Source organism: Bos indicus, chromosome 4 (assembly GCF_029378745.1).
Source record: "Bos indicus isolate NIAB-ARS_2022 breed Sahiwal x Tharparkar chromosome 4, NIAB-ARS_B.indTharparkar_mat_pri_1.0, whole genome shotgun sequence".
Classification (NCBI taxonomy): domain Eukaryota; kingdom Metazoa; phylum Chordata; class Mammalia; order Artiodactyla; family Bovidae; genus Bos; species Bos indicus.
This window is the reverse complement of record NC_091763.1, coordinates 17594459-17738637: the sequence shown is the minus strand read 5'-3', so window position 1 is coordinate 17738637 and position 144179 is coordinate 17594459.

Genomic DNA, 144179 nt, shown 5'->3' with positions numbered 1-144179 from the left:
TCTATAAGTAGGAGTGAAAAAATCTGTAATGATTTTATTTCTGTCTCAATTATAAAAGTAATGCTTAGTAAAATCAATCATACTTTCCTATAAAGGATAAAATATTTACTGAAATGCAACACATTGTTTTAAGATGATTAATAATAATGGAGTTGATGTGGCAAAAACATTGCACTATCTTAAGGAATGTTGCGTTTTAGCATTATATTTTAAAGAAATGAGGAAAATGTGTTGAAAAGTAGAAAAATTGTGGAAGAGAGGTTTATGGTAGAATTTTAAATACAGATGTTATGTATTTATACTTAGATGACAAAATGCATAGTTACTTCATTTCTCATAACCACCTTAAAAGCAATCAACCGTCAGATTGTGTTGGGTATAGAAAGACTAATGTCTTCTTTAAGGTAGAAACAATATTTTCTCTTCTGTACTTATATTTACTCTCCATAACACCTAATGCAGTGTGGACTACAGGTAAGCACTCAATAAATGTTTCAGTGAATGAATAGTCCTAATATAGCATGTACTGAGAAACGGGATAAAAAGTATCAAACAGTGACAGAAAGAATTGTTGGCAGGAAGATAGCAATTGATTAGTAGTTTCAAGAAAGCATTCAATATTGTTCCCACAACAACAAAAGAGGACAAACATAGACAAAGATCAATTTTCCCTTTTATAATGTATTTCTAAAGCAAACTTCTTATCATTTTCCCCCTCTAACATGGTAAATGCAGAAGGGCACTTTTGCAATGTTCCTGCATGTAGCAAATTAGCATCATTACCTATTCAGATCTCCTCTTTGCCTCTACTACCTGCTGGTGGCATTATCATACACAAAAGGAATGTGGAAAGGCACATCAAGGGATGCAATCAACTTCAATCTATATTTATCATTTAGGACACATATAGCGATATATTGAGCTTCCTCTTCCAACATTCTCTTGTTTGCCAAGTACTACCTCTATCACTGCATTAAAAAAAAAAAAAAATAGAGACTCTGTGTATTCAAGAAGCCCAGTTACCTTGCTGATTTTATAAACATCATCTGACAGGAGAAACAGCATTTGAGCAATGCATGAGTCACTAGGAGCAGAGATAAGATATGTCGGAGAGGAAGAAATTTGCCTCTGCACTTCTAGCTTCTTCTGGCTGGTCTTAGTTAAACTATCATGAAACAGACAAACAGGAGAAAATCAAACAAAATTTTAATAACGTGTATACATGGCATCCGGAGAAGGCAATGGCAACCCACTCCAGTACTCTTGCCTGGAAAATCCCATGGACGGAGGAGCCTGGTAGGCTGCAGTTCATGGGGTCGCTAAGAGTTGGACACTACTGAGCGAGTTCACTTTCACTTTTCACTTTCATGCATTGGAGAAGGAAATGGCAACCCACTCCAGTGTTCTTGCCTGGAGAGTCCCAGGGACACGGGAGCGTGGTGGGCTGCCATCTATGGGGTCGCACAGAGTCGGACACGACTGAAGCGACTTAGCAGCAGCAGCAGCAGCATACCTGGCATCTCAGATGATAAAGAATTTACCTGAAATACAGGAGACCTGGGTTCCATCACAGGATCAGGAAGATCCCTTGGAGAAGAGAATGGCAATCCACTCCAGCATTCTTGCCTGTGAAAGCTCATGGACAGAAGAGCCTGGCATTGCAAAGAGTCAAACAGGACTGAGTGACTAACACTTTCACTTTATTTTCATGGGAGAGACCCAGGAAAATCAAATAACTTGCTGAAATGACTGAAATCTTCACTTTAAACACTTATTTTCAGTTACAGACAAAGAATATGTTGGGGGTAGTGGTTTGGGACTTCTGAGTGGAGAAAGGCAATTCAGAGGGAGAGGGGAAAAACAGACATTTGGTAAATAGATGTTTGGTGAGCCAGGTAGAGACAATGGGACAAGAAGGCAGGCTCATCTCTAGGCCCTGCCATGTTCTCCCCACTACACCTAGCCCTTATTCAGCGCAGATATCTCTGGAAAGTGAAAGTGTTAGCTGCTCAGTCACGTCCGATTCTTTGTGACACCATGTACTATAGCCCTCCAGGCTCCTCTGTCCATGGGATTCCCTGGGCAAGAATATTGGAGTAGGTTGTCATTCCCTTCTCCAGGGGATCTTCCTGACCCAGGGACTGAATCCTGGTGTCTTGCATTGCAAGTAGATTCTTTATCATCTGAGCCACCAGGGAAGCCCTTTGGAATAGCTCTATTGCAGGAACAGATTTGCCAACTAAAAATGACCACTTGAATCTGCTTCTAACAAGGATTAAGTCACTAGTCACTGCCTTTGCTGACCTTCAACACACTCTGAAATGAATTCAAGGTGGAGATCAGGAATGAGTCACTCCGTCCTCTGGGAAACACTGGCAGAACAGGCCTTCAGGTAGATAATTTCAGGAGATTTTATGAACCCAGTTTCTTGCATCTCAAATTTAGAACAGCACTAGAATCATTACTGGAGACATCTGTTCCTCATGACCAGCAACAACCTTCTCAAAAAAATGTGTGCTTATCTTCACAAATATCCCATTCACCAAAATCACATACGTACTGACCTTCCAACAAAGGTCCCTCTAGTCAAGGCTATGGTTTTTCCAATAGTCATGTATGGATGTGAGAGTTGGACTATAAAGAAAGCTGAGCACTGAAGAGTTGATGCTTTTGAACTGTGGTGTTGGAGAAGACTCTTGAGAGTCCCTTTGACTGCAAGGAGATCCAACCAGTCCATTCTAAGGGACATCAATCCTGAATATTCATTGGAAGGACTGATGCTGAAGTTGAAACTCCAATACTTTGGCCACCTGATGCAAAGAGCTGACTCATTTGAAAAGACCCTGATGCTGGGAAAGATTGAAGGTGGCAGGAGAAGAGGATGACAGAGGATGAGATGGTTGGATGGCATCACCGACTCAATAGATTTGAGGTTGAGTAAACTTAGGGAGTTGGTGATGGGTGGGGGGGCCTGACATGCTGCATTCCATGGGGTTGCAAAGAGTTGGACACAACTGAGTGACTGAACTGAACTGAACTGACCTTTCCCCCACCTCTTTGTTCTTCAGAGCTAAGAGGCTATAGCTGTAATTTTGCCCCAAATGAAACCCATCTCACAACTCTCACCTTGTGTTTTTTGTATTTCAGTCAACAAGCCCTATATCTAAATTCTTTAGGCAGCTAAAAGAGAGATAAAAATAAGGAGTTCCTAGTCTTCTGTTTTTTGTTTTTCTTTTAATAATGAGCCTAAATTAATCCTTGTACCAAATAGACACATTTTTGTGTTGCAAATTTTACTCCCATACAGACTGAAGAAGAAAAGAACAGGAAAGAGAAAAAAATAATATAATTGACTATATATATATATATATATATATAGTCAGTGTAGATCACCTCCAAAAGGTTCATCTAGTCAAGGCTATCGTTTTTCCTGTGGTCATGTATGGATGTGAGAGTTGGACTGTGAAGAAAGCTGAGCGCCAAAGAATTGATGCTTATGAACTGTGGTGTTGGAGAAGACTCTTGAGGGTCCCTTGGACTGCAAGGAGATCCAACCAGTCCATTCTGAAGGAGATCAGCCCTGGGATTTCTTTGGAAGGAATGATGCTAAAGCTGAAACTCCAGTACTTTGGCCACCTCATGTGAAGAGTAGACTCATTGGAAAAGACTCTGATGCTGGGAGGGATTGGGGGCAAGAGGAGAAGGGGACGACAGAGGATGAGATGGCTGGATGGCATCACTGACTCGATGGACGTGAGTCTCAGTGAACTCTGGGAGTTGGTGATGGAGAGGGAGGCCTGGCGTGTTGCGATTCATGGGGTCGCAAAGAGTCGGACACGACTGAGCCACTGATCTGATCTAATCTGATCTGATACGAAAGTGAAGTAAAAGTGATAGTTGCTCAGTCGTGTCTGACTCTTTGCAACCCCATGGACTATAGAGTCCATGGATTCTCTAGGCCCGAATACTAGAGTGGGTAGCCTTTCCCCTTTCCAGGGGATCTTCCCAATCCAGGGATTGAACCTAGGCCTCCCACATTGCAGGTGTATTTTTAACCAGCTGAGCCACAAGGGAAGCCCAAGAATACTGGAGTGGTAGCCTATCCTTTCTCCAGAGGATCTTACTGACCCAGGAATCGACCTGGAGTCTCCTGCATTGCAGGTGGATTCTTTATCAACTGAGCTATCAGGGAAGCCCCTATGTATATATATACATATATAACATATTGTGGGTTTCTCTGGTGTTTCAGTGGTAAAAAATCTACCTGCCAATGCAGGAGACATGGGTTTGATCCCTGGGTTTGGAAGATCCCCTGGAGAAGGGAACAGCAACCCACTGCAGTATCTTTGCTTGGAGAATTCCATGGACAGAAGAGCCTAGCAGGGTCACAAAAGAGTCAGATAAGACTTAGTAACTAACCAACAAAAACAATAATTCATTGTAGGGAAGGAACACATTTTCCTTCTTCCCATCTAGGTTGTTTGGTCAGTCTAAAAATTAATTAAATGTAAGACAGATTAACCAAAGAGAAACAAATTTAATTTTGTATTTACAGTATCCCCAAAGTTATGAGGTTCAAAGAAGTGAGCAAAGCAGGCAGCCTTTACACTTTTTAGACAAAAAAATAATTGTAAAGAATTCACAAAATAAAAAAGTTTGGGTCTTAGGTAGCTAATTAGTGAAGGAGTAACAGGTTTCTTAGCCTTGAATTCTCTGTCTGGTGATAAGAATGTCTCTTTACTTCCTGGTAAGCAGAGAATACCTTTTACATGTGAGATTTATTTTTAGCTTTCAGGCAACCAAGGAGAATCAGAATGTCCTTATTGTACCTGTTTTTTCTTAAGTAACTTTAATTCAAAGTAATCAATATGCCAAAGTGACATATTTGGTGGTAGGATACTTTGCACACCTTCAACATATGTAAGGGAAAAACAAAACAAAAACAAACAAAAAACAGTGGTGGATAATACTACCTTTCCCAAAAGTTAGCTTTCATTAGTCCTTGAGAGAAAAGTAGAGTCTAGCATCAGATTGATGCCACAGTGATGCCTACAGAATCAGGCATGTTCTCATAATTTTTCTCCACTTAGACTACAAAATTGAAAGTGAAATTTGTTCAGTCATATCCAACTCTGTCCATGGAATACAGTCCACCAGGTTCCTCTGTCCATGGGATTCTCCAGGCAGGAATACTGGAGTGGGTTATAATTTCCTTCTCCAGGGGAATCTTCCCACCCCAGGGATCAGACCTGGGTTTCCTGCATTTCAGGCAGATTCTTTACTGTCTAGCCACCAGGAAAGCCTTAGACTACAAAGAATTACCTCAAATAGTAATGATTTAAAGCAGGTATTTTCCCAGTCACTATTAAATGAAACAGAATTGGAAATTAAATGACTTATACTCTGCTTAACAGTGAGCAACAGAACATTCAACAAAGATTTTAACTCCTATGCAAAACACCATTCATAGGAAAAGCAAAACAAATGGTCTGGGAAATATCAAAGCAAGGCCTCTTGATAGTAAAAGAAAAGAGTAATTCAAACCACATAGATCAGTAGAGGCTAAGAGAAAGAGAGTGAATAGGAGTAGACTACTCCACCATAAAATATGCTTCTTTATGATAAGAATTGTTTTGACCTGGTTATTTAAAAAAATAATAATAATAAAACAGCAGACAAGAGAAGCTCCGAAAAAACAGAAGTTACATTTTTGTGAGAGACATTAACATTTACAAGGAAAATATTCATTTGTGCAGATGTCTTTCTGTATTAGAAAGAGGAGAATGTCTAAATCTCTAGAAACTCTTATTAATGGAGAAAACAAGGACTTAAATCTGCCTTAGAAACTTGTTTATTGTGCTCTAGTTAATAACCTCCTATAACTAGCTATTTCCTCCACTCAACATCTTTTGTTTTTAGTTTGAGATGGTATTTAAGTCGGTGACTTGGGCCTTTTCCTGGGTATCTCCCATGCATATAGAAAGTATTCGTGTTATTAAACTTCAGTTTTTCTTTAGCAAATCTATCTTTTTATTATATGGGGATGTCAGCCAAGAACCTAAAAAGGCTGATAGGTGATAACAGAAAGCAAAGAGTGAAATTCCCAGGCTTAGAGAATAGCACAGAAAACACTCAATTGCAGCTGGAGTGCAGAGTAGACTGAGTTACTCAGCACTTGTTGTTAAGATAAGTTGATTCAAGCATGAAGATCAGAGAGGCTGATATACCAAAGAAAGAAAACTTGGATAGACAATTATTTCAATAGTTATTGTATAATTCTGTACTGTATTATTAAATTCTGTAATTTAAGCAGCATAAATCTGACCTGAAGATGCTCAAGTAAAGAGTTGTAACTTAAGATATACTATGTGGACCATTATATTTAGACAATCAGTTCAGTTCAGTTGCTCAGTTGTATCTGACTCTTTATGACCCCATTGACTGCAGCACACCAGGCTTCCCTGTCCATGACCAATTCCCAGAGCTTGATCAAACTCAAGTCCATCAAGTCGGTAATGATATCCAACCATCTCATCCTCTGCTGTCCCTTGCTCCTCCTGCCTTCAATCTTTCCTAGCATCAGGGCCTTTTCCAATGAGTCAGTTCTTTGTATCATGCAGCCAAAGTACTGGAGCTTCATCTTCAGCATCAATCCTTCCAATGAATATTCAGGACTAATTTCCTTTATGATTGACTGGTTTGATCTCCTTGCAGTCCAAGGGACCCTCAAGAATCTTCTCCAACACCACAGGTCAAAAGCATCAATTCTTTGGCGCTCAGCTTTCTTTATGGTCAAACTTTCACATCCAAACATGACTACTGGAAAAACCGTGGCTTTAACTAGATGGAAAATTGCTAGCCAAGTAACATCTCTGCTTTTCAATATGCTGTCTAGGTTTGTCATAGATTTCCTTCCAAGGATCAAGCATCTTTTAATTTCATGGCTGCAGTCACCATCTTCACTGATCTTAAAGCCCAAGAAAATAGTGTCACTGTTTCCCCATCTATTTGCCATGAAGTGATGGGATCAGATGCCATAATTTTAGTTAGACAATAGGATACAACTATACATCTGGTTCCATCACTTCATGGCAAATAGAAGAGGGAACATGGAAGCAGTGACAGATTTTATTTTCTTGGGCTTCAAAATCACTGCAAATAGTGAATGCAGTCATGAAATTAAAAGATGCTTGCTCCTTGGAAGAATAGCTATGATAAATCTTGACAGTGTATTAGAAAGCAGAGATATCATTTTGCTGGCAAAGGTCTGTATAGTCCTTTTTTCCAGCAGTCGTGTGTAGATGTGAGAGTTGCACCATGAAAAGACTGAGTGCCAAAGAACTGATCCTCTCAAATTGTGCTGCTGGAGAAGACTCTTAAGACTCCTTCAGACTGCAAGGAGATCAACCAGTCAATCCTAAAGGAAATCAACCCTGAATATTCATTAGAAAGACTGATGGTGACACTAAAACTCTTAATACTTTGGCCACTGGATGCGAAGAACCAACTCACTGGAAACAATTCTGATGCTGGGAAAGACTAAAAGCAGAAAGCAAAGTGAAGTGAAGTGAAAGTTGCTCAGTCATGCCTGACTCTTTGCAACCCCATATACTATACAGTCCGTGGAATTCTCTAGGCTAGAATACTGGAGTGGATAGCCTTTCCCTTCTCCAAGGGATCTTCCCAATCCAGGGATTGAACCCAGGTTTCCTACATTGCAGGCAGATTTTTTACCAGCTGAGCCACAAAGGAAGCCCAAGAATACTGGACTGTTCAGCCTATTCTTTCTCCAGTGGATCTTCCCGACCGAGGAATACAACCGGGGTCTCCTGCATTGCAGGTGGATTCTTTACCAACCGAGCTATTAGGGAAGCCCAACTGAGCAGCAAGAGGTCAGCAAAGAAAGAGATGGTTAAGCATCAGCAACTCAAAGGACATGAGTTTGAGCAAGCTCTGGGAGATAATGAAGGACAGGGAAGCCTGGCATGTCTCGAAGAGTCAGAGATGGTTTAGTGACTGAACAATAATACTTCTATAAAGGTAGATTTTATTAATTCATCCAAAACATGTTAATTAGATAATTGTCACATGGAGAGATTGTGCTCATTAAATCAAGGAGTGAGTGCTTAGTCGCTCAGTCATGTCCAAATTTTTGTGACCCCATGGACTTGTAGCCTGCCAGGCTCCTCTGTCCATGGGGATTCTCCAGGCAAGAATACTGGAGTAGTTTGCCATGCCCTCCTGCAGGGGATCTTCCCAAACCCAGGTCTCCTGCATTGCAGGCAGATTCTTTGCTCTCTGAGCCACCAGAGAAGCCTAAAATCAAGGGGTAAATAAGTACAAAAAGTCATTCATTTAAGAAGTGAAGACAGGATGAAGCTTTGGAGAGAATACAGGGAAGTGCCAAAAGAAGCATCTCAAAGTTCTTAGAAATGGGTCAATTTCCCATATAAATGCAGCCTAACATGTCCCAATCGGACAAGGAAATGGCAACCCACTCCAGTATTCTTGCCTGGAGAATCCCCATGGACAGAGGAGCCTGGCAGTCTACAAGTCCATGGGGTCACAAAAAGTTGGACATGACTGAAGCGACTTAGCAGCAGCAGCAGCAGCAACATGTCCCAATAGCCTGATGATTAAGATAATATCTTTGGGGTGAAGAGAGGGAAGAAATGGAATGGGGAGAGTTAACAACATGTTACTTCTTGTGACTTTCAAGTCAAATGACAGACAAATAGAGACACTTTAAAACAAAGGCCCTGGGTGGTCTTTATTGATTTAATTAAAGTGTATATGCTTATATTTCTGACCTGCCTTTTTTTATTTTCTGATATTCCTTCACAGATACAAATGAGCACTTGTCATTATAGGCTTTCAGCAGTACACAGGCAACACAATAACTCTGCCCCTTTTATCTCTGGAATCCAACCTAACACGTGTGAAGTAACATACAGCTCCCTAGAAGAAAAGGATATTTTTAAGAGCAAAGCAAAGTCCTTAGTCCAAAATCTTTGTGTTAAAATTTAACAGTATGCTTGAGACAGAGGCTAACTCAAGAGAGATGTTTAAGAATTTTAACACTGCAAGTAAAGGGCAATGGTGATAGACAGTTTCGGGAAGGTACAAGATGACAGGAGCTGCGGTCACTAGTCTGTCCTCTTCCATCCCTTCTCTGCTCCTACTGTCAGCTATCTTTTCCCCTCTAACATTCAATTTTACACTGTTTTGCCTCTTATAATTCTCATTTACAACTGGACATTATCCTAGCTGAATATCTGATAATTATGAATGTATGGGTGTAATGTCTAGTCATTATGTAAGTATGCATGTATTTGCATGTCTGTGTACACACACATATGCACTCACATATATGTACCTCCAAATTAGTGGGATTTGCAATTGGTGTTTTCCTAGGGTTCTATAAGAAGAGTATCTATGCCAGGAATTTTTTGTTTTCTCACTGCTTTACTTTTGATCTCCCTGCTTATCTTGAGACCACAGAGTAGCCACCAATTCTATTTCTCATGATTAAGTCAGATTCCTATCTAGATGAATTCATAAACAAATCACCTATCCTCTCCATCTGTGCCACTTACTAGTCTGGAAATAAGTAAAGTTATAAGTTTCCAGTTTCATACCTAAAAACTAAGGATAATTGTACCTACTTCTTACATTAGTTACTAAAATTTAATCAGGGAAATTATAAAATATAGTGAGTAGTACATTGCTAGTTCCCATTGAAGGTCAGTTATTTTTTTTAATCATCATCAACAGCACCTTCATTTCTATGACTGAAAAATTTAGAAAATAAAACTTTACAAGCAACCCTGACTCTCATCAAACTCTTTTTGTCTTTTATCACTGTTTTGAAGTTCTAAAATTTGCTTTGGCTATTCTCATAAAATGTGTTCTATAAGTCTCTGGTTTCCAAATAAAGTGCCAAAGAGCCCTAGAGAGCCACAAAGAGTACTCTGAGATATTTTAAGTTTTTAAGAGTTAGAGAAACTACCAGCTCATGATCACACTATATTTCCTTCAATGACATCATCTCTTTCCATAGATAGGAATTTACTAATTGCTTTAAAGGCAAGTATGGTGAGAAAATCAGTGTGGAATAGGATAAAAGGATTGAGGTATCCAACCTGAATCCAACTTCCTAGGAGTTGTGCATTACTCACAAGGTGCACACATAACATCACATCACATTTGGGTTATTTAAGAAAGTAAAGAGTCTCTTGGTGAAAGAGGTGAAAGAGGAGAGTGAAAAAGCTGGCTTAAAACTCAGCATTCAAAACACTAATCATGGCATGCAATCCCAACACTTCATGGCAAATTGATGGGGAAACAATGAGGAAACAGTGGAAACAGTGACAGACTTTATTTTCTTGGTCTCCAAAATCACTGCAGATGGTAACTGCAGCCATGAAATTAAAATATGCTTGCTCCTTAGAAGGAAAGATATGACAAAACTAGACAGTGAATTAAAAAGGAGAGACATCACTTTGCTGACAAAGGTCCATCTAGTCAAAGCTATGGTTTCTCCAGTAGTCATGTATGCATGTGAGATTTGGACCATGAGGTAGGCTGAGTGCCAAAGAATTGATGCTTTTGAACTGTGGTGTTGGAGAAGACTCTTGAGAGTCCCTTGGACTGCAAGGAGATCCAACCAGTCCATGCTAAAGGAAAACAGTCCTGAACATTCGTTGGAAGGACAGATGCTGAAGCTGAAACTCCAGTACTTTGGCCACCTGATGGGAAGAGCTGACTCATTAGGAAAGACTGGATGATGGAAAATATTGAGGGCAGGAGGAAAAGGAAGCTACTGATGATGAGATGGTTGGATGGCATCATCGACCCCATGCAGTTGAGTTTGAGCAGACTCCCAGACATAGTGAAGGACAAGGAGAACTGGCATGCTATAGTCCAAGGGATCACAAAGAGTTGGACAGGACTAAGTCACTGAGCAACAACAATAAAGTAGTAGAAATATTATTTTATTCTTTCAACTTATTTTCAGCAGTTACTTGTTCAAACTACTGTTAAGTTGTTGAGATGTAAATATGTATTAAGACACTGCTGCTGCTGCTGCTAAGTCGCTTCAGTCGTGTCCGACTCTATGCGACCCCATAGACGGCAGCCCACCAGGCTCCCCCGTCCCTGGGGTTCTCCAGGCAAGAACACTGGAGTGGGTTGCCATTTCCTTCTCCAATGCATGAAAGTGAAAAGTGAAAGTGAACTCACTCAGTTGTGTCTGACTCTTAGTGACCCCATGGACTGCAGCCCACCAGGCTCCCCCGTCCATGGGGTTTTCCACTAGGAATATATTAAGACACTTAATACTCTAACATAACTCTTAGGTGTTTTGTTTTGTTTATTTGAAAAGGGGTTCTAGGAAAAAAGTATTGTGAGTGTCATGAATTAAGAAAATTTGGCGAACACGTGTATACCTGTGGCAGATTCATTTTGATATATGGAAAAACCAAAACAATATTGTCAAATTAAAAAATAAAATAAAAAAAAAAAGAAAATTTGGGATTCTTGCTGGAAGTGGTTCTCAAACCTGGCTGCCTAATAGCATCATGTGAAGCAATTACATACAAATTTAATCTCACCAGGGGATAGTGGTATACCTGATGATTGAAAACATTAAATCATCTGTTTACTAGGTAACAAAACTAGAGAAAATAAAATCTTCTATAACTAAGTATTCAACAAAGCCAAGTCCATCAAGATTACATTTTCATGAGCACCCCAAAAGAACTTCTCACCACTGCTTACTCTCTCATTATCCACTTCTATTTTGACTACATTTTTTCGTCCACCTTGTGTTAAAATAGACTTATCTTTAAGGAAAAGGCAGGCCTTTTAGAACAGGAATTCTCAAAGTTTAACAATCTTTCTCTGAAGGAATTTATCAACATGCTGATTCTAAGTCCCCTTTCTCAGAGATTCTGATATAGGTAGTGTTAGGAAAACAGCGTAGATATCTGGAGTAGAAAATCCATGCAATAAATCACCAAGGACTCCCCACCAACTTGAAACTAAGTACTTCTGAAAATTAAACTGTAGAAGGAGGATATGAGAGATCAGAAAACATTTAAAAAGTCATCTTAAAGATCAAAAGATTAAGATATGATCATAATGGATATATTTAATATGTTTAAAGAAAATATCCCTCAGTAGAATAATCATTTTTCCATAGTGGAGACTTACAGAGCAGTATCTGAAAGGTAGACATTGCAGTGGTTTGACAAGCACCGGGGGCTGACTTGTGAGATCTGGGCAGTGCACATCTCTTCCTAGATGTACAATCATCTGTACCAATATCTATAGCTTGAAGTTGGCCATGATGATAATATATACACCACAGAAATCAGCAAAACTGAAAAATTAGGATTTTTTCCTCAAGAGTCAGTTGGTTAAGCATTTATCAGCAGGCCACGGGATACTGAGAAAATCTACCAAAACATAATTGAGGAAAGAAATTTCCTCAATGGGCAAGATGGAAAAATATACCTACCTAGCACATCTATCCTTGTTATGGGGACAAGAAATCTAGAGACAAAGTTTGAAGATCTTTAATATCCATATGCCATCAGTAATTTATCTTGCATTGTTTTAAAATTTTGATAATTTAGCTTCATGTGAAAATTTCCCTTCTAAATAGAATAACACTAGACCACTTGATGTGTATTTTACCTGATGGCAGTGTTTTTCATATAAACGAGTAGGCTGCTACTTAATTTATATTACAATGAGAATTTTGTAATCATGGTTATCTGTTTACACTCAAGAAATCCTGAGTACTAATAACGTTTCTACAGAGTAGCTCTATGGTCAAGACTATCATATAATGGTCCTTCATAACCAATTGTCCTTTTCTGAAGACACACTGGTTTCTGTTGTTGAGCACTTTTTTCATGTACTTATTGAACATTCATATATCTTTTCCTGTGAAGCATCTGCTCAAACATTTTATCCAGTTTTTTGTTTTGTTTTGTTTTGGCACACCACACAGCTTGCAGGTTCTTATTTCCCTGATGAGGGATTGAACTTGGGCCACAGCAGTAAAATTACGGGGTCCTCACCAATGAACCATCAGGGAATTTCCATTTTATCTAGTATTGTTTTGTGTGTGTGTGTTTAGTATTCTTTTTTAAAATTAATTTATTTTAATTGGAGGCTAATTAAAATATTGAAATGGTTTTTTGCGAAACATAGACGTGAATCAGCCATGGGTGTACACGTGTTCCCCATCCTGAACTCCCTCCCATCTCCTTCCCCATCTTATCCCTCAGGGTCATCCCAGTGCACCAGCCCTGAGCACCCTGTCTCATGCATTGAACCTGGACTGGCAATCTGTTTCACATATGATAATATACATGTTTCAACGCTATTCTCTCAAATCATCCCACGCTTACCTTCTCTCACAAATTCCAAAAGACTGTTCTTTATATCTGTGTCTCTTTTGATGTCTTGCATATAGGGTCATCGTTACCATCTTTCTGAATTCCATATATATGCATTAGTATACTGTATTGGTGCTTTGCTTTCTGACTTACTTCACTCTGTATAATAGGCTCCAGTTTCATCCACCTCTTTAGAATTGATTCAAATGCATTCTTTTTAATGGATGAGCAATATTCAATTTTGTACATGTACCACAGCTTTCTTGTCCATTTGTCTTCCAATGGATCTAGATTGCTTCCATGTTCTGGTTATTGTAAACAGTGCTGTGATGAACATTGGGGTACATGTGTCTCTTTCAATTCTGGTTTCCTCAGTGTGTATGAACTGCTGGGTCATATAGCAGTTCTACTTCCAGTTTTTTAAGGAATCTCCACACTATTCTCCATAGTGACTGTACTAGTTTTCCATTTTATCTAGTATTTTTGTTGGGTCATTCTCATATTACTCAATTATAAGAGTTCTTTCTATATTCTAGACAATTTCTTTGTCAAACCCACATATTACAAGGATTTTCTCAAAGTCTATGGCTTTCATTTTCTTTTTTTCCCACAACTTCCTTCAGAAGCAATTTATCTAGGATGAATACAGAGCAGTACTTCCTCAAAGTAGAACAATTGTACTAGACCAAGTTCTCAAAAAGCTGTCAGAAATTAATAGTGCCACAAAATTTTGTTTATCATGTAATATTCACATTAGTTAAATTTATATTAAAGAATCTTCTCTTCCTCCTTGTGGCCATTTTTGAGGTCCTCCTAGGAAGAAAGACAAGTATATGTCTTCAACTATCCTCTACACAGGTAGTGAAAACACAGCAGAAATAAAAATCCATACAAGCTCAAATCTTCAAAGCACAATCTTACTGATTGATTACTTGTTAATTTAGAGAGCTGAATTTAGATTAGCACTAGAAACACATCAGGTACAAAATATCTACCTTCAAGGAGCGGAACAATGTCATTTGTCTACTTATTATTTCATCCTAAGGATTCTACTGATTTGGTAAAGAAATTTGAAGCTAAAACTCCCTTGATGATTATCAGATCTATCATGTTCATTAGAAGAGATTACTACTAAAGATTTTTTTTTTTAGAAGAAAACTCATTATAAATTGGGGCTTCATAATAATGTATGATTATGTTTCCAAAGATGACCTCTGGCGAGTATCTATAGATCTATACGGATGGTTTCCCAGTCCTAATGATTTACCATCATAGAGACAAATGAAAAAATAATCCTGTAAAATTATAATTACTTACTATGTCTTAATCTAGATAGGTTTTTAATGATAATGCTTTATGAAGCTATATTCTTCTGATTCTAATGCACTATTTCTAAACAACCTACATCAATAGCAAATGAGCAAAAATGATTAGTGAGAATAGGAAAGACACATAGAGCATCTAAATAAATGGAGCATTTTCACGAAAACTATTAAACTGATGAATTAGATTAAAATGTCACTACCATTAAACTCTGCTTAATAAATGTCAAATAAATATTTTAGCAGTGCTCTACAGCCTTCATGAATGTTACTATATCTGTCAGGGAATATGCTACCAAATGTTTTTGCCTTTTGTATGTTATACCTAATAAAAAGATTTACTTTTCCATGCCTGATTGTAACTTTCACCCCTACTGATGTAACCAAATTATGAACACCACTGAACATGAGAAAGAAACTTCGAGACCAGGTTAAACATTTCTCCTAACTTCCTACCACAGTCTAAATATACCACTGTCCTTCTATAGAGCCCACTAAACATACACATACAGAGTTACATATTAGGATGTTGTTGGGGCTCAGAGCATGTTGCCAAATGGTATATTGACTATTTTAAATTAAAGTTATTTAAGAAACTGTTAGTGAAAAAAAGGCAGACTGATATTCCTTTGTTCCTGTGAAAACATGAAACAAATCTCCCACCTACAGGCATCGCCCTATGTAAGGAGGTAGAGAAGCATCCTTATTGCCAGAGACAAGGAATTCTGGGCTGAGAAGCCTAATAAGTAAAACTTATTACTTCTTCTTTATTAATTTACTATCCCAAACCCAAACTCTGTTCAGCTTCTTCACTAATTAAGCACCCAAAGCCTAAGTCTCTCAGTTCAGTTCAGTTCAGTCACTCAGTCGTGTCGGACTCTCTGCGACCCCATGAACCACAGCGCACCAGGCCTCCCTGTCCATCACCAACTCCTGGAGTTCACCCAAACCCATGTCCATCGAGTCAGTGATGCCATCCAACCGTCGCATCCTCTGTCGTCCCCTTCACCTCCTGCCCTTAGTCTTTCCCAGCATCAGGGTCTTTTCAAATGAGTCAGCTCTTCGCATCACGTGGCCAAAGTATTGGAGCTTCAGTTTCAACATCAGTCTTTCCAATGAACACCCAGGACTGATCTCCTTTTCTCAAATAGTTTTCATTTTTTTGTCTAAAAAGTATAAAAGCTGGTCTGGTTTAGCCACTTCTTAGGATCCATTTCTATGAGACATCCATATTTACATATTAGTTTTTTCTGATCTTAATCTGATTGTCTCAATTTAATTATTATTCCCTCCTCCCTGGCATTATTTTTTCAGTACTCAAGACAGATGATACTTGTTCAATATTGGAAATCCCCAGGATATTCAATCTATCTAGCAACGTTTGATTCTTAGTATGTACATGCCACATCTCATCAGTCTTGTCTGACTCTTTGTGACCCTATGGACTGTAGCCTGCCAGGCTCCTCTGTCTATGGTATTTTCAAGGCAAGAATACTGGAGTGGGTTCCCATGCCCTCCTCCAGGGGAACTTCCCAATTCAGGGATTGGACCTGTGTCTCTAATGTTTTTTGCATTGGCAGACAGACCTTCAAGCAAATGGAGAGGATTGTGCTCATTGGATCAGAGTAAAAACCTCAGTTAGGCTTTTTAGGAAGAAAATAATAGATATAGAAAGAGGGCAATCTGCTTTAACAGCAATGATCTAACTATTTCAGCAGAAATAGCTGATGGGCTTGTTGTTTGAACTGAAAAAATGCAAAGATGAAGAAGATCTGATAGAAAAATAATACTGGTGTTACAATATGATGACTGCTCCATCAGTCTGAGTCCACTGGCTACTATAAGTACAATAGACATGTAGCACACATGAGAAACAGACCACTTCTCTGTATGATTGTCAAGTTAAAATATTACAATAAGAGATCAATTAAGAAACTGTGGTATCTACTCAGGATTAGATTAATAGAATAATGGAAATCAGCAAAATTTCAAAATCTATGGGAAATTGAAATTGAAAACAAAACAAAGTCATACAACAAATCACTGGGGCAAAAGCTGACTAAAATATTATGGCTTTCAGTGTCGGAAAATCTATTAGATCACATGCTATATAGGACATCCCCAGTGAAATAAAAACTTAAGTATAGAAATTAAAGCATTAAAACATTAAAATTGAAGAAATAACTTTGCTCTAAGTTACACTTATAAGACAGAAAAAACACATCTTATAAAGTAAGTTAAATTTGGCTTTGATAAAATTTAAAATTTCTGATTTAGAAATAGTACTACAAAGACTATAAGACTATATTTGCAATGTACATAACTAAAGAATAATATCCATAACATATAAAAAGTTCTCACTAATCAATGAGAAAAAATAATCAAATAGAACAATGGGCAAAGTTAAAAACAAAACTTAAATAGAAAGTACCAATTTAAGGTATGTTCCAAATATTCTAATTACATGGGAAATGTAAATTAAATAATCATGATATATTATTTAGCAATGATTATATGGGCAAAATTTAAAAGTCTGATGAAGTTTCTGCAAGACTGTAGAACAACAGTAAATCTCATACAAGTCTGAAGGATGCGTTGCCCTATTTTGTAAACACTTTGAAGAGGAATTTGGAAACAACTATAAAGATAAATAGGAACACTCCTTACACCTGGAAGCATTCTCCTCATATAATACCCTATACTCTTGGTCCTAAAGAATCCCCTGGCCATAAGCACATTAAGTCACAATAGAAGTGCATTTACCACAGCATTACCTCTAATAGCATATTCAAAAGCAGAGACATTACTTTGCCAACAAAGATTCGTCTAGTCAAGGCTATGGTTTTTCCTGTGGTCATGTATGGATGTGAGAGTTGGACTGTGAAGAAGGCTGAGCGCCGAAGAACTGATGCTTTTGAATTGTGGTGTTGGAGAAGACTCTTGAGAGTCCCTTGGACTGCAAGGAGATCCAACCAGTCCATTCTGAAGGAGATCAGCCCTGGGATTTCTTTGGAAGGAATGATGCTAAAGCTGAAACTCCAGTACTTGGCCACCTCATGCAAAGAGTTGACTCATTGGAAAAGTCTCTGATGCTAGGAGGGATTGGGGGCAAGAGGAGAAGGGGACGACAGAGGATGAGATGGCTGGATGGCATCACTGACTCGATGGACGTGAGTCTGGGTGAACTCTGGGAGCTGGTGATGGACAGGGAGGCCTGGCGTGCTGCGATTCATGGGGTCGCAAAGAGTCGGACACAACTGAGCGACTGATCTGATCTGATCTACTTAGAATAGAGAATAATAGAAACTGTAGCATTCAATAAACAAGAAAATGTGTAAATTATTTATGGCATCTTCACATTGTAGTATAGTATAAATAAATATAAATAAAGAAGTGTTGGCACAAATAAATTCAATAAATATGTTGACTTAGAAATTCCAGCAGGATTAAGTAGTATATCATTTATATAAAATTGAAACTCATACAGACCTTGCTATTTATTGTTTATAGAGACATTTTTATACTTTAAGTATGTATGCATACATGCAAATAATAATCAGTAAAATGAGGATAGTTGCTATACCCAGCCTAGGAAAGATAAAGTGGGAATCGGAGAAAAACATTCTCTACTTCTGTTGTTTCATAAGAAGTAATTAAAAAGGAGAAAAATAGGTGTAAATATTTGAAAATGTGGGTTATGGGTATATAGAATTCATTATATAATTTATGTATAATTTTTGTTTGTACTTAAATTTTTCACTAAAATCTATATTAATAAAATATGGCATTGAAAATAGGCATCTGAAAGCAAAAAAAAAAAAAAGGTGGTATTTTTTTGGCCAATAAGCAGAGGAGAAGAATGCTTAGGGAGGGGAAGGGAGAAGTTTGGGTCTTTTTTTATCCTGAAGATGCTTACAGATATTATGGTAGGGTGGCTGAGAGGTTGAGCAACACTTTAAAAAAAAGTCTTAAAAAAATAGTATGTGTGTATAATTTCAAACTTACATAAAATTTCAAGAATAGTCAACGCATACCCTTTATATCAATTCAGTTATTGTTAATATCATACATAATGTATACATATATATTTAACTTTAATTTATGAAACATTTGCATGTAAGACAATATATCATGCTCTTTTTCTCTAAATACTTTGGCAAGTCCTTCTTAAGAATATGAATGTTCTCTAAGATAATGGCGGTACAGTTAACAATTTCAGTATACTCAACATAGATACAATACTTTGATCAATTTTATCAATTGATCTAATGATGTAATTTTTAACAATTCTCCCTCCAGTATCTTATCTAAGGTCAGCTGTTTTAATTAGTTGACAGGTCTCCTTTGCCTCCTTTAATATGGAACAATTTCATAGCTTTTCTTTGCTATGATATTAACACTTCTGACTAACACAATAACCCTCCTACCTTTTAAAATAGAACTATCATCACTTTTTTTTTCTATTTCCTCATTTTATTCTCAGCCAAAATACAGCATGAACAACTTAGTGTCCTTCTCAGGGTTTTGCCTCTGGTTGCATATATTGTTCTGTTCATATGTCCCTCATTGGTAACATTAATTTTGCTCACTCAGTCAAAGTTTTGTCTAATTAATTTCTCACTGCTTAACAATTGTATTTCCTTGAGGCTAATTTATATACAGAGAGGCTCAAAGTACTGCCATTTTCTGACTTTAAAATATCTATATTTAAGATGAAGAGTAAAAATAAGGCAATACTGAGAATTTCAGCAGAGATATTAAAAGAAAAGCATAAAAGTGTATTATTGAGATTAACATGCACAGCAACCCACTCCAGTATTCTTGCCTGGAGAATCCCAGGAACAGAGGAGCCTGGTGGACTCCCGTCTATGGGGTCCACAGAGTCGGACACGACTGAAACAACTTAGCAGCAGCAGCAACATACACACACTACTTTATATAAAATAGTTAACAAATAAGGACCTACTATACAGCAGAGGGAAATACATTAAATATTTTGTAATAACCTATAGGGGAAAATTTTTTTTTAAATAATACGTATGTAATTGGTCAGTTTGCTGTAGACCTGACGCTAACACAACATTGCAAATCAACTATACTTTAATTTTAAAAATATTAATAGCTAAACTTAAAAATACAAGTGATAGCTCATTAGTTTAAGAGGAGTGAAAAAGCATGCCTACTATCACTTTCTATCGAACATTGCTTTAAATGTAGTAAGTGTAGTAAGACTAGAAAGAGAATGGAAAGTTAAAAAGATTAGAAAGGGGAAAAAAACAATACTTAAATTAATCTCATATGACTATCTACAGGAAAATACCAAAATATATACATATAGATCAGATCAGTCGCTCAGTCGTGTCCGACTCTTTGCGACCCCATGAATTGCATGCAGCACGCCAGGACTCCCTGTCCATCATCAACTCCTGGAGTTCACTGAGACTCATGTCCATCGAGTCAGTGATGCCATCCAGCCATCTCATCCTCTGTCGTCCCCTTCTCCTCCTGCCCCGAATCCCTCCCAGCATCAGAGTCTTTTCCAATGAGTCAACTCTTTGCATGAGGTGGCCAAAGTACTGGAGTTTCAGCTTTAGCATCATTCCTTCCAAAGAAATCCCAGGGCTCATCTCCTTCAGAATGGACTGGTTGGACCTCCTTGCAGTCCAAGGGACCCTCAACAGTCTTCTCCAACACCACAGTTCATAAGCATCAATTCTTTAGCGCTCAGCCTTCTTCACAGTCCAACTCTTACATCCGTACACGACCACAGGAAAAACCATAGCCTTGACTAGACGAATCTTTGTTGGCAAAGTAATGTCTCTGCTTTTGAATATGCTATCTAGGTTGGTCATAACTTTCCTTCCAAGGAGTAAGCGTCTTTTAATTTCACGGCTGCAGTCACCATCTGTAGTGATTTTGGAGCCCAGAAAAATAAAGTCTGACACTGTTTCCACTGTTTCCCCATCTATTTCCCATGAAGTGGTGGGACCGGATTCCATGATCTTCGTTTTCTGAATGTTGAGCTTTAAGCCAACTTTTTCACTCTCCACTTTGACTTTCATCAAGAGGCTTTTTAGTTCCTCTTCACTTTCTGCCATAAGGGTGGTGTCATCTGCATATCTGAGGTTATTGATATTTCTCCTGGCAATCTTGATTCCAGCTTGTGGTTCTTCCAGTCCAGCGTTTCTCATGAGGTACTCTGTATATAAGTTAAATAAACAGGGTGACAATATACAGCCTTGACGGACTCCTTTTCCTATTTGGAACCAGTCTGTTGTTCCATGTCCAGTTCTAACTGTTGCTTCCTGACCTGCATACAAATTTCTCAAGAGGCAGATCAGGTGGTTTGGTATTCCTATCTCTTGAAGAATTTTCCACAGTTTATTGTGATCCACACAGTCAAAGGCTTTGGCATAGTCAATAAAGCAGAAATAGACGTTTTTCTGTTTTTTAACCTTATATACATATATAAGGTTTTTAACCTTATATACATATATAATAGATGTTTTTTAACCTTATATACATATAAGGTTAAAACTAATATATAATTTTATTAAGGTTGTTGCGTGTAAGTTCATTTAATCACCAATACATTCTTATATACTAGAAATAAGGATATAGGAATTTTAAACAACTAAATTTGCATTTTAAAATTACATTAATAATGTCATTGTCCATGAGTAAATGTAAAAAGATATGTGCAGGGTTTATATGTAAAACATTTATACAAATTTTATTATGAAAAAATTAAGGAAGATCTATATAAATGAAGGAATATTACATGCTAATAGTTTAGAAAACATAGTAATATATGCATGGACTGTCTACAAATTGATCCATAATTTAATAATATCTCATTAATCCTTCAACTGAATATGAGATAGTAGCATTGTACATAAATTTAAGAATCAGTAATAGATTAGTAATACTGTGTTGTATATTTAGAAGTAACTAAGAGAATAGATCTTAAAATTTTTCAACAAAAGAAAGATTCATGACTGTGTGGTGATGGATGTTAACTAGACTTACTGTGGTGACCATTTCACAATGTATGCAAATACCAGATCATTATGTTGTATGAGAAACGAAAGTCTCTCAGTCATGTCTGACTCTTTGCCACCCCATGGACTATGCATTCTGTAGAATTCTCCAGGCCAGAATACTGGCATGGGTAGCCTGTTCCCTTCTCCAGGGGATATTCCAACCCAGGGATTGAACCCAGGGCTCCCGCATTGCAGGCAGATTATTTACCACCTGAGCCACCAAGGAACCCATTATGTTGTATGCCTGGAAGTAATGTAATGTTACATGCCAATTATAGTTCCAAAAATATTTATTTATTATCACTCTTGATGAAGAATAAAAATGTGCAAAGACTCCTTTTATTAGATATCAAGACTTCTGTGTCAATAATTAAGACAGTGTGTTATATGGAAGAATCATATAGTGTATACCAGTAGCATAGAACAGAATGCCCAGACACAGAAACATGGGTACATGGTTTTTAACAATGATCCTCTATGGGAGAGAGAAAATTGAGCTATTTTACTAAGTGATGTTTGCTTGCTGAATTGTGTATCCATATTTTAAAATAATAAGAATTTGACTCATACATGACCAGACAATAAATTATCTGGAGAGTATAGCTTGGAATGGAAAAAGCAAAGTGTTACATCTTCTAAAAATGATGAAATATAATATTTTTATGATTTCCATGCTATGGAGAAATTCTTTAAATAAGACATAGGAAGTAATAACCATAAAGGCCAAAGACTGATAAATTCTACAATATTCAAATAAAGAAATTATGTATGTTCATCAAAACATATTTATGAAGATACTTATGACATATTTAACTGAAAGTGGTTTCTATTTAGAAAACTCCTTCACATTAATATAAAAAAGAGCTAATCAAAAGAAAAAAAATGAGCATGATGCTTAAATACACACTTCAAAACAAGGGGTTATCAAGTGACCTAGGAAAAGTTGTTTGACTTCATTAATAGTCAGGGAAATAAAAATTAGAAATACAATAAAATATACTGTATGCCTATCAGGATAGATAAAATAAATATATATTGACTGATTACTCAAAGATATAGAGGTGCTAAAACTCTTAAATACTATTGGTACTAGGGCACAATAGTACAAACACTTCAGGAGAAATGTTGGCATTTTTCAAGTGAAGTCAATGACTTTCTTATGACTTATTAATTTAGACTCCTATATAAATTCATGCATATTTGCTCCAAATGACATGTTCATGTGTTAAGAGGCACATAATAGTCTTATTCATAAGTAGAAGGAACACAATATTCACTACTGAGAGGGTAAGTTAAGGTATACTCATAGACTATTATACAATAAACAAATGAAAAAAAAAATATATATATATACACACACAAACACACATACACACTAAATTAACTTGGTTAAATCTCAGAAACTGTTTTAATTGAATAAAACTCAAAAAGGAACACAAAGGTACGGTTTACTCTACACGAAGTTAAAAAAAATAGTGCTGTAGTTGTATGTAAACATGTAATAAAGTAACATTTCAAGGAAGTGATTACCATATAATCAGAAGAGTGCCCTCACTGCAAGGGAGAAACTATCTAGTTACTTAGAAAAGATAATAGTCTATCTCTTGACACAGCAAAAATTATACTGGTGTATGCTCTAGGAAAATTAAGTTGTATGTATTTTACATTTACACTTAATTGTTTTTTATATTTCATAATTAGAGGTTGAAATTAAATATAGTGTGGAAAAATATTTACTTAAAATCTTTCAACTATGTGTTTTGGTGGGGAATTTCTTACTAGCCCAGAAGATATTTGATTAAAATCTCTCTAATTCTCTTTCAACACAACATTCCTTGCTTTTCAACATTTGTATACACTTCTGTGAAAAGCAATTATACGACGATTCCTACCCAGAATAAATGACAAGAGAAAACCAGGCCGTGTCTGTTTCCATTCTTCATTATAAAATTAGTGATGGAAGAGAGGCTAGAAATGTGACTCGAAAAGTGAGCACGGATTAGATTATAAACATTTTATTTTTCTAGGACTGTAAGAACAAATACTATTTTCATTTTGCTCACATTACTTTCCTGAAATATACTATATATTACTGAAGAAAAGAGTGAGCAAATGCATTTGAACTTGACTGTAAGAATAATGAATTTCATCAATTCACCTTAATGAGATTCTTGCAGAGGATAAAATGAGAAAATAGATATAAAGGCACACAGTAGGATACATGGTAGAGAGTACACACAGTGCCTATTATTTCAAAATTTTTATTAACTTTAAACTCTTTGGGCAAGTTATTTCTATTTAAGCATGGTTCTACATTTAATAAAATATGAAGAAACTTGATTTTTAATGCTGCATTGAAATACCACAGACTGGGTGGATAACATAACAGAAATTAACATTCTCAGTTTTCCGGAGTTGGAGTCCAAGACTAACATGCCAGCAGGGTTGGTTTTTATTAAGGCCTCTCTCCTTAGCTTGCAGATGGTAGCCTTTTCTCTCTGGCCTCATTTGGTCTTTGCTCTGTGAACATGCCCTTGGAGGAGGGCATGGTAACCCTCTCCAGTATTCTTGCCTGGAGAATCCCAGGGACAGAGGAGCCTGGTGGGCTATAGTCCATAGGGTTGCAAAGAGTCAGACACGACTGAAGCAACTTAGCATGCACACACTATGCACAAGCATCCCTGGTGTTTCTTACTCTTTATAAAAGGACACTAGTCATATTGGATTAGAGCCCTATCCTTAAGTCTTCTCTTAACATTAATTTGTTGTTGACCAGTCACTAAGTTGTGTCTGACTCTTTGTGAACCCCATAGACTGCAGCACACCAGGCTCCTCTGTCCTTTACTATGTCCCAGAGTTTGCTCCAACTCATGTCCATTGAGTCAATAATGCCATCCAACCATCTCATCCTCTGTCACCCCCTTCTTCTCTTGCTCTCAATCTTTCGCAGCATCAGTCTTTCCACATGAGTCAGCTCTTCACATCAGGTGGCCAAAGTATTGGAGCTTCAGCTTCAGTATCAGTCCTTCCAATGAATTCTCAGGGTTGTTTCATTTGATCTCCTTGCAATCCAAGGGACTCGGGAGTCTTCTCCAGCACCAAAGTTCGAAAATTGCAATTCTTCAGCACTCAGCCTTCTTCATGGTCCATCTTTCACACCTCCACATGATTACTGGAAAAATCATAGCTTTGATTTTTTTGGAACTTTGTCAGCAAAGTGATATCTCTGTTTTTTAATATGCTAAGTTTGTTGTAGCTTTTCTTCCAAGGAGCAAGTTTCTATTAATTTCGTGGCTGTGGTTACCATCTGCAGTGATTTTGGAGCTTAAGAAGATAAAATCTGTCACTGTTTTCACTTTTTCTCCATATATTTGCCATTTGGAGTTAAGGCTTCAGAATATGAATGGGGGGGGGGTGCTATGATTCAGTCCTTCTGTGTGTGTTTAGTTGCTCAGGCGTGTCCGACTCTTTGCGACCCCATGGACTGTAGCCCACCAGGCTCCTCAGTCCATAGGGGTTCTCCAGGCAAGAATGCTGGAGTAGGTTGCCATGATAGAGACTAAATTAACTTAAAACTTCCAGTTCCAATTTCCAAGGAAACAAAATAGGAAATCACATATTGTATGTGGAGATATTGTGGAAAGAACTATTTCTTCCTGCTATATAAAATATTCCTCAACCTCCATTTCAGTTTACAGACTCACATGTTATTCCCCTGGTATTGCCAATCTTTGCTTTCATTGTCATTATTACCAGACAACTTAAAATAATCAAATGTATGCATTTAGTTCTATGCAAGCTAAAGAAAGTCTTTTTATGTGGACCATGTATATGATCCTGAGGCAATAGGGAAAGAGGAAGAGGAAAATAAACACAAAGGATATGAAGAATGAGAGATGAATGAATCTGTATGTAGATACTTCTTAGCAACAAATAATCTTCAAAACACAAAAGCACAGCTTAACCATGTACAGATATGTGGTAAGTCACCTTAATTTTCTTCCTGTTCCAATCCACCAGACAGGCTGATGAGATTCTGCCTCTTATGAGCTCTGTGATTTGAGGCAATTTTAACTAAGCCTTTCTGAAACCCAAGTGTCGACTAAAAACTGGGAATAATTACATTGAACCTGAAGAAAAGTTGTGAAAATTAAATACAATGATGCATATAAAAGACCTGAAATATTATAGGCATGTATAGTTGTCCATGATTTTACCCCACTGATTATATTAGCAAACCCCAGTACAATGTTCATGAAGTAATTGGGTTCTCATAGGAAACCAACTGTCTTATCTTTCTGAAATGTTTGCAATGCTACCCTGACCTAGGAACAGACATTAACTGTCATAAATAACTTTATATCATAACTGTTTTTCTTAGGCACCTGATCCTGTCTCTCACCCATCAGCTGCTGGAGAACATAATTTCATCCAACAAGTATCACCTGAGAACATGTTGTGAAGTCACTCAGTCGTGTCTGACTCTTCGCGACCCCATGGACTGTAGCCTGCCAGGCTCCTCTGTCCATGGGGATCCTCCAGCAAGAATACTGGAGTGGGTTGCCATTTCCTTCTCCAATCACCTGAGAGGAGATATATAAAATGTTCACTATTGCTACATTTCTTGCCACTTTGATTTTAAGTTAGTGCATTATTTTTATTATGTATTTTTAAGTCATTCATTCATTTTCATACTCAAAGGGAGAGGATAAAGAAGGCTTTGTTTTTGTTTTTTTACCTATTTCATAATGTGACAGAATTTGACCTCTTCCCCTTCCACATTAAAGAAACCAACTAAATCCTAAACTGATTATAGTATGCTATATATGTCATGTAGTCTCTTGATGATGCTAAAAGGGAAAAAAAATAAATGTTTGAAACTCTAAATAGAAATCAAGGCCTGAAGGAGAGACCACAGTTTATTTATGAGAGAGAATCTATGACAACTGGAAATAATTTCCCTTTTGGGGGTTGATGGCTCAATTCAATCTAATTTGGGAGGTATTGTGAAAGATAATCTTTAATGGGACACAGGTCACTACTGAACAGAGCGATGTTTAGCCTTTGTGACTAGTCAAGATTTATTTCACAAAGAGTGTAGTGGATATGCCTCGTTTTAATTTACATGTAATAATATGTTTGTTGTTATCGTGCTGTGATGATTAGATTTTTTAAAAGGTGTTTACATGAAAGGCTAACTAACTGCAAGTCTGGCTCAAAACCCTTTACTGAGGAAAGAATGACTTTGCCATGCTATTGCTTTAGAGCAGATTTTTTAAAAATTCCACTGTAGTTAAAATTCCACTTTAGTTAAACCCTAAATATTCTTACCTTCATCAAAAATGGGGAAAGACTGACACTGACCTTTGCATTTGGCTATATAATTACAAAGAAGCCATGGCAACCCACTCCAGTATTCTTACCTGGAGAATCCCATGGGCAGAGGTACCTGGCAGGCTGTAGTCCATAGGGTCGCAAAGAGACTGAAGGGACTTAGCACGCTTACATGCATACTTCCTAGGTGGTGTAAGTGGTAAAGAACCTGCTGCCAATGCAGGAGACCTAAGAGACACGGGTTCAATTCCTGGGTCAGGAAGAACTCCTGGAGGACGGCACAGTAACCCAATCCAGTACTCTTGGCTGGAGAAGCCCATGGACAGAGGAGCCTGGTGGGCTACAGTCTACGGGGTCGCAAAGACTTGGACACAACTGAAGTGACTTAGCATGGTATGGCATATAATTATATAATGTAGCACTTATGATCTGAACTTAATAGAGAGACTGATTTTGCCACTTACTGACTCCACAACCAAGTGGAGGATGCTTATCGAATCTCTGCCTCAGGGTCATTATCCATAAAATGGGCATAATAAAAGTGCTGAGTGTTAAATCAGTCGGTTTGTAAGGCACATAGAAAAGTTTTTGGTCCCTTTAGTAGGCTTCTTGCTCTATGATAAACATTGATTAATCAGTATGAGCATATTTCCAAAGTAAACCAAACATGTTTTATTAATAAGATGTAGTTTACTTTTTTAAAATACAAACTCATTATTTTAAATACTTCACACAGCATTTGCATGAGCTAACCCCTTTCAGGGTTTTACCTTGTTGCTCTCTCCTCTGCTAGAGCTATGATTTGGAATTTGCCTGAGTGAGACAATCTACAAGTGAGTATGAAATGAATAAACCAGAGACAATCTTCCCGGCATGGTTATTTTAACTACTGAAACCGGTCTCTGTCCAATGAATGCAGCCACAATAAATAGTGAAAGCTGTTTAGATAGTAGAAATGATTAATCATAACAGGGTTCTGTATGAATAATATGTATTATAAACAAACCTCCTCCATCTTCTTGATTAACTCCATTGAGTGCATACAGAGTTAATAAACAGCCTACATTTATGGTCAGAATTCAAATAGAATTCTAACTTCTGTGTCTTGAGTTTCTAGTAATTTTGTCTTTTGTTTTTGCCTCTTTGTTTCTGAGAATAATAGAAATTTCCATTGTGGAAAACTCAAATTCTTAAACCATATGCTTTTTCATTGCTTTTCTTATCCACAGTGTTGTAAGTTGCACCAAATTTAGAAACGAATTGAATGCAATTGTATCATTGGGTTTCTACTTGGTGGAAATGACTCTTGGTACTTTAAATCTCACAAACACACTATGGAGACAAACACTTTCAACTCATAGCTATTATTTTTTTCAGTTTTTAGAACTTTCTTGTTTGTAAAAGAAACATCATAATGAAAAAGAAAATCCTACAGTTTCCTGAGAGTATGTTTATAGATTCTCATCTTTTATACTGTATAGGGATTTCTCAAAAAAAGGGAGAACAAGATGCGGAGAGATAGAAACTTGCATGAAGAATTTGTTTGCATAATGTGGAGCAGGCAACCATCTTTTCTTTTCTGACAGTCAGTGAGCTTTTCCACAAAGGGTAATGTGTGTGTGCTGTCACTTCAGTCATGTCTGACCCTTTGCGATCCTATAGAAGGTAGCCTGCCAGGTTCCTTATGGGATTCTCCAGGAGAGAATACTGGACTCTGTTGCCATTTCCTTCTCCAGGCAGGGGACCTTCCTGACCCAGGGGTCTCAGCCTTATGTCTCCCATATTAGCGGTGACCCAGGGGTCTCAGCCTTATGTCTCCCATATTAGCGGGCAATTTCTTTACCACTAGCACCATGGGGGATAGCTCCCAAGAAATCCAGCCATGCTCTACCCCCACCATTCTTATGTACATCTGATTATATGTAGCGGGTGTGTGTGTGCATGTGTGATGTACGGTTACATGTGGATGTATGAATATTACTCAGTGTTCTCAAGAGAAGCAGAATCAAAGGAGAAAGATGTGGGATGAAGGGGAAGGAAGAAAGGAGGAGGAGTAAGACTTATTCTAAGCAAACCGTCTCACATGATTGCAGTCGCTGACAAATATGAAATCTGTAGGGCAGGCTCTCAGTGTTATCTGCCCTACCCTTCTTCTGGCTGCTTCTGCGTATGAGATGATAAGTTTCTCATCTTTGGTGGAAGCCCTGAGACAGAAAAGGAGGGAGAAGCTGTAGAATATAGTTGATGTGGGTGTCTGCCATGTGAATGGAACCATAAGACCTACTCAGAAATAAGAAGTAGGCTGGGTGTATGTTATGGTGACTGCCAGAGATAATGTACTTTTTTTTCATTTAAATTTATTTATTTTAGTTGGAGGCTAATTACTTTACTTTTAAACTGGTGAGTTGAAATGCCTTGGCATTTTCTCTATTTACTGAGAAATTGGAATCACAAATATCAGGAGGCAAAATTCACCTAATATATGTCATAGTACATGGTCTACTAGCTCACTCCTTGGCCTTTATCCATGAGAAATGAAATATATGTTCATACCAAGACTTTTACATATTAGTAAATATTCATAGCAGTTTTGAAAGTATTCATAGCAGCAAAATAAAATTTTGCTCTAATTTTTGGCAAAATTATAATGTCCAAAATGTAGAAAAATATGTATAAGTAAGTGACTAGATAAACAACTTGTGGAATATATATAAAGCAAAATACAAAGCAGCAATAAAAATGAAGAAACTATTGCTATACCTAATAACATGGATTAATCTCAAGATAGCTGTGTTTTGTTTAAATAGCCACTCATAAACATTATGTACAAGTCCATTTATATAACAAGTCCATTGAATTAATGATGCCATCCAATCATCTCATCCTCTATTGCCCTCTTTTCCTACAGCCCTCAAATTTTCCCTATGGATGGGATGAAAGGGAAGGATAAAGGGACAGAAGGGAGGCATCCAAAGTAACCCAAATAAAATTTTGGAGATTTTAATTGTGGTGACAGTTTCATGATACACACACACACACACACACACACACACACACACATATATATATGCTTCCATATATGTCAAAAATAAATTTTAAATATGTATAGCTTATCATATGTTAATTGTGCCTCAGTAAAGATGTAAAACGAAATATTAGGAAAAGACAAAAGTTATCAAAACTTACCTCTTTGCCACAGTCCACCTTTTCCTAGACTGATTGTCTAAGGTGTGATATCAGAGTCACCTGAGTGTTCTCAGCAGCCTCTACTTGTCATCCTAGGTTGCTTACATATCATATAACTGTGGAAGATTACAATTTTGTATAGAAAAACATAGGTGTTACATGGGAAGTTATGCTTAGCCAGCTTTTGCCAAATTTTAGAGCATGTTGGGAGAGAAAAAATAAAAGTAAAATGACCGCAAACAATTTAAGAAACCAGTTGGTTGGGTTCAAAGTTAAAAAAAAAATCTTTTGGAGGCTTTTCATAGGAAATAAGAAAAATAATGGAAGTATTTGCTTTCTTTAAGGATCATATCTCTTTTCCACCAAAAATACCTCTATGATAATGCTTATAGATATTTTATTTTGAACAGTGTAAATTAGACTATACTTTAACATAAACCTCTTTGGTGGATAATTTTTCTCACTAGGTTCTATCTTACCTAAACAGATATGTGATTAATTACAGGCTTCTAAAGGCACGGGGGTTTCCCAGGTGGTGCCAGCGGTAAAAAATCCACCTGCCAATGCAGGAGATGCAAGAGACATGGGTTTGATCTCTGGGTAAGGAAGACCTCCTGGAATAGGAAAAAGACGTTTGCTCTTGGAAGAAAAGCTACAACAAACCTAGACAGTGTATTAAAAAGCAGATATATTACTTTGCCAACAAAGTTCCATCTAGTCAAAGCTATGGTTTTCCCAGTAGTCATGTATGGCTATGAGAGTTGGACAATAAGGAATGTTGAGTGCCGAAGATTTGATGCTTTTGAACTGAGGTGTTGGAGAAGACTCTTGAGAGTCCTTTGGACACCAATGAGATAAAACCAGTCAATCCTAAAAGAAATCAACACTAAATATTCTTTGGAAGGACTGACGCTGAAGCTCCAATATTTTAGCCACCTAATGTGAAGTACTGACTCATTTGAAAAGACCCTGAGGCTGGGAAAGCTTGAAGGCAGGAGGAGAAGGGGACAACAGAAGATGAGATGGTTGGATGGCATCACCGACTCAATGGACTTGAGTTTGAGCAAACTCCAGGACATGGTGAAGGACAGGAAAGCCTAGCATGCTGCAGTCCATCAAGTCACAAAGAGTCAAATATGACTGAGCAACTGAACAGCATAATTAAAGGCTTTCTAGGTGGCTCAGTGGTAAAAATCCACCTGCCAAATGGAGACCAGGAGACATGGGTTCTACCTCTGGGTTGGGAAGATCCCCTGGAAAAGGAAATGGCAACCCACTCTAGTATTTTTGCCTGAGGAATCCAATGGACAGAGGAGCCTGACTATAGTTCATGGGGTTGCAAAAAGTTGAGCATGACTTAGTGGCTGAACAACAGCAACAACATATATAAGAAAATTTATGCTTTTAACCATTTTAAGTGTATAGCTTCGGATTTAAAAAAAAATAGTATATTTATTTAAAATTTTTTAGATCAGGAATTGGCCAACTACAGCTCACTCACCAAGTTGATTTGGCAGCCATTCATCTGTTTTTATAAATACACTTTCACTGGAACACAGTCATGCTCATGCATTTACATAGCATCTATAGTTGCAGACTCAAGTATTTGCAACATAGGCCGTATGGTCTGGAAAGCCAGAAATTTTTACTATCTGGCTCCTTATAGAAAGCTTGTCCACCCTTGATCTTGAGTAAATAAGTTATCTCTGTCACTTAAGAAAATTCTAAGATTGCTATGTTGATAGTCAAAAGGTTTAGCAAGTTAAGACTCTTAAGCCAGGTCTACCATTAACTGTGACAATTGAAAAGTTCCATCATGTTTTGGTCATCAGTCTCCTCAACTCATATATGTTGAATTAAATAATTTTTACTATCCTGTCTAATTTGAATGTATATTAACTAGAATATTTAAATATCCAGAAAGTGAAAGTTGCTCAGTCGTGTCCAACTCTTTGTGACCCCATGGACTATACAGTTCATAGAATTCTCCATGCCAGAACACTGGAGTGGGTAACCTTTCCCTTCTCCAGGGGATCTTCCCAACCCAGGGATCAAACCCAGGTCTCCCACATTGCTGGCGGATTCTTTACGAGCTGAGTCACAGGGAAATCCCTTAAATATCCAGAGGAGGTTGTTAATACTTCTGATTTCACTGATAGTGTCTTTATTCTTTGTCCCTTAAGTCTTTGGAGATGGAAGAACATATTCAATAAATTAAAATTTCATAATGCAAACTACTGACATTTAAATTATTCATTGAAGTTTATAATACCAATGAGCTAAATACATAAAGTTAATATTTTAATATTCTATAATTAGTATAATTTGAAATAAAAAATTAATTATAGCTGTATCCTATGCCTTCAGTGGCTCAGCCCTTTAGCCAGTACTGTTATATGTGAAAACAAAGATTTGGCATGCCTAAGATTTAGAATTACTTCACAGCATCACCTTACCTCTGGATTAATCTCAAAGCACATAGGTTTGTTTTTAGTAAGCTAATAGGCAAAATAAGTGAGTTTTATGATATGATGATGAAAAAACATTTGTCCTCTCAGTCATCAGTAAAGTCCAAAGGAAGAAAAGACTATTAATACTATTCAAAGCAGATACGTTGTTAAATTTTTTAAAGATATAGAAAACTGGAAACAATGTGGCTATTAGCTTATTTATATATTTTCTGCAATGAATGAAAATGGACTGTTTATAGGGAAGATGAAGTCACAGTAAGTAGGACAATGGAAAGTATCTAGCATTTTAATTTAATCCAAGTCTCCAGATAATAACATTAAGATACTGAGATAACTTTCAGGTGGAACCATAAAAACACTCTTAGTGGTAGTGATTTTTCACATATCATGGAAAACAGAAAGGTGACCAAAGATGGGATGTTTAAATGTTCTGATTTGAAAAGAGAAAATAAGAAAACTTCAGAAATCATCTATCAGAGAACATACTGTTTTTCCCTGACAAAAATTTAATACTTGCATATATGCAAAATGTATTTATGTGCACTTAAGGGAAACCATAATCTCTGAATTGGTCAAGAATATGTTACAGCCAAATAACCTCATCTTGTATTTCAATGTAGTTATCAGAACAGGAGAGTAAAGGACATTATATTGTTTATATTCAGAAAGATATAAATATCTTAGCAGAAAAAGAATGCTTAATAAAAAAGGCCTGTATAAACATACACAAACATTTCAAACACCCACGACTGCAGTCTGCATATTCAGCCTTTTGTTATTGAACAAAAACATAAAAACAAGAAATACTGTAAAGGTTTTGAATAGCTGAATAGCATGCTATTAACCAGAAAATTTTCTAAACACTACTCTTCAGTTATATTGGTGAATACATTTGCATTTCATTGAGTAATACAGACACTATTATGCTATTGGCAACATATTATATTAAAATTTCTTTAAAAATAAACTGCTATTGACATGTATTGATTCTATTGACTTGAAACTTAAAAGTCATCCACAATATAAATACAAGACTTTTGAAAGCATGAAAGGACTTGTAAAACAATTCCTAAAGCCATGTTATTTCACCAATGAAGAAATTAAGGCTCTAAAAGGTAAATTCTCCAAATTCCCATGGATAGCCAGACTGGCTGGAACCCTGTCTCTATGTCTGTTCTATTTAATCCTTTAAATTGAATTTGCTAGTTAGCTATCAAGGCTAAACTCCAAAACATATTTAGGCAAAATTATCTAAATAAATAGTATATTCCTTTGTTGTTTTTCTATATTTTTATATCCCGAAGAGATTACATGAGTCACAACAAGTGATCTTTACTTGTCTTATACGTTACTCATCTTATGTGTGGATAGGGGTGCAGAAAGAATGTTTTAATTAGTCATCAAACCTGTCTCATCATTAATAATAGCTAAAGCTGTACATATATGTCAGAAAAAAATTCCTAGAAAAGTATGAGAAAGCGATATGACATAAAACAATGTATTCAAAAATTTTAAACTGTGGTCAGTTATTAGAGGGTTGTTGTTCACTGCTGAAAACAACAGCTAAGCATCAAAGTCTTTGAGATTTTTACTCTTAGTTTTTTATAAGACTATTAAACACTGGTGTAAAATTAAAGAAACTAAAGTTAGAAAGTAATCAACACTGTGTTTTCTCTTTTAATTGAAAAGTAAAATGCTGTTCTGGTTCAGCAACTGTGGCATAGAATTTCTTTTAATCCTTCTCCCCACTCCTTTCTTTTCAACAAGTTTCTTAATTTAGCTGGTGGAGATAACTAGTAATGCAAGCTTGAGTTAACAAATAAAAAAGGGATTAATAAAAAAGCACTGCATCCTCATTTCTGATATCAGAATTATATTTTTTCTTTATTCAAATCAAAATAAAGATCTTTACACTTTCCATAAATAGGGTCATTTTTGTCTGTCTTTGTATATCTTTTAAAAATATATAGGCATTTTCTTCCTAGTTCATTAACTTCATAGTAAGTTTTCTCTTTATGATTATTCATTTAACCAAAGACCAACGTTTTATTTTGATAGACAGTTTTAAAAAGTAGGTATTTTAAATATCTCCAGGTTTTACTCAGTGGTGTTTTAAAGAGATAGTTTTCCTTTCTATCAACCAAACTTGTGTCCTTCTTTCCTTACTGAAAGGGGAAGACATATGGAGAAGAGAGGCATGAAGGTCATCACTGAAGAGTCATAAACCATTGTGAATAATGTCAGAACTATAATTTAATTAGTGCCCCATCTGTCACTTTCTGTTTGACGAGCACTAAATGTCCAATTATCATTTAATATCTGCTCTAATCAGTTCTGGCAAATTTTGCAGGCACACAAGAGATGACATTAATAGATGAAAGTGAGGCTACTCTTGCCACATTATCAGAAAGAAATCTTGAGCAGCCCTGACTTACAATCAGGAAGGTAAGAATTTATTCCAATTAGCAGTAATGACATTTTATATCAGTGATGTTATGGGGTGTCTAGAAAAGAATTCTCTTTGTTCTCTCAAGAAGTTAAGAAAGTAGCCCTGCCTATGATTCTTCGGGAAGTATTTTAAGGATTCTAAGATAAAAAAAAAAAAAAAAAAATTAAGTAATCTATGTAATCAGCCAGCCTTGATGTAATGTCTTTGAAAGCCATCTACTTCGGGGTTAGTCAACCACCTTCTGCAAACTAGTTTTTCCACAGACAAAGGCATTGTTAGAGTGCATTGAATCCATGGGGAGTTTTGTAAGTCATGCATATTCTGAGTCTACTAAAAAAAAACAAAAAAAACCTTTTTATTTTGTATTGGGGTATAGCCAATTAACAATGTTATGATGGCTTCAGGTGAATAGTGCAGGAGCTCAGCCATACATATACATAAACATTGTATATTGGACACTGTCTTCTGTAAGAGGAACATGATTTAGTAAGGGACTCTCCACTTAAAAATGATGGTATTTCAAAATTTAGCCAATTTGTATAATAGTGAAATAAAGAGAAATCTTACAAATTTGTTCCCACTGCTAAAAAAAATTTAACAGCATTCCAACTGTGCCTACTACTACTGCTGCTACTGACAAGTTTAATTTAATTTTTAAAACTTAAAATTATAACCCAAAGACTTATAACTTGTGAAATTACTAAAGGCATGTAAAAATCCATGCAGTACTCTTCTTATCATTATTATTATTAACATTTTTTCTAGTGATTCTTTCTTTTATTTTACTTTTAAAAAGAAAAAAAAATATACGTTTTCATTGTTGGTTGTGAAAAAACCCTCAAGAAATTTCATGATTTTATAGAATAACTGCAGTAGGTTATTGGCTATTTTAGATACAAAAACTGAGGCCAAGAGAGTTGCTTAACTTGCTTTATACTTGAATCAACAAGTAAAGCTTTTCAAAAATTACTTCTTCCTACAATGTTGCATATTACTAAATATCTTTTCAATCACAATTTAGCATGAAATATGTACCTCCACGATAAATAATACTGCATTCTATTCATCAACAAGAAAAATTATTAAACATTTTGGATTCAAATTAGTAAAATTCTGAATTTCAATATTTGGAATCATGATCTAGTTGAGTAGCTTCTGTTAAAACAACAACAAAACATAGTTTTAGATCATACAGATTATCTGCAAGTACTTATAAAGCAAAAAATCTGGTAAATATTTAATGTATTTTAACACATGGTCTATTCACTTTAGTCATGAGAGCCTAATCTTCCTCCAGCTATGCCTCTCTTCTTTTGCCCAATAATGTATAAGCTTGGATGAAAAAGGGCCAGTAATTTATGTTTATCTGCCTAAAACTTAAGCAGTAATAGAAAACAAACTCATGTGAAAACCTGTGCATGCTAAGTTGCTTCAGTCATGTCCGACTCTTTGCGGCCCCACTGACTGTAGCCCACAGGCTTCTCTGTCCATGGGATTCTTCAGGCAAGAATACTGGAGTTAGTTGCCCTGCCCCCTCAAGGGGCTCTTCCCCCCCTAGGGATGGAACTCACCTCTCCTGCACTGGCAGGTGAGTTCTTTACCGCTAGCACTACCAGGGAAGCCCCATATGAAACCCCATGCATGCATGCTAAGTCACTTCAGTCATTTCCAATTCTGTGCGACCCTATGGACCACAGCTCACCAGACTCCTCTGTCCTAGGGGTTCTCTAGGCAAGAATACTGGAGTGGGTTGCCATTTCCTGTTCCAGGGGATTTTCCTGACTCAGGGATCAAACCTGGGTCTTTTACCTCTACCTGCATTGGCAGGTGGGTTCTTGACCACTAGAGCAACCTGGCAAGCTCTCATGTGTCCTCAAATGTAAATGCTTATAACATGAGAGATGAAGCTTCTTCCTCTTGATTTAAAATTGAATTATTAATTTTTCCTAATACATGTTTTCATAAGTGGTCAGTAAAGTCTTTCCTTGACTATGGTTTTCCTTTAAGGAGAAATATATTTCATAGAGAATTGGGGTTCCTAATTCCAATTTTCTTCCTAAATGAAATGACTTGTATCTCTCTACCATAAGTGACTCTTTCTACAAAAATATTCTCAGGAAACTGAACTCTATGCCTTCTTATAGTTGTTCATAAGCCAAAGAAAGACAGATTCTCTCCAGTGATCAGAATTAAAGATTTAAAATAAAGCTTCTTGCATTACACTGTACATCAAACTATATTTCTAGCAGTAAAAAAAAAAAAAAAATGTCACTAATAGATTCATACGGCACCCCACTCCAGTACTCTTGCCTGGAAAATCCCATGGACGGAGGAGCCTGGTAGGCTACAGTCCGTGGGGTCATGAAGAATCAGACACGACTGAGCAACTTCCCTTTCACTTTTCACTTTCATGCATTGGAGACGGAAATGACAACCCACTCCAGTGTTCTTGCCTGGAGAATCCCAGGGATGGGGGAGCCTGGTGGGCTGCAGTCCATGGGGTCGCGAAGAGTCAGACACGACTGAGCAACTTCCCTTTCCCTATAAGATTGAAGCTGAGACTGAACTGACTGTGGCTTGATTTCAGCAAAAAATTTGTCAGGCTGTTGTTTGACTCCTAATTATTCTGCCCACCTCAAAACACAGTTTGGCTGAAAGTATTTAGAGAATAAAATATTGCTTTCTGTGCCTTTGACAGAGGTAAGAGAAAGGGATTGTATCACTACTGTACATGAGGGTGAGTTCTCATTATGCATTTCTATGTGATTCTGTTGACCTATAACTTGTAAAAACCTGCTGAGCTTATGAGCCCAAATTTTAACTGTCAAATTTTAAAAGCACTAGCTGGGAGATCCTGAGGCACAACCTAAAGCAGTTCTGTTGGGATGAAGAAAGTAAAATCAAGCAGCAAGTTTAAACTCCAAAGTAATTTTTCCCTATGGGAACATATCACCATATGAGCCCTTTTCTATGAGATGGAATATTATTGATCCAAAATGCCATCTTTACAGTACATGCTTCAAAGAGCAGCCTTGGTGTAAGACACTACCAAAAAATGTTTCTAGAGTCTAAACCTAGTGTTAATGAAAGGTGTTCCATTTTAAATATTTGGAGCCAAGGGACTCATTACCCTAACTCATCGGCGTTTGTTTGCATCTCTTTATTAAGCAATTATACTAGAAGTATTTATCCCAGATACTATGATGAATAGGTAAAGAACACATTGCTAAAGAGAAAAAACAAAAAACAAACGTGGTCTCCATCTTGGTTTGGAAGTCAATCTGGACAATTTTGGTGTGGTGTCAGAAATACCACTTTCATAAGCAAAAAATAGCTGTAAGAGACAAAGATCTAAAGATAGTTCTTACTCCTGTACTAGTTTACTCATTAGCTTTTATACTGAGTTCCTAAGTGTTAACTTTCAGTCCAGTTTTGACTTAGGGAATCTGCTTAAACCTAGAAGTGTTACTTATAGGAAAGTAGACAAATAGCTATGGTATATTGGAGATGTGCTAACTCCTAGGAAAGGAACCTGTGGTTTATTCTATGTCTGATCTTGGTCCCAGAGACTCATAACATCCTGGGAGGCATAATGGGGGAAAAGATGCTTTCAAAGAGGCTAGAGTCCTCTAATCAATAATCTTTCTTTCCCTGCCTTTGAAGAGTGTCAAATCACTGCACAACCAGAGGGAATTCACTCGAATTCTCTCTAGGAGATTGCATACTAATATTAACTAATGAAACACATATTTAAATCACAAATCAAATAATGCAGTAGTTGCAAATGTCAAGAGAGGGCATTTCTCAATTTTCTAAAGTTCTGTGAATTTTAATTAAGACCTCTGAAAATCTATATTATTCTGTAAATTCAGTCCTTTCACTTAATGACTTGAACTTTGTGTGATTATTCACTTGTAGAAGTGAAGTCTCCAGGGGCAGCACAGAGAACTCAGTGGCCACGTATCTGAAACACTTATCTTTTGATAATCTCCAGTCAAGTCCTAACCTCCCCACTTCTCAAAACAAATATTTAATTTAATGAAAAAAGTGTCATTATTCTTATAGGTGAGAAAATATCTTCTCAACTCCTATACTTCAGGAGTTATATATACTATTCATTTTAAATATTTGAATTATAATTTTCTTCTAGTATGACTGGTTAAGGGCTTCCCTGGTGACTCAGATGATAAAGAATCTGCCTGCAATGCAGGAGACATGGGTTCAATCCCCAGTTAGGGCAGATCTCCTAGAGAATGGATGGCAACCCACTCCAGTATTCTTGTCTGGAGAAGTCTGGACAGAGGAGCCTAGAGGGCTATAGTTAATGGGGTCACAAAGAGTTGGACATGACTGAGCGACTAATGCACACACACACACACACACACAGGATCAGTTAAAAGCAAAAGTCATCATCCATACCTGAAAGAGGTCAGTTCAGATACACATTTCACAGTAACATCATTATTGCTGAATGTAATTGGTTTGGATTAAACACAAGGGGTGAAATTTAATGTATTCCTACCTTTTAAAATATAACAATGTCCTTGGAGCCTTAAAGAGATAACAGAACTTCAGCGAACTATTACTCCAACTCATCAGACTTTCTGAAGAGGTCTCCTAGTGGATGAAGTAAATTGGGCTCCTTGTTTAAAATCTGGCATGCATTACTCTTAGTTTAACCACTAAGCTCTCATAACCCTGAGCCTCAGATCTTCAGAAAGGCAAAGGTAATCTGATCCATTCACAGACAGAATTACTAAGACAGGGGAAACAATGAGAAATTTGCAATGACAAGTACAGTAAATAATATTCTCTTATTAAAATTCAGTCTATGGCAACTAAAGCAGATGGGTAAGCAGACATTTTTACATAGCTCAGGAGAGAAAATGGCTTGTTTACATTAAGGAAAGAAGATGCAGTTTGGACAACATTCTGAAAAACAATAATATACATGATAATCAGGAATGTTCCATTTAAAAAAAAATAGCAATCCCCACTTTTTAAATATAAATTTAAACTTCTGAATTTAACATAATTTTACCATACTGGAAAATTGTTTGCCCTGCAAGAAATGCAAGTAAATATATAAAAGGATTTTTCAATATTAATTTCAATGATTAATGAATTCCAGTGTTAAATCTAACATTTGAAGGTAAAAAAATAAAGCAAATGGTTAATGGATATTGTACTTTATACAGTGTATAAATATGTAATTAAAAAGTAACTAAAGAAGAAAAAAGAGATGGCTTTTATTTATTATGCTTATTAACAACCTTATACTCAATCATGACATGCATATTCTGCAGGAAAACTTAATAGAAGAGACTGACAACCTTGGGAAATCAACGAAACAACTGAATATTAATTTTCCCTTCACATTTTAGTAAGAAGCCTACACTGGTTACTTTCATATTGTTAATATGAAAAAGGAAGTATGTGAATTGTAACAAACACCTTCTATTATATTTAAGTTTTATATGAAGTTTTCATGAGTTTCAAAAACAAGATCCATTCTCTTTTTTTATAAAGTGTCTTTAAAAGTATAATGCATAAGCATAATTTTAAAACACACTTTAATAAGGTGATTTTAAACATTACTTCATTCATCTGCTGATGGACATCTAGGTTGCTTCCATGTCCTGGCTATTATAAACAGTGCTGCAATGAATATTGGGGTACACGTGTCTCTTTCAATTCTGGTTTCCTCGGTGTGTATGCCCAGCAGTGGGATTGCTGGGTCATATGGCAGTTCTAGTTCCAGTTTTTAAAGGAATCTCCACACTGTTCTCCATAGTGGCTGTACTAGTTTGCATTCCCACCAACAGTGTAAGAGGGTTCCTTTTTACACAATGGAGTATTACTCAGCCATTAAAAAGAATGCATTTGAATCAGTTCTAATGAGGTGGATGAAACTGGAGCCTATTATACAGAGTGAAGTAAGCCAGAAAGAAAAACACCAATACAGTATACTAACGCATATATATGGAATTTAGAAAGATGGTAACAACAACCCTGTATGCGAGACAGCAAAAGAGACACAGATGTATCGAACAGTCTTTTGGACTCTGTGGGAGAGGGAAAAGGGGATGATTTGTAATAATGGCACTAAAACATGTATAATATCATATAAGAAATGAATCACCAGTCCAGGTTTGATGCAGGATACAGGTAGCTTGGAGCTGGTGCACTGGAATGACCCAGAGGGATGGTACGGGGAGGAAGGTGGGAGAGGGGTTCAGGATGGGGAACATGTGTACACCCATGGTAGATGCATGTAGATGTATGGCAAAACCAATACAATACTGCAAAGTAAAAAAAAAAAAATAATAATAATAATAATAAATGAATAAAATAAATAAACATTACTTCAATGAAAGATTTAGGAGAACAGATAAAATCAATATTTTAAGCTCTATTTAGAATACTCTCACTTTATTTGGGTATAAATCACAATTGAATCAATGGTGTGAAAATGTGGATATGATTCTAACAGTTAAATGGAATAACTAATTTTTATCTCTGTAAGTATTTACTTTGTCTATATATGGAAATATCCCTGATTCTGTCTATATAAAATAAATACAATATGATAGAGAGCTGATGCAAAATAAGCTTAAGTAATACCATCTCAGTGATGTATTGATTGCCAACTACTCTGAGCTAGACATTGTTCTGGGCAAAGGGGATTCAGAAGTAAATGAGTCTAAGCCCCTTCCTTCATGAAGCTTACTGTCAAGTCTCCACAATTACTTCCTAGTCTTTCTTTGTATTAAGAAAATATTTTGTTATTTTTATGTTTAAGTTGAGCTTACCAGAAAAAAAATTTTAACATGGGAAAAAATATTTATTTAAGACTAATATGATTGCTATTTGTCAGCAAATTAATATAGCCATTTCCCCCTTCTCAATTAAGGAAATGATTTACTTGGTGGTGGAGGAAAGTAGCATCACTTGAATAAAATTTTTATATTTATTTTATTTTGCCATTTGTGTTAAATGATTTTTACACTGAAGCATCAGGAGCCACATAGACAGCTCAAACAAAACATGAATATACAAAAGAAAATGTACCCAGGGCTCAAATGTGAATTATAAAGGATATGGTAAATTTCATGCTTTGGGTTCCCAGTATAGAGAATTATCTTGCTCTTTCAAAAGCAACAGGAGGTGCTTTCAGCTGAATGAAAAAAGATATCCACAATCAGCCTACCTGTCAGTCTCAACATTTTAGGGGAAAATGGCAATGAAGATATAACATGTACATATTAAGGTAACTATTTTTGGTTTGAAAACCTGTAATTTTTGTGTAAGAGTTAAAATAGGCATCTGTTCTCTTATTTCCAATGAGGGAAAAAACAGGATCACCATCTGAAACATTGTACTGTATTTTTAAACCAAATATGCTTTTTTCTCAACAGTAATTTACTAAAATATGCATACAATGAAAAGGAAGAGAGAATAGACATTTAGAAAATCAAATACTATCACAAGATTCTACTTTCATATATTAACAAAAGGATAACCCATTTGTGTGAATCCAGGAGAAGGCAATGGCACCCCACTCCAGCACTTTTGCCTAGAAAATCCCATGGACGGAGGAGCCTGGTAGGCTGCAGTCCATGGGGTCGCTAGAGTTGGACATGACTGAGCGACTTCACTTTCACTTTTCACTTTCATGCATTGGAGAAGGAAATGGCAACCCACTCCAGTGTTCTTGCCTGGAGAATCCCAGGGATGGGGAAGCCTGGTGGGCTGCCGTCTATGGGGTCGCACAGAGTCGGACACGACTGAAGCGACTTAGCAGCAGCAGCAACAGCAGCAGGGCTACTATTGGTCTATGAATTTATTATGATAATCAATATATTAAGTAGGTTAAGTATTACTATTAAGACAAAGGCCCTCAAAATGCACCTCTAGGGGAAAACTTAATGATAAAGATATGCTTTTATCCTTTTACTTATCTTAAATATTCCTTTTTTCATTCTTGTCTCCCCTTTTATATGGCTCTGATATCACTGAGTACTATTCATGTTTCTATATATCCTGCTCCCAACTCTTCCAATTTCACAATTTCATACATCAAAAAATATCTGAGCACTCTTTCATTCTGAGTCTCTGTGACTGATGTGTTCATATCAGCTGATGCTGAAGCTGAAGTTTCAATACTTTGGCCACCTGATGAGACAAACCAACTCATTGGAAAAGACCCTGATGCTGGGAAAGATTGAGGGCAGGAGAAGAAGGCGACAGAGGCTGAGATGGTTGAATGGCATCACCAATTCAATGGCTATGAACTTAGGCAAACTGCGAGAGATGGTGAGGGACCTGAAGGCCTGGTGCACTCCAGTCCATGGGGGCACGAAGAGTCCAACACAACTAAGTGACTGAACAACATTTTGGAGGAATGTTGTATAGAGTTTAGAATAGGCTATGAATTATGTTCATTGTCTGGAATCCACATAAAATGTCTCATCTTCACTCAAATTATTACATCATTAATAGAGATGGGCCTCCCTGATGGGTAGGTGGTAAAGAATCTGCCTGTAATGCAGGAGACACGGGTTCAATCCCTGGGTAAGGAAGACTCCCTGGAGAAGGAAATGGCAATCAACTCCAATATTCTTGCCTAAGAAACCCCATGGGCAGAGGAGCCTGGCGGATTACAGTCCATGGGGTTGCAAAGAGCCAAACATGACTTAGTAGCTAAATGACAAAACAAAAAAGTATAGATGCATGTAATGTTTTAGTTTTCGAATGGTCTACTGAGGCTACCTTGTGGATTCCATATAAATACTTTGTCCTGGGGCTTCTCTGATGGCTGTAGTGGTGAAGAAGCCGCGTGCCAATGCAGGAGACACAAGTTCAATCTGTGATCCAGGAAGATCCCACACACCGCAGAGCAACTTGTCCTGTGAGCCACAGCCACTGAATCTGTGCTCTAGAGCCTGGGAGTTGAAGCTGCTGAAGCCTGTATGCCTAGAGCCCGTGCTCCACAAGAGGAGCCACCGCAATGACAAGCCTGTGTACCGCAACTAGAGAGCAGCCCCTGCTTGCTCCAACTAGAGAAAAACCCATGCAGCAGTGAAGACACAATGCAGCCAAAAATAAACAAATAAATAAAACTATAAATACTTTGTCCTGTATTCTCAGTTTTGGAAAAAAAAAAATAAAAAAGAACAAATTCTAATTTGGACCTGAAACAATTGCAATCAAGAGTTTTGGCTTCCCAGTTTCTAGTTTATCTTGAGATTTGTTTGTTTGTTTTTTAAATCAGTGTAAGTGTATTTGCTCATGTAAAAGACCTCACCCACAGAAAATGGTTTCAGAAAAAGATAGCATAGTTGTCTTAATGTTCCATTCCCCCTCCCACCTACACTTTTAAATTAAAAATATACATTCAAGTACATACAAATTTTAAAGTATGAAAGATTCATGTTGATGTATGGCAAAACCAATACAATAAAATAAATAAATAAAATAAAATAAATTTTTTAAGAAATTATCATTTCAATAAAACACCTTAAAATAGTCCTAGTATACAGTAAATGAAAAAAAAATTAAATCATTCTATATATTGTAATAAGAAATTTCCCATGGGAGGAAGTGATACAAAAAAGCAAGAACAATTAGAATTAATTGAATTACTGAGCAATGAAAGAAGAAACAGGACTATCAGAACCATCCTGAGAGGTGACTTTGTCATCCAGAAACACAAGACTCAGGTAAAACATGCAAACTCATAATCTTTTACGAGGAAAAGGAGACATTGTTTTGGTAGATTCAGATGAGTTGTGAATAAGGTCACCAAGATAATCTATCTTTGAAAATTACTTTAATCTCATTAGTACAGTATCTTAGAGTAAGTAAACAACACAAGGAGATGATATTCAAACACTCCAAGACTGTATTTCCTCAAGTTGTTGACATTCATACTTTATCACTGCATAGATCTTCATGGGAGAAAAATATTGCTGTGGACTGGAAATTTTTAAAAACCCACTTAAAGTCACTAATTCATAGAGATCAGGGGGAGTGGCTTTCCCTGGTGGCTTAGTGGTAAAGAATCTGCCCACCAATGCAGGAGATATGGGTTCGATTCCTGGGTGGGGAAGATCCCCTGGAGAAGGAAATGGCAACCCATGCCAGTATTCTTGCCTGGAGAATCCCAAGGACAGGGAACCTGGGAGGCTACAGTCCATGGGGTCTCAAAGTGTCAGACATGACTGAGCCACGGAGCACAGTTCATAGGGATAAGTATAATATTATACATTTATATATGTGTGTATATATTTACATGTATATATAACTAAACTTTCTATAAATGTAAAAGGAAAAACATATGTCCTTACATTTCACAAAGTAGTTTATTACTTCTAACATAGACATTGGTCAAAAACTGAGGACCAATATCCAAGTGCCCAGAAATGTGCTGATTAGGTCTCCTATGGGTACAAATTCTCAATGATTTTCTGGACACTTTCTTGTGTATTTCCTTATGTGACACAATCAAACAAGTAATCAGGAAAATTTTATTTATAAAGCTCTTATAATGATAAGAAAATTATTTAAAAAATGATGACTGCTAAACCATTGGCATTCATAGATTTGTGCACTGCTTGCTAAAGTGTTAATATTTTGACTGTACAGAAAGAATAAGGACAAATCAATTGAGTAGCTAAATAAGTGATAACCAACAACATTCCACATTTGATATGTTAGATATGTTGCATTTCTTAGAATGTTCTTATATTTTATTCTGAAGGGGAAAATTTACATCTTAGGAAATAAAAATTCATGGCTAGAATTAGAAATGATCTTTCTCATAAAAACGTGAATAAAATGTGGAGTCAAGCAGCTGTGAGTATAAGTACAGAAGAGGAGACTAAGGAAATTAGCAAAAAGGTAGAGTCAAGGAAAAAAGAAATGAGAGAATGGTAAAAGAAGGAGATATTATTAATAGCAAATATCTACATAGTGTTTGCTGTAAGGCAGTATTAAGGCTTATATGTGTATATATTCTAACAGCAAAACCTTTATTCTCATTTTGCAATGAAGAAATTGAAATATAGAGACATACAGAGATATTTACCAATTACCATCCCTGGTGTAAACCTGGGTGTGAACCCAGGAAGCTGACTCTTGAGGATGTGATTTTATGTGCTATATGATACGTTGCTCCTCAAAAGTACTACTAAAGAGGATGCATACAAGAGAATCTAGCAGAATAAGGAAACAAAAAAATAAAAAAAAATCACAAATGTGACTTTGGAATTAGTTACTGAGACAAGAAAAATAGTTAATATCCTTTCCCATAAAACAATTTGAAAGTTGTATTAGTGTCAAAGAAAGGACAGGCAATTTTGTCCTTTGCCTTTGAAATCCAATTTATGATGTCCAATGCTGTAAATATTCAGCAATAGCTGTGATCTATAAATATTTAATACAAATGAAGTCATAAGTATAACTCAGACTAAATGCTAATTAAAAAATATAAAGAAGATTGGTAGTTACTTTCCACCCCAAACTTCCAGATGGTGTTTAATCAGCATACGTGACTATATTTAAGAATAGCATAATTTAAATATAATTCAAAGGCAACTTGTCGGTTATAGCAAAGTAGCATTGGTAAAGATTCTGTGTCTTTATCACAGTCTTTTTGCTATATAGTTCTTCTACAGTTATCTACTTTACTATCAACTTCGTTACTGCTGGTTTAATAATTCTTAAGTAGTTTGTCTTTAGACCTTGAGAAAAATAAAGTAATACATAAATTATTCAGAGTTTTAAAGAAGCTAGATTTATTTAAGTACAAGCCATGTAAGAAGACTCCAATAATCTTTTTACCATTCTACTTATGTTAAATAATAATAGTCCCCATGATAGAAAATTGTCTCACAATCTCAAGTGGAAGACATGAGAATGCCTTCAATAAGTTAAGCATCCAAGAACGATTATTAACTGATATCAATAATAACATACATGCATTCAACATAACTGGGCAGAAATTAACCAAGTGTAATTGATTTTATTTATTAGTTATTCCTGTTCAACTAGGTGTTAAGTACATGTGTATATATACATATGTATGTTTGTATGTATGCATCTATGTATACACCTGGGCTTCCGAGGTGGTGGTAGTGGTAAAGAACCTGCCCATCAATGCAGGAGACATAAGAGATGCAGGTTCAACCCCTGGGTCAGGAAGATCCCCTAAAGGAGGAAATGGCAACCCACTCCAGTATTCTTGCCTGGAGAATCCCATGGACAGAGGAGCCTGGTGGGCTACAGTCACAAAGGGTCAGACATGACTGAAGCAGCTTAACATACATGCAAGTATAACTAGACTAGATGGAGTTAACAATATACCTGAAGAACTATGGACATAAATCCATAATATTGTGCAGGAGGTGGCAAACAAAAGCATCCCAAAGAAAAAGAAAAGAAAGAAGGCAAAGTGGCTATCTGAAAATAACAGAAGATAGAAGAGAAGCAGAAAGCAAGGGAAAGAGGGAAAAGTTCATCCAATTAAATGCAAAATTCCAAAAAATAGCTAGAAGAGACAAGAAGGTCTTCTTCAATGAGCAGTGCTTAATAATAGAAGGAAACAGCAAAAGGGGAAAGACTAGAGATTTCTTCAGGAAAGTTGGAAACATCAACGGAGCATTCCACCCAAAGATGGGCACAATAAATGATTAAAAATGGTGAGAGACCTAGTAGACACTGAAGAGATCAAGAAGAGATGGAAAGAATACACAGAAGAACTGTATAAAAAAGATCTTAATGAACAGGATTACTGTGATGATGTGGTTAGTTACCCAGAGCCTGACATTCTAGAGTGTGAAGTCAAGTGGACCTTGAGAAGCACTGCTGTTAATAAAGTTAGTGTATATGATGAAATTCCTACAGAACTATTCAAATCCCTAAAGGATGATGCCATCAAGGTTTTGCATTCATATGTCAGCAAATCTAGAAAACCCAGGGGTGACCACAGGACTGGAAAAGGTCAATCCTCATTCCAATCCCCGAGGAGGGTAGCACCAAAGACTGTGCTAACCATCGGACAACTCATTTCCCTTGCTAGTAAGGTCATGCTTAAAATCTTGCATGCTAGGCTTCAGCATTATGTGAACCAAGAACTTCCAAATGTCCAAGTTGGGTTTAGAAAAGAGGAAGTAGAGATCAAGTTGCCAGCATTCACTGGATTATAGAGAAAACAATGGAATTTCAGAAAAACACCTATCTCTGTTTCATTGACTTTAACTGTGTGGATCATGACAAACTGGAAAGTTTTTAGAGAGATGGGGATACCAGACCATCTTACTTGTCTCCTGAGAAACCCGTATGCAGGTCAAGAAGCAAAAATTAGATTCTTGTGTGGAACAACTGATTCGTTCAAGATCAAGAAAGAGGTACAACAGGACTGTCTGCTGTCACCCTGTTTGCTTAACCTATACACTGAGCACATCATGAGAAATGCTGGGCTGGATGAGTTACAAGCTGGAATCAAGATAGGCGGGAGAAATAATCTCAGATATACAGATGATATCACTCTAATGGCAGAAAGCAAAGAGGAACTGAAGAGCCTCTGATGATTGTGAAGGAGAAGAGTGAAAGAGCCGGTTTAAGACTCAATACTAAAAAAAAGCTAAGATCACGGCATCTGGCTCCATTTCTGCATAGCAAGGGGGAAAAGTGGAAGTAGTGACAGATTTCCTCTTTTTGGGCTCCAAAATCACTGCAGACGGTGACTGCAGCCATGAAATCAGAAGAAAATTTCTTCTTGGCAGGAAAGAGATGACAACCTAGACATTGTGTTGAAAAACAGAGACATTACTCTGTTGACAAAGGTCCATATCGTCAAGGCAATGGTCTTCTCAGTGGCCTTGTGTGGGTGTGAGAGCTGGACCATAAAGAAGTCAGAACACCAAAGAAATGATGCCTTTGAACTGTGGTACTGGAGAAGACCCTTGGACAGCAAAGAGATCAAACCAGTCAATCTTAAGGGAGATCAACCTTGAATATCCACTGGAAGGACTAATGCTAAAACTGAAGCCCCAATATTTTGGTCATCTGATATGAACAGACAACTCATTGGAAAAGTCCCTGATGCTGGGAAAGATTGAGGGCAGAAGCAGAAGAGGATGAGATGGCTGGATGGTATCACTGATGCAATGAATATAAACTTAGGCAAACTCCGGGAGATGGTGAGGGACAGGGAGGCCTGGCGTGCTGCAGTCCACGGGGTTACAGAGGGTCAAACAGGACTGGGCGACTGAACAACAACAACAATGCATGTATTTTATAGATTCTTAATGTTTAAATATCAATCTCATCTCTCGTTGACGTTCCTGAACCATAAATACACAAAATTAATTTACTAAAATTAATGTCAAATTATTTAAAAATTCTGACTAGCGTCTATCCATTTGGTTGAGGTGACTCTGCAGAAAAGAATCTGATCACCAATACAGGAGATTCAGGAGATATGGGTTCTACCCCTGAGTCAGAAAGAGTCCCTGGAGGAGGAAATGGCAACCCACTCCAGTATTCTTGCCTGGGAAATCCCCTGGACAGAGGAGCCTGGAAGCTTATAATCCATAGGGTTGCAAAGAATCAGACACAATTAAGTGACTGAGCACAAAAGCACTTTGAATTTAAATATGTAAGGCTATATATATAATATACAATGTAATTGTGCCTTCAAAAATAGACAGCATTCAATTTTAAAAATTTTATTGAGTGGAAATAAAAGATTGGCCCTAGTTTGCTGACTATTCTTAGTCTATCTTAATCATAATGAAAATCATGAAAATTCCCATTAAAAGTATAGGTTTACAAATTTCTAAGGACTTTGTGTTGTGGGTTAAAAAAATGGTGCCTGAGAGCATTAAACAGAATTCTAAGAATCACCTAATATGATTTTATTATACAAACAAAGAAAATAAAGCCTGGAGAAATCAAGGGCTTTAAAATCAGTTTTTGTTAGAACTGGAACTAAATACCATGCCTACTGAATCATAATCCATGGCTCTTTAAAGCATTCAAGATTTCTTAACATATGGTCTCTGGAACACTAAGGTGCTAATAGATGTTAAAAGCTATTCTGAAAATAACAGGGAAAAAATTTCCAGCAGGGAGAATATTTGGAGAGAGCTTAACTTTTACTAAAGTATGAACAGGTTTTAAATAAATAAAAAAGGAACTGCTGTAACCCAGAGCTATAAACTATTAGTTATACAAGCTAAAGGGATAAGAAGAGGGGAACCTGGTCAAACAGGGAAGAAGAGAGCCATGTCTGGAAGACAATTCAGAGAGATTTGATGTTTAATGGAGGACAAGAAAACAGAGGTGATAAAAGCAGAGTTGAAACTGAGGAAACGAATACCTCTTCCTTTCCTTTCATTAACACAAGCAAACCCACATGGAACGGCAATGAAATCTGTTCCTATAATCCCTACTGGTCAGCCTCCTGAGGCAGAAACCAAAGTAGTGAAAGGCTGATGAAAAGTCTTGGTAGGGCAATCTGAAGATATATAGCAATGTAGCCAGAACAACTTTGAAAACACATTAACAAAAAAAGAATTAGTTTTGTTCACTGGACATAAGAGAATCTTTACTGAGAATCTGTAAGATGGGAACAGAGCAATCAATGTGTTCAGAATTTGCATCTCAATATTTCTTTTCAAGAGACAAATATTTAAATCTTGCATATAAATAATAATATAGAATAATGGCTTGGGAAACCCTGCAATCCATTCCACTTTGTATAAAAACTTCAGATCTTAGTAAAATTCTCTAAAGTTCACATGCACCATTTTCTAGACAATGTCCAATATTCTGGAAGCATTGCAAAACAATCTATTTTCAAAATTCTTGCATGGGAAGAACCAGGTAATATGACTTTGCTTCTGGTTCCAAAAAGAACAAAGTTACTCTAGGGCTTCCCAGGTGGATCAGTGGTAAAGAATATGCCTGCCAATACAGGAGACACAGGAGACATTGGTTAGATCCCTGGGTCAAGAAGATCCCCTGGAGAAGGAAATGGCAACCCACTCCAGTATTCTTGCCTGAGAAATCCCATGGACAGAGCCATTAACAGACTGGTGGGTTACAGTCCATGGGGTCACAAAGAATTGGACATGACTGAGCATGCAGCAGAAGGTTACTCTAACACTAAATTTTGGCAAGGTTCTTAGGCTATGCATGAGTGATATATTAGTATCACTGAAGGATGGATTGTGGTACATTTAAAGATGTTTTCACTAAATCCTAAAACAACTACTAAAATAACAAAGAGAACTAATAAGGCAGTAAAGAAAATAAAATGTAAAGTTAAAAAAAAAATCCCCAAGAAGGCAGAAAAAATAGAAAAGGGAAACAAAGATCATAAGTAGAAAAGAGACAGCAAGAGAATACAATCTAACTATATTAGCAATCATTTTAAACTACTGTGTTTTAAATGCTCCAATTAAAAGGAAGAGAATTTTCAGACTGACTAAAATAGAAAGTTAAAAGTGTATGATGCCTATAAGAAACACACTTTACAAAGATACAAATAGGTTAACAGTAAAATGACAGAATAAAAGACAGACCTTGTTAATAACTAGCCAAAGGAAGCCTTCAGTGTTGCACAAAATAAGTTCAGAACAATTAATCATAAGAAGGAGACACATAGAATATACCAAAGAATGGATAATCCTCAAGCCATTTATAAAGTAATACAATGATGGATAAAAATGATAAGACATGAATTCTTGGTTAATTAAAATTTTTGCTTAATAAAAAATTTAAAAAAAGAATATAACATTAATAAATGTTTATTCCTTGATAACCAAACTTCAAAATACTTAGAGCAAAAACTGTTAGAACTGCCAGGAGAAATATACAAGTTCACCAGGACGGTCAAATATTTGAATACCTTCCCTTCAATAACTGATACAAGATGTAGACAGAGAATCAGTAAAATTACAGAAAATACTTTCAATTAATTTGACCTAATGGATACTCCTCTCAGCAATAAAAGAATGTACATTATTTTTAAGGGTACCTGAAATAGTAATTAATATAGGCTATATTCTGGGTCATAAAATAGGTTCGATAAGATTAAAATGATTCATATCATACATAGAACATTCTCTATCCAAATTGGAATTAAATAAGAAATTTATTCCTAAAATACAACTGGAATTGTGAACATTTGGAGATTAAATTTAAAAATTTGAAATAATTCACGAGTCACAAAAAAATATCAAAGGAAATATTTTGAACTGAATGACAATGAGAAAACAACCTATCTGAATTTGTAATTTTCTACTAAAGCAGTATGAGTATATGGGCATGGGAAGGGCAGAATTTACAGCTTTCAAGGCCTATATGAGAAAAGAATAAAGTTCTCAAACAAGCTCAACTACAGAAATTAGAAAAAGATAAATAAACTCAAAGCAAGCAAAATGAATAAAATAATAAAAATAAAAGTGGAAGTCCATGACCAAGAAAAGGGAAAAAATACAAAAAGCTTAATGAAAGTAAAAAGGTTTTTAAATTAAATCAATAAAACTGATAAATCTCTAGCCACATTGATCATGAAAAACAGAAGGAAGAAAAAAAAAGCTACCAATATCAGGACTGAGGTAGTTGATATCATTATGGGTTCTATAGATACTTACAAGATAATAAAGAAAATAATAATAAAATAAAAAAAGAAACTGATGATAACTTCAAATTTGAAAAATAAAATGGTTCTATGAAAATGGAACTATGATAGTTCACTCAAGAAGAAACTAGCTCGTCATGAACGGTTCCATATCTACTAGAGAGATTGAGTTTGTAGTTAAAAACAAAGAACTTTTCATGGTTGCTAAATTTATGGGTGAGTACTATCAAATTTTTTTTTGAAAAAAAGAAATATCAATTCTATACAATCTTTTTCAGAAAATTGAGAAGCAAGAAATACTCTCAACTTATTCCTTAAAGCAGCAACCTTGATTCTAAAATGAAAGAAAGGAGTTACAAACAAAGAAGATTACCAACTGATAACCTTCACTAGGCTTCCCAGGTGGCACAGCGGTAGAGAATCTGCCTGCCAGTGCAGAACATGAAAGAGATGCCCATTCAATTCCCGGGTTGGAAATAGTCCCTGGAGGAAGAAACGGCAATCCACTCCAGTATTCTTGCCTGGAGAAGTCCATGGACAGAAGAGCTTGGTGGGTGACAGTCCATGCGGTCTCAAAGAGTTGGACACCACTGAGCACATACACACAGCCTTCATTAAAATAGATGCCAACATTCTAAACAAAATTTTAGCAAACTGAATTTAATAATGTGTAAACAGGATAACACATGTCAAGAGGAGATTTTAATAAGAGTGTGAACTTGATTTAAAATTCAAAATCAATCAGTGCAATTAACCACTTTAAAAGCAACAAAAATTGATCACCTCAGTATAGTCAGGAATGTTTCTATTTTTTTTTTAATAAAATCCAATATTCATTTCTGATAAAAACTTCATCAAAAAAAGAAAAAAAACTCAATCTGATGAAGGATATCTATGAAAATCCTACAGCTAACATCTCATTCTATGGTAAGAAACTATATGTTTTATCTCTAAGATTAGGAACAAGCAAGGATCTTCTCTTATCAAATCTGATCAACATTGTACTGAAGGTTCACAATGTGAAGAAAAAGAAGTAAACAGAATTCAGGAAGTAAGAAAAAAAGAAAAACTGTATTTATCTGCAGATGATGTGATCTTGTATATAGAAAATCTGATCCACAAAAATCTCCTAGAAGTATCATACAAGTTTATCAATATTGCAAAATATTAAGATTAATATAGCAAAATAAACTGTATTTCTATATGCCACTAATAAATCACCAGAAAGTGAAATTTAAAAACATCCTCTTCATTATCATTAAAAATATGAAATGTAAAAATATACATAAGGTCTGCAAATCAGAAACTATGAAATAATGATAGAGGAAATAAAGACCTAGCACCAAAAGAGACACACTATGTTAATGGGTTGTTCAGATATAAATTTTCCCTAAATTGATGTGCACATTTGTATGTTGATGACCATAAGGAAAAAACATGGAATGATCCAGTCTTCACACTGATAGAGAATAAATTCAAAAATGGTCAGAGTGAAACCATATCAAAAAGGAAACACATGCTTGAGTTTCTCTGGCCTAAAATACATAAGCAAAAAGGGAGAAAAAGAATTGTTTCAGGTTATTTTTTTTAAAAAGTAAAGCAACTGCATATTCCTTTGAGATGTATGTTAGGATCAAAACAAATCATGTAATGTTCCATAATCGTATTCTTAATAATAGCATGGAGTGTGCAATTGATATATTCATGTACTAGAATAAGTTAACGATTTTTGTGTCATTAGGAACGAAGATTTCATCTTAGAAAACATGTAAATGTAAAATGATTCACCTTTAAATGAAGGAAGCCGACCTGAAAAGACTATATATTGCTTAAATCCAACTATACAACATTCTAGAAAAGACAAACCAGCATATTAAAAAGCATAAGCATCACTATGTCCACGAAGGTTTGTATAGTCAAAGTTATGGTTTTTCCTGTAGTCATGCATGGATGTGAGAGTTGGACCATAAAGAAGGCTGAGCACCAAAGAACTGATGCTTTTGAACTGTGGTGCTGGAGAAGACTCTTGAGAGTCCCTCGGACAGCAAGGAGATCAAACCAGTCAATCCTAAAGGAAATCAACAATTTCTATGAATATTCATTGGAAAGACTGATACTGAAGCTGAAGCTCCAGTACTTTGGCCACTTGATTGGAAAAGACCCTGATGCTGGGAAAGACTGAAGGCAAAAGGTAAGAGGGTGGCAGAGGATGAGATGGATGGAAGGCATCACAGACTCAATGGACATGAACTTGGACAAACTCTGGGAGATACTGAAGGACAGAGAAGCCTGGTATGCTGCAGACTATGGGGTCGCAAAGAGTCATACATGATTTAGAGAGTGAACAACAACTACAGTGGAGATAGTAAAAGGATCAGAAGTTGCCAGGATCAAGTGGGAAGGAGTTATGAATAGTCAGAGAACAGGGGACTTTTAAGACAGTGAAATAATCCAATATAATAATGCTGGATACATGCTATTATAACCCCAGAGATTGCATAACACCGAGACTTATCCTAGTCTAAGCCATGGATGTTGGTTGATGATGATGTATCAATAAGTTCACCTTTTATAATAAATGTACTACTCTTGTGCCAGTGATTGAAAATAAGCAAGGATATGTATGCGTGGTGGCAGAGCATCCAGGCAGGCATATCCCACTTAACTGTGCTTCACGTTATTGTACTTTGTAAATGTTAAATTTTTTACAAATTGAAGATTTATGTCAACCTTACACAGAGCGATTCCACCAGAGCCATTTGTCCAACAGTATTTACTCATACCTGGTCAGTGTAACCGAGAATCTCACAATTTGATAATTATTTCAATATTTCAAATACTCTGCTGGCAAAAAGGTTATGATTTGCTAAAGGTTCAGATGATGGTTAACATTTTTAGCAATAAAATATTTTAAAATAAAGATACTTATATTATTTCTTAGACATGATGACATTGGACACCAAACAGACTATACTATATTGTAAACATAACTTTTATATGCACTGTGAAACCAAAAAAAATATTCATGTGATTCACTTTATTCCAATATTTGCTTTATTGCAGTGGTCTGAAATAGAATCCTCAATATCTCTTACATATGCCTGCATATAGGCTTCTCTGGTGGCTCAGACTGTAAAGAATCTGCCCGCAATGCAGGACACTCAGGTTCAACCCCTGCATCAGGAAGCTTCCTGGAGAAGGGGATGGCTACCTACTCCAGTATTCTTGCCTGGAGAATTCCATGGACAGAGGATTCTGATGGGCTGCAGACCATGGGGTTGCAAAGAGTCAGACACGACTGAGTGACTAACACTAAGCTGATATATTGGACTCTGTATTCTCCATTTAATTTTGCTGTGAATCTAAAAGTACTCTAAAAAAAAGTATATTAAAATTCTTCATATTGCTTATACTTTAACTCTGTATTGAAACCTCAGTATGAGTTTTAACCTGAATAATCAAGAAAGCAAGAAAAGGAACTAATTTACTGTTACTTTGATCACTAGTGGTCAAGAATTCTGCTCAAGTACAGAGGTGCTCCTTGGGAGCTGTTTGAACTAAATGCACCAACAAGGGAAAAATCAATAAAGTTGTTTAAATGGTTTCTTAGGGACCTTTATGATGATGGAATGCAATTCTTTTTTCAAGACCAATAGCTGTGTATATTCTGCACACTTTGGTCTGAGAACAATAACTACATGTATTCAAATACATATAAACTTGAAATTTACAAAAACTGTGAAAAAAAGCTAGGTATATTCTCCTCTCATTTTCATGTCTGCTTGGAAAATAGCTTTAATTTCTATTTTACTTCTATATTATAAATCATTAAAACTCTGAAGGCAGCATGTTTTGAATGCAGTTTCCTATCATTTTATACTTTTCTTATAATGCAGGTGAATCTGTAAACACCAATATTCTTAGAAAAGTGAGGAACTATTCATATGATATGTGATGTTTTAGTAGATTAGAACATACTGAATCGTAAGTAATCACTTTAGTTATTTGTCTACAAACTAATGGAAAGTCTGGATGATATGGGGCTTCCTCAATGGCTCAGCAGGTAAAGAATTCACCTGCAATGCAGGAGAGACAGGAGACTTGGGTTCAACTCCTGGGTCTGGAAGATCCTCTGGAGAAGGGCATGGTAACCCCCTCCAGTATTCTTGCCTAGAAACCTTCATGGACAAAGAAGCCTAAAGGACCACAGTCTATGGTGTTGCAAAGAGTCAGACAGGACTGAACGACTAAGCGTGCGTGCACTGATGATATGAGAGTGGATTTTCTCTTTACAAGGAAGACTAGAGCTCCAAGTCATATATTCTTTTTAATTTTTTTATATTATTGTTTTTACAGTAATGAAGAAAAGACAGTCTCTTCAATAAATGATGCTGGGAAAACTAGACAGCTACATGTTAAAAAAAAGAAACTAGAACACTCTTTGATACCATACACAAAAATAAACTTAAATGAATACCTAAATATAAAAACAGATACTATAAAACTTTTACAGGAAAACATAAGCAGAACATAAATCACAACAACATATTTTTTGTTCTGTCTCCCAGAGTAATGCAAATAAAAACAGAAATAAACAAATGGGACCCAGTTAAATTTAAGAGCTTCAGCCCAGCAAAGGAAACAACAAAGTGAAAGGACAACCCACAGAATGGTAGAAAATATTCTCAAACTGTGTGACCAGCAAGTGACTTGTCTCCAAAATATACAAGCAGTTCATGTAGGTCAACATCCAAAGAACAAGCAACCTAATCAAAAAATGGGCAAAAGATTTAAATAGGCATTCTCCAAAGGAGACACAGATGGTCAAGAAGTACATGAAAAGACGCTCAACACTGATAAGTATTAGAGAAATGCATATCAAAACTACAGTGAGACATCACCTCACACCAGTTAGCATGACCATCATCAAAAAATCTACAAGCAATAAATGCTGGAAAGGGTGTGGAAAGTTGAGAGAAGGAAACTCACCTACACTGTTGATGGTAATGCAAATTGGTGCAGCCACTAAGGAGAACATTATGGAGTGTCCTTATAAAACTAAAAACAGAGCTACCATATGACCCAGAAATCCCACCACTGGGCATATGCCCTTGGTAATCCAGAACTCTAAATGATGCATGTACTACAATGTTCGTTGCAGTATTGTTTACAATACCCAAGACTTGGAAACAACCTGAAATTCTATTGCCAAATTAATGGATAAAGAAAATTTGATACGTATATACAATGGAATGTAACTCAGCAATTTAAAGGAATGAAATAAAGCTATTTGCAGTAATATGACTGGATGTGGTATCATACTAAGTAAAACTAAGCATAATGACAGAGAAAGACAAATATCATATGATACCAATTATATACAGAATCTAAAAAAAATAAATGATGTGAACGAACTCATTTACAAAACAGAAACAGACTCACAAGCTTAGAGAATGGATTTATGGTTACCAGGGGGGTGGGGCCAAGTGATAGACTGAAAGTTTGGAATTGATATGTACACACCAGTCTATTTTAAATAGTTAACCCACAAATCATATGCTCATTAAATACTCCCTTATAACAAACCTGGTGATAATTTGAATTATGAACAATTTATTTTAACTGTTCTACAAAAGCAATAAGCTTCAACACATCTACAGAAACCTGGGGCTTTCCTGGTGGCTCAGTGTTAAAGATCTGCCCGCAATGCAGGAGATGTGGATTCAATCCCTGGGTCAGGAAGATCCCCTGAAGAAGGAAATGGCAACTCACATGAGTATTCTTGCCTGGGAAAACCCATGGACAAAGGGTCCTGACAGACTACAGTCCATGGAATCACAAAGACTTGGACGTAAATGGAATTTAGAAAGATGGTAACAATAACCCTGTGTACGAGACAGCAAAAGAGACACGGATGTATAGATCAGTCTTATGGACTCTGTGGGAGAGGGACAGGGTGGGAAGATTTGGGAGAATGACATTGAAACATGTAAAATATCATGTATGAAACGAGTTGCCAGTCCAGGTTCGATGCACGATACTGGATGCTTGGGGCTGGCGCACTGGGACGACCCAGAGGGATGGTATGGGGAGGGAGGAGGGAGGAGGGTTCAGGATGGGGAACACATGTATACCTGTGGTGGATTCATTTTGATATTTGGCAAAACTAATACAATTATGTAAAGTTTAAAAATAAAATAAAATTTTTAAAAAATTAGCGACTAAACAGCAACACAAAATTTCTACTCCTGGGACAATGTTTTATTCACTGAAATGAATGAACAAGAATTGCTGTCTGATTGATAAATCCATTTTAAGTTATTTTAAATAGATTAAAACAAATGAAATAAATCAACTAATATAATTTTTGTATATTATCATGTGTTTAACATTGTGTGCTCCTAACTGTTCTTTGCATTGATCATTTAGGAAAGCTTTCTTATCTCTCCTTGCTATTCTTTGGAACTCTGCATTCAGATGGGTATATCTTTCCTTTTCTCCTTTGTCTTTTGCTTCTCTTCTTTTCTCAGGTATTTCTAAGGCCTCCTCAGACAACCATTTTGCCTTTTTGCATCTCTTTTTCTTGGGGATGGTTTTGATAACCATCAATGTCACGAAAAGGGAAAGTGAAAGTGGCTCAGTTGTGTCCAACTTTGCGACTCCATGGACTATACTGACCATGGAATTCTCCAGGCCAGAATACTGGAGTGGGTAGCCTTTCCCTTCTCCAGGGGATTTTCCCAACCCAGGGATCAAACCCAGGTCTCCCACATTGCAGGCATATTCCTTACCAGCTTAGTCAGAAGGGAAGCCCAAGAACACTGGAGTTGGTAGCCTATCCCTTCTCCAGGGGATGTTCCTGACTCAGGAATTGAGCCAGGGTCTTCTGCATTACTGGCGAATTCTTTACCAACCGAACTATCAGAGAATCCCCTGACATCACAAACTCCATCCATGGTTTTTCAGGCATTCTGCTTACCAGATCTAGTATCTTGAATCTATTTGTTGCTTCCACTGTATAATCATAAGGGATTTGATTTAGTCATACCTGAATGGTCTAGTGGTTTTCCCTATTTTCTTCAATTTAAGTCTGAATTTGGCAATAAGGAGTTCATGATCTGAACCACAGTCAGCTCCCAGTCTTGTTTTTGCTGACTGTATAGAGATTCTCCATCTTCAGCTGCCAAGAATATAACCAATTTGATTTTGGTATTGAGCATCTGGTGATGCCCATGTGTAGAGTCTTCTCTTGTGTTGTTGGAAGAGGGTGTTTACTATGACCAGTGCGTTCTCTTGGCAAAACTCTGTTAGCTTTTGCCCTGCTTCATTTTGTCCTTCAAGGGCAAACATGCCTGCTACTCCAGGTATGGCTTGACTTCCTACTTGTGGATTCCAGTTCCCTACGATGAAAAGGACATCTTTTTTGGTGTTAGTTTTAGAAGGTCTTGTATGTCTTCATAGAATGTTCAACTTCAGCTTCTTCAGCATTAGCAGTTGGGGTACAGACTTGGATGACTGTGATATTGAATGGTTTGCCTTGGAAATGAACAGAGATCATTCTGTTGTTTTTGAGATTGCACACAACAACAGATTTTCTGTTGACTATAAGGCCTACTCCATTTTTTTCTAAGGGATTTTTACCCACAATACTGGGTATGCACAATAAAGATGGGCATAATAAAAGACAGAAATGGTATGGACCTAACAGAAGCAGGAGATATTAAGAAGAGGTGGCAAGAATACACAGAAGAACTACATAAAAAAGATCTTGATGACCCCAATAACTATGATGGTGTGATGACTTACCTAGAGCCAGACATGCTGGAGTGTGAGGTCAATTGGGCCTTAGGAAGCACCACTATGAACAAAGCTAGATGGAGGTGATAGAATTTCAGATGAACTATTTCAAGTCCTAAAAGATGATGCGGTGATAGTGCTATACTCAGTATACCAGCAAATTTGGAAAAGTCAGCAGTGGCCACAGGACCGGAAAAGATCAGTTTTCATTCCAATCCCAAAGAAAGGCAATGCCAAAAAATGTTCAAACTATCACACAATTACACTCATCTCACATGCTAGCAAAGTAATGCTCAAAATTCTCCAAGCTAGGATACAACAGTATGTGAACCAAGAACTTCTAGATGTCCAAGCTGGATTTAGAAAAGGCAGAGGAACTGGACATCAAATTGCCAACATCTGCTGGATCATAGAGAAAGCAAGAGAATTCAAGAAAAAGATATACTTTTGCTTCATTGACTATGCTAAAGCTTTTGACAGTGTGAATCACAACAAACTGTGCAAAATTGTTAGAAGTGGGAGTACCAGGCCATCTTACCTGCCTCCTGAGAAATCTGTATGCAGGTCAAGAAGCAACTGTTAGAACTGGACATGGAAAAACAGACTGGTTCCAAATTGGGAAAGGAGTATGTCAAGGCAGTATATTGTTACCCTGCCTGTTTTACTCATATGCAGGGTACATCACATGGAATGCCAGGCTGGATGAAGCACAAATGGGAATCAGGATTGCCAGGAGAAATATCAGTGACCTCAGATACATAAATGACACCACCCTTATGGCAGAAAGTGAAGAGGAACTAAAGAGCTTCTTAATGAAGGTAAAAGAGCAGAGTTTAAAAGCTGGCTCAAAATCCAACTTTCAAAAAATTAAGATCATGACATTCAGTCCCATCACTTCATGGCAAATGGATGGGGAAACAATAGAAACAGTGAAAGACTTTATTTTTTGGGGCTCCAAAATCACTGCAGATGGTGATTGCGGACATGAAATTAAAAGATGCTTGCTCCTTGGAAGAAAAGCTAAGACAAACCTAGACAGCATATTAAAAAACAGAGACATTGCTTTGCCAACAAAGGTCCATCTTGTCAAAGCTATGGTTTTTCCAGTAATCATGCATGGATGTGAGAGCTGGACCATAAAGAAAGTTGACCGCCAAAGAATTGAAGATTTTTAACTGTGATTTTGGAGAATACTTTTGAGGGTCCCTTTGCACGGCAAGGAGATCAAACCAGTCAATCATAAAGGAAATCACTCCTGAGTATTCATTGGAAGGACTAATGCTGAAGCTGAAACTCCAATACTTTGGCCACCTAATGCAAAGAGCTGACTCATTGGGAAAGACCCTGATCCTGGGGAAGATTGAAGGCAGGAGGAGAAGGGGGCAACAGAGGATGAGATGGTTTGATGGCATCATTGACTCAATGGACATGAGTTTGAGTAAGCTCTGAGAGTTGGTGATGGACAATGAAACACGGTGTGATGCAGTCCATGGGTTATCAAATAGTCAGACACAACTGAACGAGTGAACTGAACTGAATTGAAATGAACTCAGTTCTAGAATTTACCAGTATGCCATCATTTGAAATCAACAGATACAGCAGCATCTATTAGCTAAAGGAGAGATAATAGTGAAGTATATTATTCTCAGTAATCTATTCATTATTTCATATAATAAGCATATATGAGAGAGCTACCATATTCACTACCATTGGCAGTTTTGAGGTTGAACCAAAGAAGTCAAATAATTTCGTTTATATCTGGAAAAACATGAGGAGAATAAAGTTTGCAGAACATTCATTTAATGCTATCTTTTGGTATAGAGCTTAAATCTACTGTTCTATTTAATTTAAAATGTTTTCATTTATTTTTTAATTGGAGGATAATTGTTTTGCATGTTGCCTTGGTTTGTGCCGCACAACAGAGAGAATCAGCCATGATTATACATATATCCCCTCCCTCTATAGCACAAAAAAAGCATTTAAGTTACTCAAATCAAAACAAATAGACATATAAAGAGAAATATTTTAGTCTACATAAAATAGAAAATATATCAACAGTATAAAATACTTTTGAATTGTGTTGCTGGAGAAGACTCTTGAGAGTTCCTTGGACTTCAAGGAGATCAAACCAGTCAATCTTAAATGAAATCAACCCTGAATATCCTCTGGAAGGACTGATGCCAAAGCTGAAGCTCCAATACTTTGGCCACCTGATACAAAGAGTGGACTCATTGGAAAAGACCCCATTGCTGGGAAACATTGAAAACAGGAGGAGAAGGGGGCGACAGAGGACAAGACTGTTAGATAGCATCCCCAACTCAATGGACATATATTCGAGCAAATTCCGGGAGATAATGGAGTACAGAGGATCCTGGCCTGCTGCAGTCCATGGGGTCACAAATAGTCAAACATGATTTAGTGATTGAACAAGTATATAATGTAGGAAGGTAAACTGGATGTTAACACAAATATCAAAAGTACTTCTTTTTATATGTTTAAAAAAAAAAAAAAAAGTACTTCTGCTTCTGCTTCTGTACATCAAACTCTCCCCAGATACAAAAGTCTCCGGCAGAGAATTAACTGGCTAACATTACATCATGTGTCCTCAGCCTTGCTGTCAGAGTTCAGGAAGAATAAGTGCTTAACCTTTGACTCTTTGCTGTTAGTGTCAAAGAATGCCCCTTCCTCCCCTGGAAAATCCAACAACTGCATGTCTGTTTTAAGTTGTATGAAAACGGAATTCAGTTTCAGTTCAGTTCAGTTTAGTCACTCAGTCATGTCTGACTCTTTGTGACCCTATGAATCCCAGCATGCCAGGCCTCCCTGTCCATCACCAAATCCCAGAGTTCACCCAAACTCATGTCCATCGAGTCGGTGATGCCATCCAGCCATCTCATCTTCTGTCGTCCCCTTCTCCTCCTGCCCCCAATCCCTCCCAGCATCAGAGTCTTTTCCAATGAGTCAACTCTTCACATGAGGTGGTCAAAGTATTGGAGTTTCGGCTTTAGCATCATTCCTTCCAATGAACACCCAGGACTGATCTCCTTTAGAATGGACTGGTTGAATCGCCTTCCAGTCCAAGGGACTCTCAAGAGTCTTTTCCAACACCACAGTTCAAAAGCATCAATTCTTTGGCACTCAGCTTTCTTCACATTCCAACTCTCACACCCATAAACATGACCACTGGAAACACCATAGCCTTGACTAGACGGACCTTTGTTGGCAAAGTAATGTCTCTGCTTTTGAATATGCCATCTAGATTGGTCATAACTTTCCTTTCAAGGAGTAAGTGTCTTTTACTTTCATGGCTACAATCACCATCTGCAGTGATTTTGGAGCCCCCCAAAAAATAAAGTCTGACACTGTTTCCACTGTTTCCCCATCTATTTCCCATGAAGTGATGGGACCAGATGCCATGATGTTCGTTTTCTGAATGTTAAGTTTTAAGCCAACTTTTTCACTCTCTTCCTTCACTTTCATCAAGTGGCTTTTTAGTTCCTCTTCACTTTCTGCCATAAGGGTGGTGTCATCTGCATATCTGAGATTGTTGATATTTCTCCCACCAATCTTGATTCCAGCTTGTGCTTCTTCCAGCGCAACGTTTCTCATGAGGTACTCTGCATATAAGTTAAATAAGCAGGGTGACAGTATACAGCCTTGACGTACTTCTTTTCCTATTTGGAACCAGTCTGTTGTTCCATGTCCAGTTCTAACTGTTGCTTCCTGACCTGCATACAGGTTTCTCAAGAGGCAGGTCAGGTGGTCTGGTATTCCCATCTCTTTCGCAATTTTCCACAGTTTATTGTGATCCACACAGTCAAAGGCTTTGGCATAGTCAATAAAGTAGAAATAGATATTTTTCTGGAACTCTCTTGCTTTTTCCATGATCCAGCAGATGTTGGCAATTTCTCTGCCTTTTCTAAAATGAGCTTGAACATCAGGAAGTTCACGGTTCACATATTGCTGAAGCCTGGCTTGGAGAAGTTTGAGCATTACTTTACTAGTGTGTAAGATGAGTGCAATTGTGTGATAGTTTGAGCATTCTTTGGCATTGCCTTTCTTTGGAACTGGAAAGAAAACTGACCTTTTCCAGCCCTGTGGCCACTGCTGAGTTTTCCAAATTTGCTGGCATATTGAGTGCAGCACTTTCACAGCATGATCTTTCAGGATTTGAAATCGCTCAACTGGAATTCCATCACCTCCACTAGCTTTGTTCGTAGTGATGCTTCTTAAGGGCAACTTGACTTCACATTCCAGGATGTCTGGCTCTAGGTGAGTGATCACACCATCATGATTATCTGGGTTATGAAGATCTTTTTTGTACAGTTCTTCTGTGTATTCTTGCCCCCTCTTCTTAATATCTTCTGCCTCTGTTAGGTCCATACCATTTCTGTCCTTTATCGAGCCCATCTTTGCATGAAATGCTCCCTTGGTATCTCTAATTTGTGGATGTGACTGGTGATAGAAGCAATGTCCGATGCTGTAAAGAGTTCAATTTAGATCTCTACTTTAGATCAGTATGTAGAGTGTTGCAATATACTACATTTCTAAAAATACTAGATAAAATGAGAGCCATTTATTCCATGAGACTATCAAAAAGTAAATGATGCAAGGTGAATTCCGCTGAGAAACTAGCACTTTCAAAGTAAGCTGAGTGCTATGGCCATTTTCAAACCCATGATCCACCACATGATCTGAGTAGAGATGCATGAAGGGACAGTCCAGTCAGACAGAGAGAAACTTATCAGTGACGGGGAAAAAAATCAACTGATCCTTAGACAATATACTGGAAGGAGAAAGAGGCCAAGATATTAAAATTCTCGGCCAAGCAATTTTCTGCCATCTCTATCCTGATTTTGCTGGGAGTAAGAATGGTATTGAGAAAGGACTAGAAAGCAGAGAAATGACGTATGTTGTACACCATTGCAGTGCTTGGGTTCTGGAGTACTGCCAAAACTGAAAGTACAGGTGAACCAAAATCATCTAAAACAGTGTGTCTAATCTATTCCCTGCTCAAATGGACAAAGTCAGATGGCAGAGCTGTGCAGATTCTAGGCTGAACAAACCTCAGGTACATTCAATCTGATTTAAGCTTTGATCCTGGATCAGCTCAACTTCACTTAAAGACAAATCTAAGTGATCAACTCCTCACATTAACTACTCCCTAGAAAATAAAACAAAATGAAATTTTACTTAACTCTCCATTTTTATTTTATGCACAATGTCTGGAATAGGAGAAAAAAATATACATAATGTGTGAAAATAGCAGGCAAGTTTAACCCATAAATAAAAAGAAAGCACTCAATACAGAAACACCTCCAGATGATCCAATTGTTAGATTTAGCACATAAGAATTTGAAAAGAAATATAAACATGTTAATATTTTAAGGGGAAATATAGATAAAGGAATAAAGAGATGATATGCTCTAGTTGCAAAATGAAAACTCCATATAAAAGAACTGGGGAATACAATACCTGAATTAAAAATAATTATCTGATATGCTTTACAGAAGATTGTCCACTGAATAATAATAATAATAAAAAGAATAAGCCAACTTGTAAACAGATCAACAGCAATTAAATTAAAGCACAGCAAAAGTACAGGAAATTACTATTTAAATCGTGAGTAATAGCAATATACTTTGAGAATTATATATAGAAAAAAATAGGTTGAGACTAGCACAAATAATGAAGGGTGCTAAATACATAGAGACTGCTGTGAAATTCTTTATATGTTTAGCATAATATTTCAAAGTAGATGGTAATAAATAAATCAAACAGATAATAATCCTAGAGGAACAACTTATGTTGAGTTGAGATGCTATGGCTCAGAATTAAACTTAAGAGTGTGCCAAACAGACATTTCAGGTTCTTATCAATAAAGCTGTGCTCTTCCCCCTAGTTTGGTGAATGCTCTCAGAACGTGCTGTCAGGAATCTAGACACACTTAGACGTTACACTGGGTGTCCTGTACGCACATATTTATTAGAGTACACAGTACACAGAAACCATTAGCTATAATAATATTTAACAAGTTTCAATATTTGATAAATTTCAAATACTGTCTATTGCACAGAGTTAGATAAGTGTAAGCAATTTAAAAGACTTAAACAGTTGTTGTTGTTGTTTAGTAGCTAAGTTGCGTCTGACTCTTTCACAATCCCATGGACTGTAGCCCACCGGGCAACTCTGTTCATGGTATTTCCCAGGCAAGAATACTGGAGTGGGTTGCCATTCACTTCTCCAGGGGATCTTCCTGACCCAGGGATTGAACCCACTTCTCCTGCACTGGCAGACAGATTCTTTACCACTGAGTCACCAGGGAAGCCCAAAAAAACTTAGTAGGCATCTATAAATTTTACATTTTATCAATATTGATAAAATATAGTGTAATTACACTGGTGACAAAATTAAAATATTATTCAAGACAGTATGTTACTACCATTAAAATTATTGGAATTACATTCATGTTACACAATTTGGAATAGAAAAGTAAATCATTAAAAAAAAAAATCCTGGAAAGATTTGTGTATGTGTCTGGGGAGGGTTGTTTGTGAATATATCTTTGGAAAACATAAAATTTAATAAAACAATGGGAAATGAAAACTTGGCATTACAGATCTAGGATAATGGTAGTAACACCTAATTCTTTAGTAAAAGTTACTTACCTAGAACCTTCAATATGTAGTTTTTTAATATAATTTTTGATTAAGTACCCCAGAAATTGCCAACATCCATTGGATCATCGAAAAAGCGAGAGTTCCAGAAAAACATCTATTTCTGCTTTCTTGACCAGGCCAAAACCTTTGACTGTGTGGATGACAATAAACTGTGGAAAATTCTGAAAGAGATGGGAATGCCAGACCACCTGACCTGCCTCTTGAGAAACCTGTATGCAGGTCAGGAAGCAACAGTTAGAACTGGACATGGAACAACAGACTGGTTCCAAATAGGAAAAGAAGTACGTCAAGGTTGTATATTGTCACCCTGTTTATTTAACTTATATGCAGAGTACATCATGAGAAATTCTGGGCTGGAGGAAGCACAAGCTGGAATCAAGATTGCCAGGAGAAATATCAATAACCTCAGTTTTGCAGATAACACCACCCTTATGGCAGAAAGTGAAGAACTAAAGAGCCACTTGATGAAAAGTGAAAGAAGAGAGTGAAAAAGTTGGCTTAAAGCTCAATATTCAGAAAACTAAGATCACAAGTTTCTGGTCCCATCACTTCATGGGAAATAGATGGGGAAACAGTGGAAACAGTGGATGACTTTATATTTTGGGGCTCCAAAATCACTGCAGATGGTGACTGCAGCCATGAAATTTAAAGATGCTTACTCCTTGGAAGGAAAGTTATGACCAACCTAGACAGCATATTAAAAAACAGAGACATTACTTTGCCAACACAGGTCCATCTAGTCAAGGCCGTGGTTTTCCCAGTAGTCATATATGGATGTGAGAGTTGGACTATAAAGAAAGCTGAGTCCCGAAGAATTGATGCTTTTGAACTGTGGTGTTAGAGAAGACTCTTGAGAGTCCCTTGAACTGCAAGGAGATCCAACCAGTCCATCCTAAAGATCAGTCCTGGGTGTTCATTGGAAGGACTGATGTTGAAGCTGAAACTCCAATACTTTGGCCACCTGATGCGAAGAGCTGACTCATTTGAAAAGATCCTGATGCTGGGAAAGATTGAGGACATGAGGAGAAGGGGATAACAGAGGATGAGATGGTTGGATGGCAACATTGACTCAATGGACATGGGTTTGGGTGGACCACAGGAGTTGGTGATGGACAGGGAGGCCTGGTGTGCTGCGGTTCATGGGGTCGCAAATAGTCAGACATGACTGAGTGACTGAACTGAACTGAACCCCAGAAATATTAAGAACTTAATCATTTTGTTGGAATTCAGAAAAGTTATTCAAGTAAGTGGTTCACATACAAATAGCTGGTCAATGAAATTTCCTTTATAGTGTGAATTATTTTACTGGGTTTTGGATAGCTTTCCTAAAAAATATAGCTTCTGCTTTTCAAATCCATTTTCTGTAGAGGAAGAATTAGTGCTGGCTTTAAAGACAAAGACTGATGCCTATGAGAATGATGACTTAGAGAAGTGGCCCAGGAAATTAAAAAAAAAAAAAAATATATATATATATATATATTTTCAAGAGACTGAATACACGCAGGAGACTGTAGGGTTATTCCTCCAACTAGGAGCCAATGTTTTCTTCAAAGTAGAAGAAAGAAATGCATACCAGTTTGCATTTCCTCATAAATTTTTGTCTCTGTCTTCTATGTATCAATTCATTAATTTATTCTTTCAACAAAAATTGCACAACTGCCTACTGTTTGCAATCACCCTATCAAGTACTAGAAATACAGACAGGAGGAAGAATGGTAAAGGATGGCAAAATCTCTGTCTTCTTGAAAATAATGATATTTTTCTAGTATGTATTATATTACTTAAGATTAATTTTAGAATTTATTCAATAGTTTTATCACATGGCCAGATATATCCTTCAGTGGATTGAGAATGGGGAAAAACCCCCTGTTATAGCAAACAACTAAAATTGCTTTCATATTTTTCTGCAAAGATAGCACATATTCTATAGATTGAAGTCATTTCTGAACCATCAAATGTCACTTATTTCCATCATCAGTTTTGTACAAGTATGTTATATTGAAAATATGATGTTTGCATAAATTTTAGCTATATGCCTTCAATTTTTCACAATTGTATATTCCAAGTAAATGAGAATTCATTTATTACCAAAATGTTCATGAATAAAACTGTAACTTAGTCAAATGAAACTAAAGTGTAGACTGTATATAGTAGGCACTGAATAGATATCACTTTTTGTTAATGAGCTTCCCTGGTGGCTCAGTGATAAAGAATCTATCTGCCAACGCAGGAGATATGGGTTCAACTCCTTGGTTGGGAAGATCTCCTGGAGAAGGAAATGGCAACCCACTCCAATATTCTTGCCTGCAAAACCCCATAGGCAGGTGAGCCTGGTAGGCTGCATGCAGTCCATGGGTCACAGCTTAGCAAATAAACAACGACAACATTGTTGTTAATGGAGCAATTACACAGATGTACTGGAAGTTTTAAAAGTAAAAGTTGTTTTGAAAGTGGCTCTGTGATTTATCCATACTGGCTTACTTATCAACTTACAGAGAGTATTATCAAGATATATTACTTTTTGAAAGTGAAATGCTATATTAGTATTAATTTGTGACTTGTAGGATCTGGAATAGAAATTACTAGGGCTTTCCAGGTGGAGCAAGTGGTAAAGAACCTTCCAGCCAACACAGGTAGACATAAGAGACACATGTTTGGGTCAGGAAGAGCCCCTGGAGGAGGGTACAGCAACCCACTTCTGTATTCTTGCCTGGAGAATCCCATGGACAGAGGAGCCTGGCAGGCTACAGTCCACAGGGTCACAAAGAATCAGACATGACTCAAGCAACTTAGCACATTACAGCATAGAAATTATTATGGCTTTTTTTCTTTTGTTTATAACAGACATGTTTATCTGTCTTATTATAAGCCATAACATGAAATTAATCTCTTTCATATTATGGCTTAGACTCAGCTCAATTTTTGCTACCTAAGTTTATGGTAGAGAGTACGAAATTGAGATTTGGTAACTGAGTTATCAATGAGTTATACAGCCAACCTGGATGCTTTTTAACCAAAAATTCATGTGAAAGACTGCATTATTCAAATCAGCCACAGTTTAGTCATTAACACTGATCGAATTAATCAGCTAATTGTTAAATCACTACTTGGTTTTGAGCTACAAAGACACGCATGTAGGGCCTCTGTGCTGCATATTTCAAAGCATTGAGAGCATTTCTAATCTAAGTGGTACCCTAGAGCCAGAAAGAATTACTGCTATCTTAGAGGGTGCCGTACATGCTGGGAATAATGCAATTAATAAAAGTTCCCTTGAGTTCAAATTGAAAATGTAAAATACTTTTATTTCTCTGGAGTCATTGCGATATATGTTTGCTTTTTTTTTTTTCTGAAATCTTATCTGTACAAAATATTCAGAGCCAAACAAATATACAGTTCAGAATATCCAAGAAAGTCTTTTTAATTAAAACAAGTGCATATCTTTTGTTTGTTTTTCCCTTTTGAAAAATTTGAAGACTGACAAGAAACCTTAATATCCAGATTGTCTTATATGTGACATTTGCTTTCATAAACCATGCAGTTATCAAGAGCTAATCCTGTAGAGAAACTAATCAAGGAAGGTGTTACACAGAGGCAAAACATATGATTAAAGAGAGGGAAGGCAAATCTCATGCAAAGAACTGAATATTATAATAAAATTGCCACTGAATGGAGATGTGAAGCCTTCAAGCTCAGTTTAATTAGGCCACTGAGTGGAATCCCCTAAGACTAACAACAATTGAACAGCTAATAATCAGTTTGTTCTTTACTGATTACCAGTTAATCATGTCCCAAACACAATCTCGGTCCCCTCTCTAATTATGAATACATTTTCAGTCTTCTCCTTTAATCTCTACACTTTTTATGGGTGCACAGATCTTAATCAGTTGACTGTAAGAGTGCCTCCAACCATTACTGAAGGCCTTGAAAGGCCTTCCTACTGTTTAGGAAGTAAATATTTGCATCTTTTTGTATCACTGTAGTAAACATTAGCTGATCTTAGGAGGGAAAACTGGAGCTGAGGAGGCAAGTGTGCATCAGTGTGGGCCAGATTCTAATACTTTATGAAGTCTTGTTCCTTATGGAAATCTGGAACATCACACATACACACAGGGAGAAAAATATTGCCTGTGGTTCTACCATGAATAAAGAATCACTGATTATATTTTCATTTATATTTTCATATATGGGGGAGAAATATATTTGCCTTATGTATATTATTTATAAATAATATGACACTGTACCATTATTTTAATATACACATTCTCTAGATATAGGTCTTACATATTTAATAACTACATAATTTTCTTTAAAGTATGTTGTTGTTGTTGTTTTAGTCACTAAGTCATGTCCAATCTTTGCAACCCCATGGACTATAGGCGGCCAGGCCCATCTGTTCATAGAATTTCCCAGGCAAGAATACTGGAGTGGGTTGCCATTCCTTTCTCCAGGGCATCTTCCCCACCCAGATATTGAACCAGGGTCTCCTGCTTGGCAGGTAGATTCTTTACCAATAAGCCACCTGGGAAGCCCTTAAATTAATATAACATACTTCAATTTAATACTCAGTTATTTGTCATCATTCATTTGTTTCACTTTTTGATACTATGAATAATTGTTTAATGTCTTAGAATTAAAAAAATAATTTGATAGTTATGATTATTTACTACAAATACATTGAAAAGGAATGAACTTAACATTTTGTTAAATATCCTTCCAACCATCTTATATTGAATAAACAGTTTAGCTTTGGGAGTTCTTTATTTGGTTATAAAAATTTCCTCCTGTAGAATTCTATTATTTCTTCTCCATTTAAAAAAATTACCCTTTTGGATTATTTTTTAAATAGTTCAGCTCTGTAGATTCTGAATTTCATAGTTGCTACCACTTTCAAGTATTCTAACCTAATATGCTCCTCATCTTTATTCTGAAAATCACTTCCATGTGAATCCACATCTTCATTAGTTCCAACTTTGGCAGCATCAATGCAGCTACTTCATCTTTGCAAAATAATTGTCGATATCTTCGTTAACGGCAAGAGCTATCATTTGTTTATTGAGTGTCATCATATGGCAGGAAATTTACAGCTACTTCCTACAAGGTAGCTTTTATTGTTGTTATTTATTCAGATAAGGAAACTGAGGCTCAGGGAACTGAAATAATTTGCCCACTTATACCAACTACCAAACACTAAAATTGTGTTTCAAACATAGACTTCATAGAACCCAAAGCTTGATAACTTCATTGACTCATGTATTCAGTTCAACTCAGTCTCTCAATCGTGTCCGACTTTTTGCAACCCCATGAACTGCTGCACACCAGGCTTCCCTGTCCATCACCAATGCTTGCTCAAACTCATGTCCATTGAGTAAGTGATTCTATCCAACAATCTCTGTCTTCCCTTTCTCCTCCTGTCTTCAATCTTTCCTAACATCAGGGTCTTTTCCAATGAGTCAGTTCTTTGCATCAGGTGGCCAAGTACTGGAGTTTCAGCTTCAACATCAGTCCTTCCAATGAATATTCAGGACTGATTTCCTTTAGGATAGACTGGTTGGATGTCCTTGCAGTCCAAGGGGCTCTCAAGAGTCTTCTCCAACACCGCAGTTCAAAAGCATCAATTATTCGGTGCTCAGATAAATGGCAACCCACTCCAGTACTCTTGCCTGGAAAATCTCATGGACAGAGAAGCCTGGTAGACTACAGTCTATGGGATCGCAAAGAGTCGGACATGAGTGAGCAACTTCACTTTCAGCTTTCTTTATGGTTCAACTCTCACATCCATACATGACTACTGGAAAAACCATGGCTTTGACTAGATGGACCTTTGTTTTCAAAGTAATGTTTCTGCTTTTCAATATGCTGCCTAGGTTGGTCACAGCTCTTCTTCCAAGGAGCAAGCATCTGTTAAGTTCATAACTGCAGCCACCATCAGCAGTGATTTTGGGGCCAAAGACAATAAAGCCTGTCACTGATTCCATTGTTTTCCTATCTATTTGCCATGAAGTGGTGGGATCAGATACCATGATCTTAGTGTTTTGAATATTGAGTTTTAAGCCAGCGTTTTCACTCTCCTCTTTCACTTTCATCAAGAGGCTCTTCAATCCTCTTCACTCTCTGCCATAAGGGTGATATCATCTGCATCTCTGAGATTATTGATATTCTTCCTGGCAATTTTGATTCCAGCTTGTACTTAATCCAGCCCAGAATTTCACACGATATACTCTGCATAGAAGTTAAATAAGCAGGGTGACAATATACAGCCTTGAAGTACTCCTTTCCCAGTTGGAGCCAATCCATTGTTTCATGTCCAGTTCTAACAGTTGCTTCTTGACCTGCATACAAATTTTTCAATAGGCAGGTAAAGTGAAGTCACTCAGTTGTGTCCGACTTTTTGCGACCTCATGGACTGTAGCCCACCAGGCTCCTCCATCCATGGAATTTTCCAGGCAAGAGTACTGGAGTGGGTTGCCATTTCCTTCTGGGATTCTCCTGACCCAGGGTTCAAACCCGTGTCTCCTGCATTGCAGGCAGACGCTTTACCATCTGAGTTCACCAGGGAAACCCAATAGGCAGGTAAGGTGGTCTGATATTCCCATCTCTTGCAGAATTTTCCACAGTTTGCTGTGATCCACACAGTCAAATTCTTTGGCGTAGTCAATAAAGCAGGAGTAGATATTTTTCTGGAACTCTCTTGCTTTTTCTATGATCCAATGGATGTTGGCAATTTGATCTCTGGTTCCTCTGCCTTTTCTAAATCCAGCTTGAACATCTGAAAGTTCTCAGTTCACATACTGTTGAAGCCTCACTTGGAGAATTTTGAGCATTACTTTGCTAGTGTGTGAGATGAGTGCAATTATGCAGTAGTCTGAATGTTCTTTGTCATTGCCTTTCTTTGGGATTGGAATGAGAACTGACTTTTTTCAGTCCTGTGGCCACTGCTTACTTTTCCAAATTTGCTGGCATAATTGAGTGCGACAGTTTCACAACATCAGATTTTAGAACTTGAAATAGCTCAACTGGAATTCCATCACCTCCACTAGCTTTGTTTGTAGTGATGCTTCCGAAGGCCCACATGACTTCTGACTCTAGGATGCCTGGTTGTAGGTGAGTGATCACACCATCATTTTAAACTTGGTCATGAAGATTTTTTTTGTACAGTTCTTCTGTGCATTCTTGCCACCGCTTCTTAATATCCTCTGCTTCTGTTAGGTCCATACCATTTCTGTCCTTTATTGTGCCCATCTTTGCATGAAATGTTCCTTTGGTACTTCTAATTTTCTTAAAGAGATCTCTAGTCTTTCCCACTGTATTTTCCTCTATTTTTTTGCATTGATCACCAAGGAAAGCTTTCCTATCTCTCTTTGCTATTCTTTGGAACTCTGCATTCAGATGCGTATATCTTTCCTTCTCTCCTTTGCCTTTAGCTTCTTTTCTTTTCTCAGCTATCTGTAAGGCCTCCTCAGACAACCATTTTGCTTGTGTGCGTTTTTTTTTTTTTCTTTCTTGGAGATGGTCTTGATCACTGCCTCCATATGACATCACTACAATGTCACGAACCTCTGTTCATAGTTATTCAGGCACTCTGTCTATCAGATCTTATCCCTTGAATCTGTTTGTCACTTCCACTGTATAACTGTAGGGGATTTGATAGAAATCATACCTGAATGGTCTTGTGTTTATATGCCTTTAGTCTGATAGTTAACAGTATAGGAGTATAAGAAGATGCTAAGGAGTGGGGAAGTGAAGGTGCTGGAGGTGGGTGAGGATTGTGGTGGTGAAGTGGGTTCAGAAGTTTAGACGTAATATACAAATGAAGCCAGTAGATTTTGAATATTTGCATCAACCACCTTTATTCAAGGTCTATTCTGCAATTTACCAGCTCTATGATATTGTTTCATTTTTAGGTCTCAGTTCATTTATAAAATGGTCATTACAGGTAATTTATAGGATTGTCATGAGACAATATGCATAAACTTCTTAGTCCAATACTTGGGACTTAGTAAAATCCTCCATATTTATCACCATCCTCCTCATCATTAATGTTGTAAATTTATAGTCTTTACTGTGTTGTTGATTTAAAAGTATCCAAATGTAAATAGGCCTGTGCAAGAAAGTAAACAGAGATGGGTACGGTTTCTTAAAAAATAAGTGCAAATTTGTGCTAACTAATGCTAAGTGCCTGAAAACACAAACCTAGAATAGGATGGAATAGGGGGAACATACAGTCCAAAATTCCTGACTATCAATGATGATAGAAAATGAAAACATGTGTAAACTAATAAACAAACAAACAAATAAAAATCTGACTTTGTTGACAAATGAGATTGGAATAAGTTAATTAAGTTGTATGATTTTTTTTTTTATTTCCCTCTGTATTTGGAAAAATTACTTTTGTAATCTTTTAGAACTATTTTTTTTCTCTTGCTTCTTCCAAAAAGAAATATCTTGTGCTTATCAGAGAGATGAATAAGTATTTACTCAGTTAAAGAATGGATAAGGCCATAGAGTGGGCACCATGGTGAACCACCTAGGCCCTTGTGCAGGACTGAGGCACTGGTTCCCTCTGCTTCCTGAAACATCAGAATCCACCTTTCGGTTCTGCTTCTCTCACTTCTCAGAGATGCTATTCCCAGCAGTGTTTCCCCAATAAAATCCTTGCATGCAAATCTCAGAGTCTGTTTCTGAAAATCTAACCTATGGCGGGTAATTTGAAAAAAAAATTTTATCATTCATAACCTCACACTTGTATGTAAGATAAAGTTACTCATGTGTCTGAATACATTTAAGATATATCATGTCCATGAGACCACAAGGGCAAAACAGTAAGGCCCTACTGTATAGCACAGGGAATTCTATTCACTGCTCCATAATGGCCTACATGGGAAAAGAATCTCGAAAAAAATGAGCATTTGTATATATGCAACTGAACAACTTTGTTGTATACTTGAAAAATATACAACGTTGTAAATCAACTATGAAGGTGAAAATGTTAGTAGCTCAGTGAAGTCCAACTCTTTGAGACCCCATGGACTCTAGCCCACCAGACTCCTCTGTCCATGGAATTCTCCAGGCAAGAATACTAGAGTGGGTTGCCATTCCCTTCTCCAAGAGATCTTCGCAACCTAGGGATTGAACCCAGGTCTTCTGCATTGCAGGCAGATTCTTTATCCCAGTATAAAATAAAAATTCAATTAAAAAATACTGGCGGCTGAATTCTCACTGTTGAAAATAAGGGAAGACTTTACTTCCTTCCTTTTCTCGTAGCATTTATTTTAGAAAATGGGTAATGGTAAGTCCTTTCTCTGTCTCTTTGAACAATACGCAAAACTTTTCAAAAAGGTGATTTTGCCTCTTGCCTGATTTATGCTCAGAATCTAGGAGCCATCTCCTGGAAATGTAATCATTAACAGAGATAGCACTCCTGTTTCCCAGTTTCTGGGGAGAGTTAGGAGCCTAACTTCAGAAGTCTCCCTGCTCCCAGTTGCAAAACTACTTTCTGTCATAAAAATTGGAGAAGTTAATGTTTCCTTTGGATAAAGTCAATTATCTAACACAGATGTTAATCCCATTCCCAAGTGTTACCAAGTGAATTCAGCTCAGTTCAGTTCAGTCACTCAGTCATGTCCGACTCTTTGCGACCCCATGAACAACAGCATACCAGGCCTCCCTGTTCATCGCTAACTCCCAGAGTTTACAGAAACTGATGTCCATTGAGTTGGTGATGCCATCCAACCATCCTCTGTCATCCCCTTCTCCTCCTGCCCCCAACCCCTCCCAGCATCAGGGTCTTTTCCAATGAGTCAACTCTTCGCATGAGGTGGCCAAAGTATTGGAGTTTCAGCTTTAGCATCATTCCTTCCGATGAACACCCAGGACTGATCACCTTTAGAATGGACTGGATCTCCTTGCAGTCCAAGGGACTCTCAACAGTCTTCTCCAACACCACAGTTCAAAAGCATCAATTCTTCAGCGCTCAAAGACTGATACTGTTTCCATTGTTTCCCCATCTATTTCCCATGAAGTGATGGGGCCAGATGCCATGATCTTCGTTTTCTGAATGTTGAGCTTTAAGCCAACTTTTTCAGTCTCCTCTTTCACTTTCATCAAGAGGCTGTTTAGTTCCTCTTCACTTTCTGCCATAAGGGCAGTGTCATCTGCATATCTGAGGTTATTGATTTTCTCCCAGCAATCTTGATTCCAGCTTGTGCTTCCTCCAGCCCATCATTTCTCATGATGTACTCTGCATAGAAGTTAAATAAGCAGGGTGACAATATACAGCCTTGACGTACTTCTTTTCCTATTTGGAACCAGTCTGTTGTTCCATGTCCAGTTCTAACTGTTGCTTCCTGACCTGCATACAGGTTTCTCAAGAGGCAGTACAGGTGGTCTGGCATTCCCATCTCTTTCAGAATTTTCCAGTTTATTGTGATCCACACAGTCAGAGGCTTTGGCATAGTCAGTAAAAGCAGAAATAGAGGTTTTCCTAGAACTCTCTTGCTTTTTTGATGGTCCAGCAGAATTCACTTGAATTCTGGACCACAGGCTGTCATGTCCTCTCCCTGGAGGACTAGTTGTTTATCTTGAGAACAGGTATGTTATGGGCTGTATTTGTCTTGCCTACACAAAAGAGTGAGATTTCATTTCTTCTACCCTTGCAGCCTCTTTAATGAACTGCTTGTGATGTGAATTACCTTGTGGTTTTATGCTTATTCAATAATACCATTGGGAAGAGGTTTTCTGACTTGGGAGGAAACTTGGTTTTTATTTACATCTCCCCCCAAACACAAGGTCTACTGCTAGGACTGAAGGAGAGAACAGGCTACGTGAAGTTCCGTAGATCTCATGGACTTTGACAAACCTGAGGCTGGAGCGCTGTCTTCTATGGTTATGCTTTCCTTCCATTTAGCCTAAAATTTCCAAATGTTTCCAGGGTTTGTTTCAGAATAAAGTAGGAGTAGTAGGAGTATTGTCTCCAGAAGTCCCCACAGGGTGAGATGTTTGTGGCACCTGAGGGAAGTGGACAGATCTTCAAGTCATCCCATGATGACAGGTTTGTTTATTCAAGGCTTCAGTTAATGATCAAGAGGCTCTCCTCTCATGGTCATGACAAACAGCACAAAGTAACCACAGTCCTCTTTCTTACTGAGCTCGGATGTATCCTCAGAACCACTCTTAACACAGGATCACAAGTACCTATCACCAATAAATCAGCATTAGATTCTGAGATGAAACATATGTTCCACTATTAATGGGAGTTGTCAGCTGGCATCAGGGGAAGTATGCCAAGTCTGGAATTCTCTGCTAATTCATAGCAGCAATTGGGATAATGAAAGTACAGTGGGACTGCTTGAATGAATCATAGACTGTTAGACCTGAAAGGAGGGCGCTGGAGCCTACAGTGAAGTCTTGGGTGTGCATCTGTTTCCAGCTTCACATTCAATAGTGTCAAGTACTTACACAATGGAGATAGGTACACGTTACCTATCAGAACCTATTATATTTCATTGTTACTGTTTTCTTGTTGTTTTCATAGGTCAGTTTTTTAACATATACTAGCACATTATTCCAGAGAAGGCAATGGTACCCCACTCCAATACTCTTGCCTGGAAAATCCATGGACGGAGGAGCCTGGTAGGCTGCAATCCATGGGGTTACTAAGAGTCAGACACAACTGAGCGACTTCACTTTCACTTTTTACACTCATGCATTGGAGAAGGAAATGGCAACCCACTCCAGTATTCTTGCCTGGAGTATCCCAGGGACGGGGGAGCCTGGTGGGCTGTCGTCTCTGGGGTCGCACAGAGTCGGACACGACTGAAGCGACTTAGCAGCAGCAGCAGCAGAAGCAGCAGCACATTACTGGCTGAAAGCTACTCGAAAATGAGGAACTCTGAGCAAGTAAATGCTAGGATGGAGAAGACAGATTCAGGTGACTACATTTTACAGATTTGTTAGCGTATAGCCATGTTAAAAGCAGGTTTTCTTTTTGTCCTATATCACATTTCCATATCAGGTTTTAAAAAAAAAAAAAAAAATATATATATATATATCAGCCTTCAAGTAATATTATTTTAAGCATCAATAATGAAAATTTAAACAGTGGTTGAAAATAGAATCATTTTAGCATTTTAATAAGCAATTCTAACAAGTATTGCTTTTGTTTTGTTCCATGAACTGGCTATTTTCACACAAGTTATCTCAAGTCTTGTCATGAAGGATTCTTAAGGTAGACTTTTAAACCTCATTAACAATGGAGAAAAAAATAAATTAGGTAAGGGACAGACTGTCTAAAATTACATGGCTAAATAAGTTGGAAGAGGCTATTGTTCTAAACCACTCTTGGTTCCATGTAAATGATTTTTGTCTTACTTATCAGGCTGATCTCACTCTCTACCTCTTTAGATTACAAAAATATAGAAGGACACCGCATTATTAGAGCAATTTCTTGAAAGACTGAGTGAAAATACTTGAAAAAATTCTGTACAAAGAATACATCTAACCATATTTGGTCTGTGTCTTCAATTTTAACTTTTTCATATATTTAACCAAATAAGATATAGGATCTAAAGAAAAAAGGAATAAGTAGGAAATAGTAAATAAATAAACAATATATAATAATAATGCATTTTTAAAGTGCTTGGATACAGTTCTTTTAAAATATATATTCAAATATCAACCTTTAACCCATATTGAGCTCTCATTTCAAGTCAACCTTTGTTCTGTTTAATTGAAGTGATCAAAAAATGTCTAAGCCCTTCTTTTAATAAAGCTAAGATTTGGGTTATTTTGTTTTTTTGTTATACTAACACAGGATCATTGAGGGTTAAACTTAGGTTAAGTTAGCTGCCCAGGTTCACACTGTTAATTATGGGCAGATTCAGAACCGATAGCAGAGTGAAGAAGCAGAATTCTTCACTGACTTCAGTGCTCTGATCTTGGCAGGAGAAAAGGAAGAAGAACCATCTAACACTGTTGCATTCCAGAATGCCATGAAAGTACATAGCTCCAGAAAATGTTTATTTCAGTGCAGGCCATATTTATGGACATACTAATAAAATGTTATATTAAAATAAGAACAGTGAGAAAGAGAGACAAAGAGAAGGTATTCTCAAGAGAGTCTGAAAGATTGGTTGCAATTGCCAATTTTAAGGAAAAAAACAATTTTTTAGAGGTTTTACATTCACAATAAAATTGAGAGGAAGGTACAGAGATTTCCCACATACCCCAAGCTCTTATATAATTCATGCCTAAGTGCCCCCATTATCAACATTCTGCACTGAATGATACATATGTTATAACATGATTTATGTTAAGGTTTACCCTTGGTGTTACAGTGGTTTTTCAACAAATACCTAATGACTTGTTTCCACATATATGGTATCATACAGAGCAGTCTTACTACTCCCCAAATTCTCTGTGCTCAATCTAGTCATACTGCACCTCAACCACTGGCAGCTACTGATGTTTTAATGTCTCAATAAATTTGCCTTTTAGGGAATGTCAAATGGTTGGATCAGATAATATGTAGCCTTTTTCATTGTCTTCTTTCATGTAGTAATATTCATTTAATGTCCCCCCATGTAATTTTATGACTTGGTGGCTCATTTATTTTTTAGTGCTGAGTAGTACTCCACTGTTCAGCTGCACCACTCTTTGGTCATCCACTCACCTACTGAAAAACATGTGGGGTGCTTCCAAGTTTGGGCAAATATGAGTAAAGCTGCAATAATGAGTTAGGCTTTTGTGTGGACAAGTTTCCAACTCCTTTGAATAAATACCAAAGTGTACCATTGCTGGATTATATGGTAAGAGTATGCTTAGTTTTGCAAGATTTCGTCAGAACTTCTTCCAATGTATCTACACCTGTTTTCATCCCCATTAGCAAAAAAATGACAACTCCTACAGCCCCATGTCTTTATCAGCTTTTGCTGTTTTCAGTGTTCCAGATTTTGACCATTCTAATAGGTGTGTAGCTGTGTGTCATTATTGTTCTAAGTTGCATTTCCCTGATGGCATATGATACAGGGTCATCTTTTCATATGCTTGTCATCTGTGTATCTTCTTTTGAAGCATCTGTTAAAGTCTTTGGCTCAATTTTAATCAAGTGTGACTGTGCTGCAATAACATTTTATTTGTAAACCAAGTGCCAGGCCAGATTTTGCCTATAGGCTATAGTTTGTTGATCTTTGACCTAGAGAATACACAATAGAAAACAGAAAATTATATGATCATATAAAATTATAATGTGGCAATAGTTTTTGATACTTAACATTAATTCAATGCAGAATCTCAATGGACAACAAGGAATTGAAAATTTTCCCAAAGGCTTTGAATTAAAGGATTGATTTAATGTATAATTTTTGGAAACAAAATTCCTCTGCAGAACATACAAAGTGTTAAAATAATAAATAGAATTGGAATGACAATGTAAGCTTTTCTAGAGATTGTATTTATCAGAGGAACCTGTGAGCTTTCAGGCATTTATTGAAAGCACATAATTACTTCCTATGCATTTCCATCTTTTGTAGAGCTTCTTTCACTTTCAAAGTCTACCTAAGTATTGGGTTTGTTATAGAGGAAACACTTGTAACATTTCCACTTGTGACTCACCCTGTCTTGATCATTCTACTAACAGTAGTAGGGCACAAATAGAATAACATCCTTCATTCACTTTTAATTGTCTGAGTTTTATCAATAGAACCAACTGAATTACAAACAGGCTGTTTTTAAACTTTATAAAAATATTGTTCAAGATACGTTTTTCCTGATTTTGCCTTTTTTTCCACAAAACCAAAATGATAAAACCTCCCCCTTTTCTCTCCCATTTCTTCTTCATGCTTCGGTAGTTTCACAGTTTACTTCTGGTGGAGGGGAGATTAAATTGCCTGCTCCTTGGACGTGGCTTGTTTGAATGACAATATATCCTCTTGCAGGGAACATGTGTCTGTAAAAAGTTCTATAAATGAGTTCAAGGTAATAGAAAAACAGTCTACAGATGACATGTTAAAGTAGATGCTTTCTGGTTCTACTTCCTCCCCATATGGTCAGGAGTGATCTGAAGCTAAGTTGTATAAAAAAAGAAGGAAAGAAAGAAATTTCATTCTTCACTCCCTGTCTTCTCAGTATTTAAACTCATTCATAGGCTTTGGAAACATGCTTCTACTTTGTGCTGTGTGACCTTGTACAAGTTATTCATACTCTCTGAGCCATGGACTCCTCATCTGCAAAATATAGTTAATAAGACATTCTGCATAGTTGCTATAGTTATTTTTCTCTCAGTGATAAACTCAATTTTAAATATCTTCTGCTCTGAGTTGCTGGAGCTGGAAGTCTGTACTTGTATCTCGGTGAACTCTGTGGTTTTTGCAGGCCAAAGCAGGGAACCAAACAGATTTTGTTTAATTTTACCAATAATTGCAAGAGATAAAAAGACAGAAATACAAAATTTTTTGCTTCTAACATTGTTTTTCTATGATGGCAGTGAGGTTGAGGTGATTTCAGGCCGTAGCTACCCAGCAGCTTTTCAGAGGTTCCAGCCCTTCTCAAGAAAGAATATCTTTCAGAGAATCGAGGGCCAATTAAAACATCAGCTCCCATAGCACATTAGCAGTCAGATACTCATGCATCCTTTGAAACAGTTATCTGTTGCGGTACTGGAAAACTGCTTTTCACATATAAAAGGAGTATTTATTATCTCATATTGTTTATGAAGATCAGGATCTGAAAGCAGTTCAGCTGTCTAGCAGTTCTGTCTTGGTGTCTCTCATGAGATTTCAGACAAGCTGATGACCAGACTGCAACTCAAGTCTTCATTTAGGTTGGAGAATCCACCTCTGTGATATCTCCCTCCTTCATGTGGCTATTGTTCTCGGGACTCAGTTTCCTTCTGGTTGTTGACGGAATGTCTCAGTTCATCATTATATGAGCCAGTTCACAGGCTGCCTGAGTCTCATCCCAGGCAGCTTCCCACCAAAGAGAGAGAGAAAGAGAGAGACAGAGAAACAGAGAGAGACAAAGAGACAGAGAGGCAGAAGTCACGGTATCTTTTGTATTTCAGCCCAGAAGATCACATATCCTCACTTTTGCAACAAGGTGTCAGTCACACAGACCAGTCATCATTGTGATACAGTGTGGGAAAGGACCACACAAGTGCGAGAATTGACCAGGAAGGAGGGATCACTGGAGACCATATTAGAAGCTGGTTATTAGCTTGTTCTTAAAGCCCTCCTAACACCTAAATAATATTCTCTCTCTCTCTCTTTCCTCTTTTTGTCTAGTATCCAGGATGGTTTCTATTTCCCTAACTACCTTCCCCAATACTACTTCCTAGTACTTACCAAGAAATGATAATGTGAGAATGAACAGTAAAAGGGTGGCAAAAGCCCTGGCCTAAGGGATGACGCTTAGTAGACACTATTATTCCTACTTTAATGAAGTCAATGAAAAAGATGCAATTTGGCTTTCTATGATTCCCCAGGGAGAGTTAGATGCTTTACCCTCTGTGGCATTCAAATCACTTAATAGTACTTCCATTAGAACTCTTAAAGTGTTAGTCACTCAGCCGTGTCCAACTCTTTGTGACACCATGGCCTATAGCCTGCCAAGCTCTTTGGTCCATAGAATTCTCCAGGCAAGAATACTGGAGTAAGTTACCACTCCCTTCTCCAGGGGATCTTCCCCACCAGGGAATTGAAATTGAGTCTCCTGAATTGCAGGCAAATTCTTTACCATCTGAGCCACCAGGGAAGTCCATAAGTCTTAAAGTGCAGTGTTAAAATTAATCCACTTACACATCTATATCCCTAGGAAAATTTGAGCTCCTTCATGGCAGGAACCTTACTTTTTGTTTCTTTATGTCTTCCATACCTAGCACAATGTGTGACTCAGAAATATGTACTCAGAAAATGAAGATTTGAGGAATGTGTGGGTTGAGGGTGGGGAGGCGAGAGAAGGGGTGGTAATTCTAATCCCCTCCTAAATGAAAAAGGAATAGCTGGCTTGAGCTGAAAACATGCAGATCACTTAATGAACCATTTCTGAGAAAGCAATATTTAGGCACTATTAAATCTTTGTACCAAAAAGGGAGGTGGGAATATTTTTTCTGTTTTCCATTCTAAAACCTAAATGTATCTTTTCAAAATTATTTCCGTATGCAATTATGCTTATAGAAAGATATATATATATTTCAAATAGTCACATAATACAATGTTGGAGTGGGAGAAAGGCAAAAACAGGACTTAATTTTTTCAGTCTTTCTCATAAAGTAACCTGAGAATTGAAGCTCCCTTTGAAACCATTTGGGAAGATCTCCTGGAGAAGGCAATGGCAACCCACTCCAGTACTCTTGCCTGGAAAATCTCATGGACGGAGGAGCCTGGTGGGCTACAGTCCAAGGGGTCGCAAAGAGTTGGACACACTGAGCAACTTCACTTTCACTTTCACTTTTGAAACCATTCATCAGTTTTGAAGTACCCGGAGCAAGACGGAGAATAGCAACTGTGTGATGAAGGGCTATCTAGTTATCTCTTCTGTTTAAATGCCCTTTTTCATAGACAACTCTACTCATTCTTTTGTCAAGGAGGTAACACGCCATACCAAGAGCCTACTAAGATGTCAGTGTGTGTGTGTATGTGTGTGTGTGCGTGTGTGCACACATGCAAGCGCACACACGCAAACGGGAACCTACACACTTTGAAGGTAGAGAATAGGAATAGAAGTTTGATAATCATTGTGAAAGAAGAGACATATTCACTAACAAAATCCAAAAATATCTGTCTCCCTCCATCTTCTACCCTCCAACTTATTGCAGCCACATCTAACTTTGAAGAATCAAACCTGTACCCAGAACTTTACCTACAAGGCAATCTGATAAATCTAGTTCTATTATTAAGTATTCCAATCTTTGTAGCAAAGGAAAGTACACAGAAGAAAGTGAAATTTGGATTTCGCCTTCCAGCAGACAGTACCTATTGTAGCACATTTTACATTAAAAAATAAACTTTGTTTAAAACTATAAATTTTGTGGTGTTCTGTTTTGATCTGGTTAAGAAACAAGCTTAATTCATATCTTGACATAGCAGTATGTCTTTTCTAAAATTATTCATTGAGGAAAATATATATTTTTCTGTGCTCTTAAAATTTTATGCACAACTAGAAGGTTAAAATGCCCATATCTGAGTAAGAGTTATGAGTGAGAGAATACTCTCTCCAAAAGTTCATTTAATCGTTTCATAACAGAAGCTTAACTGAACACACCGCTGCTAATCCAAAGACCATAATATCCAGCCTCTCTCACAGCTAGGTATGGTCACATCTGGTCAGTGAAATGGGAATGGGAGTGTTGTGTAATTCTTCCTGAGTGTGTTCCCCTTCCCTAGAGGAGAGAGTGTGTTCATCTATGCCCTTTCTCCATCTAGCTGCCAGAACTTCAATACGACAATCAGAGCCATCTCTGGCAACAATTCTGAACTGTGAACATCAAGATCAACCCCTGAAACGTGGTTAAAATATGTTAAAGGGGTCTGAGTCCCTGCTGATGGGAACATGGAAGACAATATTTTTGTTGTTGTTTTTCTAATATTGTCAAACTAAAAGAAGTCAATGATTTTTGAAATTTAAATCTGATTTCTGTTCTCAGTACTTGGCCCAAAGTAAAATTTCTCATATCAAATAATTTTTGAAACCTCGCCCAATTAGGATGCTCCTTGAAGGCTAACTTGTCGATCATACACTACCTAAAAATCTGTAAGAACTGCCACAAGCAAACATTATCATCAGCTCATTCATTCATTTATTGATTCACTTGTTCTTTTATTCAACAACTATATGCTGAGTTCATCAATAGTTACCGAACTGGACTATATTCATTTGTATACTTAATTATATTAAATATATATCATAATATAATAATATATCATATTCATTTATACTAAATTTCAAGCATCCGCATGGAAATCTAAGACCCCATAAGGTTATAACACTTTTCTGAGCTATCAAGTCAAATATATAATCTAAGCTATTAATACTTATAAAGAGTATAGGCAGCCATTTCTGTATTATAATGTGAAGGGCTAAGGATTTTAAATCTTTAAAATTGGGATAAGGGTAATGATGAAAAAAAAAGACAATTCCTAAGATTTCTTTATGAATTACCTTATTGATATTCTATTATAAATTATTATTTTAATAATTATTGCTAATATTAGTAATACATAATTAATATTTTAATTTAAGATTCAAAGTAATTGTCAGCATTATCTTTACTACCTTGCTGCCTAGAACTTAAAATTCTCTTCCACAAATTTTCCTTTCTAGGATAAATATATTCTGTGTGCTCAGTCATGTCCAACTCTTTGTGACCCCATGGACTGTGGCCCTCCAGATTCCTCTGCCCATGGGACTCTCCAGGCAAGAATATTAGAGTGGGGTTGCCATTTCCTACTCCAGGACATCTTCCCAACCTAGGGATTGAACCTTCATCTCTTGCGTCTCTTGCACTGGCAGGAAAATTCATTACCACTAACATTACCACTGGGAAACTACTCATATACCATCTCAAAGTTGGGTAAAGAGTGAGATTCTAAGAGAGTGGTAAACTTGTGTGTCATTGCAGAGAGGAGTTAGGGAATCATGGAAGCAAAGACCAACCTGGTGATAAAAGTCATGGCTGAACGGGCAGCTCAGCCCCAAAAAATAGAATAGAGAGGAAGACACAGCTCAAATATTTTTGTACTTTGCAAATATGTTGAGGGCTGATTACTGCACTTTTATGTATAGTTAATTAATCTCTGCAAAGCCAAGTTTGAGGACAGGCACTTTTACCTTGGGAGAAAATCCAAGGTGCTTAAATTAAGGGTGGGGAATATTCAGTCTTCCTTTTTTAAATTAAAGAACAGTTGAGTATGTGTCGATGGGCTTATGTGCATTTGGGGTGTTCTATCACTCCACAAATTATAAAACCTATCTTTACACAGACATTTTGTGTATTAAAGTAGGGATGATACAGTCTTTTCCCTCATCTGTGATGACCTCATTTCCAGATCTGCAGAACTGCACTTAAATTACCTTTGAGGTAAATAATGTTAAAAGCTGAGAAAGAATCTAGGAGATAAATTATCCCCAAGGAGAGTTACAGGAGTCATTACTCTATCACAGAGCTGATAGGATCCATCTCTTAACTGGGAATGACAGGCAAAAAGAGAGGTTTACATCTCACAGTGAGCCACAGCCCTTGAGGTCAATGATGCAGGGACAACTTAAGCCTGATGAGATAGAGCCTTTATGGAAGTTCAAAGCTGTATCCTCCCAGGATTGCTTTTCATATTGACTGACACCTGAAACATGGGGATCAATGCTGGAACTTTGCAGAGATGAAAAGGAAAGGCAGATGGGAAGCAAAATGACATACTGAATTAGTCAGATATGTCACATATTTGGCTTCTTGAAGACATAAAACCTTTATAATACAGGATTATAAATCTTTAGCCCTGAAGAGAGGAGATTTATAGAATCGTTATGGGGAAAAATACATAGTTGAATGCAAACAAACATCAGAACTCTTATTATACAAGCACTTTTCATCAGTATTTTAAGAGTGCTCTTGCTCTAAACTAGGGAGTCTCCATAAATACATGCATTTTACTATGTTTCTATTATCTATTCTTTTTGCAGCAAATGATATCCTTAAGTAGCATGTAGCACATCACTATTATGCTTACATTTGATGAACTATGACAAGTCACACAGTCACCTGACTCCAACAGAGAGGTAAACAGCAAACCACCACAGAACTGGAAGGAGACACAGAACAAAATATCTGAAGAGAGAGACATAAATGCTACTGAAAATTGTGCCTAAAATTTAAATTTGGAATAAAATGCTAGCAGCAAAAGTAAAAACAAAAATTAAAATGATTTTCCAAGTTATAGTTCTTACAGAGAATTGTACAAAATGTATATATACATATATATAGAGAGAGACAGAGGAACACTACCTATAATACCACTTTGTCTAGAGAGAAACACTGATAATCTTTGTCATCTTACTATCATGTACAGTGTACCTAAGTTTATTTAACCAATCTCTTTGAGTATTTGTTTTTAGTTTTTCTGACTAAACATAAAACTTATATAATACATAAATATGTGAGATACCAATATATCAGTGTATCAAAATACGTATGAATTTTGAAAATTACCATAGAAGCAAGGAAAATAGAAACACTTTATGTACTAATTTCAAGTAAAACATCATTTATTTAGGACATTATGGAAAGAAGCATATCTATATCCATCTATAATATAGATAGATACATATATACATATATATATTTGTGCCATACTTGTTAAGTGTTTGTGTGTGCAAATATATGCATGTATAATATATGCATATAGCTTTGTATCAAACTTATAATAACTTATATATTCTGATTTTTCCCATTTTGGTAAATGTTCAAAATGATGTTTAATAGCACATTCCATATTATGTATACATTATAACCTTTAATCAGATTCCTACTATGGTATGATATTTCCAATATTCAGAAGTAACATTTTTATCATCACTAGAAATTCACTAGAATGAAAGAACAAAGAAAACTGGGTCATTTATTGTTTTCTGATGTATTCTTGATGCCTAGAACAGTGTCTCGCACATACCAGATGCTTGGTTATTATATACTGAATGAGTGAATAATAAGTGAAGGGATGCTTTGGTTCACAACACTTAATATAAAGTCTTTGTTAAATTCACTAAAAGTGTTCTATGATACATGGTTAATGCAGAATCATTGCAGTCAAACAATAGCAACACGATTTTGTATAACTGTCATTTTAAAAAATATAAACTGGCTTCTGGTTCAAGATAGTTGAATAGAAGGATATGCACTCAATTCCTCCTGCAAGAGCACCAAAAGTGCAAATAGTTGTTGAATAAACATCGACAGGAAGATGCTGGAACCCACCGAAAAAAAAGATACCCCATGCCCAAAGACGAAGCCTCAGTGAGATGTTAGGAGGGGTGCAATCATGAGAAAATCAAATCCCATACCCACCATGTGAGTGATCCACAAACTAGAGAACAATAATACCAAAGAAGTTTTCCCACTGTTATGAAGATTCTGAACCCCACTTCAGGCTTCCCAGACTGGGAATCCATCAAAGGGACTGGGAATCCCCAGAGAATCTGACCTTGAAGGCCAGTGGGATTTGATTATAGGACTTCCACAGGACTGGGGGAATCAGAGACTCCAGTCTTGGAGGGTACAAACAAAATATTGCAAGACCCAGAGAAAAGGAGCAGTGACTCCACAGGAGACTGAACCAAAACTCCTACTAGTGTGGAGGGTACCCTATGAAGGTGTGGGTTGTCAGGGCATCACGACAGGGGTGGGGGCACTGGCGGCAGCAGTCTGGGAAGGCCCCACTTGGCATAAGCCCTCTTGGAGTTTGCCATTAATCCTACCACAGAGCCCTTAGTCTCCAGGGCTGAGTTGCTTAGGCCAAACTACTACCAGGAAGGGAGTGCAACTCCAACCATTAGCAGACAATTGGATTAAAGCTTTACTGAGCAAGGCCCTATCCACCAGAGCAAGGCCCAGTTTTTCCCCTGGCCAGTCCATCCCATTAGGAAGCTAACACAAGCCTCTTAGCCTCCTCCATCAAAGGGCATACAGAAGAAGCAAAAAGAACCACAGTCCTACAGTGGCTAAAACAAAAACCATGTTACAGAAAGTTCATCAGGATGAAAAGAATGCTATGTCCCAGATGAATGGACAAGATAAAACCCCATAAAAACAACAAAATGAAGTGGAGATAGGCAACCTTCCAGAAAAAGAGTTCAGAATAATGATAGTGAAGATGATTCAGGATCTCGAGAAAACAATGGAGAAGATGCAAGAAATGTGTACCAAAGACCCAGGAGAACTAAAGAACAAACAGAGATGAATAATACACTAGAAAGAATCAATAGCAGAATAACTGAGGCAGAAGAACAGATAAATGACCTGGAGGAAAGAGAATACAGAAAAAAGAATGAAAAGAAATGAAAATAGCCTAAGAAAACTCTGAGACATTAAATGCACAAACAGTTGCAATATAGGAGTCCCAGAAAGAGAAGAGAGAGAGAAATTATGAGACAAAATACTTGAAGAGATACTACCTGAAAATTTCCCTAAAATGGGAAAGGAAATAGTCAACCAAGTCCTGGAAGCACAGAGTCTCAGGCAGGATTAAACCCAAGGAGGAAGATACCGAGATATATTGTAACCAAAATAACAAAAATTAAGTCTCTCCATTCAGCAAGAGGCTCCCATCCCTTCCAAAAGCCTCTTATCCATCAGAGGGCAGACAGAATGAAAACTACAATCACAGAAAACTAACAAAACATCACATGGGTCACAGCCTTGTCTCAAAAATGAAACTATGAGCCATGCCATGTAGGGCCATCCAAGATGGACGGATCATGGTGGAGAGTTCTGGCAAAATGTGGTCCACTGGGAAAGGGAATGGCAAACCACTTCAGTATTCTTTCCTTGAGAACCCCATGAACAGTATGAAAAGGCAAAAAGATAAGACAACTGAAAGATGAACTCCCTGGGTCAGTAGGTGCCCAATATGCTACTGGAGATCAGTGGAGAAGTAACTCCAGAAAGAATGAAGAAACAGCCAAAGCAAAAACAACACCCAGTTGTGGATGTGATTGGTGATGGAAGGAAAGTCCAATGCTGTGAAAAACAATATTGCACAGGAACCTGGAATGTTAGGTCCATGAATCGAGGTAAATTGGAAGTGGTCAAACAGGAGATGGCAAGAGTGAATATCGACATTTTAGGAATCAGTGAACCAAAATGGACTGGAATGGGCAAATTTAATTCAGATGACCACTATATCTACTACTGAGGGCAAGAATCCCTTAGAAGAAATGGAGTAGTCCTCATAGTCAACAAAGGGATCCAAAATGCAGTACTTGGGTGCAGTCTTCAAAATGACAGAATGATCTCTGTTAGTTTACAAGGCAAACCATTCAATATCATAGTAATCCAAGTCTGTGCCCAAACAATTAATGTTAAAGAAGCTGAAATTGAATGGTTCTATGAGGACCTAAGGACCTTCTAGAACTAACACCAAAGAAAGATATCCTTTCATCACAGGGGGCAGGAATGCAAAAGTAGGAAGTCAAGAGATACTTGGAGTCACAGGCAAGTTAGGCTTTGGAGTGCAAAAGTGAAGCAGGCAAAGGCTAACAGAGTTTTGCCAAGAGAATGCACTGGTCGTAGCAAATTCCCTCTTTCAACAACATGAGACAGTTCTACACATGGACATCACCAGATGGTCAATAGCAAAATCAAGTTGATTTTATTTTTTGAAGCCAAAGATAAAGAAGCTCTACACAGTCAGCAAAAACTAGACCTGGAACTGTCTGTGGCTCAGATCATGAACTTCTTATTGCAAACTTCAGAATAAATTGAAGACAATAGGGAAAACAAGTAGGCCATTTAGATATGACCTAAATCAAATCCCTTACATTTACATTTATATAGTGGACTGACAAATAGATTCAAGGGATTAGATCTGATAGACAGAATGCCTGGAGCATTATGGGTGGAGGTTCCTGACATTGTACAGGAGGCAGTGATAAAGATTATCACCAAGAAAAAGAAATGCAAAAAGGCAAAATGGTTGTCTGAGGAGACCTTACAAATAGCTGGCAAAAGAAGAGAGGCTAAAGGCAAAGGAAAAAAGAAAGATATACCCATCTGAATGCAGAGTTTCAAAGAATAGCAAGGAGAGGTAAGAAAGCTTTCCTCAGTGATCAATCCAAAGAAATAGTGGGAAACAATATTATTGGAAAGACTGCAGCTGCTGCTGCTAAGTTGCTTTAGTCATGTCCGACTCTGTGTGACCCCATAGATGGCAGCCCACCAGGCTTTCCCATCCCTAGGATTCTCCAGGCAAGAATACGGAAGTGTGTTGCCATTTCCTTCTCCAATGCATGAAAGTGAAAAGTGAAAGTGAAGTCATTCAGTTGTGTCTGACTCTTAGTGACCCCATGGCCTGCAGCCTACCAGGCTCCCCTGTCCATAGGATTTTCCAGGCAAAGATGGGCACAATAAAGGACAGAAATGGTATGAACCTAACAGAAGCAGAAGATATTAAGAAGAGGTGATAAGAATACACAGAACAACTACACAAAAAAGATCTTGGTGACCCGGTTTACCAGGATGGTGTGGTCACTCACCTAGAACCAGATATCCTGGAATACAAACACAAATGGGCCTTCGGAAGCATCACTATGAACAAAACTAGTGGGGGTGATGGAATTCCAGCTAAGCTATTTCAAGTCCTAAAAGATGATGCTGTGAAAGTGCTATACTCAATATGCCAGCAAATTTGGAAAAGTCAGCACTGGCCACAGGACTTAAAAAGGTCAGTTCTCATTCCAATCCCAAAGAAAGGCAATAACAAAGAGTATTCAAACTACCGCACAATTGTACTCATCTCATATGCTAGTAAAGTAATACTCAAAACCCTTCATGCAAGGTTTCAACAGTACGTGAACCAAGAACTTCCAGATATTCAACCTGGATTTAAAAAGGCAGAGGAATGAAAGATCAAATGGCCAATATCCACTGGATTATAGAAAAACCAAGAGAGTTCCAGAAAAACATCTGCTTCTGCTTTATTGACTACGCCAAAGAATTTGACTGTGTGGATCACAACAAACTGTGGAAAAGTCTGAAAGACATGGGAATACCAGACCACCTAACCTGTCTCCTGAGAAATTTATGCAGAAGCAACTTTAGAATCAGACATGGAACAACAGACTGGTTCCAAATTGCATAAACAGCATGTCAAGGCTGTGTATTGCCACCTTGCTTGTTTAACTTCTATGCAGAGTACATCATGTGAAATGCTGTGCTAAATGAAGCACAACCTAGAACCAAGATTGCCGGGAGAAATATCAATAACCTCAGATATGCAGATGACACCACCCTTATGGCGGAAAGCAAAGAGGAACAAAAGACCCTCTTGATGAAAGTGAAAGAGGAGAGTGAAAAACCGGGCTTAAAACTCAACATTAAAAAAACGAAGATTATGGCATCCGGTCCCATCACTTCATGTCAAATAAGTGAGGAATCAATGGAAACAGTGACAGACTTTATTTTGGGGGGCTCCAAAATCACTGCAGATGGTGACTGCAGCCATGAAATTAAAAGACACTTGCTGCTTGGAAGAAGAGCTGTGACCAACCTAGACAGCATATTGAAAAGACATTACTTTGCCAACAAATGTTCATCTAGTCAAAGCTATAGTTTTTCCAATAGTCATGTATGGATGTGAGAGTTGGACCATAAAGAAGGCTCAACACCAAAGAATTGATGCTTTTGAACCGTGGTGTCGGAGAAGACTCTTGAGAGTCCCTTGGACTGCAAGGAGATTCAACCAGTCCATTCTGAAGGAGATCAGTCCTGAATAGTCATTGGAAGAACTGATGCTGACGTTGAAGCTCCAGTCACCTTATGATAAGAATTGACTCCTTGGAAAAGACCCTGATGCTGGGCAATATTGAATGCTGGAGGTGAAGGGGATGACAGAGGATGAGATGGTTGGATGGCATCATCGACTCGATGGACATGAATATGAGCAAACTCCGGGAGTTGCTGATGGACAGGGAAGCCTGGCATGTGGCTATCCATGGGGTTGCAAAGAGTCAGACATGTCTGAGTGACTGCACTGAACTAAAAGACAAAGAGATAATATTAAAGGCAACAAGGGAAAAGCAATAAATAACATACAGGGGAACTCCCATCACTGTATTAGCTGATTTCTCAACAGAAGTTCTACAAACTAGAAGGGAATGGCATGATAGGTTTAAAGTGATGAAATAGAAGTAACTATAACTCTGAATATTCTACCCAGCAAGACTCTAATTCAGATTTGATGGAGAAATCAAAAACTTTCCAGACAAGCAAGAGTTAAGAGAATTCAGCACCACCAAACAAGCTTTACAACAAATGCTAAAGGAACTCCCCTAGGCAGGAAACATAAGAGAAAGAGAAGACCTACAGAAAATAAATCCAAAACTATTAAGAAAATAGTAATAGGATCATGCATATAGATAATTACCTTAAATGTAAATGGATTAAATGCACCAACCAAAAGATATAGATTGGCTGGGCAGATAGAAACATGGATATGTATGCACTTCCAGTTACCTCATCACTCTGCTTGATCCCCACCCACCCCCAAATTGTGTCAGATTGTATGTAATTATTTTATATTGTTAGGTTAATCATGTTCCCATTTTGACTTGCGATTGTAATTATCTAATTTTTTGTCTGGCTATTGATTGGGAAAACTGATAAACATTTTTTACTATTATGATTATGTAACTATTACTCTCTTAATACCATTGCATGATTAGTCAATAGAAAAACAATAGAACTCTATATCTCCTAAACTACAATTTCATAGAAAAATCTGTAATTATTATTTAAAACCTAGATGCATATCAGAATTATCTTGGAATTTTTTGAGAAATACAAATGTCCAGATAGTGCTTTTGTTCTCCAGAGCTCTAGATATGTTTCTAATGAGCAGTCATGTTTCAAATCAACTGGACTATATGATGAATGTCACTTCACATTATTTGATATTGTTTGTGTTTTCCCTGATAGAATGTTTGCTTGTTCTTGGTCCATATCTCTACATTATCATTCATTTTATATTATTTAGTTTAATAGCTCTTTAGTAACTTCTCAAATTAAGAAAAAAGAAATATGTTATTCTCAAAATGCTTTCAGTTGCACATATGTGATGTTTTTTAATTTTTACTTTGTGTGGGCTTTAAAATATCTCTTAATTGTACATGGAAGTAAAAAGTTATTTGTACAAAAAAGTGACCATTTTAGATGTATCTTTTTTCTCTACTTTTTAACACACAATTAACATAATGTTGATATTAGTGACTTGAATACAATTTTAGAAAAAACAGTAGTGTATCTATTCTCAGAATATTAGCCTACAGTAGTTTTTTTCAGGATGATTCTGTCCACAAACATAATTACTTTCAAAGTGCTAATGTTATTCACTTAAATATAAGTAATCTGTTCTTTTCATGGGAGTATAGATTTAGGAAAAAATATCCTAATTCATTAGCTTAAAATGAATGACAAACTCTATTGTATAAAGAATCCAGCTTCTATCATTCCAGAAGTTAAAAAATCCTGAATACATTTTAAATAAAACTTTGAACACCGACTAACACTTGATATAGCTACAGCTCAGTTGTTTCTTTTCTCTATTTAATTTAACTCAATTATGCCACTTGCATTGAGGTAAATAGTGCAATTTATTAAAAATGTCAAATTTCACATTTCACTCCCTTGATTGATTTCAGCTATTTAGAAATCATGGCTTTGTATTTGTTGCCACATTTTAGCAAACAGCACAGCTTGCAGGACTTCTACTTTTTTTCATATTTATTGAATTTTTTTTTAACTAAAGCTTGTATACTTAGGGATATTTTACTTACTTTTATGTGAATATTTTGGTCTGCTGCCCGTCTGATCCACTATAGCCTTCTGAATCCTGGCAAAACCATTGCATCTAGGGGTGGGATGGGGAGGGAGATGGGAGGGAGTTTCACAAGGGAGGGGATATATGTATACCTATGGCTGATTCATGTGGAGGTTTGACAGAAAACAGCAAAATTCTGTAAAGCAATTATCCTTCAATAAAAAATAAATTAATTAAAAAAATACAAAAAAAATAAAATAAAATAAAAGGCAAAAGAATTGGCCGAGTTGCTTTTAATGATATTTGTTTCCTCCATTTCTTCTCACTGCTCAGTATTTCTTAAATACTGAGGAGATATTCAGATTAACCAAAGTGAGCTTTTTCTCTCCTACTCAGAGTTTGGGGGATTGACAAATATCAGATTCTGAAAGAAATTAAACCAAAGTCTATGCCCAAATACATAGTCTATGCCCAAATATGAATGTCAGACACAAAAACTATCCTTTCATCACATGGACCCCAATATTTGCAGAAAGAAATAAAATACATAGAATGTATCTGTCTTAGAAACAGAAACTCAAGTATTTTTCATTTCATGGCAACAGCCAAGTTCAGCTCTTATGAATGAGGCTTTGAATATTAATATAGGATTCTGCTTCACTTAAAAAGAAGCACCATATGTAAGTGTGAAACTGGAATCAAAATTGTACACTTATAAATTATTTTTACTTCAAAATACCACCATCTTTTTCAGCTGACTGTTGTAATTGTTATAAAATATCCACTTCAACAATTTGAAGATTACACTATTCACAAAGATTGACTAATAGTAATAGTGATAATAATAATATGCTATATTGTATCTCTAAATAGATGTAAGTATGATAATGATGGAGGAAAAGTTGGATCTCATTGTTTATTGTATTTGTATGAGCCCAATGATTGTAATTTTTAGAAGTGGTTGCTTTCATCAGCTGAGATAACATTGTCTTTGTAGAAAGAAAGAAAGTGAAAGTGAAAGTCCTGTCTCATTCTTTGGGACCCCATGGACTGTGTAGTCCATGGAATTCTCCAGGCCAGAATACTGGAGTGGGTAGCGTTACCCTTCTCCAGGGGACCTTCCCAACCCAGGGATTGAACTCAGGTCTCCTTCATTGCAGGAGGAGTCTTTACCAGCTGAGCCTCAAGGGAAGCCCAAAAATACTGGAGTGGGTATCCTATCCCTTCTCCAGGGCATCTTTCTGATCCAGGAATCAAACTATGGTCTCCTGCATTGCAGGCAGATTCTTTGCCAATTGAGCTAAGAGGGAAGTCTTTGTACAAACACCTTTTAAATATTATTTAGCCAATCCAATCCTAAGACTTCTACAGGCAACATAAAAATTTCCTTTGTTTTGAATTAATCATTTAGACAATATATTATCTACAGTTAATATTCTTCTGCAACATGTTTGTCTTCTAAGAAACCTTCTTTGATTAGAACTGGATAAGATTAAAAAATAACTTTTTCACTGCCTCTCAAATAAAAATTTCCTGTCATTAACATGTCACATTTTCCAAAATATACCTTCATAGGTATTGTATATCAGTTCAATCACAATATCCTTTTGAGCCCTTTCCCTCCTTGTCTTTGCTGGAGAAATACCAAATAAATTATTTGAATTCCCTGTGTTCATATAGCTTTCAATGGTGTAAAGATTCATGCAGCAAATCTGGCCAATCATATGGAGGCTTAAGTCCTTGTCTCCTAAGCAAACGTCTGCCCTCTTTTGTCTGCCTCCTTGCTCCTGCCTGAAATACAGATTTGATGTATGGAAGTAATGATCCTCCACTACTAGGTCAAAGGTAACATATGACGAGACAGCAGAAAGGAGAAAGTCTGCATCCTTTTGAATATTAAGCAGCTGTATAAACTCTGATCTGCCTATTTTTTTATTTTCTTATTATGAAAGATAGTAAATTCCTTTATTAAGGCACTTTTTGAATTATTCTGTTACTCGCAGACAAAAATAGAATCCCAATCAGTGAAATAGCCTTTCTACAGGGATATAAGTAAGTAAGTATAGTCTCTCAGTCAGGTCCAACTCTGCGACCCCATGGACTGTATGTAGTCCACCAGGCTCCTCTGACCATGGGATTCTCAAGGCAAGAATACTGCAATGGGTTGCCATTCCCTTCTTCAGGGTCTAAAGGGGTGAGAAAAATGATGAAAGAGACAGGAAATGGAAAGATGAGACATGAGAGTCTCTGAGTTGAATAGAACTGTAGATAACTGGAAAAGGACTTAGAAATATTACCAAAGCCTTTCATTTCATATAAGAGGAAATTAATGCCTGCAGCAGTAAGAGAAATTGCCCCAGTCTTATACTGCAACACAAATATAAACTCAAAATGGATTAAAAAGCTTAAAAGCTTAAAAAACTCCTTCACATTGGTTTTGAGATGGATATGACAACAGAAGGAAAAACAGAAGTTTTGCACAACAAAAAATTAAAAGTGAAAAGGTAATTTGGAACTCCTATAAGTCAACAGCAAAAACCTCCAAAATAACATAGCTAAAAAATGAGCAAAGTACCTGAATAGACATTCCTCTAAAGAAATCATACAAATGGCCAATAGGTATATGAAAAGATGTTCCCAATAATTAATTGTCAAAGAAATGCAAATGAAAACCACATGAGATACCAACTTACATTGTTTAAATGACTATTATCAAAAAACAAAAGATAAGTGTTGGTGAGAATGTGGAGAAATGAAACTTCTTGTATACTGTTGGTGGGAATGTAAAATGCTGTAACCTCTATGGAAGTGTGGGAGTTTGCTTCTGACTTGCCTGATACATCAGAATGCAGTGGTCTAACGGCTGCCAAAGCAGGTGTCTGCAAACATTTTATATAAAGACCCAAAGGTTTTAATTGTTGCAGGCCATAAAGTCTCTGCTGCCACTACTCAACTCTGTCCATATGTACTTAATTCCTTGTGGCCAACTTCAAATTAGGCGATACTCTATGTATTACATAGATAATACGAAGAGAATGAGTGAAGCTGTGTCCCAAACTTTACTTATACAAACTGATTTGGTCCTTGAGCTTGGTCTGAGGCATCCAGCTTCTGCACAAGCCTGAGAGATGCTTGCTTTTTTCCCATACTCTTTTTTTTTTTTTTTTAACTTATTGAAGCTACTGAAATGTGTGGGCCTTAAACCCACCAGCTTACCTAGACCGCTGCTTCTGCAGCAGGTGGCTGTTAGGTGAGTTACAGGGAAATAATCACAGTAGTATGTATTCATATTCATTTCACTTCCAGTTAGCATGTCTCATTCTGTTCTGATCACCCTGAGACAGGAAAGCCTACCAAATGTTTCTACTCCTCAACTTCAGACTCGATGACAGACCAGTTCTTGGATTATAGTGCTTTTGTTTTTGTTCTATCTTTCACATTAAGAAAAAAAAGCTTCCTCTTTCTTGCCTTCACCCTATCACTGATAGGGTGGATGGAGCCCACCACCAATTCAAGCTTTCTCTGGATAGTATCACTCTTTTTAGTTTTGGTTGAGTTGTGGAAGAATCTACATGAGACGAATCTAGCCTGAAAGATCTAGCTTCAAATTCTTGCACCTATGAGAGTCCCTTGGACAGCAAGATCAAACCAGTCAATCCTAAAGGAATTAATCCTGAATGTGCATTGGAAGGACGGATGCTGAAGTTGAAACTCCGGTACTTTAGCCATCTGATGTAAAGAGCTGACTCATTGAAAAGACCCTGATGCTGGAAAAGATTGAGGATAGTAGGAGAAGCGGGTGACAGAGGAGGAGGTGGCTGGATGGCATCACCAACTCAATGGACATGAGCTTGAGCAAACCCTGGGAAATAGTGAAGGACAGGGAAGCCTGGCGTGCTGCAGTCCATGGGGCTGCAAAGAATTGAACGTGACCGAGCAACTGAACAACAGTGCTCACAGAAGCTAGGGCACACCAAGGGGCATGATAATAAGTACAGAAAAATTTCCCAAGATTTTACTTATGTTTCTTCTTTTCGTTTAACCACCAGGCAATGGTTTGTTCAATCCCTGAAAAGGCAAAGCATTTCTTCAGTGGAGATGAGCTATTGATTGTTTTATACTAATCTGCCCATGAGGAGGAATATAAGACCCAAAACAGCTGAAATAGGATGAAGGCTCACATATCCTACAAAAATGTCTGAAAAAGCCAGACTTCTCTAGGTTTCAGTATTGTCTTGAATCTCTAATTTAAACATTCCAACACCAGAATACCTTAACTGCTAAAGAAAGAAAGATAAAATTATCAGGAACACATGAAAACATAGAAGACATTCTGAAATGCACCCCAGAAAGCTCATTAAATACACTCTAGTCTTCTCTAATTATCCCAGTGGCCTACTAGGCGCTTCTTGTAACATCATAATAAAAAAGATATTTTTAACTGGCAAATGCTCAAGCTTTCATCAAATTATTTGGGAGCAAGAATTCCATTTCTTGCTAAATAAAAAGATTTCATGTATAGGAGATTCAACATAAGGTAGCAAAGAGCTTTGATTATTATATTTCAGAGCCTGGGAGTCAAATGTAAAAGCTAAAAGAAAATTCTGTTCCTCTGTGGGGAACACTCCACAGAACAAAGACCTTTTACTACCCAGGACTTTTCTGAGTTTTAGATGTTGATTTTCCTCACTTTTCTTTTCAAGATCAGAATGTCTCTATTAGTGCCTTTTAGACAGGAATATCATGCAGAGAATTGAAAGGGCACCACAGACTGAAAAGTATGACTTATTGTATATATTATATGCATTGCAATTTATTTAATTATAAAGCTATTCCAATTCATCTATATTTTGCTTTGGCTAACAGTATCTGCTAAAAGCCCCCAAACTGAATAACATAAGTGAAAATGAAGTCAATCATTCACTTAAAGACCCTGCATTATTGAGGTTTCATTTCTAAATTAGGGGGTGAAAGAGACAAAGAGGGGGAACATATAATTTCATATGGTACCACATGTGTGTAATATGTGTTTGCATATCCATATGTACATAGGTGTATGTATACATACAAAGAAAATGATTACATGGATGGCTCTGTGTTTAAGCATGCATGTGTATATAGATAGATAAATAAAGACTTTTCCTAATTTAGTAAAGTCTGTGGCTTAAGCATTTACAATATTTTGTTTTCATTAGAACTGAGACATTAGAAGTTAAGCATATGTAAAAAAAAAAAAAAAAAAGAGTGCTTTACAGAAACTTCAAAATCCTGAATATAAGTGAGGATTCTAGCTCGTACAGATATATAATTTAAATATAATAAAATAGTAAATTCACTGTCTTCCCAGAAAGAGAAAATGTTATCAAACCTCTGAATTCTATTGAGTTGTGAGATCAATACTAAAAACGGTAGCAAAATAATACAGTGAAGTGTTAGCTGATTTACTTGTGTCAAACTAGTCTCTCATAAACAACCAATGTTTCTGTAAATCATAAGACCCTGGAAGCCTCCACTGTTCAAATCACACTCCCTAGGAGTTTGTGCTAACTGAAAATATGATGGGGGATCCCTAATGATCACTGACTAAATTTAAGGAACTAATGCAACTGTCAGCACATGTGAAATGGGTGTTTCTGTGGCTGCCAAGAAAAATGTAGTCAGAGAAAGAATAACTGTTTGGGGAAAGGGCAGTGCACCATAGCTGGGAAAGACACACAATGCAAAGGCATACCAGGATGTTCCAACTAGTTTGCTCCCAAAGACAGAAGCAAAATCCATGTAGCCAAATGCATACAACAACTCAGAGCTCTTGAATAAGTCAAGATATTAGTCAGGAGACAAAACAATAGGCTATTTGGTCCTATTGGACTAAACATATGGAGAAAACATCATATGTTCACAAGAGGAATAAGCATTTATTTTTTCCCCCAAGTGCCATGCGTGGTGACAATAAGTGAAAACAGAAAGCTTTTGGAGAAAACACTACTGAAGCCCCTAGCAGTTGCTGTTAGGGAAAATAAAGAGGACAGTGCCCACTCAAATGTGAATGCTTCCCATGAAATCAAAAGGTCCACTTGGGCTCCCAACCATAATTCAACTGTGTAGAAGGGAAAGAGAGCTGTTCAGTACAAGAATATAAAACAACTTACTGTGCCAGTTATAGTCAGGATGTTGATTAAAAACATGAGCTCTAAAATCACACACGTGAGTTGCTATGAAGCCTCAGACAAATAACTCAGTATTTATTCTAAACATTAAATTCTACATCTGTGAAATGGCATAAAAATAGTATCTAAAACATAGGGATGATGAGAGAATAAAATGGGTAAATACATGTTAAGTTTTTCAAGAATGTTTGGCAAGAAGTGTTTTTTAAAAGTTAGCAGTTGTTATAAAGAGCTCTGGTTTGCAAAAACAATAAATGACTAGACATATAAAATCACGAAAACCTCAATGAAAATAGGAGTTTAGGTAACAGTGAAGAAGGGTTCCATGTTTGATGTCTTTATCTATAACTCAAGTCAATAAAATCACTACTTCAAATTCTTTCTTACCTTAAACATTTTCCTTATTAGCAACAGAGTAAATCCAACAGTATATAGGTACCAGCTTTTATAAAAGGGCAGTTAGAGGGGAATTATAAAAGCAAGTAATACAAGTTCATATTTTGATCACTCTATATCTCCTCATGTATTTATAGTTTTACTGATATTGCAAATACTCACAATCCACCATCACTCTTTCTGCCTTTAAAAAAAAAAAACAACACCTCATTCCCTTTACCTAAAGTTGTAATTTTAGGTTGCACTGACTGTCCTATTGCTATGATTTATGTTCATTTTTTTAAAGATACCTTTAAAAATCTTCAAATCAATCTTTCTCAGTAACAATGAGATTATGTTTTCCTGACCACTCTCAATTACTTCATAACAAACTGCAATGTTTTATTTTTTTCAACCAACCCATAAATTTGGTCACCTCCCATCAGGATAATTGCTGTTATTTTTTTTTTTTTAATTGAGACTCCATTTATGATGTCATGCTAGCATGTTCAGTGATGTCCAACTCTTTGTGACCCCATCGACTGCAGCCCACCAGTTTCCTCTGTCCATGGGATTCTCCAGGCAAGAATTACCAGAGTGAGTTCTAGTATGGGGTCATGCCCTCTTCCAGGGGATTTTCCCAACCCAGGGAATGAGCCTTCATCTCCTGTGTCTCCTGCATTGGCAGGCGGGTTCTATATCACTGAGCCACCTGGGAAGCCCATTTATGAGGTAACTTGTAACCAATATCTCATAAAAAATATCATTATGCATTGGAGTAAGTCTTATATCTTAGGTAAAGAAAGGTGACTGTCTTTAGAGGGTTTTTTGTTTTTTGTTTTTTGTTTTTGTCTACTTTGTGTGTTTGTTTTGTTTTTGTTTTGTTTTCCCTTTTGCTTGCCTCGACACATATCACCCATCTGGCTTTTGGTGACATGGTTACAAATAACACATGAAAGAGAGTTTAACTTTTTCCTACAAAGGGATAAGATGTGTCCTCAATTCTCACATTTCCAGTAATTTCCAAATATGTCTGTCATCATATCATCTAGGAAACGGGGCCTAATGTTTACTGCATACATCATAGTTTCTAGTGGAAAATCTTTGAAGAAGATGGTCAAAAAGAAAGAAAAAAAAATTTTCAGAAAGATGCTCACTGGCTACTTTCAAAGACCAAACAGAGATAAATCTTGTTATTTTAAAAACTATAGATCTTTGCATATAGGATGAACAACATGACTTGTATTTATCAGGACAGTTCTAATTTCTAATATTCTGACCCCTTACTCATAAGTAAGTACACAGTCAAGATCTGTGCCCTAAGCCTGGGTCAAAATGTTGTGTCAGCATAATTGTGGCTGAGGTCATATAATGTTTTCCTTGCCAACACCTTGACATGTAATTTTTTGGTGCCTAGAACATTAAACAAGTGTATAATCAAACTTTTTCTTGGTCAGGTACTCACCATAAGTAGGATTCTTCACCATCTTTGCATCTCTCCTTCATGTTGACAGAAAAGGCAGTGGGTATACTTTTTGTTTGTTTTAGTTTATCCACAACCTGACTGAAAGAAAAGAAAGCAAAAGAGTTCAGAGGATGAAATGGATAGGGAAAATGTATATTAGAAATTCGAAGAGCCTATTTGTCGGTGGCATGGAGAGCACTGTCTTCCTTCTGAATAGCTTTGGATTTCTTAGGTATCTCACTCGGCAAGAAAAGTACAACTGGAATAGCCATGGCCAACTCTGCTTCTGAGGACCATACTACCCCCTCCACTCCTTCCAGTTCATTCTCTCTTCATCACTGAGCAGAAGAGGATGGGTGGAGGCAGGGCAGAAGTAAGTGGTTGATCCACTGTGGGATCCCACCCTCGTTATTCAGATTCTAATTCTCAGCCAGCAAGTAAGTTTTAAACAGTTATCTGAGGATAGCAGGAATTGTGTTATACTTTTCCATTTCCTAGAACACTCAGAGCTCTGACTTTATGACACTCAGCCTTCAAGTATAACAAAGGCAGGACATATTTGACACCTGAAGAAAAAAGCTGCTATATCGCAGGTCTACAACAAAGTGGATGAAAGAGTAATAAAATAACAGGTGTCAAATAAGATTAAATGGGACATACATGACCTCAGCTCAACACTAGCTGTGGGTTCATAAGAACTGCATAAGATACATGGAGAAGATTCCATGGTCCCAACACAATTGTACTGCCTCAAGAAAAATGTTAATTAAACTTAAAGCAATGGAATCCATATTAGCAGACGATAATCACTCCATCCAGAGCTATTTATTTTTATTAAGAGAAAACTAGTCCTTCTGTCTTCCTATACGCATCCTCCCTAATCACTGATATGACACACAATCACTATAACAGAGTCAGCTGAGGTATGTATTTTTTCTTCTCAAAGGCAGTCAGCTCTAATCCTTGTCAAAGTGTACACACTCCTTGTCAGTCACATGAAAGTCTGTTCAGGCATAATGCTTACTGGCTACTTTCAAAGACCAAACAGAGATAAATCTTATTATTTTAAAAACTCTATACTCTGTCATACTCTACTATGCTGGCACTTGACTTCATCATTGTCAGTCTGATCCACCCATTTTTGCTCTTGTCCGATTACCTTCACGCTAACAAATGTAGCAGATGCAAACACACCATTAATACGGTCGACTTTTTTCTTAATTTGCTCAGATGGCTGAGTGATTTTTATTCATGAGGCAGCCTCAAATTTCAGAATTTTAATGGAGTAAGAATATTCCATTATAAAAATGGTATCAAACTATTTATTCATCAATTTAATGTATAATTCCTTCCAATAAATTTTCCAAGTAAACTTGAGTGGAGAGTGTTACATTCCCTTTCTCTTGGTATAGCTATTGTTTTAAGACCACTTTTATAACTACTGGAAATGAGAAATATCAAGTATACACACTACAGTACTATTAACTATAGTCACATGGCTGTACAGTAGACCTCCAGAACTTATTAATCCTGTAAAACAGAAATTTTGTACACTTTGACCAATATCTCCACTCTCAAAATTCTAGCAACCAAATTGTACTTTCTTCTACTTTTAGGGGTTTAACCTTTTTAGTTTGCACATATAAGTAGAATCACGCAGGATTTGTCTTTCAGTCTCTGGTTTTCTCACTCCACATAATGTCATACAGTTTTATTGATGCTATTTCAAATAACAAAGTAGATCTTAAGTGTTCTAACTGTCCCAAAAAGAAAAAAAAAAAAAACTAACAATAACATGTCAATTAGCTTGATTGTAATAATCATTTCAGTGTATATGTATATCAAAAATCACACTATATACTTTACATATATAGAATTTTATTTAAAAGGATAATCTCCTCAAAAAGGTGTATTTTATACTTCTGAAATGAGATTATTAGCATATATTCATACATACAAGTAAATTCTTTTAAAAGGATAAGTTCAGTTCAGTCGCTCAGTTGTGTCCGACTCTTTGCAACCCCATGAATGGCAGCATGTCAGGCCTCCATCACCAACTCCCAGAGTACACCAAACCCATGTCCATTGAGTCAGTGATGCCATCCAACCATCTCATCCTTTGTCGTCCCCTTCTCCTCCTTCCCTCAATCTTTCCCAGCATCAGGGTCTTTTCAAATGAGTCAGCTCTTTGCATCAGGTGGCGAAAATATTGGAGTTTCAGCTTCAACATCAGTCCTTCCAATGAACACCCAGGACTGATCTCCTTTAGGATGGACTGGTTGGATCTCCTTGCAGTTCAAGGGACTCTCAAGAGTCTTCTCTAACACCACAGTTCAAAAGCATCTGTTCTTCTGTGTTCAGCCTTCTTTATAGTCCAACTCACATCCATACATAATCACTGGAAAAAACCATAGCCTTGACTAGATGGACCTTTGTTGGCAAAGTAATGTCTCTGCTTTTGAATATGCTGTCTACGTTGGTCATAACTTTCCTTCCATGGAGTAAATATCTTTTAATTTCATGGCTGCAATCACCATCTGTAGTGATTTGGGAGCCCCCCAAAATAAAGTCAGCCACTGTTTCCACTGTTTCCCCATCTATTTTCCATGAAATGATGGGACCGGATGCCATGATCTTAGTTTTCTGGATGTTGAGTTTTAAGCCAACTTTTTCACTCTTCTCTTTCACTTTTATCAAGAGGCTCTTTAGCTCCTCTTCACTTTCTGCCATCGGGTGCTGTCATCTGCATATCAGAGGTTATTAAAATTTTTCCAGCCATCTTGATTCCAGCTTGTGATTCATCCAGCTCAGCATTTCTCATGATGTACTCTACATATAAGTTAAATAAGCAAGGTAAAAATATACAGCCTTGACGTACTCCTTTTCCTATTTGGAGTCTGCTGTTACATGTCCAGTTTGGAACCAGTCTGTTGTTCCATGTCCAGTTCTAACTGTTGTTTCCTGACCTGCATACAGGTTTCTCAAGAGGCAGAACAGGTGGTCTGGTATTCACATCTCTTTCAGAATTTTCCACAGTTTATTGTAATTCACACAGTCAAAGGCTTTGGCATTGTCAATAAAGCAGAAATAGATGTTTTTCTGGAACTCTCATGCTTTTTCAATGATCCAGCAGATGTTGGCAATTTGATCCTGGTTCCTCTGCCTTTTCTAAAACCATCTTGAACATCTGGAAGTTCATGATTCACATAATGCTGTAGCCTGGTTTGGAGAATTTTGAGCTTTACTTTGCTAGTATATGAGATGAGTGCAACTGTGCGGTAGTTTGAGCATTTTTTGACATTGTCTTTCTTTTGGATTGGAATGAAAACTGACCTTTTCCAGTTCTGTGGCCACTGCTGAGTTTTCCAAATATGCTGACATATTGAGTGCAGCACTTTCACAGCATCATCTTTGAGGATTTGAAATAGCTCAACTGGAATTCTATCACCTCCACTAGCTTTATTCATAGTGATGCTTCTTAAGGGCAACTTGACTTCACATTCCAGGATGTCTGGCTCTAGGTAAGTGATAACACCATCATGATTATCTTGGTCGTGAAGCTCTTTTTTGTTCAGTTCTTCTGTGTATTCTTGCCACCTCTTCTTAATATCTTCTGCTTCTGTTAGGTCCATACCATTTCTGTCCTTTATCGAGCCCATCTTTGCATGAAGTGTTCCCTTGGTATCTCTAATTTTCTTGAAGAGATCTCTAGTCTTTCCCATTCTGTTGTTTTCCTCTACTTCTTTGCATTGATCACTGAGGAAGGCTTTCTTATCTCTTCTTGCTATTCTTTGGAACTCTGCATTCAGATGTTTATATCTTTCCTTTTCTCCTTTGCTTTTCGCTTCTCTTCTTTTAACAGCTATTTGTAAGGCCACCTCAGACAGCCATTTTGCTTTTTTGCATTTCTTTTCCATGGGGATGGTCTTGATCCCTGTCTCCTGTACAACGTCATGAATCTCTGTCTGTAGTTCATCAGGCATTGTGTCTATCAGATCTAGACCCTTAAATCTATTTCTCACATCCACTGTATAATCATAAGGGATTTGATTTAGGTCATACCTGAATGGTCTAGTGCTTTTCCCCACTTTCTTCAATTTAATTCTGTATTTGGCAATAAGGAGTTCATGATCTGAGCCACAGTCAGCTCCTGGTCTTGGTTTTGCTGACTGTATAGTTTCTCCATCTTTGGCTGCAAAGAATATAATCAATCTGATTTCAGTGTTGACCATCTGGTGATGTCCATATGTAGAGTCTTCTCTCGTGTTTTTGGAAGAGGGTGTTTTATGACCAGTGCATTCTCTTGGCATAACTCTACTAGCCTTTGCCCAGCTTCATTCTGTACTCCAAGGCCAAATTTTCCTGTTACTCCAGCTGTTTCTTGACTTCTTCCTTTTGCATTCCAGTCCCCTATAATGAAAAGGACATCTTTTTTTGTGTGTTAGTTCTAGAAGGTCTTGTCAGTCTTCATAGAACCATTCAACTTCAGCTTCTTCAGTGTTACTGGTTTGGCCGTAGACTTGGATTACTGTGAAATTGAATGGTTTGCCTTGGAAACGAACAGAGATCATTCTGTCGTTTTTGAGATTGCATCCAAGTACTGCATTTCAGACTCTTTTGTTGACCATGATGGCTACTCCATTTTTTCTAAGGGATTCCTGCCCACATTAGTAGATATAATGGTCATCTGAGTTAAATTCACCTATTCCAGTCCATCTTAGTTTGCTGATTCTTGGAATGTCGATGTTCACTCTTGCCATCTCCTCTTTGACCACTTCCAATTTGCCTTGATTCGTGGACCTAACATTCCAGGTTCCTATGAAATATTGCTTTTTTCAGCATTGGACCTTGCTTCTATTACCAGTCACATCTACAACTGGTGTTGTTTTTGCTTTGGTTCTATCCCTTCATTATTTCTCCAGTGATCTCCAGTAGCCTATTGGGCACCTACCAACCTGGGGAGTTCATCTTTCAGTGTCCTATCTTCTTGCCTTTTCATACTGTTCTGGGGTTCTCAAGGCAAGAATACTGAAGTGGTTTGCCATTCCCTTTTCCAGTGGACCACATTCTGTCAGACCTCTCCACCATGACCCGTCCATTTGGGTGGCACCACACACATGGCTTAGTTTCATTGAGTTAGACAAGTTGTGGTCCTTGTGATCAGACTGGCTAGTTGTCTGTGATTGTGGTTTCAGTCTGTCTGCACTCTGATGCCCTCTCTCAGTGCCTACTGTCTTACTTGGGTTTCTCTTATGTTGGACGTGGGGTATCTCTACAGGGCTGCTCCAACAAAGCACAGCCGCTGCTCCTTACCTTGTACATGGGGTAGCTCCACTTGGCCACCGCCCCTGACCTCGGACGTGGGGTAGTTCCTCTCAGAGGTGGTTTATATTTTTGCTAACATGTATTTATTAGTGTATTTACTATTACACACTAATAAATAATTTAAGCAATTATTTATTAAGTATGACCAGTTCTGAGTAATTTAGACATTTAACTCACCTTCTGTGTGCTCAGTCATTCAATCGTGTTTGACTCTTTGTAGCCTGGTGGGACTGACTCTTTGCAGTCCCTAGTGGGACTATAGCCCACCAGGCTTCTCTGCCCATGGAATTTTCCAGCCAAGAAGACTTGAATGGGTTGCAATTTCTTACTCTGGTGCTGGCGGGACGGTGGGGGTGGGGGTGGAGGGGGGGTAGTGGGGCGGTGGTGGGGGGGTGGTGGGGCTGGTGGGGAGGGTGGTGGGGGAGGTGGGGGGGTGGGGCAGGGGAGGGTGACGGAGAGCGGTATTCCTGACCCAGGGATCAAACCCACATCTCTTATGTCTCCTGCACTGGCAGGCAGATTTTTTTTTTTTTTTTTTTTTTACCACTATTGCCACTTGAAAAGCCATACCCTCTGAGGTAGATGTTAATATTTTCTACATTTTACTGATGAGGAAACTGAGCCTCACAGCAACTAAGTTGACTAGAGGTTGAATTATGTTCACTATATCTAGGTTTGAACATCAATAGTAACATTTACTTCCTGGGTGACTTTGGGAAAATAATACTCTCTGAGTTTTAGCTTCCTTCTCTATAAATTTGAAATAAAATAGCCACTTGCAAATAGTACTATGAGAATAGAATAATATATCATTTGCAATATGTCTGGTGTACAGTTAGCATTAAATAAAAGATAAATACAATGGTCACAATAGTTAGAAGGGTGTAATGGGGAGATATTTTATGTCAGTAGCTCTGCATTTATCTTCCTCATACCATTACCATATTAAATTTCCACCTTCTTTCTTCAGCTAGCATGGTATAAATTTGCCCTTCATGTTTCAAATGTACCTATTTATTTCATATATCACAGGATCGGGCGATTTGGTCAGGGCCTTCAGTTCAGTTCAGTTCAGTTGCTCAGTCACGTCTGACGCTTTGTGCTTGCTCACTACCAAACATGGCTTCCTGAAAATTATTTTCTGTATTAAAAATAAAATAAACATGCAAAAAGCTCCATTCCTCCTTAATGGCATATACTGTCCAGTTACACTACCTTCTCCTCTTTTCAATATATTTACGTATTGATTTTCTGGTTATTTGTTTTTGTTTTTCTACCATATCTGACTTCATGTCTTCTTTATCCTCCCCTTCCATTATCCTAGGGTACTTTGTAATGTCCTCCCTGTCAACACTTTTGCCTATTCATCTTTAGAGACATTCTTATCCAGTCTATTTCACTCCAAAATTGTCACTTTCTGATTCAACTCCTGAAATCAACAACTCTCATATCCCTTTCACTGATCATATCCTTTATATGCAAAATAACTGAAAATTCATTAAGGCCTTGAATTTATTTTGGTCCCCATTTACACTGAATCATGTGGCCTGTTCCCGGCTCTGTTTCCTTCCTCGTTTATCACACATTTCATGGACCATCATCATTGTCACTCTCTTGCACACATCCTTAACACTCTGACACTTGTGGGCATTGTGTTCACTCTCCAAAGCACCCTCTCACAAAATCAAATTTGGTGTTAGAGGGGAAATGACAATGGGACAGATTGTTTTCACCATAAATTCATGATCATCAACTACAAGTGGACCCTTAACTCTGTGAGGCCATCTTTTTAGGCTTTTTCAGACATCTGGATCTTTCAAACTCCTCATCAACTATCTCATATCTTTGCTGCTCTCCTCAAACCTTCACACACTGTTCTAATCCCGCAGTCTCCATAAACTGCCCTCACTTTATAACTTTCAGAGAAAACAGAGACATCCAGTTGGCTTTTTCCTCAAATCCCTACCCCAGTCATCAAGTTTGCCTGCATCTGCACCAGCCTTCTTTTCCTTCTTTATTTTTAAGAGGAAAGAGTCTCCCTGCCATTTCTCAATAAGAACCTGTTTAGTGTATAATCAATATTTCTTCTCTTCTCATATTCTCAGGGATCTTGTACCATATGATCTAAACACATATAGAATTTCTTCATCAAAGCTTTAACTCTTCTCCTTATATGGAATACTTTTCATTCCTATTTCAACATGGTCTTATTTTTCCTATCAGTTCAGTTCAGTTCAGTTGCTCAGTCGTGTCCAACTCTTTGTGACCCCATGAATCGCAGCACGCCAGGCCTCCCTGTCCATCACCATTTCCCGGAGTTCACTCAGACTCACGTCCATCGAGTTGGTGATGCCATCCAGCCATCTCATCCTCTGGCGTCCCCTTTTCCTCCTGCCCCCAATCCCTCCCAGCATCAGAGTCTTTTCCAATGAGTCAACTCTTCACATGAGGTGGCCAAAGTACTGGAGTTTCAGCTTTAGCATCATTCCTTCCAAAGATGGTTGGATCTCTTTGCAGTCCAAGGGACTCTCAAGAGTCTTCTCCAACACCACAGTTCAAAAGCATCAATTTATAGCCACTTGTAAAAACAAAACATAAACCCACTTTAAGCCCTGTGTCATCTTTCCAGTCTTATTTCTACCAGATTTTCCAGGAAAATGTTTGGAATCATTATTACTCAGCATGGTCCCTTTACTTCCTTAGCCATATTTCAGGTATCGCTTCTAATTCTAAATCAGCCTGCAATTCTTAACACCACAAAAACAACTCTGCATTTTAAAATTGTATTTTGTATATATTTTTTCAATACTGTATAATATAATTTCCCATGAGCATTTGAAAGACCTGCTCACTTTCCTCTTATTAAAAACTTCTTCCTGCAAAGAATAGAGATGCAGAAGTAGAGAACGGGACTTGCTGACATGGGGGGTTGGGTGGGATGACAAACTGGGAGAGTAGCATTGACATATATATACTGTGTGTTTGTGAGCTCAGTCACCCAGTCATTCCAGCTCTTTGTGACCCCATGGACTGGAGTCCACTAGGCTCCTCTGCCCATGGAATTTTTCAATCAAGAATACTGGACTGGGGTGCCATTTTCTACTCCAATGGATTTTTCCCAACCCAGGGATAGAACTCTCTTGAATCTCCTGAAATGGCAGGCGAATTCTTTACCACTAGCGCCACCTACCATTATGCTAATTAGGCATAAATTAGATAGCTAGTAGGAAGCAACTGTATAGCACAGGCAGCTCAGCTCCGTGATGTGTGATGAGTAGAGAGGTGGGATGGGGTGAGGGGTGAGAGGGAAGGGTGAGAGGCTCAAGAGGAAAGGGTTACACACACACACACACACACACACAAATATAGCTGATGAATGTTGTTGTGTTGTTTTACAGCAGAAATTAACACAACATTGTAAAGCAATTATACTGCAGTTTAAAAAAAAAGTAATAAATTGCTCTAAGATATGAAACTGTGAAGAAAAATAAGTGGCTACTCTGGGACTTGCAAAACAACAACAACAGCAACAACAATTTCTTCCTTAAAAAAGCCACAACTTCTATACTCTTTAGCCATTGCATTTTTATGTCTTCCTCCACTAAATGTCTAAATGTTGGTGACTCTTTGTCCTGAGTACTCTCTTTTCCAAACATCTATTATTTCCTTATGGAATAGCATCTATCCCTGACTAGTGACTGAAAACTAAACACCACATAGAGCAAGTGCTGGTAGCCTGTAGGTTTGATGGTTGAAGGGTAAGAATCAAAGCCCCAAAACTAAAAGTTGCTCCTGCAGAGGGATTCAAACATGGCAGAGAAGTGTGTTTTTAAAATTATTCACTACTGTGAGGTATTTGCATTTTTTAAATCTTTCCCTGAAAGGTAAGTGTGATTTCATATTTGAGTTTACCAGGTGAAAGCTCTAAATCTACTTTTCAGATAAGATTAAAAAAAAAAAAAATCCCCAAACAGTTGATAATACTTCAAAGTCATTTGGCAGGAGGCCTCATCCTAGGAATAAAGATATCTTATTATACTCAATAACAAAAGGACCCAGAGATCATCATATAACTAAGGATTACAGTAACCATCTAGCTTTCAGACTTGCAAATTTTGGAAAAATGCATAAAATTTTAACATCCAATTTAATAGTCCTGTGTGTGTGTGTGTGTGCATACACAAGTGCACACATATGTGTATACAGTCCAAGGAAAGTGGGAAAACACAAGCCCTTTCAATGCTGTTCCTTTTTAAAATGTTTCATATTTCAGTTGCTTAATTTAATACATTATTTTTTTCAAACAAATGATTGATTCAAATACTTAGAGAAACCAATAAGCTTTAGAAATGATTGAATAACATCCAATGATTCTCTTTTCCAAAGAAAAGAAATATGGATTAAAAGTAACATATAACTGGAGATTTTTTTTTTTCATGTTGAATTTCAGAAACTTGTGCCTTAACAAGAGGAAGGGGGAAGTTTCAGTCAACAAAAATGTCCTTTCTAGTAAGTTGATTTTATGTTTGTAATAATTATTCTACTGTGATATCACTGTTGAAAAAAAAAATTCTCTGAATGATATATTTTTGTACAGCCTAGATATGGCATGAAAGGAACATGCATTCAGAATCAGTATTTCTCAGTTCTAATATCAGTTCTCACTCTCTTTGCTAGTGTGAGAACTTTAACAATGCTAGACACTTCATCAAAGGGTCCTAAGATATAAGTTCGAAGTACACATTGAAGCCATCCGTATTTTCCAACATAATAACAACTCATCTCAACTTGAGAACTTCCAGTAAAGACTTTTCTAATTTGCAAGAGGAAAAATATCAATTGCCTACAGTTATCAATTGCCTGCTATATGCCAGTAAGTTTTCTGTGATATTTCACATGGCTTATATTACTGATTTTCTAAATAGATTTAATTTCACAAATGATAAATCTGAAGCTCAAGAAGGCCACACTACTCAACCAAAGTTACATTGAGTTAGGAAAATGTCATCATTATGGCCTCATCCTGGGCATGTTTCATCCTCATGTGAAGCCTACATTCTTTCCTCAAGGCCACATTGTGTTTTGTGTTTTCTTTTTAAGTTTGAATCCTTTAAGTTTGTACTAAAATGGATTCAGGTATGCATTTATATGACCACTACCTATTAACCTAATTATCCCCTATAAAGCAACCTAAAACGTATCTTGTCTTTTAACTCATGATAACCAATAGTCGCAAACACATCAACCATTTCTTGACAACTTCTTTGTGTCTGGCACTTTGCTGGGATCTATACAGTATGGATGGTCTAATTTGTTTTTAATTGACCCCTTTACCTATTTAAGGTATAATATTATTTATCATATTATATAGCAAAATGTTCAAATAATCATGTTTTCTATACTATTCTTTTGGTATTAGTTCTAGAAAGTCTTGTAGGTCTTCATCGAAACATTCAACTTCAGTTTCTTTGGCATTAGTGGTAGGGGCACAAACTTGGATTAATGTGATGTTGAAAGATCTGCCTTGGAAATGAACTGAGATCATAATGTCATTTTTGAAACTGCACACAAGTACTGTGTTTCAGACTCTTTTGTTGACTATGAGGACATTCCATCTCTTCTAAGAAATTCTTGCCTACAGAAGTAGATATAATGGTCACCTGAATTCAATTTGTCCATTCCCATTCATTTTAGTTCACTGATTTCTAAGATGTTCATGCTGACTCTTGCCATCTTCTGCTTTGGTTCAGTTTAGTCACTCAGTCATGTCCAACTCTTTGTAACCCCATGGACTACAGGACTCCGACCTCCCTGTCCATCACCAACACCCGGAGTTTACTCAAACTCATGTCCATTGAGTCAGTGATGCCATCCAAGCATCTCATCCTCTGTTGTCCCCTTCTCCTCCCACCTACAATCTTTCCCAGCATCAGGGTCTTTTCAAATGAGTCTGTTCTTTGCATCAGGTGGCCTAAGTATTGGAATTTCAGCTTCAGCATCAGTCCTTCCAATGAATATTCAGGACTGATTTCCTTTAGGATAGACTGGTTGGATCTCCTTGCTGTCCAAGGGCCTCTCAAGAGTGTTCCTCAACACCACAGTTCAAAAGAGTCAATTCTTCAGTGCTCAGCATTCTTTATAGTCCAACACTAACATCCATACATGACTACTGGAAAAACTATAGCTTTGACTAGATGGACATTTGTCAGCAAAGTAATGTCTCTGCTTTTTAAAAGCTGTCTAGGTTGGTCATAACTTTTCTTCCAAGGAGCAAGCTTCTTTTAATTTCATGGCTGCAGTCACCATCTGCAGTGATTTTGGAACACAAAAAAATAAAGTCTATCACTGTTTCCCCATCTATTTACCATGAAATGATGGGGCCAGATGCCATGATCTTACCTTTCTAAATGTTGAGTTTTACACCAACTTTTTTCTCTCTCCTGTTTCACTATCATCAAGAGGTTCTTTAGTTCTTTGCTTTCTGCCATAAGCGTGGTGTCATTTGCATATCTGAAGTTACTGATATTTCTCCCTGCAAACTTGATTCTAGCTTATGCTTAATCCAGTCCAGCATTTGTCATGATATACTCTACAGATAAGCTAAATAAGCAGGGTGACAATATACAGCCTTGGTGTACTCCTTTCCTGATTTGGAACCAGTCTGTTGGTCCATGTCCAGTTCTAACTGTTACTTCTTGATCTGCATACAAATTGCTCAGGAAGCAGGTCAAGTGGTCTGGTATTCCCATCTCTTGAAGAATTTTCCACAGTTTGTTGTGATCCACACAGTTAAAGGCTTTGGCATAGTCAATACAGCAGAAGTAGATGTTTTTTTCTGGAACTCTCTTACTTTTTCGATGATCCAACCAATGCTGGCAATTTAATCTCTGGTGCCTCTGCCTTTTCTAAAACCAGCTTGAACATCTGGAGTTCCTCAGTGATCAATGCAAAGAAATGAAGAAAAAAAAAAAATAGAATGGGAAACATCAGAGATCTCTTCAAGAAAATTAGAGATACCAAGGGAACTTTTCATGCAAAGATGGGCACAATAAAGGAAAGAAATGGTATGAACCTAACAGAAGCAGAAGATATTAAGAAGAAATGGCAAGAATACACAAAACAATTATACAAAAAAAGATCTTCATGACCCAGATAATCATGATGGTATGATTACTCACCTACAGCCAGACATCATGGAATGTGAAGTCAAGTGGACCTTAGGAAGGATCACTATGGACAAAACTAGTGGAGGTGATGGAATTCCAGTTGAGCTATTTCAAATCCTAAACGATGATGCTGTGAAAGTGCTGCACTCAATATGCCAGCAAATTTGGAAAACTCAGCAGTGGCCACAGGACTGGAAAAGTTCAGTTTTCAGCCCAATCCCAAAGAAAGACAATGCCAAAGAATCTTCTGCTTGACCCTGTCCAATTTATCTTATTTCATGGCCTAAAATTCCAGGTCCCTATGCAATATTATTCTTTACAGCAGTGCACTTTACTTTCACCAGACACATCCAAAACTGAGCATCACTTCAGCTTTGGCCCAGCCTCCTCTTTCTGGAGCTATTTCTTTGCTTTTAGTATCATATTGGATGCCTACCAACTAGGGGGCTCATCTTCTGGTGTCATATCTTTGTGCCTGCTGATACTGCTTTTTGGGATCTTGAGGCAAAAATACTGGAGTGCTTTGTTCATTCCCTTCTCCAGTGGACCATGTTTTACCTAGAACTAAATCACTGCAAATGGTGATTGCAGCCATGAAATTAAAAGACACTTACTCCTTGGAAGGAAAGTTATGACCAACCTGGACAAAATATTCAAAAGCAGAGACATTACTTTGCCAACAAAGGTCCGTCTAGTCAAGGCTATGGTTTTTCCTGTGGTCATATATGGATGTGAGAGTTGGACTGTGAAGAAAGCTGAGTGCCAAAGAATTGATGCTTTTGAACTGTGATGCTGGAGAAGACTTTTGAGAATTCCTTGGATTGCAAGGAGATCCAACCAGTCCATTCTAAAGGAGATCAGTCCTGGGTGTTCATTGGAAGGACTGATGCTGAAGCTGAAACTCCAATACTTTGGCCACCTCATGCAAAGAGTTGACTCATTAGAAAAGACCCTGATGCTGGGAGGAATTGGGGGCAGGAGGAGAAGGGGACAACAGAGGATGAGATGGCTGGATGGCATCACTGACTCGATGGACATGAGTTTGGGTAAACTCAGGGAGTTGGTGGCAGACAGGGAGGCCTGGTGTGCTGCAGTTCATGGGGTCGCAAAGAGTCTGACATGACTGAGCGACTGAACTGAACTGAACACCAAAAAAGGGGAATTGGAAGGCAAAAGCAGGAAGTTAAGAGATACCTGGAGTGACAGGCAAGTTTGGCTTTAGAGTAGAAAATGAAACAGAGCAAAGGCTAACAGAGTTTTGTCAAAAGAACACACTGGTCATAGCAAACACCCTCTTCAAACAACACAAGAGATGACTCTACATGTAGATCTTACCAGATGGCCAATACCAAAATTAGATTGATTATATTCTTTGCAGCCAAAGATGGAGAAGCTCTACATAGTCAGTGAAAACAAACAAAACCTGGAGTTACTGTGACTGAGATCGAGATCCGTATTGCAAAATTCAGGCTTAAATTGAAGAAAGTAGGGAATACCACTAAGCCATTCAGTATGACCTTAATCAAATCCCTTATGATTATACAGTGGAGGTGATGAATAGATTCAAGGGATTAGATCAGAAGAATTATGGACAGAGGTTCATAAAATTATATAGAAGGTGGTTACCAAAACTATCCGAAAGAAAAAGAAATGCAAGGAGGCAAAATGATTGTCTGACGAGGTTTTACAAATAGCTGAGAAAAGAAGAGAAGTAAAAGCTGAAGGACAAAGGGATAGATATACCTAACTGAATTCAGAGTTCCAGAGAAAGGCTAGGAGAGATAAGAAAACCCTTCTTAAGTGAAGAGTGCAAAATAGAGGAAACCAACAGAATGGGGAATACTAGAGATTTCTTTAAGAAAGTTAGAGATACCAAGAGGACATTTTATGCAAAGATAGGCACAATAAAGGACAGAAATGGCAAGGACCTAACAGAAAGAAGAATTTATGAAGAGGTGGCAAGAATACACAGAAGAACTATAGAAAAAAAGGTCTTAATGACCTGGATGACCATAATGGTGAAGTTACTCACCTAGAGCCAGACATCCTGGAGTCTGAAGTCAAGTGGGCTTTAGAAAGCATTAAAATGAACAAAGCTAGCAGAGGTAATGGCATTCCAGATGAGCCATTTCAAATCCTCAAAGATGATGCTATTAAAATGCTGCACACAATATGACAGCACATTTGGAAAACTCAGCAGTGGACACAGGACTGGGAAAGTTCAGTTTTCATTCCAATCCCAAAGAAGGGCAATGCCAAATAATGTTCAAACTACCTCACAATTGCACTCATTTCACATGCTAGCAAGGTAATGCTCAAAATCCTTCAAGCTAGGATTGAACAGTATCTAAATTGAGAACTTCCTGAACCAGAGACCAAATTGCCAACATTGGCTGGATAATAGAAAAGCAAGGGAATGTCAGAAAAATATCCACCTCTACTTCATTGACTATGCTACAGCCTTTGACTGTGTGAGTCACACAAACTGTGGAAAATTCTTAAAAAGATGACAATACCAGGCCATTTTAACTATCTCCTGATTGCAGCCATGAAATTAAAGGACACTTACTCCTTGGAAGGAAAGTTATGACCAACCTAGATAGCATATTCAAAAGCAGAGACATTACTTTGCCAACAAAGTTCCGTCTAGTCAAGGCTATGGTTTTTCCTGTGGTCATGTATGGATGTGAGAGTTGGACTGTGAAGAAGGCTGAGCGCTGAAGAATTGATGCTTTTGAACTGTGGTGTTGGAGAAGACTCTTGAGAGTCCCTTGGACTGCAAGGAGATCCAACCAGTCCATTCTAAAGGAGGTCAGTCCGGGTGTTCTTTGGAAGGAATGATGCTAAAGCTGAAACTCCAGTAATTTGGCTACCTCATGCAAAGAGTTGACTCATTGGAAAAGACGCTGATGCTGGGAGGGATTGGGAGCAGGAGGAGAAGGGGATGACATGGGATGAGATGGCTGGATGGCATCACCGACTTGATGGACTTGAGTTTGAATGAACTCTGGGTGTTAGTGATGGACAGGGAGGCCTAGTGTGCTGCAATTCATGGGGTCGCAAAGAGCTGGACACGACTGAATGACTGAACTGAAATGAAATGAACTGAGAAAGCTCCATGCAAGTCAAGAAGTAACAATTAGGACCAGACATGTTACAACTGACTGGTTCAAATTTGGGAAAGGAGTACATCAATGTTGTATATTGTCAATCTGAATATTTAACTTATATACAGAGTGCTGCTGCTGCTACTGCTGCTAAGTCGCTTCAGTCGTGTCCGACTCTGTGCGACCCCATAGACGGCAGTCCACCAGGCTCCCCCACCCCTGGGATTCTCCAGGCAAGAACACTGGAGTGGGTTGCCATTTCCTTCTCCAATGCATGAAAGTGAAAAGTGAAAGTGAAGTCTCTCAGTCGTGTACGACTCTTTGCGACCCCATGGACTGCAGCCCTCCAGGCTCCTCCGTCCATGGGATTTTCCAGGCAAGAGTACTGGAGTGGGGTACCATTGCCTTCTCCTATATACAGAGTACATCATACAAAATGACAGACTGAATTACTCAAGCTAAAATCCAGGTTGCCTGGGGAAATATCAAAAACCTCAATATATGGATAATACCACTGTAATGGCAGAAAACAAAGAGGAAATAAAGAGTCTCCCAATGAAGGTGACAGAAAAGAATGAAAAAGCCAATTTAAATCTCAACATTCAAAAGACAAAGATCATGGCATCTGGCCCCATCACTTAATGGCAAACAGATGGGGAAACAATGGAAAGAGTGAGAGACTCCATTTTCTTGGGCTCCAAAATCATTGCAGATGGTGACTGCAACCATGAAATTAAAAGACACTTGTTCCTTGGAAGAAAAGTTATGACCAACCTAGACAGTGTGTCAAAAGGCAGAGATATAACTTTGATGACAAGGTTCCATTTAGTCAAAGCTATGGTTTTTCCAGTAGTCATTATGGATGTAAGAGTTGAACTAAAAAAAAGCTGAGTACTGAAGAATTGGTGCTTTTGAACTGTTGTGTTGGAGAAGACTCTTGAGAGTCCCTTGGACTGCAAGGAGATCAAACCAGTTCATCCTAAAGGGAATCAGTCCTAAATATTCGTTGAAAGGACTGATGCTGAAGCTGAAAGTCCAATAGTTTGGCCACCTGCTGTGAAGAACTGGCTCATTGTTAAAGACCCTGATGCTGGGAAAGATTGAAGGCAGGAGAAGAAGGGGATGACATAGGATGAGATGGTTGGATGACATCACGAACTCAATGGACATGAGTTTGAGTAAACTCAGGGAGTTGGCAATGGACAGGGAGGCCTGGCCTGCTGCAGTCTGTGGTGTCATAAAGAGTCAGACACAACTGAGCAACTGAACTGAATAAAGAAGATGAATGCTAAAGAACTGATACTTTTGAACTGTGGTACTGGAGAAGACTCTTGAGAGCCCCTTGGACAGCCAGGAGATTAATCCAGTCAATACTAAAGGAAATCATCCCTGAATATTCATTACAAGGACTGATGCTGAAGCTTCAATACTTTGGCCACCTGATAAGAAAAACTGACTCACTGGAAAAGATCCTGATGTTGGGAAAGACTGAAAGCAGTAGGAGAAGGGTATGACTGAGAATGAGATGGTTGGATGGCACCACCAACTCACTGGACATGAGTTTGAGCAAACTCTGGAAGACAGTGAAGGACAGGGAAGCCTGGGTTGCTACACCTATGGGGCTGCAAAGATTTAAACACAACTTAGTGACTGAGCAACAACAACAATATTGTTTTTATATTCACATTCTTCTTACCTGAGTGTTATCTAATATCTACTTTCACAGTTTTACTCAAATTGCTTCATCAAATTTATTACTAATATCTCAAATCAATGAATTCAATAATTCCGCTTTTTATTTTGTACTTGGTTGATGTTTTTAATACCTGGCATTTATCCTAACTAACCCATGCATTTTAAAGTAGTTATAAACATTACTTGACAATGAACAAATGGAGAGATAGCAAATCTCAGGTGAAGAATTCTGGGAGGAATAAAATAATTACCAATGTGTCATACATATGATCATTTCAAGAAGTATCCTCAAGTTAAGGACTGCTTTGGAGAGGCAATGATTCCTAGGTTGTATTCATTTCTAAATTCTTCAAAGATTCGAATAATGCTGCAGTCCTTCACCTGTACATGCTAGGTATTTGCTAAATATTTGTTGAGTAATCTTCATTTTTTCCTGCATTTTTAGCAGCACTTTGGTTTGATTTTTACTGCATTAAAGTCAGTTACATTAACTCAAAATTTTCACTAAGCTCAAGCTGCTATTATTCTTATAGATATCAGCACAAGATAAAAAATACTGCTTATTTGAAAATAGTTCCTTAGGGAGAAGAGTCCCTTTTTTCAAGCCCTCTCTTCATCCTCTGCTTTAATCATTTTATTATACTTATTCCAAAGCAACTAAATTTCTGAACATATGTCATTGCTTTGGTTTCTTCGTTTCTAGAAGTTCCTTTGAGTTCATGAGTAGAATATTTGATTATTATGCAGATAGATGTGGATATAAAACCCTCCAATTTGTGCCCTAATCTGTTTCCAATTTCTTAATGCAGTCACTACCCAGTACATTAGATTATGCAGAATTACTACTGCATCTAGTACTTGCAGATTCATAGCCTTAGGACATTTTTTGTCCATTAGTAAGGGTGAAAGTAATTAGGAGACAGAACTGATAAAATGGATATTGTTTCTCTGGTTAAATATTCAGAATTCTTCTAAGATGACCAAGAAACAATTCAGTGTGAAACAGTCCAGGTGATGTTTGGTACACAGCAGACACAAATAATGAAGGTGGCTTTTCTGGCACTAAGACTGAATACAAATGGGGTGCAGGATGTTCTCATCTCTCAACCTGTGCTCTTCGGTTTCTTCCCTCTACAAACACTCTCATGCATTTTCCTGTGATGCTATTAACTGTGGCATAGAAATACGGCTCTCATTTTGTTTTTGTAATGCCATCTTTAACAGGAAGTGCTTTTCACTCTGGGGCACTTAAAAAATAATTTGTCATCCTAAGAGAAGATGTAAACAGTTGTTTAACATTAGCAGCTTCCCTTATGTTTGGAGAACTGAAATATCCAAATCAATGAAGCATTGCTGATATTTCTAAGTTACAGCATGGAATCCAGGAAATATCAATGATTTATGTATTGTCCTGTCTGACTTTACTACAACAGATGTCATTATGGCATATAATGGTATGGAATAAATTGCCTTAAAAGTGAATCAACATATATTTCAGGAATCACTCAGAAAATACAGCATTCATATCTAAAACTGAATGAAAGAATATATCCATTGGAGGATTTTAAGTATAAAAAATATTTTAGAAGCACTTTCCAAATGATAGAGTAAGCACTTCCAAAAATTTGCTTCTCCATAAAAGCAGTAAAAATACTGGAAATAATTTTCTACATCAACTTTTACAAACCCTGGAAATTAACCAGTCTTACAATAACCCAAGGAGAGTTTATTAAAAAAAAAAAAAAAGATTCAGAAATAACAAAGCTTGGTGGTATTTTTACTTCTATCTCTCCCTAGCTCCATAGTAGCCTTGAAAATCAAGAGTATGCAATCATTTTATCTATGAACTCCAGTAGATTAACAGTTAATTTTCCTCTTTGCCTAGAGGGAAAATAATGTGCTTGCAACTCTCCAAAAAGTGCCTACCCAGAAAAAATTTCATTTCTCTAGGAAAGCTCTATTCTTAGAGTTTGTTTTCATGTGACTTGGCTCAGAACTTACTCTGTAAGAAAAGCACTATATTCAGGGTGAAAACAAACAGAGAAAATTGTTCAATTATGCTGATGTTTGAGCTGGTGAAAGCAGTTGGGATAGCAAGAGGTTAATAAAATTTAACGGATGGTCTGGAGAATGAAAAGCCTGAGAGGGGTGTCTGAAAGTTCTCACACATGTCTGGGGATACTGGAAGGCCACCAAAATGTAAACAGGTGTGCACACGTCCAAGAAAGTCTACAAAAGACCCTAATCATTCATCTTCTGTTACTGTCAGCCTCTTCACAAGGAAGAAATGAAGGAAGTGTTGTAAACCATCACAGTGTTGAAAGCCTGCCCTGAAACATATACAGATTTCTATGGCAAATGTCAGTAAATTTATTAGTTCAAAGAACTAAACACTATATATGTCTAATCATTAGATGACTACTAAGCTAAGTGAGCCGGAGAGGGCAATGGCAACCCACTTCAGTGTTCCTGCCTGGAGAATCCCAGGGATGGGGGAACCAGATGAGCTGCCATCTATGGGATCGCACAGAGTCGGACACGACTGAAGCAACTTAGCAGCAGCAGCAGCAGCAGCAGCAAGCTAAGTGAGCAGAGATATCAGTTGGCCAAATACCACAAAGAACACAGACTTTACAGAATGGTTTCAGGAAAATCACTAAGAAACAAATTGCAATAATATATACAAAACATTGTGGGAAGAAAGTGGAGAATATGATTTCTAGGTTTGTCACATCATGTTCTTTTAGAAGTCCAGCATTCAACAACAAAAAAGTGAGAAACACAAAGAAATAACAAAATATGCATCATACCCAGGGGGAAAAATCAGCCAAAAGAAATTGTCCCTGAGGAAGTCCAGAGACTGAACTTACAAGAAAAAGAATTGAAGTTAATTTATAAGTATGTTCAAAGAAATTGAGAAAATTGTGTCTAAAAGTTTTAAAAAGCAGGAAAATGAATTCTCTTCAAATATTTTATATGATTAAAAATAGAAATTACAGAAAAAGACAAAATAGAACTTCTTGAGTTGGAGAGTATAATAAGTCTTACTAAAAATATACTATCTGGGCTCAACAACATATTTAAACTGGTAGTAGAAAACTCGGATATAAAAACATAAGACAATAGAGATGATCCAGCCTGAGAAAAAGAAAAAAAGAAAAAAACAACTTTCACACACTGATGAAAAGCTAATTTGCACATACAAGAAGCTGATCAAATCCAAGTAGAATACATTCAATGAGATCAACAACTAGTTACATCATAATCATGCTATTAAAAGCATAAGACAAAGAAACTTAAAAGAAGCAAGAGAGAAGTAACTCATCATGTACAAGTATTTCCCCAATAATGTCGATATCTGATGTCTCATCAAAACTTAAGGAGGCCAAAAGACTGGGATGACACATTCAGGGGGCTCAAAGAATGTCAATCAAGAATTCTATAGCAAAGATATACTTTAAAATGAGAAGAAATTATGACACTCTTGGATAAGCAAAACGGACAGAATTCTCTGCTAGTAGACTTGCCATTTGAGAAACACTAATGGGGATTCTTCCTTTGGGTTGAAATTAAAGGACAGTAAATAGCATCTCAGATCCATCTGGAGAAATGAAGAGTATAGCTAAGATCAGATCAGATCAGATCAGTTGCTCAGTCGTGTCCGACTCTTTGCGACCCCATGAATCGCAGCACGCCAGGCCTCCCTGTCGATCACCAACTCCCAGAGTTCACTGAGACTCACGTCCATCGAGTCAGTGATGCCATCCAGCCATCTCATCCTCTGTCGTCCCCTTCTCCTCCTGCCCCCAAACCCTCCCAGCATCAGAGTCTTTTCCAATGAGTCAACTCTTTGCATGAGGTGACCAAAGTACTGGAGTTTCAGCTTTAGCATCATTTCTTCCAAAGAAATCCCAGGGCTGATCTCCTTCAGAATGGACTGGTTGGATCTCCACAAAACACAGTACAAATCATATGCTTTTCTTTTTATATCTTTTCTTCCATATAATTTAAAAAGCAGTTGAATAAAAGAATGATTTAAAAATTATGTTGATGGAATTGTGGTATATAAAGATATATTTTGCTTAACATTAATAGCACAAGGGAGTAAGAGAAAACTGATCTATAATTGGAGCAAGGTTTTTATATACTACTAACAGGTATGTGGTGATGTCTCCTTATGATTTTTTATTTATATTTTCCTGATGATTAGTAATATTGAGAATCTTTTCATTTATTTGTTAAACATACACCTGTTGACCATTTGTACAACTAATATCTCAGTTGGAATCAAAGTTTAGTTCAAATTGCTGCTACTTAGTATTCAAACTGAGATATTAGTTGTACAAATGGTCAACAGGTGTATGGTCAACAAATAAATGAAAAGATTCTCAATATTACTAATCATCAGGAAAATATAAATCAAAAATCATAAGGAGACATCACCACATACCTGTTAGGAAGGCTTTTATCCGCTAAGCAAAAGATAACAAGTGTTATTGAGGAAATGAAAAAATCGGAGCCCTTGTACACTATTGGTGGGAAAGCAAAATTGTTACGCTTAGAAGGAAAAACAGCGTGGAAGGTTAGCAAAAGGTTAAAAATACTATATGATCTAGCCATCTCACTTTTGGGTATTTTTCCAAAAGAACTGAAATCAGAATCTCATAGAGGTATTGGCACACTCATGTTCATTACATTAGTCTTCACGATAACCAAGCTGTAAAAAATAACCCTAATCTCCATAATGGATGATTTGAAAAATGCAGCAAAGAAATACAATAGAAGATTAGTCTTTGAAAAGAAAGAAATCTTGCAATATGTGACAACATAAATGAAATTTTGAAGGCATTAGCCTAAATGAAATAAGCTAGTCCACACACATACACACAAATACTGCATGATTCCATGTATATTAAGTATCTGAAATACTCAGTTCATAGAAGCAAATAGTAGAATGATGCTAACCCAGGACTGGAAGAGGGAATAGAGTGTTTCTAATCAACAGGTATACAGTTTTAGTTATGAAAAATGAGCAAGTTCTAGAGGTCTGCTGTACAACACCATGTCTATGGATAATAGCGCCATATTGTAAACTTAAAAACCTGCTTAAAAAGTAGGTCTGTGTGAAGTATTCTTAGCAAAATAATATAATATTTGACCAGCAAAACCATCTGGGCCTTATAGTTTCTTTAAAGGAAGTGATTTAACTTCTTTCAAATTTTATGGACCTATTTAGATGACATTTGTTTCTCCTTCTGTGAGTTTGTTTGTTAGAATCTTTCAAGAGATTTATATATTTCATTAAAGTTACAGATTTGAGGTCATAGTGCTGTTTATTATATTCCTTTTTTATCCTTTAATAATGCCCATGGGATCATGACTAATTACCTCCTCTTATTTCTGACACTAGTAATTGATATCTTTCTCTCCCCTCCCCAAATTCTGTCCTTTTGATTAGCCTGAAAGGTTTTATTGAATTTATTTTTATTTCCAAAGAACTAGCTTTTTAAAATTTTGTTGATTGTCTATTGGTTGCCTGCTTTCAATTACATTAATTTCTCCTCTTTTAGATTTCTTTTCGTCTTGTTTCTTCAGACATAATCTGTCCACAAATATTTGGTTTTATTTCTGAACTCTTAATTTTATGTTACTGATCTCTGTCCATCCGTATGCTAACACCCTACTGCCTTGATTATTGAAGCTTTGTAATAAGTTTTGCAATTAGGAAGTGTTAGTTTTCACACGTTTTCTGTTTTTAATCTTTTGAATATATTAATGTTTATTAGATGCATGCATTCTCAGGCGCTCAGTCATGTCTGACTCTTTGCAACGTCAAAGACAGTAGCCCACCAGACTCCCCTGTCTGGGATTTCTAGGCAAGAATACAGGAGGGTTTGGCCATTTCCTTCTCCAGGGGATCTCCTCTACCCAGAATCTGTGTCTCCTCTATCTCCTGCATAGGCAGTTGGGTTTTTCCACTGTGCCACCTAGGAAGCCCTTTACTAGATGACTTTTTTCCAACATTGCAATACAAACAACACAGGAGGTAACATTCTAGTCCATGCCTATATATTTGTACATATCCTTGATTTCTAGAAATGAGATTTATAGGTTAATGGAATAGTAGATATGCACATGTTTTAAAAGAAATTCAATTTCACTACTGGTGCTCAGAATAGTCTACTTTTTCTCCTGATTTTTGTCCTGGAAAATTATGTTTCTACAAATTTATCCATTTCTTTGTGTTGTCCAATTTGTTGGCATATAACTCTTCAAAGTATTCTCTTATGATTTTTTTTAATCTCTGTGATGTAATTTGTAATTAATCTTTTTTCATTTCTAATTTTGTTTATTTGTGTTCTCTTTTTTTTTTTTTTTTTTTTCTTGATGAGCCTGGCTAAAGACTTATCAAACACACATTTTACTATTTTTTTTAAAGTGTGTTTTGGATATTCTGAGCCTCTTGCATTTCTCTAAGAACTTTGGTTTGTGTTAAAGATATTAATAGGGAGGAGCTGTCCTAATATGTTGGAGGAATAGGACGGGGAGACCACTTTCTCCCCCACAGATTCATCAAAAGAACATTTGAACGCTGAGTAAATTCCTCAAAACAACTTCTGAATGCTAGGGCAGAGGACGTCAGGCACCCAGAAAAGCAGCCCATTGTCTTTGAAAGGAGGTGGGGAAAAATATAAAAGACAAAAAGAGAGACAAAACAGGTAGGGATGGAGCTCCGTCCTGGGAAGGGAGTCTTAAAAAAGAGAGAAGTTTCCAAACACCAGGAAACACTCTCACTGCCGAGTCTGTGGCAAGCCTTGGAACCACAGAGGGCAACATAACCAGGAGGAAAAATAAAGAATTAATTAAAACCCACAGATTATGTGCCCAATGGTAACTTCCCCAGCAGAGAAGCAGCACAGACGCCTGCACCCACCACTAGCAAGCGGGGGCTGGGCAGGGAGGCATGGGCTGCATTGCTTAGAGTACGGACCGGGCCTGAATGCCCCAAGGGCAATCTGAGTGAACTAACTTGGGCTAGCAAACCAGACTGTGGGATAGCTACCACAGGAAAAGCCCTAACATAAGACATCGCCAGGCCCACTCACAGAACAAAGGACTGAGCAGAGCTAGCTGGCTGCAGACTGGCCTATCCCCCTCTGGTGACAGGCGGGCGAGGGCGGCCAGAGCCCAAAGCGGGCAATTGTGGCCCCAGAGAGGCATTATCTACCAAACTGCAAGCAGGCTTCATTGCTAACCAAGACTTCTTGGAATTCTGGATGGTCAACATCTGCCTGAGAAGGTGCGCTAATTGTACATGCAGAAAACTGAGCGGCAGGAACAGGGGAGGTGATAAGTCGCAGCAACCACACTCACCAAACACCCAGTCACCTGAGCTGCTCGGACCTGGGAAGGACACAAAATGCAGGCCCAACTGAGTCAGTGCCTCTGAGGACTACCTGAGTACCTGAACCTGAGCAGCTTAGACCTGGGAGGTGCATACAGCCCAGGGCTGGCCTCAGACAGTTCCTGGCAGAGCAACCTAGAGCCTGAGCAGTGTAGACAGGGAAAGCACACACGCCGTGAGCAGGGGCAAACCCAGTGTGGCTGAGATAGTGCGAGCACACGCCAGTGTTATTTGTTTGCAGCGTCCCTCCCTCCCCACAGCACGACTGAACAGTGAGCCTAAAAAAGTGTCCACCACCACCCCCTTGTGTCAGGGCAGAAATCAGACACTGAAGAGACCAGCAAACAGAAGAAGCTAAAACAGAGGGAACTTCCTTCGAAGTGACAGGTGCAACAGATTAAAACCCTGTCGTTAGTACCAACCACATAGGAAGGGGCCTATAGATCTTGAGAAATATAAGCCAGATCAAGGAACTATCCGAAAATGAACTGACCCCACACTGCCCACAACAACACCAGAGAAAGTTCTAGATATATTTTTACTATTTTTACTATCATTCTTTATTTTTTTATTTTTAATTCCTCTATTACTCCTTTAAGTTTCATTTTTATAACCTACTATTACTTTGCAAAAAAAAAAGACCCTATTTTTTAAAGCAAACTTCATATATACATATTTCATAATTTTTGTGACTTTGTTTTTCTTTTTTTTCTTTAATATTGTATTTTTGAAAATCCAAAATCTACTCTAGATTTTTAATCTTTGCTTTTTGATATTTGTTATCAATTGTGTATCTTTAAGAACCCAATCTTCAGTACCTATTTTTACTAGGGAGCAGGTTTACTGGCTTGACTGCTCTCTCCCCCTTTGAACTCTCCTTTTTCTCCACCAGGTCGCCTCTATTTCCTCCCTCCCCCTTCTCTTCTCTACTCAACTCTGTGAATCTCATTGTGTGTTCCAGACAGTGGAGAACACTTAGGGAACTGATTACTGGCTGGATCTGTCTATCTACTTTTGATTCCCCCCTTTATCCTCCTGGCCACCTCTGTCTCCCTCCTCCCTCTTCTCTTCTTTGTGTAACTCCATGAACATCTCTGAGCAGTCCAGACTGTGGAGCACACATAGGGAAGTGATTACTGGCTAGCTTTCTCTCTACTCTTTTGATTCCACCTCATCTCATCCTGGTCACCTCTATCTCCCTCCTCCCTCTTCTCTTCTCCACTTAACTCTGTGAAACTCTCTGGGTGTCCCTCACTGTGGAGAAAATTATCATCTTTAACTTAGATGTTTTATCAATGGTGCTATATAGATGGAGAAGTCTTGAAGCTACTGTAAACATAAGACTGAAAACAAGAAGCAGGAGGCTTAAGTCCAAATCCTGAGGACACCAGAGAACTCCTGACTCCAGGGAACATTAATCGACAGGAGCTCATCAAACACCTCCATACCTACACTGAAACCAAGCACCACCCAAGGGCCAACAAGCTCCAGAGCAAGACATACCACACAAATTCTCCAGCAACACAGGAACACAGCCCTGAGCTTCAATATACAGGCTGCCCAAAGTCACTCCAAACCCACTGACATCTCATAACTCATTACTGGACACTTCATTGCACTCCAGAGAGAAGAAATCTAGCTCCACCCACCAGAACACCGACACAAGCTTCCCTAACCAGAAAACCTTGACAAGCCACCCATGCAACCTCATCCACAGCAAGGAAACTCCGCAATAAAAGGAACTCCACAAACTGCCAGAATACAGAAAGGCCACCCCAAACACATCAATATAAACAGGATGAAGAGACAGAGGAATACCCAGCAGGTAAAGGAACAGGATAAATGCCCACCAAACCAAACAAAAGAGGAAGAGATAGGGAATCTACCTGATAAAGAATTCGGAATAATGATAGTGAAAATGATCCAAAATCTTGAAAACAAAATGGAATCACAGGTAAATAGCCTGGAGACAAGGATTGAGAAGATGCAAGAAAGGTTTAACAAGGACCTAAAAGAAATAAAAAAGAGTCAATATACAATGAATAATGCAATAAATGAGATTAAAAAAACACTCTGGAGGGAACAAATAGTAGAATAACAGAGGCAGAAGATAAGATTAGTGAAGTAGAAGATAGAATGGTAGAAATAAATGAATCAGAGAGGAAAAAAGAATTAAAAGAAATGAAGACAACCTCAGAGACCTCCAGGACAATGTTAAATGCCTCAACATTCAAATCATAGGCGTCCCAGAAGAAGACAATAAGAAAGACCATGAGAAAATACATGAGGAGATAATCGTTGAAAACTTCCCTAAAATGGGGAAGGAAATGATCAACCAAGTCCAAGAAACCCAGAGAGTCCCAAACAGGATAAACCCAAGGCGAAACACCCCAAGACACATATTAGTCAAATTAACAAAGATCAAGCACAAAGAACAAATATTAAAAGCAGCAAGGGAAAAACAACAAATAACACACAAGGGGATTCCCATAAGGATAACAGGTGATCTTTCAATAGAAACTCTTCAGGCCAGGAGGGAATGGCAGGACATACCTAAAGTGATGAAAGAAAATAACCTACAGCCCAGATTACTGTACCCAGCAAGGATCTCATTCAAATATGAAGGAGAAATCCAAAGCTTTACAGACAAGCAAAAGCTGAGAGAATTCAGCACCACCAAATCAGCTCTCCAACAAATGCTAAAGGAGATTCTCTAGACAGGAAACACAAAAATGATGTATAAACTCGACCCAAAACAATAAAGTAAATGGCAACGGGATCATACTTATCAGTAATTACCTTAAATGTAAATGGGTTGATTGCCTCAACCAAAAGACAAAGACTGGCTGAATGAATACAAAAACAAGACCCCTATATATGTTGTCTACAAGAGACCCCCCTCAAAACAAGGGACACATACAGACTGAAAGAGAAGGGCTGGAAAAAGATATTCCATGCAAATAGAGACTAAAAGAAAGCAGGAGTAGCAATACTCATATCAGATAAAATAGACTTTAAAACAAAGGCTGTGAAAAGAGACAGAGAAGGACATTACATAATGATCAAAGGATCAATCCAAGAAGATATAACAATTATAAATATATATGCACACAACATTGGAGCACCACAATATGTAAGACAAATGCTAACAAGTATGAAAGGGGAAATTCACAATAACAAATAATACTGGGAGACTTTAATACCCCACTCACACCTATGGATAAATCAATTAAACAGAAAATTAACAAGGAAACACAAAATTTAAATGATTGAATAGACCAGTTAGACCTAATTGATATCTATAGGACATTTCACCCCAAAACAATGAATTTCACCTTTTTCTCAAGTGCACACGGAACCTTCTCCAGGATTGATCACATCCTGGGCCATAAATCTAGCCTTGGTAAATTAAAAAAAAAAAAATTTAAATGATTCAAAGCATCTTTTCTGACCACAATGCAGTAAGATTAGATCTCAATTACAGGAGGAAAACTATTAAAAATTCCAACATATGGAGGCTTAACAACATGCTGCTGAATAACCAACAAATCACAGAAGAAATTAAAAAAAATCAAAATATGCATAGAAATGAATGAAAATGAAAACACAACAACCCAAAACCTGTGGGACACTGTAAAAGCAGTGCTAAGGGAAAGGTTCATAGCAATACAGGCATAACTCAAGAAAAAAGAAAAAAGTCAATAAATAACCTAATTCTAGAGATGGGAATACCAGACCACCTGACCTGCCTCTTGAGAAATTTGTATGCAGGTCAGGAAGCAACAGTTAGAACTGGACATGGAACAACAGACTGGTTCCAAATAGGAAAAGGAGTACATCAAGGCTGTATATTGTCACCCTGCTTATTTAACTTATATGCAGAGTACATCATGAGAAACGCTGGACTGGAAGAAACACAAGCTGGAATCAAGATTGCCGGAAGAAATATCAATAACCTCAGATATGCAGAACACACCACCCTTTTGGCAGAAAGTGAAGAGGAACTAAAAAGCCTCTTGATGAAAGTGAAAGGGGAGAGTGAAAAAGTTGGCTTAAAGCTCAACATTCAGAAAATGAAGATCATGGCATCTGGTCCCATCACTTCATGGCAAATAGATGGGGAAACAGTGGAAACAGTGTCAGACTTGATTTTTCTGGGCTCCAAAATCACTGCAGATGGTGACTGCAGCCATGAAATTAAAAGATGCTTACTCCTTGGAAGGAAAGTTATGACCAACCTAGATAGCATATTCAAAAGTAGAGACATTACTTTGCCAACAAAGGTCCACCTAGTCAAGGCTGTGGTTTTTCCTGTGGTCATGTATGGATGTGAGAGTAGGACTGTGAAGAAGACTGAACGCTGAAGAATTGATGCTTTTGAACTGTGGTGTTGGAGAAGACTCTTGAGAGTCCCTTGGACTGCAAGGAGATCCAACCAGTCCATTCTGAAGGAGATTAGCCCTCGGATTTCTTTGGAAGGAATGATGCTAAAGCTGAAACTCGAGTATTTTGGCCACATTATGCGAAGAGTTGACTCATTGAAAAAGACTCTGATGCTGGGAGGGATTGGGGGCAGGAGGAGAAGGGGACGACAGAGGATGAGATAGCTGGATGGCATCACTGACTCAATGGACTTGAGTCTGAGTGAACTCCGGGAGTTGGTGATGGACAGTGAGGCCTGGCGTGCTGGGATTCATGGGGTTGCAAAGAGTCGGACACGACTGAGCGACTGAACTGAACTGAACTGCACAACTAAAGCAACTAGAAAAAGAAGAAATGAAGAACCCCAGGGTTAGTAGAAGGAAAGAAATATTAAAAATTAGGGCAGAAATAAATGCAAACGAAACAAAAGAGACCATAGCAAAAATCAACAAGGCCAAAGCTGGTTCTTTGAGAGGATAAATAGAACTGACAAACCATTAGCCAGACTCATCAAGAAATAAAGAGATAAAAATCAAATAATAAAGTTAGAGGTGAAAATGGAGAGATCACAACAGACAACACACAAATACAAAGGATCATAAGAGACTACTATCAGCAATTATATGCCAATAAAATGGACAACTTGGTAGAAATGGACAAATTCTTGGAAAAGTACAACTTTCCAAAACTGAACCAGAAAGAAATAGAAAACCTTAACAGACCCATCACAAGCATGGAAATTGAAACTGTAATCAGAAATCTTCCAGCAAACAAAAGCCCCGGTCCAGACGGCTTCACAGCTGAATTCTATCAAAAATTTAGAGAAGAGCTAACACCTATCCTACTCAAACTCTTCCAGAAAATTGCAGAGGAAGGTAAACTTCCAAACTCATTCTATGAAGCCACCATCACCCTAATACCAAAAACCTGACAAAGATGCCACAAAAAAAGAAAACTACAGGCCAATATCACTGATGAACATAGATGCAAAAATCCTTAACAAAATTCTAGCAATCAGAATCCAACAACATATTAAAAAGATCACACACCATGACCAAGTGGGTTTTATCCAGAGATGCAAGGATTCGTCAATATCCACAAATCAATCAATGTAATACACCACATTAACAAATTGAAAAATAAAAGCCATATGATTATCTCAATAGATGCAGAGAAAGCCTTTGACAAAATTCAACATCTATTTATGATAAAAACTCTCCAGAAAGCAGGAATAGAAGGAACATACCTCAACATAATAAAAGCTATATATGACACACCCACAGAAAACATTATCCTCAATGGTGAAAAATTGAAAGCATTTCCCCTAAAGTCAGGAACAAGACAAGGTTGCCCACTCTCACCACTACTGTTCAACATAGTTTAGAAGTTTTGGCCACAGCAATCAGAGCAGAAAAAGAAATAAAAGGAATCCAAATTGGAAAAGAAGAAGTAAAATTCACTGTTTGCAGATGACATGATCCTCTACATAGAAAACCCTAAAGACTCCACCAGAAAATTACTAGAGCTAATCAATGACTATAGTAAAGTTGCAGGATATAAAATCAACACACAGAAATCCCTTGCATTCCTATACACTAATAATGAGAAAATAGAGAAATTAAGGATACAATTCCATTCACCATTGCAACGAAAAGAATAAAATACTTAGGAATATATTTACCTAAAGAAACTAAAGACCTCTATATAGAAAACTATAAAACAGTGGTGAAAGAAATCAAAGAGGACACTGATAGATGGAGAAATATACCATGTTCATGGATTGGAAGAATCAATATAGTGAAAATGAGTATACTACCCAAAGCAATTTATAGATTCAACGCAATCCCTATCAAGCTACCAACAGTATTCTTCACAGAGCTAGAACAAATAATTTCACAATTTGTATGGAAATACAAAAAACCTCGAATAGCCAAAGCGATCTTGAGAAAGAAGAATGGAGCTGGAGGAATCAACCTACCTGACTTCAGGCTCTACTACAAAGCCACAGTTATCAAGACAGTATGGTACTGGCACAAAGACAGAAATATAGATCAATGGAACAAAATAGAAAGCCCAGAGATAAATCCACACACATATGGACACCTTATCTTTGACAAAGGAGGCAAGAATATACAATGGATTAAAGACAATCTCTTTAACAAGTGGTGCTGGGAAATCTGGTCAACCACTTGTAAAAGAATGAAACTAGAACACTTTCTAACACCAAACACAAAAATAAACTCAAAATGGATTAAAGATCTAAATGTAAGACCAGAAACTATAAAACTCCTAGAGGAGAACATAGGCAAAACACTCTCTGACATACATCACAGCAGGATCCTCTATGACCCACCTCCCAGAATATTGGAAATAAAAGCAAAAATAAACAAATGGGACCTAATTAACCTTAAAAGCTTCTGCACATCAAAGGAAACTATTAGCAAGGTGAAAAGACAGCCTTCAGAATGGGAGAAAATAATAGCAAATGAAGCAACCGACAAACAACTAATCTCAAAAATATACAAGCAACTCTTGCAGCTCAACTCCAGAAAAATAAACAACCCAATCAAAAAATGGGCCAAAGAACTAAATAGACATTTCTCCAAAGAAGACATACAGATGGCTAACAAACACATGAAAAGATGCTCAACATCACTCATTATCAGAGAAATGCAAATCAAAACCACTATGAGGTACCATTTCACGCCAGTCAGAATGGCTGCGATCCAAAAGTCTACAAATAATAAATGCTGGAGAGGGTTTGGAGAAAAGGGAACTCTCTTACACTGTTGGTGCGAATGCAAACCAGTACAGCCACTATGGAGAATAGTGTGGAGATTCCTTAAAAAACTGGAAATAGAACTGCCTTATGATCCAGCAATCCCACTGCTGGGCATACACACTGAGGAAACCAGAAGGGAAAGAGACACGTGTACCCCAATGTTCATCGCAGCACTGTTTATAATAGCCAGGACATGGAAGCAACCTAGATGTCCATCAGCAGATGAATGGATAAGAAAGCTGTGGTACATATACACAATGGAGTATTACTCAGCCATTAAAAAGAATACATTTGAATCAGTTCTAATGAGGTGGATGAAACTGGAGCCTATTATACAGAGTGAAGTAAGCCAGAAGGAAAAACATAAATACAGTATACTAACGCATATATATGGAATTTAGAAAGATGGTAACAATAACCCGGTGTACGAGACAGCAAAGGAGACACTGACGTATAGAACAGTCTTATGGACTCTGTGGGAGAGGGAGAGGGTGGGAAGATTTGGGAGAATGGCATTGAAACATGTAAAATATCATGTAAGGGATGAGTTGCCAGTCCAGGTTCGATGCACGATGCTGGATGCTTGGGGCTAGAGCACTGGGACAACCCAGAGGGATGGTATGGGGAGGGAGGAGGGAGGAGGGTTCAGGATGGGGAACACATGTATACCTGTGGCAGATTCATGTTGATGTATGGCAAAACCAATACAATATTGTAAGTAATTAGCCTCTAATTAAATAAATAAATTTATATTAAAAAATAAAGATATTAAAAGGAAATGTGTTAAATCTATAAATGGAATTTTTCCTTAACTTTATTTCCCAAATACTGATAGAGATTAGAAATACAACTGATTTTTATGTATTAAGTTTACAACTTACAATTTTCCTGAAATTATTTTTCAGCCCTCTTTGTGTCTGTGTGTGTGCATTTCTGATGTTTTACAATATACAATATTATATCATTGATGATAGAGATCATTTTACTTCTTCCTTTCCAATATAAATGGTTTTTAAATCTGTTTTCTCTAATTGTCCTGAGTAGAAAATCCAGGAAAAATTTGAAAATACATAATGAGAATGAACATCATTGTCTTATTTTTTATATAAGAGGTGAAGCTCAATACTTCAATAAGATATTTAGCAGCAAGTTTTCCATAGATACTCTCTATAAAGTTTAAGATGTTTCCCTCAATTTTGAACTTGTTTAGTGTCTTATTATGAAAGAATCTTGGACTTTGTTGATATTTTTGGTTGAGTGGATGCAACCATTTGTACTTTTGCACTTTATTCTAATATTATATTGTATTAAATTGACTTTTTATGTGAAAATAGCCTTGCATTGTTGGGATAAATCCCACTTTGGGTTTACAGTTGTAATTTTCCCTCCTAACATTGCTACATCTATCACATAAATTTGGTAATATTGGCTTTTCATTTTCAACTACCTCAATATATTTTCTTAATTCTCTTATAATTTCCTGTTTGATTCATTAGCTATTTAGGAGTGTGTTAACTTCCAAATATTTTTTTAAATTCCAAAATTTCTTCCTGTCATTGATTTCTAATTTCATTTCATTATGGTTTAAGAACCCACTTCTTTGTGAATTAAATCATTTTTAATGTTTTGAGATTTCATATGGTCTATCCTGGAGAATGTTCCATCTTAACTTGAAAATACTGTGCATTCTGGAATCACTGCATGGATTATTCTGTAGATGTCAACTAGGTCTAGTTGACTTATAATGTTGTTCAAGTCTTAGATTTCCCTGTAATTTTGTCTCATTGCTACATCCATTACTAATAGTGAGGTATTTTACCCTGCAACTATTATCAATGAATTGTGTTCATCTTCCTTCAATTCTGTGTTTAACTTCATGCATTGTGAGTCTCTGTTATGAGTTTTATATGTATTTATAGCTATGCATGGCAAATAGATGGGGGAACAATGGAAATAGTGACAGACTGTATTTTCTTGGGCTCCAAAATCATTGCAGCTAATGACTTCAGCCATGAAATTAAAAGACACTTACTCCTTGGAAGAAAAGTTATGACCAACCTAGACAGCATATTAAAAAGCAGAGACATTACTTTTTCAACAAAGTTCCATCTAGTCAAAGCTATGGTTTTTCCAGTATTCATGTATGGATGTGAGAGTTGGCCCATGAAGAAAGCTGAACACCAAAGGATTGATGCTTTTGAACTGTGGTGTTGGAGAAGACTCTTGAGAATCACTTGGATTGTAAGGAGATGAAACCAGTCAATTCTAAAAGAAATCAGTCCTGAATGTTCATTGGAAGGACTGATGCTGACACTGAAACTCCAATACTTTGGCCACCTAACACAAAAAAACTGACTCATCGGAAAAGACCTGATGCTGGGAAAGATTGAAGTCAGGAAGAGAAGGGGACGACAGAGGATGAGATGGTTGAATGGCATTACCAACTCGATGGATGTAAGTTTGAGCAAGCTCCGGGACTTGGTGATGGACAGGGAAACTTGGCATATTGTAGTCCATGGAGTCACAAAGAGTCAGACATGACTGAGTGACTGAATTGAACTGATAGCTATGTAAGAGAATAAATGACTTATGAACAACATAAATTTATGTTGTCTAGTATACTCATGTTTGAAAATATCTTTACTAATATTCTTTATATTATTATGTGTTTCTGAGTTATTGATTAGTGTCCTTTCATTTCAGCCTGAAGGACTCCCTTAAGTATTTCTTGTAGGGTGCATATGCCAAAAACCAATTCTCTTTTTTTTGTTGACCTGAATGTTTTAATTTCTTCCTCAGTTAACAACTTAATTAAGAAGTAACATACAATAAACTGCATATATTTAATAAATACTTTTTAATAAGTTTTGATATATGTATACACCCCTCATTCATTCTTTACAGTCAAAAAAGTAAAAATATTTTATATATTATTAGAATTTCTATAATGCAAAATACAGACTAATAAATATTAGTGATGATGTACAGAAATTGGCACCCATACATGGCTGGTGTGATTGCAAATGTTGTAACCCCTTTGGAACCCCATTTGGCAGTTCCTCAAAACGCTAAACATAGAATTACCATATGACACAAATCCCATTCCTAGACATATATCCAAGATAAATGAAAACATATGCCTACACAAAAATGAGTACATAAATATGTTCACAGCAGCATTATTCATTATTGCTAAAAATTTGAAACTACCTATCACATGATGAATAGATAAACAAAATTCAATTTATCCATACAATGGATTACCACTCAACACTGAAAGAAAAAAGTCACTGATACATGAATGGGTACTAAAACATGATGAACCTTGAAAACATTATAGTAATAGAAAAAATATTCACAAAACGTGGCATATGATATGATTGATTCTATTTACAAAAGTGTCCATAATAGAGAAATCCTTAGAGTTAGAAACTGCCTGAGAAACTTCCAAAGGTTGAAGGAGGGGAGAATTGGAAGTGATATTAATGAGCTCAGGGATGATATTACTGTTCTAAAATTAGATGGTAGCAATCACAATAAACTGTGGAAAATTCTGAAAGAAATGGGAATACCAGACCACCTGACCTGCCTCTTGAGAAATCTGTATGCAGGTCAGGAAACAACAGTTAGAACTGGACATGGAACAACAGACTGGTTCCAAATAGGAAAAGGAGTATGTCAAGGCTGTATATTGTCACCCTGTTTATTTAACTTATATGCAGAGTACATCATGAGAAATGCTGGGCTGGAAGAAACACAAGCTGGAATCAAGATTGCCGGGAGAAATATCAATAACCTCAGATATGCAGATGACACCACCCTTATGGCAGAAAGTGAAGAGGAACTAAAAAGCCTCTTGATGAAAGTGAAAGGGGAGAGTGAAAAAGTTGGCTTAAAGCTCAACATTCAGAAAACGAAGATCATGGCATCCGGTCCCATCACTTCATGGGAAATAGATGGGGAAACAGTGGAAACAGTGTCAGACTTTATTTTTTTGGGCTCCAAAATCACTGCAGATGGTGACTGCAGCCATGAAATTAAAAGACGCTTACTGCTTGGAAGGAAAGTTATGACCAACCTAGAGAGCATATTCAATAGCAGAGACATTACTTTGCCAACAAAGGTCCGTCTAGTCCAGGCTATGGTTTTCCCTGTGGTCATGTATGGATGTGAGAGTTGGACTGTGAAGAAGGCTGAGTGCCAAAGAATTGATGCTTTTGAACTGTGGTGTTGGAGAAGACTCTGGAGAGTCCCTTGGACTGCAAGGAGATCCAACTAGTCCATTCTGAAGGAGATCAGCCCTGGGATTTCTTTGGAGGGAATGATGCTGAAGCTGAAACTCCAATACTTTGGCCACCTCATGCAAAGAGTTTACTCATTGGAAGAGACTCTGATGCTGGGAGGGATTGGGGGCAGGAGGAGAAGGGGACGACAGAGGATGAGCTGGCTGGATGGCATCACTGACTCGATGGACGTAAGTCTCAGTGAACTCCGGGAGTTGGTGATGGACAGGGAGGCCTGGCATGCTGTGATTCATGGGGTCGCCAAGAGTCGGACATGACTGAGCGACTGAACTGAACTGAACTGAATAATTGTGCATATGGACAAATGTACTAAAATTCAGAGTTACACTTTAAAAAAGTGAATTATATGGTCTGTGAGTTATATCTCAAGAACATTGTCATAAAACAATAATTTCTACTCAGCTTATGAAATCAAAGGACAACTCACAGTATACTAAATAAGTTCAAATCTATGTCAAAAACAATTGTCCATAAATATGTATTTCAATTTTCTGAGTAAAAAATTTAAGACTATCTACGGTATTCCTGGAGAAGGAAATGGCAACCCACTCCAGTGTTCTTGCCTGGAGAATCCCAGGGATGGGGGAGCCTGGAGGGCTGCCGTCTATGGGGTCGCACAGAGTCGGACACGACTGAAGCGATTTACAGCAGCAGCAGCAGCAGCAGCAAGGTATTCCTAACAGAACTATTCAAATCTGATGGGAACAGATGACTCATTGGAAAAGTCCCTGATGCTAGGAAAGATCAAGAAGTGAAGGAGAAGAAGTTGTCAGAGGATGAGACGGCTAGACGGCATCACTGATGCAGTGAACAGTAACTTGGGCAAACTCAGGGAGACTGTGAGGGATAGGGAGGCTTGGCATGCCGCAGTCCATGGGGTCGCAAAGAGTCGGACAAGACTGGGCAACTGAACAACAACAACAAAAGGTATTCCTAAGGATGCTAATAGGTTCAGTTCAGTTCAGTCACTCTGTCATGTCCGACTCTTTGCGACCCCATGAATCCCAGCATGCCAGGCCTCCCTGTCCATCACCAACTCCCGGAGTTCACTGAGACTTACGTCCATCGAGTCAGTGATGCCATCCAGCCAGCTCATCCTCTGTCGTCCCCTTCTCCTCCTGCCCCCAATCCCTCCCAGCATCAGAGTCTTTTCCAAGGAGTCAACTCTTCGCATGAGGTGGCCAAAGTACTAGAGTTTCAGCTTTAGCATCATTCCTTCCAAAGAAATCCCAGGGCTGATCTCCTTCAGAATGGACTAGTTGGATCTCCTTGCAGTCCAAGGGACTCTCCAGAGTCTTCTCCAACACCACAGTTCAAAAGCATCAATTCTTTGGCACTCAGCCTTCTTCACAGTCCAACTCTCACATCCATACATGACCACAGGGAAAACCATAGCCTGGACTAGACGGACCTTTGTTGGCAAAGTAATGTCTCTGCTATTGAATATGCTATCTAGGTTGGTCATAACTTTCCTTCCAAGCAGTAAGCGTCTTTTAATTTCATGGCTGCAGTCACCATCTGCAGTGATTTTGGAGCCCAAAAAAATCAAGTCTGACACTGTTTCCACTGTTTCCCCATCTATTTCCCATGAAGTGATGGGACCGGATGCCATGATCTTCGTTTTCTGAATGTTGAGCTTTAAGCCAACTTTTTCACTCTCCACTTGACTTTCATCAAGAGGCTTTTTAGTTCCTCTTCACTCTCTGCCATAAGGGTGGTGTCATCTGCATATCTGAGGTTATTGATATTTCTCCCGGCAATCTTGATTCCAGCTTGCGCTTCTTCCAGCCCAGTGTTTCTCATGATGTACTCTGCATATAAGTTAAATAAAAAGGGTGATAATATACAGCCTTTACGGACTCCTTTTCCTATTTGGAACTAGTCGCAGCGGCTGCGACCGGCGCACTAAGCGTGGAGGAGAGGAGCTACCCTGCGTCCGAGGTCAGGGGCGGCGGCCGAGAGGAGATACCTCGCTAATAGGTTAAGAAACATTAAATCAAAGTACGAAACAGTCATAAAATAATATTGGTTAGAAATAGACCCCTGTATTGGGATAGTTCAAATCTATAATAAGGATATATAAGTAATTTAGAATATTTATACCAAGGTAATAGGTGAAGTTGGGCTCCTTTTTGTAGAATAGAAGATCCCTACCTTAGGCTGGGTCAGAAGTTATTAATCAGTTTATTAAATTGACATATACATAATCATCAAAACAGCTAGGGGAACTCAATTTCAAAAGTTAAAAAAAAAAAAAAAGTTCCTGAACAATACATTTACAAACAGGGCCATTCCAAAAGGAAATTATTAAATTCTCTAACTATTCCAATTTAACCTGAAAAGTTGGCTAAAATATGAAAGAAAAATCATGTTTTTTTAAATGTGAAAATGTCAACTCTCAAGACAACAATTTTTACAACCAAGAACACAATTTCTTCCATAAATACCAAACAAGTGTCATACTTGCCCATAAATATGATATTTTTTGATTGTCTCACTGGAGAATTTAGAGTATAGAATGCATATGCTTCCCCACCCCTCAATTTGAGAGAAATTTTTCTAGAGATCTGAATATAAAATTTTGTGACTACCAGGAGAATTATAAAATGTCTGTGAAACACATTCAAGCATATGGCATGTTATCCAGAGCTAAGGGTAATTATCCAAATAATTAAGGGGTTGATTGACCACATGATCATTTTTCTGTCTCCAAAGTTCTGTTTCAAAATTAAAAGATTATTTTTAGAATTTAATTTGCTTATAGGGATTTGGAATTTAAATGCACTGTAAGAACTTTTTTTTTTTCCTCCTTAAAAACTCACTTTGCAGTGAGTCCTGGGACAAACTGCTACCAACTTGACTTTAAGTTTTCAGTTAGAAGACCTATCCAGAAGTTTTTTAATAAAATGCCTTTTTAATGAATCAAGTCCAACTCTAACTTTCACACACTGACAGACAAAATCAGAAGACTCACTTTTTAATTAAGTGGGTTCAGCAACTCTATAACTTTATTCTCCCTGTCATATTTGGTGGTCTTTTATTTATTACGTGGGCCAGGAAATATGACAATAGAAGATCTGAAAAGTCAGAAGGTAATTTCCTAAAATTAGAAATGTTTATTTTTCCATTTAAAAGACAAAAATATGTGTATAAGCATAAAAGTATATGGTGTGTATGGACTAGATTTCTCTTGGCAGAGTGTCATTTTACAGCCATGTGCCTAACGCCTACTATATTCTTGGCATTGAGGATATACTATAAACAAATTCAACAAAAGAAACTTTGTTCTCCCAGAATTTATAATCTAGATAGAAAAAACAACCCAGTAAGCAAATAAATTTGAAAAACATATAGCCTATCACATGGTATTACTTTTATGGAGAAAATAAAGCTAAAAACAAAGATACTAAGTGTTGGGGAGAAGAGATGAGCTTTGAAATAGAGGGGTCATGGAAGTCTGCATGAGAGAGTAATATCTGAATATCAAGTATAGGAGTTTTGTGGGGGAAAGAGTATCAGCAGGTACAGATGTCCTAAAGTGGCCGTGCATCTGCTATGCTGGAAGAACCATTTTTAAGTGTTAGTCATTAAGTCGTGTCTGATTCTTCAAAACCCCATGGATTGTAGTTCTTCTGTCCATGGAATTCTCCAGGCAAGAATACTGAGGTGGGTTCCCATTTCCTTCTCCAGGGGATCTTCCCAGCCGAGAGATCAAACCCAGGTTCCCACACTACAGGCAGATTCTTTACCATCTGAGTCACCAGGGAAGTCTGGAAGGACCAAAATAAATTATAACATCACAAGTACAATTTCAGAAAAAGTGGTGAAGTACAGATGTATGTGTTTAATAATTTGAGAGATATAAGATATTTCCTTTGCCCTAAAATACTAAAATCAAGGCATCGTAACTACTGATTGACAAATTATTTACTCAACAAATATTAACTATGCATCCATAAAGAATATGATGCAGTTGGCAAATATAAATTTAAAAATAAGATTGGAGTTCTATTAATGCTAGCATTTATGCTACCATGTAACTCTAAGTCAAAACTGAGTATCCTGAATTATATATATATAAATAAATGTTGGATATACTCTAAAATTT